The 102448-nt window shown below is 37.5% G+C and overlaps 9 protein-coding genes and 1 pseudogene across 16 annotated transcripts; 6 read left to right on the top strand and 4 right to left on the bottom strand.

Annotated features, from left to right (window-relative positions):
- Positions 1-5529: 5529 nt before the first annotated feature.
- LOC113573812 lies at positions 5530-6114 on the bottom strand (annotated as a pseudogene).
- Positions 6115-15944: 9830 nt separating this feature from the next.
- Positions 15945-17640, top strand: LOC113574923 (olfactory receptor 52E4-like). The gene is made up of 2 exons (XM_027006154.2): positions 15945-16798; positions 17577-17640. The coding sequence occupies exons 1-2, from the start codon at positions 15945-15947 to the stop codon at positions 17638-17640; spliced, it is 918 nt and encodes a 305-aa protein (XP_026861955.2).
- A 5013-nt stretch (positions 17641-22653) lies between these two features.
- On the top strand, positions 22654-25439 carry LOC113574932 (olfactory receptor 52J3-like). Its single transcript, XM_035527131.1, has 4 exons — positions 22654-23570; positions 24672-24767; positions 25157-25167; positions 25357-25439. The coding sequence occupies exons 1-4, from the start codon at positions 22654-22656 to the stop codon at positions 25437-25439; spliced, it is 1107 nt and encodes a 368-aa protein (XP_035383024.1).
- A 5757-nt stretch (positions 25440-31196) lies between these two features.
- LOC113574978 (olfactory receptor 52D1-like) lies at positions 31197-33449 on the top strand. Its single transcript, XM_027006233.2, has 2 exons — positions 31197-32103; positions 33217-33449. The coding sequence occupies exons 1-2, from the start codon at positions 31197-31199 to the stop codon at positions 33447-33449; spliced, it is 1140 nt and encodes a 379-aa protein (XP_026862034.2).
- Positions 33450-43125: 9676 nt separating this feature from the next.
- LOC113574984 (olfactory receptor 142-like) lies at positions 43126-44094 on the top strand. Its single transcript, XM_027006243.1, has one exon. It carries the CDS (start codon positions 43126-43128, stop codon positions 44092-44094), a length of 969 nt encoding a protein of 322 aa, XP_026862044.1.
- Positions 44095-47323: 3229 nt separating this feature from the next.
- Positions 47324-57236, top strand: pold3 (polymerase (DNA-directed), delta 3, accessory subunit). Its single transcript, XM_027004516.2, has 12 exons — positions 47324-47424; positions 48402-48457; positions 48543-48645; positions 48780-48819; positions 49039-49171; positions 49779-50034; positions 50520-50592; positions 50673-50853; positions 51172-51281; positions 51480-51565; positions 52075-52150; positions 52706-57236. The coding sequence occupies exons 1-12, from the start codon at positions 47368-47370 to the stop codon at positions 52921-52923; spliced, it is 1389 nt and encodes a 462-aa protein (XP_026860317.2). The 5' UTR covers positions 47324-47367; the 3' UTR covers positions 52924-57236.
- Positions 57237-57458: 222 nt separating this feature from the next.
- chrdl2 (chordin-like 2) lies at positions 57459-65694 on the bottom strand. Of its 2 annotated transcripts, none has more exons than XM_027004528.2 (11): positions 65384-65694; positions 64871-64983; positions 64596-64689; positions 61015-61160; positions 60713-60806; positions 60354-60418; positions 59928-60096; positions 59539-59727; positions 59227-59403; positions 58765-58857; positions 57459-58310 (listed from the first exon to the last, which is right to left on the bottom strand). In XM_027004528.2, exons 1-11 carry the CDS (start codon positions 65634-65636, stop codon positions 58174-58176), a joined length of 1530 nt encoding a protein of 509 aa, XP_026860329.1. In that variant the 5' UTR covers positions 65637-65694; the 3' UTR covers positions 57459-58173. The 2 variants fall into 2 exon arrangements, with proteins under 2 accessions (XP_026860329.1, XP_026860336.1); XM_027004535.2 differs by having other exon boundaries at positions 59928-60063.
- Positions 65695-66029: 335 nt separating this feature from the next.
- On the bottom strand, positions 66030-76200 carry xrra1 (X-ray radiation resistance associated 1). 2 transcript variants are annotated; one of them, XM_027005247.2, is made up of 17 exons: positions 75965-76200; positions 75684-75859; positions 75431-75502; positions 75090-75162; positions 74831-74928; positions 74553-74701; positions 74349-74453; positions 73642-73772; positions 73504-73556; positions 73324-73398; positions 73143-73236; positions 72924-73000; positions 71997-72263; positions 71657-71810; positions 71397-71512; positions 68099-68201; positions 66030-66703 (listed from the first exon to the last, which is right to left on the bottom strand). In XM_027005247.2, exons 1-17 carry the CDS (start codon positions 76056-76058, stop codon positions 66561-66563), a joined length of 1980 nt encoding a protein of 659 aa, XP_026861048.2. In that variant the 5' UTR covers positions 76059-76200; the 3' UTR covers positions 66030-66560. The 2 variants fall into 2 exon arrangements, 1 of the variants encoding a protein (XP_026861048.2); XR_003410319.2 differs by lacking the exon at positions 71397-71512 and having other exon boundaries at positions 66618-66703.
- A 343-nt stretch (positions 76201-76543) lies between these two features.
- On the top strand, positions 76544-82738 carry neu3.1 (sialidase 3 (membrane sialidase), tandem duplicate 1). Of its 5 annotated transcripts, none has more exons than XM_027005816.2 (4): positions 77153-77202; positions 79029-79273; positions 79425-79575; positions 82236-82738. In XM_027005816.2, exons 1-4 carry the CDS (start codon positions 77154-77156, stop codon positions 82253-82255), a joined length of 465 nt encoding a protein of 154 aa, XP_026861617.2. In that variant the 5' UTR covers position 77153; the 3' UTR covers positions 82256-82738. The 5 variants fall into 5 exon arrangements, with proteins under 5 accessions (XP_026861600.2, XP_026861617.2, XP_026861608.2 ...); XM_027005807.2 differs by having other exon boundaries at positions 81825-82738; XM_027005799.2 differs by lacking the exons at positions 77153-77202; positions 82236-82738 and adding an exon at positions 76544-76582 and having other exon boundaries at positions 79425-80902.
- Positions 82739-87450: 4712 nt separating this feature from the next.
- Positions 87451-92446, bottom strand: wdr73 (WD repeat domain 73). Of its 2 annotated transcripts, XM_027005547.2 has the most exons (8): positions 92070-92446; positions 91398-91465; positions 90361-90446; positions 90109-90197; positions 89549-89616; positions 88707-88868; positions 88261-88629; positions 87451-88163 (listed from the first exon to the last, which is right to left on the bottom strand). In XM_027005547.2, exons 1-8 carry the CDS (start codon positions 92120-92122, stop codon positions 87922-87924), a joined length of 1137 nt encoding a protein of 378 aa, XP_026861348.2. In that variant the 5' UTR covers positions 92123-92446; the 3' UTR covers positions 87451-87921. The 2 variants fall into 2 exon arrangements, with proteins under 2 accessions (XP_026861348.2, XP_026861355.2); XM_027005554.2 differs by lacking the exon at positions 88707-88868.
- Between the last annotated feature and the right edge of the window lie 10002 nt (positions 92447-102448).

Below are 102448 nucleotides of genomic sequence, written 5' to 3'. Positions count from 1 at the left end.
ATGATTTTTCCTATGACATACTTAAGGTTATTTTCTGTTCAAAGGATGAATTAACAGTGAACTTGAATATCAAGGTGCTTTTGAGGGGCACTAGGTAGTTCTCACGTACTCACTGAAGGAGAGGTTGTTAGTCTAGTTGGCATTATAAAAACAAAGCAGTGACCGAGGGAGAAGTTATGGTTTCTGTAGACAGCATGGTAGAAAAAGCAATCCTGGATTGTTTTCTTTACCACTAATCACTAAATGGTTTCAGGTATCAAAAAATACCACATTGCATTCCTAAAAAACTTTAAAGAAGCCCATAACTACCACACATGCAGAAAGGAACCATGTTAACAGTCACTGTACAGTTTCCTTTGAAACTACAGGGCTACGCACCATGGCACAACTCATTGAACATCTGCTGAACTTCTGTTTGGATTCAAGTTTTGCACAACATTCCCTTGCCTGATCACCTCACTTCAAGAAAACAATTCCAAAGCAAAGCCAAAGATGGCCTTCCATCCTGACACTGGATGATACAATTCACTGTCATCACCCATCAAGAAGGAAACTTACTCTATGAGACAAAGACCATGTGAGATCAAGCCCTGCATAGAGGAAAAAAATCCAAGGATTCATGGTGACATCTGTTTGACCTGGAAAATCTGTTGTATGAAATTATTTGTTCTTTAAGATTCAAGATCCTTTCCAACCCTGTGACAACTGTCAATACAGCAACTACAGCTGAAACACATTCATTTGACCTCATGCACCTATTATAGTCTATGATGGAAAGATAAGATTCACACATGAAAACACTTGCAATGAAAGCTGAGAACTACTCATCAAACACCAAGGTTTCTGATAGAAGTATTCTAGGGTGAACATTATTATTACAAGTGTATAAATTATTGACTGAGCAAGTGGTTGTAGTTTGTTACAAGGGTAGTGCTATGTTCCATTTGTCTTGTCTTGAATTTGTTTTGATGCTTACTAATATAAATATGACATTTAATTGTGGCTTGGTGGTTAGCATGTTTGCTTCTTAGTGCTAGGATCTTGGGAAGGACTCCCTATCTGGATGGAGTTTCCATTTTCTCCCAGTGTCTGTGTGGGTTTCCTACAGGGTCTCTGCTTTCCTCCCACAGTCCAAAGGTTAGATAAATTGCATATTAGTTGAATTCTCTAAATTGTCCTGGTGTGAATGTGTGTGAATGACTGTATGTCTGTATGCTCAGTGGTGGATGGTACTCTGTCCCATTCCCTGTACCCACTGCAGTCCCCTAGGGGGATATGGTTTCTGGCTGAGAGTATGCTTTGCTGCTGCTTCTCGCTGCTGTGTGTTGACTGGATCTAAATGCTAGCTGTAAAGCGTCCTTGGGTTTGAGAAAGGTGCTATATATGTGAAACTAATAATAATAATTAACAAATATAAATGAAATAAAGAGTAGATAGAATAGCATTGTACATAGCACATAGCATAGTACATATTCGAGTGATCCCTAGATTTTACATGCAATGATCCTGCAGTCTACTCCAGTAACTTCAGAGGATGGGGATTTAGTAACTGTCCTTGGGTAATGGAGCCATTGGTTGCTGAGCTGGTTTAACCTTTTGTTTCTTGCAGATATATCAATGGACTGCTATCTACTTGACTAGCTGTCTCCTGTTAAAACTCCAATTCTTCTCCCTCATTTCACTACAGTATCCTTAACCCCAACATGCATTATTCTCTTTTTACAATGTTGGACGAGTAATTCTGTATATCTGTGTTTTGTGGGAAGTATCCATGGGTGTTGCTGTCTAAAACGACTCTACTTGTTTAGGTCATCAGAGTGCTTGGAAACTATGTGGCAATTTAAAACTCTACTCTAATGCATCAATAATAGCATCTTAGTATATAAGCCATGCTGAGACTATTTGTCATTGCAAAGTATTGCCTCCAGTTTACCTGTGCATACTGAGCATTCTATTCATGTTTCTATTCTACTGTGTTTTTGACCTGGTTTTCCTGTTTCTCTTGACTCCGATTCTTGCCTACCCCTTGTTGGATTTGTTTGCCTGTGTTTTTGCTTTATGGATTTTTGGACTCGGACTGTTTACCTCTATGATTGCATTTACCCTTGACTGTATCTCTCTGGTTCTGTCCCTGGCTAATTTAACCACCACAAATATGGATTACAATAAAACTTCTGCCTTTTATCCACAAGCGTCTGACTTTGTTTACAGTGTTACACCAACCTTTAGTAGCAGGCCTTCTTATTATTTTAAAATGGCTTTTTTACATCTTAGTCAGTTTTTATAAAGTACAAACTTTGGAGTGCTGCTAGCATAAGCTAGTGTATTTGATAAGACAACCTGCTTTATCAGTCCCTTGTATTCTTTATATACATTTGCAATTTGTTTAACTCTAGGTCTTAGTTCAGTCAAAAGGGAAATTGCTATATAAACCTGGAACACAAAGTTTTCTCAACCCATGTTTAGAATTGTTCTGACAAGGATAATTTTTTTCCTTTGTCCATGTCCTAAATGATGTCATTTGATTTTTGCTTAGTATTACACAGAACAAAAACTCACTCTCTCTCCACCTTGAGCTACACCTGGGCTACATGTATATTTGCAAGCATGCTACTAGTGGGGACTGGCACAATAAAGTTGAAGGAAGGAAACGTGTGTGTCTGTGTATGTGTGGGTGGGTGTTTGTGCATTGGTGTGTCTGTGTGTACAGCTAAGTAAGGACAGGTAAATGACCAGGTGCTAAATCATAATGCTTAGTCATATTCATAAAAAGTACAATCAGGGACATAGCAAATGTGCAGATATGGAAAGAAGCTCATATGCACTGACAGAAAGAGCAGACCTATCATGACATAGACTGGTTCCAAATCTTGGTTTACCTATTCCACCTCCACATTTGCAGCTTAGTGTAATTCCCAGGCAGTCCAGGAAAACCATCCAGATATCAACATACAAGCTGGATCTCTGTCTGCCATAGTGATGTATGAAAAACTTGGTTGAATAGCACCTCTGTGACCTGAAAATGAGTAGGCAGACTGGGGAGAGTTAGAGTCTTTAGAGAAGAACTCTACTTTCTCCATCAAGGTGGTGTAGCCTCTTGATCAGTATTAAAATCAACAGCAAGGTGAGACCAGGGTCTGGAGGGTGTGGGTAGAGGAACCATCTTATCTGCAAGGGTATGACAAGCGGGCTTGGATTTTGCAAACACTGTGCAGGATCAAACTCCTAGATCTCTCATCATCACTGGCCACAAGTACTTCTCAGCTAGAACTTAGAACATTCCATGAACTCCTGGATGACCAGAACCTATGGTGGTATGCACCGTGGGGGACTTGGACACCTGAAAGGCTTGGTCAATATATACAACTATAGGGGTTCCAAACAGACAGGAAGATAGAATGCTATTATCCTTAGACTGAATATTCTTGATGTACTTGACACAAGTTTTAAACAACATGCCAAGCACCTGTTTGCTGGTCCCCTGACAAATGCAGATGTCTACTTCTCTCGATAGGAAACCATGGTAGAGACACATGGACTCTTATCACAGATTAAACTAAAGTACTGAAAAGGTGGAGTTTATCATCAGTGGCTGCATTGCACACAGTTAGTAGTGCTCCTCAGATCTGTGTGTACTCTGATAGTCCTGACCATAAACCAGAACACTCTGATAGCTGCCAGGAAAAGGAGTTAAAAAAAACTGATAACATGCTTTGTGTACTTAGGTCTAAGACACATAGCAAAATTTTGTAAAGTAAAAGGAGTCTAATTGTATAGTATTAGACATCACCAGCCTGCTTCTAAGCAAATACAATTTTAGCCAGATGCTAACAGCGGTGGTGTCTGGTGAAGTGAATCAAAAGGCTGATGGCTGCAATTCAGTACTATTACAGACAATAAAGGCACAGATTATGTGCCATGCAGTAAAGAAGGTTATGCACTGTTATGCCTCACTACTTTGCTGTGCATTACTTCGTTACTTCACCTGCGTGCTCTGTATTTGTGCATGTGCCTGTTTCTCTGGTCCATTTCCAGCACCTGACCTGGAACTATGTCTGTCCTGTGTGCTCCTTTGATGATGTCATTAGTGTAGTGTAATGATTATAAAAGAGCCTTTGAAGACACTGTTGAGCTAACCCAGGGTACCAGAGAAACAGAGTATTTCTGTTTTTTTGCTTGTCTATTGCCAATTGTTGCTTGGTGATTTGATCATTCTTGATGGTATTAGGACTCAAAAATCCAAAGTCCAAAATCCACAAAACCAGGAAGCAGACCAAGAGAGCGAACAACTCAGTAAGTGAACAGGCAAAGGTGATAATCATGAAAAAAAATACAGGTATCAGAGAGGCATGCACAGGAGTAAATGCTTGGCAAGTATGGACTTGACAAAGCAATAATTTACAACAAGGAAGACAAAATTGAAACTCTATACCTATGTGAAATAAGGCACAAATGACAGCATTTAATCATAAGCAGAAGAAGACAGTGGGAGAAAATTGTGGATTGGTGGATTATGGTGAAATGACACATGGTCTGCTGGTAGACAGATGCTAGGAGACCTAGTTTGAAGCAAGGAGTGTGACAGCACTACAGACCACAGCACACATATAGGACCCCATTTGGGTTTCTTACATCATACACCATTCATTTTAAATGTCTGTTTCTGGAACTGATGGAACAAGGAATTAGTTGAGATTAACAATTACTACCAGATCTGTCAATAAGATGCAATCAATGGTTAATTGATCATGTCACACCTGTGCTTAATTATGTTTGTTGTTAGCATTAAACAAGGTATTTAAATCCCAGTTGTTCTCTTGTTTGTTGTCGGTGATTGACCCTGTGTAAATGACACATAACGCATCACGCGAGTGCTTTCTGGTTTTGCTCTTTGCTACATTGTTGCGGTTTAGTGTGTATTGTTCTGTTCATCGTGTTTTTGGTTTCAGTTTTGTTTGTGTTGTAAATAAACACTTCTTTGTTACAGAGACTTGCCTTGGCATCCCACTCCCTCACCATGTCTCGTTACAGTTTAAATTTGAACTCCAACACTTTGAACTCCTGGTGGAGAATAAACTGCACATATCCTGGATTGCAAGTGAGAGAGCATATAGTGCCATTGAATATCTACATGGAAGAAACAGTGATGTGACTAGTTTTGTTGCTTCAAAATCAAATGTGGCTCCACTAAATAAAATGACTCTATCCCATCTAGAGTTGATGGGACATATGAGGCAAAATCAGGCAATAACCTGCTTAGACCATTGAATAAAGAAAAGAACCATCTCAGATGGACAGATTCAATGATCACCCTTCACTGGGTACATGATGCTTTACAAAATGGAAGCCATTTGGGGCCAGCAGTGTCTAAAATACCAATTCTGATAAACTCAGAATCATGGTCACACTGTATCGGAAAAGCCAATCCAGCTGATTTACCCACAAAAGGCCAGAGCATAGGAAGTGTCATACAGAGTGATTTGTGGTAGAGAGGATCCATGGCAGGTTTTTCAGGTGATGAATAATAAGCTATATGTTAATGGAAGCACTTGACTCACAAGATAGCTTTACAACTGATCAGTTGTCATGATACAGTTTGTCAATGTGAGATCCACAGAATGGCTTTGTATTGGATAACTTCAGTGTAGTTAACATGGAAACAATGGGGAAAGTCCAGGAAAACAGAATTAGTTTACCACAGATATATTTGATTATAATGGAGTGATAATCTAGTGGTCTGCAAATGGCTACATATCTGCCATAAGCCATTACTGTTAAGGTTGTATACTCACACAAAACTGCAATGTAAATAACAAAAGTTTGCAAGGCACACATGTAAGATGAGATCACATAAGTACCTAAAAATAAGTCCTGGGTGAATTTATGGTAGAATCCTGCAGCTCCAAATATTCCATTTATGCACAAATTACAAATAAAGATATACATTGGTTTGTGAGGGGCTTTCACCATGACAATCATTATGCACAGTGAAGTATTAACAGACAATATTAGGAAATAGAGGAAAAGAATGCATGTGAAATATATATGTCTGTATAATGACGATTCTCTGGGTTCCATCAGATTGTATATTACAGAATTAGACCAGTTATCCATCAAGAGCTTTGAATTCTATATAATGATAAAACAATGTTAAATAATAAAAATAGTAAAGTGAAGGCCTCTTACAATATCCTTTCACAGTTACACCTTTGCTTCAGTTGCCTGACTCCATCCTTGTTTATATGCATGACACTGAAAGTGACACTGAAAATGACTATATAAATATTGTACCTTTTTACTTCCAACACAGACCAGCAATCAACAATGTTCCTGCATATTATGAAGAATCTTTCAGATTCAGATATATACTTATAGTCAAATCCCTTTGATGCTTCTTCTGGGACTATATTTCTCATCTAAGTACTCACCAGGAAGTAGAAAGTGGCATAGCCACTGATGGTGCTTGGCATTGTATAGGTTTCATGGCTCTACTGATAGAATTCAACTGGCCCTATGGCTCCAAATCAATGATCACTGGCCCTATGACTCCACAGATAGCCCTTTTCCAACAATGAGGAATTGGAACCATTTCGGGTTGCACTTCTAATTTTGAACCATTCAGCACATTTCTACCAAAATAAATAGGTTCCAGAAACTGAAAAGTTAATTCCCAACTGGAACCAAAGAATAGTAGGTTCTTCAGTGTGAACCATGGTGACATGCGGGGATATGCTAAGTTGTAGTGGAAATAATTATCACACAGCAGAGCTGGACAGGGTAATTTGCGAGAGCATTATGTTGTGCTTGATGGCATGCTGGGCAACATACCAGCAAACCTGTTGACTGGGGCACTGAATTCAGCTACAGCAACACTGGAAGCTGACCCCGCATCTCCATCCATATAGGACATTAATGACAATATGTCGATAACATCGGACTTAGTGTACATATAGCATTAGTTTATTTCCATGACTATTTCATATTGTTATATTTGTTATATTAACATTGTTCATTATTATCTTTATTATTATCTTTCTTCTTATCATCAATAGTTGAACCATGCTGTGGTGCTCTGAACTGGCTGTTCTCAATGACATTCTCATGCACTAGGGCATCCATTTGGTATTCTGTAATGACTGAGCTGTGCAATACACTCAAAAGTGTCTACTAGGTTGAATAGGTTGAGTGGTCCAAACAAACACTAAAACATATGTTGCAGCACATGGTTACAGAGGATGCCTGTCTCTGACAACTTATGCTGCTATACACCTTTTCATTATCCAAAGGAATCCCTAAGTTTCTACCAGATTCTCACTGAACTAGCTTCTCTTTGAGCTGTATGGGAAAACCAGGCCTTCCTGCTTTACATTAGGGTTAAACATGCACTGCAAAGCAGAATTGATGAAAAAACTAGCCCCAGTTGTGAAGGATAACACAGGGCCAGGATTAGACTTCTGCCAGGCAGGCTAGTCATAGGAAAACTGTGTTAGGGCAGTGGTAGCTCAGTGGTTAAGGTACTTGACTTGTAATTGGAAGGTTGCTGGTTTAAGCCCCACCACTGCCAAGTTGCTACTGTTAGACCCCTGAGCAAGGCCCTTAACTCTCAGTTGCTCAAGTTGCATTGGATAAATGTATCAGCTAAATGCCATAAATGTACTTTGTAACTGGTTAAGATATTAGTGTGATGACTAGTAGTATCTGTACTGTGGATTAATTTAAAACATATGTCTTGTCAACTACAAAGTGAGCTGGCATGGCTAAGTGAGAAGGTTCATCTGAGATGGTCGTGGCACAGAGCGTGCAAGAGGCGAGGTTTCCAGAAACCGGCTCCTGGAACGTGGGCAACCCGGTCCACAGGGAGCAGGCCTCTGTGGGTGCTCCCGGTGGAAGGAGGCGATGAGGTCGGGGTCCAACACCTGGGAGGCCGACACCGAGCAACGCTCGGAGGGCCCGTATCCCTCCCAATCCACCAGGTACTGCAATCCTCCGAGAGTCCAATAAGGCCCTCACTCGGTAGACTGGCTCACCCCCGATCTCCAGTGTTGGGGGTGTGGCTGCCGAGGTGCTGCCCTCCTCAGTGAGGGCACCCACTACCACGGGCTTCAGGGCGGACACGTGGAAGGCCCTAGAGGCCTGGCTATGTCCCGGAAGACCCAACTTGTAGGTCATCTCATTCACCCGGCTAGTTACGGTGTATAGGCCCTCATATTTAGCCCGCATATTTAGATGGCCTACCCGGCCATCCCTGGTAACGACCCACACCTTCTGTCCTGGCTCGAACAGGGTGGCTCCCCTCTTCTGGTTTGCCTTTCTTTTGTAGGCTGCAATGTGGGTCTCCTCCCAAATTTGTTTACTGCGCCTGCTCGTCTGACGGCTGATTTGATGCCAGCGGGTTCCTGGGGTACAGGGGAGGCTGGTACCCTAAAACACATTCAAATGGTGTTAGCCCAGTTCCAGCATGACTTAGGAAGTTTTGTGCGTACTTGGCCCATGCAAGGTATGCACTCCAGGTCTCCGGGTGTTGTCCGCAGTACAAGCGCAGGAATTTTCCCACCTCCTGGTTTACCCTCTCCACTTGGCCGTTGGCCTGGGGATGGTAACCTGATGTTAGGCTCACAGTAATATTAAGCTTGACACCATGACACCATCACATCAATTGGCTCTGCTTTTGTGGACGTATCCAAGTATAGAAATAAGGTAAAGACCACAGAACAGGCATTTGTGGGCATATAATAAATGTTACTTGCTATTGTCATGGTTTCCATGGAGGACATCACCTTGTACTTTTGTTTTTTGATATCATTTCATTTTTGTTTCCACCCTTTGCCTTGTAATTTGTCTATTTCTGCACTTTATTAGTTTTATTAGTTCCAGCTGTACCTTGTTTCTAAAAAAAAAGGTCACCACCTGGATTTAACTAAGCAAATAGGTAAGAGCCTCCCATTGGATAATTACTGCATGGGTGATTATGTTTCAGCTGGCAACAAGTTATTCAACCCTAACTGATGCAGTGAGTAGCTTCTCATTTGTTAAACAACCATGTCAAAAGATACATGCTGTGATCGTGGAAAAGATGTTAATCTGTTTCAGAAGGGTCAAATTATTGGCATGCATCAAGCAGAGAAAACATATAAGGAGATTGCTGAAACTACTAAAATAGGGTTAAGAACTGTCCAACGCATTATTAAAAAGTGGAAGGACAGTGGAGAAACATCATCTTCGAGGAAGGAATGTGGTCTGAAAAAAATCTTGAATGATCATGATCGGCGATCACTTAAAAGTGTGCTGAAATCAAATCATAGAAAAACAACAGTAGATCTCCAATCATCAATACAAGATCTCAGGGAAAAATTAATGCAACTCTGGACAGAAACAAATGTTGTGACATTGCAGAAGCTTTTGGAAATGATGCCACAGTGAAAGCGTACCATAATAAAAGCTAAAGGCAGTCCAACGAAATATTAGAGTGTGTGACTTTTTTTTGGCCAGGCAGTGTATATATACCTTTGTGTCCCTTTTGTCATTCATTGATAATTTCATCATTATTGTTTTTCCCTTTATCATAGCTTTCTCTATTGATTTCAATGTTGTAAGTGAACAAGTGTAAGTGAACTGAAATTTGGCAAAATGACCTAAAAGTTCCAAATACAGTGGAGAGCAGGGTGTAACGGAGATGGCACCATCTGGAAAGCAGAAGCTAGGAAATAGGGTGGCATCTATGTCTATGTCACCCTGCTCTAGTCGTCTGAGCAAAGAGGACCAGCAATAGCAGCAGCATGTTTAGTGAGGGCAAATACAGAGTTGCAAACACAAAGGTGGTCGAAGGTCGAAAATCTATTATAGTTAGACATGGAATCAAAATCAGAAGGAACATGATTAGATTTTACATGACAAAACATCAATACCTAGAACAACGATCAACAAAGCTGACAGGTAAACGTGGGGTTTAGATACACAAGGGGATCCACCTATAGACAACACATGGCTAGAAATAACTAAACAGAAAAAAACACCTGACATTAATAAGGGATGAAAACAGAAACAAAACCAAAAGTAGAACAGAGACCAAATCACACATGAAAAAGGTGTTGCCATGGGAAACTCGACACCAGAGCAGGAGCAACAACAATAATTTCAAATATCATGCTAAAATTTGCATGAATATAAGAAAAATCACAGATCAAATTACATGGGTAGTTTATTTTGTAAGTGCATTTTACATCTTAAAATTTCAAAAAGGTTCAAATGACCATCTTAGTCATTCTAGTAATTAAATTTGGTGTATGTGACAGAGAACTGTGTGCACTCTTTCCTTCAGTTCCTTGGGAGATGTAGAAAAGTACTATTCTGATACCAGATTACATAGTCCATAAAGCCATCATAAACAAAATTTTATAGTTGGTGCGAAACTTAATAGTCAGCCAATGTAAATTGCATAAGTCCAAGGTAATATACTGACTATACCCTGAACAACAATATAAGGCTTTTTAAGAATTGGAAGCCTTTAGAGAGACAGAGAGGCCAGGCCAGGGCCAACAGAACTATTTACATTATAAGAGATGGGAAATGAATAGGAGTGACAAGGCTAGTTTTCAGAGTGATGGAGAGCAACTAGGCCAGCAGTAAGAGAAGTATTTACATTTTATGAGTTGGGAATTAAGGACAGACTTTTAAAAGTGATGTTAAGGCTAAATTGACTAAGCATACTGCACTTATGAATCAAAATAATGGACTGACATACACATGGGGCAGGATGGGTGCTGCTTATATATACTACTACAGTACTGCAGTAGAGATGACTACTGATTTTTTATTTGAAATATGTGTTTACAGAGTGTTTTACAACAGTTTTACAATCTGTTTTCTAAAAGATCTATTGCCTTGTAGAGTATAATTTCATCCTAATCCTGTTCCATACAAGGCATGGGTTAAGCAAATAAGTGGCAAATATTTGAAAATCCTCACTCTTGTTAGTCTATGAGATCTGTGAGAACATCTGAGTTTGACATATCTTTCAAAGACATTAAAGCCTACTTGGAATTAAATTGCAGTGGCAACTGATAGTTATTCAAGACATGAAAGCTCATATTCATGCTACATTATGCTAATGCACAAACATCTATTCTGTGCTCATGTGTGTACATGAGGTGAGTAAAAAGTGAAATATGCTAAATGAGATTTCTGTAAAAAGGTGAGAAGGAATAAATGGAATTGTCACACAAAGAAAATAACAACATCTTTAAGTCACCTGTATAAGACTGAGACAGGTGACTTTTCTCTTAAAAACACCTGACCAACTGACTTAACTAAAATCATATGTTTTGGAGGACGTAGAAATATATGGAAAGACTAACTCTTCACAAAAATATAGATAATGTATGTAATGTCTGTGCACACCTCTATTAAGGTCTTGTAAGGCAATATGATCTGTTACACTTGCTTTGTGGTAGTGCAATTACTCTATAATCCTCTAGAGAGCAGATGAGAGGGGAAGAGTCTGACAAACATGTTTATTAAGGGTCATTACTATACACAACATTCTCGTTCCCAAGGAAGCAATTTAAAGTAACCACTGATGAGCACTGAGTACAATGCACAAATTGAGCCCTCAGTGGACAGTGGCATGAGGATGGCTTCAGACTGGCCATAATGACCTCCCTCAAGAATCCCTGTTAATGCAACAGTCTTAGAACTGAGTAATCACAAAAACATCTGTCATCACCTTTTTGGAAAATAAATCTTATTCTTACACTGAAGTTTGAAAATATGTACATTGTATAACTTCTTTGATGCTTTATTTGATGCTTTGATGCTTTATAGTCCCCATGATAATCTGTTGTTCCAAATGTCCATTGTACTATATACAGCCCCCCTCCAAAAAAAAAATAATACTAATAATTTATATATATATATATATATATATATATATATATATATATATATATATATATATATATATATAATATTTTATTTTTTTTATTATGTAAAATTGTGTGTGTATGTATATATATATATATATATATATATATATATAAGACATACACATAAACACACACAATTTTATATAATAAAATATAATATATTATATATAATTATATAATATATATATATATATATATATATATTATATTATTTATATATATATATATATATATATATATATATATATATATATATATATATATATATATATATATATATATAATTTTAAAGGATCTAATATCGAAAGTGAAAATAAGTAAATGACAAGCTTCAGATACTGTAAGGTACTGTAACAATTCACCAATACATCACATTTTCAAAACCAGAACTGTCTGAGTTTGACCCTTACTAACCTTTATTAACTTGTCATATATATCTATATCTATATCTATCTGTCTATCTATATCTATATATCTATATCTAACAGGCACCACCAAAACTAAAACCAAACACAGGACTAGGATGAGACACCAACAGCAACAGAATGGGCAAGACGCGGAGCAAGGACAGGAGCCAAACAAGGGGCATGACGAACAGAAGCAGACACAGGATCAGACACAGAAACCAGGGCAACAAGAGAAGACCGAACAGGACAAGAACCAGGAGCAGAGGCAGGAATAGACACAGGAACTGAAGGAACAGGTGTGACCAGAAAAGATGTAGAAGCAGGAGCAGGAACAGAACACACAACAGAAATAGACTGCAGATGACAAAAGTGCCGGGAGAGAGGATGAGGAGTACAAAAATGCAAAACAGACCAGGACAGGGACAGGAACAAAAACAGACACAGGTACTGGAATGGACAGACACAGGGACAGAAACAAAGGGAGACACAGGATCTGGAACAGGCACAGAAACAAGCACAGGGACAGAACACAGCAGGAGCAAAAACAAAACCAGGCAACGAAGGAGGCAAAAACAATGGGGCAGTAGGAGCAGGCAACAATGGAGACACATGCCGATGTGGGACGGATAGGGAACATGAAGCCTTCAAGCCAGGAGGCAGGTCTGAGGACACAGAAGAGACTGGAGAAATGGCAGTGGCAGCCTTTTGGCGCATAGGAGAGCTTCAAGGAGCAACCACTGGGACAAGTCTAGCATGAGGCACAGGGGCTCATGGAATGACTTCTTCCACTCTAGGAACAGGAACTGGCGGGTACGGGAGCGCAACTGCAACGTTCAGTGGCGACGGGTCCAACAGGTCCAGATGTTTGGCCACAGGAACGGACCTAGTAGCAGGACCGGCGGTGTCTCTCACGCCGGGAACGGGAACTGGATCGGGACGGGCGGTGTCCCTCACGCCAGGAACAAGAACAGACTGGGTGGCTTGTGGGATAAGCCACAGGTACAGGTTGAGTGACCCTGGAGGAACGCCACAGACACATAACTCTCTCGACGGTTTCCAAGGCTCACGCAAGCAATAGGGAGCTCGCAGTTGCGCTTAAGTGCACACCGAGTGCGTAGCCATGGATTGTCTGAGCCTTCACTCCGTCTACTCACATTTTGCACTGCAGGCCGCTTCCCCCTGCAATGTAGGTCAAGACAGGTAGACTCTTCGCACTTACCTGGGATCTCATCATCATCAAAATAAACATTATCCTGCTTTTTCCGGGAATGAAGAGATGCCTGTGTACCTGCAGCGGCAGGGGATTTGCTGTCTCTGGTATGGTGGCGCTGAGAAGTAACGAACTCGGACTGCGTAGAAACAGCAGGTGTTTTGTCGCAGTGGAACAACCACCTCCCAGAGTCTTGCTCTCTCACTGCATCCTTGTTGGGCTGTTCATTCTGTAACGGTGAGCAGTAAGGAGGCGGACGCCTCAAATAAACAATGAACAGCCAAGACTGAGGCCACAAGGCAGGATTTAAATACATGAACTAAATGAGGGAAAGGTGTGGAAAATCAAACGAGGGGCAGAGAAAACGATGGCATGAACTAAAATACACAAGACAAGGAAAACATGGAACATGGAAGGTGGGAGGGACTAATCGTGATAATGACAGATATTTCAGTGTTATTCACCTAGGGACTAAGGCTAGGCATAGTAAGACATTCCATTTCTACTGTGTGCTTAGTCTTATTTATTCAAATTTAATCCAGTTTAGTCCATTACTCAGTTGCATGGACCCAGTCAGGAATGTGACAGTACCACAAGTGTAGTTTGAGTGCTCTTTTAATTTCACCACTACCTCAGCACATATACAATTGTTCCTACAAACATAAAAAGCTTGCATAAAAAGCAGTTTTGCAGGAAGTTGGCCTTAACCATTAACCTCTCCTCAGGTCACCATCCCCATGTCCAATGGTGAGGTAGAACATGTCAACCAGGAGGTAGGAAGATTCCACTGCCAGTATTGTGCCTCCCAAAACGACTGGCACAAATACCTCCCCTGTAGCAGAATATGTCCACAACTTGCTCACTTACACTTCACTCGACTAACTCTTTTCCAGTGTGTCTACAGTTACCAACCAGCCCTTTTACCATGGGATGATTCCCCCACTGATATATAGGCATTAGATCAGTGGTAAGCTCTTGTACGTGGGAGGTTGTCCATGTCCACTTAAAGAGGGCATTGTGTGCACAACAGGAATTTGCTAACCGTCCTACCCTACAACTTCAGCCTGTTCAGAGGGTCTGGGTCTCAATGCACAACATGAGGCTGGGCCTTCCCAGCAGGAAACTCAGCCCCCGGTAAATAGGGTGATTCAATGTCCTCCGACAGGTTTCACGTATCTTTGCTGAAGCCTGTGCACTACAGTCCTGTGTCTGCAGCCAGGACCCCTATCAATCCTCCTGCCCAGGTGATGATCAAGTGAGAACCAGCCTATGCCTCGGATTCCTAGAGACGTTGCGGGGTCTCAGTACCTCGTCGACTGGGAGGGCTATGGATCTCAGGAGCAATCATGGGTGCTCAGGGCTGAAATCCTGGATCACTCTCTGTTGTCAGACTTCCACACTGCTCACCCCAATCATCCGCCCCCCTTGTGTCCGTGGTAGGCCCAGGGCCCCCTGTTCTTGGGCATCTGGAGCCAACCATCAGATGACCCAGAAACCACACTCAGCCCCGCACTGCCACATCTACTCCTGCCTCCAATCTGGTTCGCCAGAATACTAGCACATGATACAGACTTCCCGCCATTGTCCACTCCTTACTTCAATGTCAACACAAATAAGGGCTGTTATTTCTTTGCTAGTCTCTGTATATGAAAATTTTAAGGCCAATTTGATTCTTCATGAGGAACATTTTGAAAGTCTCTCCAGTCACAATTGAAGCCTCAACCATAGCAAAAAGAATTTGCTCGTGGACTACAAGTTCATAAACTATCTCTTCTAAGATATCTTATTCTCCATGTATGCATCTGTATTTCTTCTGATTGGACTGTATTCTTGGTGGTCCCAGGTCTCTGGGATATATATATATATATATATATATATATATATATATATATATATATATATATATATATATATATATATATATAAACAAATTATTTAGCAATATTTTGGTAAAATCATGCCTGGATATGACTAAAGTGTCTAGCGCTTAAAAAAAAAAGTGCATTTCATAAACTTGGTTGCTTCAAACAAACAAATAAATAAAAAATTACCAATGAGCACAAAGCATTTGAACAAGGAGTGTCTGCACTGAGAGGATAAAAAGCCTGTGCTGAAACATGGCCAGAACATTTATTGATGCTAATGTCCAGAGTATGCTAGAGGACTTCAAATATTCCCTGTACTGCTAATGGCAATTTACCATGATAATATGTATTTATGTACTTATGTACAATAAGTTTTTAAAGTTATATTAAGATCATCTTTTTAGACTTTTAATGGAATGGTACATTTAATATGTTTTTATAGATGTATAAAGATATTACATTTTCTCATTATAGAGTTTCAGCTATGACTTCTGTTTATGATAACACATCATATAATGGCATGTTAATTTTGGCTGGAGTGATGGATTTGAAGCCAACGTGTGTTTTTCTTTTTTTAGCTTTGTTGGTTTATCTCTTAATCATTTTTTTCAACCTCACATTGATTGTGACCATTATTTTAGAAAAATCTTTGCATGAGCCTATGTATCTCTTTCTGTGTAATCTGTGTTTAAATGAACTGTATGGAACATCAGGCTTTTATCCTAAACTTATATATGACTTATTTTCCTCATCATATATGATTTCATATACTGGGTGTATGATGCAGGCAGTTATTATATACTCATCTTTTATGTGTGAGTTCACAACTTTAGTTGTAATGGCTTATGATAGATATGTTGCAATATGTAGACCATTAGAGTATAACAACACTGTCAGTACCCAGACAGTGAAAAAAGCTCTTTTATACACATGGATATTCCCTTTTATTTTAGGGTTCCCTAATGTTATGCTTGCCAGCCAACTGCCATTATGTGGATCAAATATCGATAGACTTTATTGTGATAACTGGTCTTTTGCCAAACTGTCTTGCATTCCTGCTAAAATTATCAATATATATGGCTTTACTCTGCTTGGCATATTTATGGCACATGCCTTGATTATCATGTATTCATATCAAAGGCTACTTGTTGCTTGTAAAAATTCTGCAGATAACAAAAAGAAGTTCATAGGCACCTGTGGTCCACATTTGCTGTCACTGATAAACTTCACTACAGCTGCACTTTTTGATTTACTCTTCAGTCGCTATGGATCAAAAGACTTTCCAGATCATCTACAGAATGCTTTTCAAGTTGAGATTCTTGTCATCCCTCCTCTTCTTAACCCACTTATATATGGCCTTAGACTTTCAGAGATCCGCAAGAGACTTTTTCGAAAGTATAGAAAATGCACAATACAAAATTAATTATTTTTTTTAAATATTATAGAGTGTTGGAGATTTTTTTTTTAATTTTGTTAAACTGGGCATTATTAAATCTGTTTCACTGTAGTTTAATAATTAATGGATTTCTCCAATGCAACTGAGCAATTCCTTGATATCATTCCTGGCATCATTACAGAAACCACATATTTTATGTACATTATCTTCTTTACATCTACATTGGTCTCTTTTAGGCAGATCTGTTTTACAGTTAATAGATGCAAAACTGTAGGCCATCTGTAGACTCACATAACTGTAATTTTTCTACAGCTACCACAACAAAATATATATACAAAATAAAGGTTACTGTGCATAATACTATATATACTGAATATATCAGACATTGATAATGAGTAATATAGCTTAATTTTATTTCTGCAAATAAAGTTGGAATGCATATTCTGCATCTTCTGTTGTGGCATTGTATGTATAACAATGATATGTAAACAAATTCTACAAAGTTGACTGTAGAATTGCTCTGATCAGGGAATGAAGAAAGGATATGAGAGGCAGGAGTGGAATGAGAAGTTCTGTTTATTTTGCAAATATATAAAAACAAAAATAGTTCCAATGTCAGGCTTCAATCTTCAGTTTGCTTTCCAGTGATAGAGCTTGGCACCTGCAGAAAGTATCTGTGCTTTTGGTTCATATAGTGGAAGGAAAACCTGCGTACAAGTAGGCTACTGCAAACCAGATACAGTTACACCCAATTTTAATCACCCTATAATATAACAGACAGCAGATTATGCTCAGCCATGCCCTGCTGCCAAATAGCTCCACAGCCTGCCTCAGACCATGAAGCCATCCAGCAAACATTTAATTATGTTGCATTGTCTACCAGAACTAATATAAAGCAGTACTCCCATGAACTCTGGATTTGCCCCTAATAAATCTCACTCTTCTATGCTCATGCGTTTGCATTTTATTAAAAAAATGGGTATGAAATAGCAATTTCCATCTCAAACACCTAACAATCAATTAATCTCACTCAGTTAAAGGAGACTCTGACAGTAGAAATTTTCATGAAGGCTCCAATGGAGAGCAGTGATGTGGGGTCTTTGTGCTTGACCCCCCAAGTATTACAGGCCAGTCGAAGGGAGGAGTGCTCCAAATGTATACTGTGCAGTGGTCATCCACCATCTTAATGGCCTCATTCAATAACTCTGAGCAGTCCAGTAACAGTGAAAGGAAACATTACCTACTCTGAGGTTTGAACGACCCATAGTAAATTGACTATTCAGCATACAGTAGTATAGCTGAAGAAGAGTTTCATGATTGCTTCTGGGTCATCCTGTGAGAGGCTAAACTAGGCCAAAGCTGGTGCTGGTTGGCTACAGCAGACTGGAGGGCTTTGTGGTTCTCGACTTTGCAAGAGCCTCAAAATAGAGGAGCTGCTCTTGCTTTAGCTTGAGCAGAGCCTGATACTTGGTCTGTCACAGGTGGACAAGGATCTTAATCATGGCATAAATACATTCAGTCACATATTCAAGCACTACTCTAGTATTCCTCTGGTCAGGACATGGAGAAATAAGACAGAGCTCTGTTTATTTCACACAAATACTGGAAAAATAACATAAGTACTACAAACCATGTACAGGTGCAACTATCTATCTATCTATCTATCTATCTATCTATCTATCTATCTATCTATCTATCTATCTATCTATCTATCTATCTATCTATCTATCTATCTATCTATCTATCTATCTATCTATCTAAAAGTAACTGTCTTCGGTGGTTCTTATAGCTGTAACTTCCACATAGACACTGCAGAACGAATGACGTCACCACAGGCGCATGAAACACAGGAAGTGCAGGAGACCGGTCCTGCAGGTCCTGAAACAGAAGAAACAGAACAAGACACCCTGAACTATGCACACACACACACACACAAAAAAACATTGCGGAGTGCAACACCTCCACAGAATGTAATGATCTGCAATCTGCCAAGTTTGGTCACAAACTATGGTTTCAAACAAATCAGCTTGAAGGAGCTCCATCCACAACGATTGACATTGATTGATTTTTTAAAAATAATTATTTACTTTGAGACTCAAAATAATGGTGGCAATCCTCTCAAAAATGGGGAAGTATGTGTTGACCTCATGCTCCCAGAATACTTGTACAAATCCTATATGCTGACTAATGTAAAACAGAGGTTTCAGGAACAGGGCTTACTGGACCAGCAGATAGACTGGAGGTATGAGTGTTAGGGACCAGGGCTTTGGTACAAGTAGTGGGTACCGGCACTAGTGAGACTGCTTCTGGAGGAAGAGAAGCTGATGCTCATCCTCGTTATTGCAAATTCTCTGTCTGCCTCAATTTTCAGCCTGCATACCCTTAAAAGCTCCATCTCATGTTCTTCAAATTCTTCAAATTCCTTCAATTTAATCACTAGAATGGGATCCATTTCTGGAGACCAGAAACCACCAGGATCTATGTATGACGCACGCACAGGGTCAGCCACAGCTTCTACCATTTCTGAGTCCCGAATTACATCAGTGGCAACCCCTGGAGAACCGTTTCAACACGGAAGGGTTCTGTTATTTACCAAATCATGCCTCCAACACATAACTGATCTCCATTTTAGGAGCCGACCGAGGTATATCGATACTAAAAAAGTTGGCCATCAAAAGCAGATCGACCATTCTGCACTTATCAGTTTGATTCCACATAGAGCACACATGGTGAATTTGGCTAAAGACAGACTAAAAACTAGAGCTCAAGACAGGCATGGAGCACCCAAGTTCACAAGGCCACCACACACCCCCACAAACAAAGTAAAAAACACCAGACAAGCAAAAACAGACCAAAGAAAATGAAGGATGAGCCCCCATTTTTTATGACCCTAGTCTATGTGGTGCAACCGTAGCAGCAATAAAGAGTATGAAACCAACTGGGCCAAGTGGGATATGGAATAAAGCAACCTGTAACAATAAGTGCATGATGAAAAGGTGATGTATTGTTTTGTCAATATAATATAAACTGGTGAAACATCAGGAGCAATTGAAGTGCCAAAACAATAAACAAAACCCACACTGCAAAACACCAGAGCCATCTACCCTTAAACAAAAACTATACAATTCTATACCAACTCCCTTACCAAAAAACAGCTCCCCCACAAAAAAAACAAGCACCACTCCCAAGAAACTATTTACAAGTATGTAAATCCAACAAGTAACTGAAACTAATAGCAATAGATACACAGTGAGAAAGGGAGAACACAAACACACCCAGGCTTACCAAAGGGATAATGAAGGAACTAAATAACATAAGGACTACTAAGCTAATGTGGTGATAAGGGTAACAAAGGCAAATTGAAAGAAGCAAAGTGAAACAAAACCAAGTACAAAGCAAGAGTCTAAACTATAAGAAGCCATCTTCAGTCTTCTAGGCAGGTACATATATAGGCCTTCTTGATTGGTAGGGAAGAGCCAGTAACAAGACAGCAGCAGAATCCAAATCCAAACTGGAGCACAGTCAGAAGGAAGGGAGTGCAGCAGCCTTAGCAATCAGGGGCATAACATTAGATTAACATTAATCCTTAAAATGTATTTATGGGAAAGAGATTCCTGCAAAAGGTAAAAGAATTCAGGGTGTGCTTTCCAAATATAGCTATAGGGACTAGGGGCACCTCTGTAATGGTGAGCAGTAAGGAGGCAGATGCATGTGTGTAGAAGAGCAAGATTTATTAGGGGCAAATCCAGAGTCATAGTCATCAGAGTAGTCCAGGGTCATTGAGCCAATATGGAGAGTACGAGGACACATGATAAGAACAAGGGCTAGAGTACACGAACAACTAAAACACAGACAAGGGCTGGAATGAAACACAAAGGCATGGAGTACAAACTTACGGGCATACAGATACAGGCTTTCAAAAATAGCCAATAAACAGCAAAGATGTTAAGGGACAAGACAGGGTTTAAATACCTTAACAAGATTAGAAATGAGGGGCGGAGAAAACGAAACTACGTAATGGAACCAAAACAAAACAAGACTGGGAAACCATGGAACATGGACGATAGGAGGGACCAACCATGACAATCCCATATCCACTAATGAACATTTTTGGTGTTTTTTATTTGTGTTGATTGTAGAGTTGATTGTAGAGATTTGTTTAGCATTTACAAAACCAATAAATTGTAGATAAAGGATTCCGAGCATGCTGCTTTGATTTCTCACTCCCTCTCTTCATTTCAAATGCAAATCCTGAGACCCACATGTGGCTTCCATTAATTCATGATTAACCCAACAGTAGCCATTCGGTTTACAATTTTCCTTTAACATTGACCTAACATTAGTATCATAATCAATACATTTGCTTTTGGTGTAACGTTAGTATCATAATAAATACATTGGTATAACATTACATTGGTGTTCTGTTGTGTGCAAATGCCCATGAATAGATTCTAGCATATTTGAACCTTGTGCTATAAGGCTTCCCTTTGTCTGCTATTATTTCTTCCCCCACTCACAAATGCATGTACATGTACACAGAGACACACATAAGTAGCAGGTAGTTCCCCCAGTGTCTCCCCCCCCACTTGTTATGGCTGTGTTTGCTGTGTTTTTGATGAATAAATATATTTTTGGTTGAACCATGTCACCCGAATTATCTTTCTGTTTAAACCTAAAGCCAAGATTACTGTTGAAGTAAAGCATTCAGCATTTAATTACATTATTAACTGAGTGTAAACTTGTGACACAGTTGATAAGATTATAACAAATAGTTGGAACTACTGCTATTCAATTAAATATCAATAGTAATATAATCTTAATTGTTAATGTTTCCAAAATTTCCACCATTTCATTTCATAATTTTTACTAGAACATACATGACCATAGCACAAGCAATTAATTGTAATTAAATACATAGTATCAAATTGCATATGACAATAAAGAACTTGACTTGAGGTGAGCTGAAACCTAGTCCAAACAGGGCAGGAGTGGCCAAGAATACGAGTCAAGTCAGTTGTAATTATGACACTGATTGAAATGATATAAAAGGTTTGATCATTCTACAAAATGCCTTAAAACTATTTTGAAAAGGATATAGGATGCTTACTTGAAGCACATACTTCATTGTTGCTACTTAGGAAAACAAACAAATGTCAGACAATTTTTATAAGTAAAATGAGTAGTCTGCGGTTCTATCTAACTTTATTTTAGGTTGTCTTGAAGTTTAAAGGATAGCAGCACCGGTGAAGACTTTTTGGGATTAAAGTGTGTTTTTCTTTGAGCTTCCCATTAAAAAAAACCAACAGTAATGTATGACATAGTTCCATGTGTCTTATGTCAATATTTATTTATTTGTTTATTTATTTACTTGAAATATTTACTTTTTGCAATTTGAGGTTTAAAATGATCTAAAACAAGACTTAAATGAATAAAGGCATGAATGAATGAATACACAAGGGAAATCCGGTCATATGCAAATGTCACACGCAAACAGGTCCTGACTCTCAATAGCAGGGAAAATGCACATAGAGCATAAATAGGCTATGGCAGTAAACAAGACCAGAATAATTGTATCTTAGGTCCAGGGTATCTTTATAGTCTGGATTTGTTTTTGGAGTTTGATATAAGCAAATCAAAATATATTTTTTAAATCAACAGCATTTTTCTTTACATTCTTTTCCCAGAATAGGTAACTTATTCTATGAACATAATATACTACAGTAATTTTTTTTCCTTGTTTAGATTTTAAAATGTGGTAAAACTCCCTGTTCTCTTATTATTATTGAATAGAAATTAAAGTAGAACCCTGTGTACTGTACATTAATTGTAATTTTAGGTTTTTCTCAAATCTGTTATGATTTCAGCATATGATAACACATCATATATCTTACTCACTTTGGATGGAATGGAAGATTTGAAGCCAAATGTTTTTTTTCTTTTTTTAGCTCTGTCTGTTTACCTCATAATAATAATTTTAAACCTTACATTGGTCATTACAATTATTTTAGAGAAGTCTTTGCATGAACCTATGTATATCTTTGTATGTAATCTTTGTTTAAATGAACTGTATGGGACAATAGGATTTTATCCTAAATTTTTGCATGACCTCTTTTCATTGTCACATGTGATAACATATGGTGAATGTTTGACACAGTCAGCTATTATATACTCATCAATTATGTGTGAGTACACAACATTAGTTATAATGGCTTATGATAGATATGTTGCAATATGCAGGCCATTAGAGTATCACAACACTATGGGAACCCAGACAGTGACTAAAGCTCTCCTATACTCATGGGTTTTTCCTTTTATTATAGGCCTTCCAAATTTTATACTTACAAGCCAACAGCCATTGTGTGGATCACACATAGACAAACTTTACTGTGACAACTGGTCTGTTGTGAAGTTGTCTTGCATTTCAAGTACAGCCAACAATATATATGGGCTTTTTGTGATTTCTGTATTCATGGTTCATGCTGTGATTGTTTTGCTGTCATATCAGAGACTGATTGTTGCTTGCAGGAATTCAAGTGACAACAAAAAGAAATTCATGCAGACCTGTGGGCCACATTTACTGTCACTGCTAAACTTTACTATAGCTGTGCTCTTTGACTTAATGTTCAGTTGGTATGGGTCAAAGGAATTTCCAAAACATCTGCGGAACTTTTTTCAAATTGAAATTCTTGTCATCCCACCTCTTCTTAATCCACTCATGTATGGCCTTAAACTTTCAGAGATCCGCAAGAACATTTGTCATCTATGTCTCAGGTTCCATTTGCATCTCAGTTAATAATAAGATAATAAATGTGTAAATCAGCAATAATTATTTATTTGTAATTTATTTGTAATAATTATTTATACTATTAACATGTATTATTAATGTAACAATTGCTGGCATTTAAATGACATGAAAGTTCATATAATATAATAGGAGTTGGGATAAAAACTATGATAAATGTCTGGGTTTATAATGAAATGAAAATAAATTCAAGTCATGATATTTTGTAATTTGAATCTTTTATTTTATTTTATTACATTTCTGTGCAGAAATCTGAGCTCTTTCAAGTTTCAAGTTTCAAGTTTCAAGTTTGGTTTATTTGTCACATACATAGTCATACACAGTATAACTCGCATTGACATGGTTTGAGAGTGCTCTGTCCAAACTGAGGAGAAAAAAACAGGGGTGTATAGGGAAATATATATCTATATATATACAAAATATATTAACAATGTATGTATAATATATGTATAATATGTTTATATACACAATGAACAATGTATATATGGATATGTATAAATGTATGTACACAATGTACAGTTCCAGCTTACAACTGAATATTTACAGTTACATGGTGGTGGTGGTCCCCAGTTTATCAGTTTCCCTGATTCAGGGCCCAAATGGCCTGTGGGAAGAAGGTCCTCTTCAGTCTCTCTGTCTTGGTCATCAGGGAGCGAAAGCACTTTCTCCTGCTTTTTTCTAATACTTTTCACTTCTTTATGTAAGTGGCTTATCTTACTCTTTTTAGAAATATTAGATGCAAACAAGAAATATGTTTTGAAGGCAGTTAAGGTGTGTTGTGGTTCTTTGTGCTAATGTATTGGTCTCTTTTCAGGACACTGAAAAATGAATAATTTGCTGTGCACCATTTTGGCTATTTTGACTTCGAATTAATTCTGCTTATTGAACTTTGCTTACTTACAAAAATCGGTGTGGGAGAAGGGTTAATGTAAAATTGATGTTAATATAAAACTGATTTAAAGGTAATGTACAACTTATCCAAAGTATAATTAACAAATATATATGAAAGAGCTAATTCTATTGCATAGCACAATATAAGTCATGAGAATATGCTTAACTGTTATTATCAGGACTGACTTTGTGTTGGTTCAGTCAGTCAACCTCCTGGAGTGCTGCAAGAGACTTGAGCTCAAGGAGACTACTCATGAAGAGGCACGCAGGCAGTTGTTAGGTCTTAGAATGATCTGAGTTTATTTTCACACCTGCAAAGCAGAAGCATACATGTTCCAACTATGAGCAAAAAAATCAGAAGCATGCTTGCTCTAACTAAGAACACAAAGCAGGGAAGCAATTACATTCCACACACTGGCAGCTGCCAGGGGCTGGAATGACTGGAGTGAGCTAGTCTGTGGGGATTTCTTTTAAAAGCTCACGATCTTGGCCATCCGCATGGATCACCTTATCCACGAGTGAGTTTTACTTATGTTACATCCTTTTGCCCTCGGACCATCAAGCCAGTACAATTGGGTCATAACATAACACTTGCCATGGATCTCTCCACCTCAGCACCTCCTCATCACTCTGTGTGATAACCTTTCATCTGGGTGTCTTTTAGGATTGGTACAGGTAAATTGGGAGGCAAAGATGTTTGTTATAAATGAGTCAGACCAGGCAGGCTTGGGCAATTATTTAAAGTCTGCTAATCTACACAACTGGAGCATGCAGTTTGGTGTTGGCTGTTTTGGCACTTGTTGTTGAAAGCCTACTATTTACTATATGTCTCTTTGCCTCTCTTGTTGTCACTTGCATTCCCAGTGAGAGTAGCTGTCCCTGACAGTGCGGGCCTTATGCCCTCTTCTTCCAAGCACTGGCATTACCATGGTGGTCCCTGGTGGTAGACACAATGACATAGCAGTTCCCAGCATCAGTGGTGGAAAAGGGACCCAGGATGTCAATGGTGACCCTCTACATAGGTGCACTGGAGTGAAATGATGGAAGCATGGCATTTGACTAATGCTGTGGCCTCTTCATTGCTCTACACTGGTCATAGCAGCACACATAGAGCTCTACATCTGTGCAGTTGCCTGGCTAGTAGAATCACCACCACAGCTACTTCAGCATTTTTTCCACACTGTGGGAAAAGTGCCTGATGCTATGCACTGCTCCAAGTACAGTTCTCCTCAGGCACACAGCACCTGCAGCTACCACACCCAGTGCCATAGGACCAGCTTCTATGCATAGGACCACATGCGTAAAACAGCCCATGAAACAACCGAAGACTGTCTGTGTAGGAAATCAATTGGACTTGAGCTAGATGTGCAGATGAGCGAGTTTTATTGGTTCTGTCCCTTATGCATCAAGAGAGAGAAGCCTTCAACTTCTCTCTCACATGAGTTCATATACCCCCACTATTCCCTGTTGTTCTGTCATGCGCTAATCTCATGACTCCAGGTGCCAGGCATCTCAACCGTTCCTTGAACATTCTTTCCTGGTAAAGACCAAGTTGTTACTCCCTGCTACTGCACCCCTGCCCAGCAACAGTTCAGCGATAACTGTTATACTCCATCACTTCTCTATTTGTCTTTCTTGCAGACTGGTCAAGATGAGGGCAAAGGTCACATAAAGGTTACATATTCCTTACTTCCTCCTTTAAGCAAGCATTAAGCATTTTCCCTCACACTGTCTCAACTAACATGCAGCACCTTGCTGTGGCCCCATGTGGCATAATGTTGGTCCAGCTCCACATTCACCCCACCTGGAGCCATGCACATACCCAGGAGAGTATAACATTCTCCTCCTGGCCATGGTGGGACTATTCACAGCATCAAGCCTAGTGTCAATGAGGACAACATCATCAGCAGCAGTACTCTTCTCAGTACTTCCACAAGGACAGACTTCAAGAGCAAAGCCAGTAATTCCCTGGTTTCACCATCTGAAGCTGCCCATAGCCTGGGTATAACTTTAGACAACCAGTTGTCGTTCTCAACTTATGTTTCAAATCTAACCCGGTCTTGCAGATTTCTCCTTTGTAACATACGAAGGATTTGGCTCTTTTTCTTGCAGGAAGCTACCCAGGTCTTATGCAATCTCTTGTGATCTCAAAACTAGACTACTGCAACTCACTACTTGCTGGTCTTCCTCTAAGACCCATCAAACCTCTACAACTTGTCCAGAATTCAGCAGCACAACTGGTCTTCAATCTTCCAAAGTTCACACGTTACTCCACTGCTGCACTCCCTTCACTGGCTTCCAGTAGCTGCACATATCAGATTTAAAAGCTTGATTCTTGCTTACAAAACTAAAAATGGACCAGCTCCTTCATACATGAGGACAATGGTCAAAGCCCGAGCCATACCTCGAGTACTTCAAACCTCAAGTATGGCTCAGCTTGAAATACCATGCTTCAGGTCTCATGGAAGACTAGCATCGAGATTATTTTCTGTCCTGGCTCCAAGATGGAGGAATGAACTCCCACTTGCTGTCTGGACAGCAGAGTTCCTTTCAGTCTTCAAACACAGACTGAAGATGCATCTATTTGTGGAATATTTAAATAACAACTGACCCTGCTCCTATATTGGCTGACTACTTATTTTAGAGTATTGTTTATTACACTGACGTTGTTTAACAAACTCTAGCACTTATTGTTTATTACACTTCATTGTTTAAAATAGACCTTATGTATTTTGCACTTCTAGGCATCAGCAGTGATCCCTGTATTTCTATAGTATTCTAGATCATTGCTATATTGGACTCTAACCTACTCTAACCTACCAATACAATCATTCACTTCAGACAGGTCTCTAAATTAAAGACTCTTGGAATCAGCTACACATTATGCAGCTGAACTGACTTTCTTTCCTGCAGATCACAGTCTGTCAGGATGGGTGACCATAATTCATCTTCTCTCACACTCAGTACTGGATGTCCACAAGGCTGTGTCCTTTCACTACACACTGTACACATATGACTGCACCACAGCTCCAACACTATTATCAAGTTTGCCAGTAACACAACTATAATTGTCAACATCATCATCATTGATGAAGGATCATACAGGGAGGAAGTGAAACTCATCACAATGGTGCTGTAACGCTAGGGAGGTTAATGGCGAACACACGTCGTGTAACATCACTTCGGATGTGTGAGTGAATAGAACTGGAGATAAAGGAAGCCATATTAAATAACTAGAAAACTAACAAACAGAAAAAAACAATCAAATAACAAGTTTAATATACATAGCAACCAGATAAACAAAACATACAGGACAAAACTAACTAAGAAGACACACAACTGTCTAACAGACTAATGAGATGGGAATGATAACTAGGCAACTAAGAAAAGTAAACACTAAGGAATAACTAATGGGAGAACAACGACGCATTAACCTAAGACAAGCAGGGATAAAAAAAAAACAAGGAAGGGAAATGTACAGAATTGGGTTAGTTTAGCTAGACAAAAGATAAAGTCAGAAACAGAAAACAGGAAAACAGAACTAAATGGAAGACTAGAGAGTTACAGACAGAAGCTGAAAAGAAAAGACTAGACAATATTTGCATATATGAACAGGGGGAGTGAAACCTAGATTGAAGCGAAGTGACAGGAGAACACCTGATGATGACAGAGAACAGAACAACACTAGAGAACATGAAAAGTGAGAGAGTAACTTAGACAAGAGTGCAGAGAGAAAGTATAGACTGGAGCGATTGACCAGCAAACACAAGGGATGAGGGAACAAGGTTTAAATAGAAACACTAACAAAGGACAAACAAGGGACAGCTAGAGCTAAAGGGAAGGAGACAAGGATCCATAGAAACAGACGATAGCAGGAAAACAAGGAAGTGATTTGGGTAGCCAGGGAAACGGTGGACGGTCCGGTATGTGAGATTGACAGGTGCAACAACCCTTCCCTCAATGTCAGCAAAACCAAGTAGTTGATTGTTAAATTCAGAAGAGGGAGCAGAGTCCACTCTCCAATAATGATCAAGGGGACAATGGTGGAAAATGTGATCAGCTTCAAGTTCCTTGGTGTCCACATAGCTGAGGATCTCACCTGGTCACTCAACACCTAACACGTTGTTAAAAGTATCCTGATCAACTGCATCATGGTCTGGTATGATTGTGCCACTATTGCTGAAGGCAAGGCTCTACAGAGGGTGGTGAAAACAGCCCAGCAAATCACTGCAGCTTCTGTCCCACCCTCTACAAGAAGAGATGCCTAAGGAAAGCCAGTAACACCTCCTCTGACCGCACACTCCCCAGCCTTTACCATCTGAAAAGAGATACCAGAACATCTGAGCTAGAACCACCAGACTTAAGAACAGTTTCTACCTGCAAGCTGTTAAACTGATCACAGCAATCATAGCAAGAAAGAGCATGAACACTTACCACTTTAAATAGACACACGACGGTAACCCCGTGCAGGTATGTGCAATCACAGCGTGTACGGCTACAAATGATAGTGAACCCCACTGCACGCGGCAGGCTGTACCACATGACTCATGGGGGAGGGCGTCCCGTGACAGAACCCCCTCTCAAGGGGTGTGGCTCCCAACACGTCCATCCCAGGCTGCCTGCGAACCCCAGGCCGCCATGCACAAACACATACAAATGACACAATAATGCCTGGTGTCCACCCAACACAAAGCTGGCTAGGAACCAACGGCCCGGGAGACCTCTCAAGAGGAGGGAAGAAGGCAGGATCTCTGCCTCCTTCAGGGCAGCCCTATATGCTCTTGTGTACAGTACATTGTGCCTATAAACATACACAAGGCGCAAATACACACAAACAGACACGCCTGTACGAAAACACTTAAGGCGCCATGTTGCAGAACCTGCTTTCAGTGTAGGCGCTGTAGATGTGTCCATGGCCTATATGGACACGGGGGGTGCATGTCTGCCCCAGTTCCAAACATGCCCTCTCCCTTGACAGGGCACATCGGTACTCCTCGGCCCTGGCCCAATAGCCTCAGGCCACCCCCAAGAAATTCCTGGGGGTGTTCCCCTCCAGCTCCGGAGTGGACACAGACGTCGGTCGCAGTCCTCTCCCCAATATCCTGGGATCTAGGTGGCAGCACGGGATGTGCCTACGTACTTCCCGCTAGGAAGTCTATCTTGCACCGAGGGAGCTGGCGGTCCTGTGGTGGTTGGACATTCTGTAACGTTGCCGCTAGCTCGAGTGCCGATGGGTGTGGAACAGGACGCACAGACTCCCTCGACAAGGACATACATTTATTAACATAGAACACATACTATAACAATGGCACTCACACACAACATTAACGACAGACATGACTATACATTTAGCTGTACACAGGCTACACAACATTTAACAATGGCTACACAAACATTTAAACAGACTTCAGCAAACAATGACCAACGCCATGCATACACTAGCAGATGTTTAAATAGACACAGGATGGTAACCCTGTGCAGGTGCGTACAATCATGGAGGGCGTGGCTACAAATGACGGTGAACCCCCCCCCCCACACACACACACACACACAGCAGGCCATACCACTCGTGGGGGGGAGCGTCCCATGACAGCTATGTTATAAAATTTATCATACCATCTTGGCACTGGTTATCAGCATACACCATGTTCAGCAGTTCTTTATTATTTATTGCCAATTATTATATTTTTTTCACTTAATGGGAGGATGCATGAATCTGATTCGGTATCTCACAATCACCTTGCTTGTCATTCATTAATGAAAGGAGTTTTAACAGCAAATACCAACAACTACAATCACTTAAGAAATCACTTAAGAAAAAAGAAAGAAAGAAAACTCAAGATAAGTAAGAAACTCAGCAGGGCTGGTCCTCTAGAGTTATATTCAAAAGGATAATTAATTTAGCTTGAATTGGCATTACAGAAATATTTAGAATAAGAATAATAATTAATTTTCTTCAGAGAAGATAGGAATGGGGTGAGAAACATTGAACTATAAATGAACGTTTAATTAAACATGAACATTTCTGTAACATTTAATGTTTTTTATGTTCCCTTATTAACTTCTCTTCACAGACACTGGTGAGATTTGTGCTAGAAATGGAAGGGGAAAACCATGGGGCAGTGGTGTCACATGGGAGATACCAGGGCGTAAGAGTCTGTGGAGGATCGTTTGGACTGAGCACATATAAAGCCTGTGACAGGTACATAAAATCAGTCATATAGAGTTGTATGCATATACTGATGTAACGGATACAACTAACATTCATTATACATTAAATTTATGGACCTAAATGTAATTGTAACTTATATATCACTATTTAAACTTCAACTCCGCAGTGGATTCATTTCAACTCTGCTAACTTTACCATTACTAAGGACAATTTCTGTAATCTAAGATTATTCATCTTATTCTGCAGGGAAATGGAGGCAACATTTTAAGTTGCATATCTTAACTTTTGTTCATATTCTGATAACGTTGCTTAGATTAGTCATAAAAGGCTAAAACAATTTTTAATTAATTCTTATAGCATACTTTTAATTAAAAACATTCAAGTAGAAATATTCAACTCAGAGTTTTAAACAAGAATGTTTTAAACCATGTTTTGTATCTTGAAACTGGACATGTATGTTTTGCAATAGTTTCTCACTGAACCTCTAAGACAAGCTTTGGTCAAGAGTTTATTACTCATTCTGACTCTAACAATGACTTTACCATATGAAAACACATCATACATTGTCTTATTTACTATGTCTGGAATGAAAGATTTGATGCCAAAACATGTTTTTCTTTTATTATCTCTGTCTGTTTATCTCCTAATTATTTTTTTAAACCTCACATTGATCATTACAATTATTTTAGAGAAGTCTCTGCATGAGCCTATGTATCTCTTTGTATGTAATCTCTGTTTAAATGAACTGTATGGGACAACAGGATTTTATCCTAAATTTATGTATGATCTGTTTTCACCTTCTCATGTTATATCATATATTGGATGTTTAACACAGTCATTTGTGATATACTCATCTTTTATGTGTGAATATACAACTTTAGTTGTAATGGCTTATGACAGATATGTAGCAATATGTAGGCCATTAGAATATCACATTATTATAGGAACCCAGACAGCAGCAAAAGCTATTCTATACTCATGGGCCTTTCCCTTTATAGCTGGGCTTCCAACAGTAATATTTACCAGCCAAATGCCATTGTGTGGATCACATATAGATAAACTTTATTGTGACAACTGGTCTATTGTCAAGCTGTCTTGTGTTCCAAGTACAGCCAACAATGTGTATGGATTTGTTGTCATCTGTATATTCACAGCACATGCAATATTTGTTATGTTCTCCTATCAGAGATTAGTTGTTGCTTGTACAAAATCTAATGACAGCAAAAAAAAGTTCATGCAAACCTGTGTGCCACACTTGCTTTCACTGAGTAATCTCACAGTGGCCTTACTCTTTGACACAATGTTCAGTCGATATGGGTCAAAAGAGTTTCCAGAACATCTGCGCAATTTTGTCCAAGTTGAAGTCCTTGTTATTCCTCCTCTTCTCAATCCACTTATGTATGGCCTTAAGCTCTCAGGGGTGAGAAATAGACTTTTTTGTAGGTGTAAAAAGCCTAATAGAAAAATTTGCTTTTAAGTTATTTTTCTGTATTTCTGGTTTGCCCCTGTACTTTATTGGTTTATGAATTATCCCGCAACAACACATCTTTTTCCTTTTCTGTTTTAATTAAATGGTCTGGAAATGGTTTAGTCCATACCCACATATCTGTTATTTGGTTTGGATTGTAAAACAATATTCTTATGAATATGTGTGGTTATGTTTACTGAGAACATTTTGAACAATAGAATCAAATGTATTTCTTGGAAATAGTAATACATCAGCAGTTGTATATGACTTTCATTTGTTTATGACTCATTATGGTTTTTACAATTTGTGCTGCACAGGGAGAAGCTGCAGAAGAGTAGTATGTTTCTCAGTACGAAAACTCAGAGGTTGTACTTCTGCATGTCATATATCAGACTTTAATTGAGGAAAAAAAAATGTAATAAAGCAAACAAAATTTCATCCATATCATTCACTTGCATATATATAATTTTCACACTTAAAAGCCATAACAATGAGCAGAAAGAAAGCTTTCACAGGGCCTAGTGATTTATGAAAATTATTAGGCAGATATTGCTTAATTTTTTAAACAGATTTTTCTGTTGATGAATATTATTATTATTAATAATAATCATAATCATCATAATTATCATCATAGTAATAATAATAATATAACATATCAAATAAAAATACTTAATATGACATGTACCACTACTAAAATTCCACTCTTTCATCATGTCATACATCATGTGACCAGAGTGTGTGGTTTAATTCAGGCAGACCAATTCAAGTATCAATTAGAGTTCAGTTTTTTATGGGTGAAGAACATACAAAAAACAAAAAAAACAAGCAAACATCAGTTTCTAACCGACAATATAAGTGCACCCACGAAAACCCAACCTAACATTAACCTAACCTATCATTAATAACCCATAAAATGCTTAAAACAAAAAGGGATTTTAAACAAAAGAAATAAAAATATAATGACACATCAGTGGCATGGCAAATGAGATGGAAAAATATACTACCTGTGTGGGGTGTGGCAGAAAATCAACTAGGCAAACTAGACAACAAACATATGCCATACGGTTGCTGCCCCTGCTGGCAGATAGAGGCTGCTGGATTCAGACAGTGGAGGCAGCACAGGGAAACATGGCCACACCAGTGCATTTTCCTAAACAATACACAGCCACACCATACTGCAGGAAGGATGCAGTTGACACCACTCCAACCAGAGCCTGGGGCACAGTAAACACTGTGCCACCCAGAGTTTGGGGTACAGTAAACAATGCACCATGCCAAGTTCGGGGCATGGTAAACACAGCGCTACTCGGAGCTTAAAGAATGCCAAGCACTGCATCACCCATGGCCACATCAACCACCATGCATCCCTCAGGCACTTGAACAGTGCCCTCATTCGTCCACCAGGCCCCTTTACATCGACTGGGTGCAGAGACCGTGGTCATCTGGTGGGGTATGAGTGTGACACCAACTTCCCTGGAAAGCTTGGGGGACAATCTATACCTCCTGGGTGAGAGCCAAAGCATGCGTCAGCAAAAACACACACAAAAAAACCCCTTGTTTCTTCCCTTCTGTCACAGGCAACGAACATCCCAAAAAAAAAAAAAAAAAAACCCAAAAAACAGAGGCATAAAACGTGAATTTTTCACTGAACATTAAATGGAACAAAACAAAACACAGCTTTCCTCATACTGCACATTACCAGTAGCTGACATACATGATGCACAATCACTGGTTCCTCCCATACATGATAGAGGCTGTTCTGACCAACACAAAGCACCTTAGTAGGGGGTAACATATGCACAAGCTGGCTTTTGGCCATCCTCAAGGCCCAAAACATTTCTGCATCCTCCTCCTGGGGTAGTGGGTTTCCTCACAGCTTACAGCACTGAGTTCAGTGTCTAGCAGAAGCAGGAGCACTCCTCTAAGCTGCTCTCTACTGCTCCCTCAATGCATGCAAAGTACTGGTAGCACATGGAGGGCAAAAGAGGGCTTTGGCAATACTGCGCAGGCATCCATCATGACATTAGATGAAGCAGTATACCTGTAGTGCCGTGATCCACCTGCTGACCTGGCAGTTAGGGTCAGCACAAGCCAAATAATTGAAATGCATGAGTCAAATCAGCAAAGAACACCTGTCCACCGCAAGGAAATCCAAACTGAATATGAAAACATCCTCATAGGTGCAAGCCATAACTTGTGCACTTAGCTCAGACCCCCCAGTATGACCAGGAGCAACTTCTTCCTTCAGTTACGACCCCATCTAGGCTGTGAGGCCATAACAAGGAAAAAGAAAAAATGTGAATGGCTAACGGAATGTAAGTTGAAAAAATAAAACAGCAACAAAACAAACTGAATCACAAGTGGAAGGTTTTGCCAGTGTATTGTACAGAGGTTATCATTTACAAATAATCATTTACAAACACATAAACAGAGACAAAACCCAAACGCAACAAAAATATATATGTATATATACACAGCTACCCAAGCAGGAGGTGCAAAGTCGAAGTCCAAAAATGGGGATAAACAAGGTCATACACAAAATGTCATACAAATTTTCAATCACAGCCAAACAAACACAAAACTAACAAACAATATCTCTCTCTCTCTCTCTCTCTCTCTCTCTCTCTCTCTCTCTCTCTCTTCTGGGAGGGGCCATTAAATATCTGACACAGTTGGCTTAAAAACCCAGTGAGGGTCACCCTGGAGTCTCAAACAGGTTGGAAATCCTGGCAGTGGACCTAGAACACATGCACCAAATTAACACAGCACAACACTTTTCATATTGACTTCACTGATAGTAATGGACTTGTAGTAGGGTGGTGTCACAGATCCTGCCCAGCCCTCTAGGATTGTCATACCCAGATTCTCCTACTCCAGGAAAAATCACCAAATAACCAAATCACCTTGACCTGATTACTGAAGTTCTACACCTGTTCCCTTCTAATTAATTATTCTCAGTCCTCATATATAGACAGTATAGACATGATGCATATCAAGTATTTCTCTGTCATGTTTGGTCTTCCTGGTTATCGGTCTGTTTCTCTCTCACACTACACCTCGCTCCTACCTGCTGAACTTGTCTTGGTCTCAGCTAGTCCTTCCTGCATAGCTTATCTAAGTCGAGAAAAAAATAAAAACATCCACATTTGGATCTGAACATCTAGCATTCATTAAAGAATATTTTGCCAACAGTTGGATCCAGCAGAGTTACAGCCCAAACTCACAGAACAAGAAGGTATCATTGCAGACTTACAAAGTGCCATCCAGAGACTCTCCAGTGGTCAAACATGTCCTCCTTCTGAAGCTGCGTATTCAGGAGGTGCTGTGTGTCATCAGGCTGGTATATCTGTTGCGTTTCCCGAGCAATATGATGCAATACTCTATGTACTTCACATATGATGCTTCTCAGTTCAGAACTGCAACTTAGCATATCCACTTTGTTTTGTCTTTGTTTACTGATGAAGAATGTTCTTGGGGAACAGCCCAATGGGAGAGTCAGGACCCCTCTCTACTGTATAATTTGAAGGAGTGTTCTATAGTCTGTTTAAAGCTGCATTTGACCACCCAACCTCTGGAAGGGATCCTGGGACCCTGTTAGTCAAGCTTTGACAAGGAAGACACACTGTAGCTGAATATGTGAGACAGTTCCGCTTATGGCCTCTGGCAGCGGGTGGAGCGAAACAGCTTTGAGAGCTATGTTTGGCAGAGGACTCAAGTAGGAACTGCAAGTCAAACTTGAGTCAACAAATCTGTCTGAATTCATACAACTAGCTATAACAACCTGCAACACACCCAAGCCTGATAAGCAGAGTAGCTTTTGAGAGTGGTTCACTTCCTTGCTTGACTCCTAACATCAGGAACTTAGAGGAAGCAGATGCGCTGTCTTGTTTATATGACAAGGAGGACAAACCTGAAAGATCTGAAAGCATCTTGCCTAACAGTTGTTTCTTAACTCCCATTAGGTGGGGTTTTCATCAAGAGTTAGATGAGGCCCTGTGTGATGATCCTGGCCCGGAAAAATTAAACAATATATATAATATAACTGATCTACCTCCCTCTGAAAGTAACACTATAATCATAGTGGTGGTTGACAGGTATTCACCTTTGTTTTCAGGATGTATGGTCTACCCCAATAAGATTATAGCCTCCCCACAGGTCATCATCCCCATATCATTGGAGAGGTTGGGAGGATGAATCAAGAACTGGGGAGATTCCTCTGGCAGTATTGGGCTTCGCATTCAGATTTTTCTCAATACTCACACTGGGCTGAACATGCACAAAATTCTCTCAAACACTCTTCTACCCAACTATCTCCTTTCCAATGTGTTTACGGATTTCAGTCCACTTTCCACTTCCGACATCCCTGCTCTGGATCACTGGTTCCACCACAGCGCTAAGACATGGGAAGTGGCACAACTCCAACTGAATCAGGCCATCTGCTCATAACAACCACCAGAGCCCAGGGCTCTGGTTATCACCACCAGAGCCCTGAACCTGTATTCCACACTGGTCAGAGTGTGCGCGTCCTCACGCAATATGAAATTGGGGTCATCTTGCAGGAAATTAAGCCCTCATGCTCTGAAGAATTAACCCAGTTTCTTATCAATTATTGATCTAGCTTCCATGTCTCTTTGCTGAAACAAGTGCACTATCGCCCTTTGTTCACAGGTTCTGCTCCTGTCAGTCTGTCTATGTGGTGTGAGAGATCCTGGATTGCTGTAGACGAGATGGCTGCCTGCATTATTTCATTGATTGGGAGGGGTATGAGTGAGAGGAACAACCCTGGGTACCTTCAGAGAACATACTGGACCACTTGCTCATCTCTGACTTCCATGCTGCCCATCTGGATCATCCCGGCCCCAGGAGCCGAGGCAGGCCAAAAGCTGATTTCTGAGGAAGTTCAGCATTTGCTTTGTGTAAAGCAGATTTCCAAGTTTGCCTATTTTTTTCAGTACTCCAGATATTGAAATACAATAGGAGAGAGGGCTATTTTTTTTCCACCTAAGCTGTAGAATGCTTAACATATAGCAAGTGCAGAACCAGCTAAATTAGCAGTACAAAAATATTCACATAATAATTAATACAAATAAAAATAATGTAATTACTATAAATAAAAAATAGGTCACTGTGATTTGCCTTGATTTTTCTTTTTAAAACAACAGTTATATATAGTTCTGTTTCAAATGTATGGGATTGGAAATTGGAAATGATTGGAATTGGTTAAGTAGGAAAAGGTACTCATTAAACTTTCAGTCAATTAAAGATTTTTAGTGATCCACCCAAAGAGCAAGGTTCATTATACTTCTCTTGGACTCCCAACCAGGAATGGTTCTGGCATCACTGGGGATCGGACCTGCGATCACCCAATGATAGGATCAGCACTTGGAGCCCTGTAAGCCTTTTTCAAGGTTCACCAAGCAAGTATTAAAAGGTCTTAAAATTACTTTCTGTCTGTTCATGTTGAGCAGTTAAATTTGAGTGCAAGTAAGTGTGTAGGATTTCTAAGCAAGTTATGAACAGAAGGGTAAGGTTTATTGTTTCAGTGAGTATTAGATAAAGAAAGTTAGGTTAGCTCACTGCATCACAACATATATTACATGAAAATATCTCTAGCTAACTAGTTTACAACAGCTAATTGGAAGCTGCAAGTTAAGTGAACTCAAGCTTGACAAAAAATTTAATTTACAAAGCCTAATTAAAAAACAACAACAAAAACAATAATAGGAGAGATTGCTAGTCTTATGATATCAGCTCAAGTATGATGAACTGTACATGAACAGAATAATACATTAACTCATTTAAAAGGAGATGTTGATGTGTTATTGATTAATACTTAACTGCTTTTTCAATCTGGTCCACTTTACATCACCCTTTGGACCTCCCATGTAAGCAGTTCCTTGGTGTCTTTCATGTGCCACTCTTAGTGTTACAAGAAATGTTTCATAGAATGCATTTTATCCAGTATTTTTAATTGTTCAATGATGTTTATATAGAAGGTATGTGATTTTGACTGTGGGGGAAAAAAAGTCCAAATGCAGTTTTAAACGCTCATTAAGGAGAAGAGTCTAGTGCCAAAAGTTTGCATCCAGACCTTAGACCATCCAGACCAACCTGTCCTTGGCTTCTGACCAGGGCTATATCTCTCTGCTTATATTTCTTGATCTTTGTGCAGCATTAGACACTATAGATCACAACATTTTACTAGATAGATTCAAAAATGTTGTTGGGATTAGGGGAATAGCCCTTTCCTGGTTTAAATCTTATCTAGCCAGTTGCTAGTAGATTAACATAAATGGAGACTTCTGAGCATACAACAAGGTTAGCTATGCTATCCCACAAGGATCTGTTCTAGGGCCTTTTCTTTAAAATTGTGCTGGTTTCCACTGCTACGCTGATGATACTCAAGCTGTCTCAACCAAACCAGAGGACATATCATCTTAGTATTATAAAGGACTTCAGGCACTGTATGTTGAGGAACTTGCTCTCACATAATCCTGACAAAACAGATATGCTTCTGTTAGGACCAGAGACAGCTAGGTCCTCACTCACTCACTAATTATTCAATGAACCTCAATGGTCTCCCAATCACATCTTCTCCAAAGATCTTGGAGTTATTATGGATCCCAGTCTCTCATTCATGTAAATATTTCTAGGATTGCCTTTCTCCACCTTAGGAACAGTTCAAGGATTAGGAACATGATGGATGCATTTATTGCTTCAAGACTGGATTACTATAATGGTTTACTATTATAGTGGCTGTACCACTAAGTGCCTAAACAAGCTCCAGCTAGTACAAAATGCAGCAGCCAGAGTTCTTACTAGAACTAGAAAACTTAATCACATCACTCCTATCATAGATACTTTTCATTGGCTCCCAGCAAAATGTCCTATTAATTCTAAAATACTTCTAATAACCTGAATGGTCTTGCCCCACAGTACCTTAGAGAACTCTTTAGATCCACCACATCTGCTTAGATCAAAAGGTACAGGCTCTTTACTAGTACCAAGACATGCCTAATAATCTTGTCTCTCTTTCTGATGAGGGACACCTACCCCTTTTGTCTTGATGTTACTGAGCCTTAACCCATCTCAGCTACCACAGCTACTCCTACCACCCCCTGATGTCCCCCTGCTCTAGCCCACCACACCTCCATCCCAGCCAACTACTCTCCGTTGCTCTTATTGGATGTTTTGCAGGATGGGTTTCAGACACATGCACACCATCAGGACAAGACTAGTACCCCTAGAAAGTTGGACTAGACATTAATTGCTTATTTTTTCATTTTTTATTCATTTTTCTGTTAATATTGTTATTATTGTGGTGACTGTTGTCAGGAGGAGGATGGGCCCCTATTTGAGTCTTGGTAATTGTGGGATTAGACTTGGACATTTGTAAAGCTGCTTTGTGACAACATCTGCTGTAAAAAGTGTTATATAAATAAATTCTAGCATCATTCTAGCATCTGAATTTGACATGTTTTGAAGTAGACTGTTGGTTGGATGGTTTTGTTAGAGCTACCAGTGAAAACAATCACAATAATCTAATTGGGATAATAAGAAAGCATGAACCAGAATCTCTACATCTTGAATGAAGAACATGGGCTAAAGACGGGCAATATTATGGAGGTGGAAAAAGATTTTCAACAATGATCTAATGTGAGGTTAAAGAAAAAGTGAAGAGTGCACCAAGCTACTGATGAAGGTTTAATAATGGCAACATCTAGATCAAGTATAAAATCAGAAAGGTTTAAAATTATGGATTTGGAACCTATTAGTAAAACTTCAGATTTGTTAGGGTTTAACTTCAAGAAATGTATATTCATCACTCTTTGAGATCTTGAATGCATGGTAAAAGAGCTGTGTATCTGTGTATCATCAGCATAACAATGAAAGGGGAAGTCATGACTGTGAATGACCTGATCAAGAGGTATCATGTAGATAGTGAACAGGAAAGGGCCAAGGACTGATCCCTGGGGTACTTGCACAACTGTATCAATGACAGATTTATATTTACCAAGGGCAATGAACTGAGATCTGTTTGATATATAGAAAATTAACCATGCTAGGACAGTATTAGTGATGAGTGATGAGTTTGTTATGGTTAACTGTGTCAAATGCTGTATCAAAGTCAAGAAAGAAGAAGAAGAAGAAGAAGAAGAAGAAGAAGAAGAAGAAGAAGAAGAAGAAGAAGAAGAAGAAGAATACTCAGAGTGCCAGAGTCAATAAAGAGAATATCAAAAAATAATCAAGTCATCTCAGTGCTGTGCATGATCCTAAACCAGATTGGAAGGCTATGAAGTGGCTTAAAATAGAAGCTGCTCAGTGAGGTGTGAGCAACAAATAGCAGGAAGCATCAATTCCACAGTTAGGAAAATTGGCTGTCACTGTGGACTGTGGGTTAAGAGCAACATAGGCAGAAAACAGCACAATGCCCTCTTTGACACAGGCTCCTCGGTTTCACTACTACATCTAGGCACACTCCCTTACACCACGAATGGCACAACAGATGGCTGTGGAGTGATGACAGTGAAACTCATGTCTGTCACTGGCAACAGCATCAACATGACATGGAAGAAGCATAAACCACACATGGCAGAGGGTCTGAGTCAAATGAACAAGTTCTGGCTCATGCCTATACAGGATGTATGTATACATGGCTTGGATTTTCTCACTATGGCCAGTGCTGTGCTTGACCTTGGGAGGAATCAGGGGAGATGAGAAACTGTCAGTAGCAACAAGTGGTAGAGCAGAGGCAGAGAGTCTGGGTTCCCTGGCAGCAAAAGCCCCACTTTTGTGAGTGAAGCTGTTGGTTGAGGAGCTGAAAATGCAGTGCCAGGGTTGGTTGGTGGTTCTCCTGAGGCAGGGGGCAGCACACACAAGCAGCACCATTACCAGCATTGATGATGCCACATAGCATGGAGAATGAGGGATGTGCAGGGGGTAGAAAAAGTGGTTGAGAGGAGTGGTGCTACTGCCATCGCCCTGTACTGGCATCACAAGAAGGGACTGTGGTTGCCTGCTGCTGAGGAGCTGGCACCCCACAAGACTGGAGCCAACCAGAGATGTGGATGGGCGGTGGCAGCTGTGGGGGGGCTGCCAGAAAGAGCAAGGTTAGGGTATTGGGACTTTCATGATGCCATCCTCCTCCCCACAATTGTAAATTGTGTTACATTTACATCCACAATGTGTTAAATGCTTTAGTTTTAGTATAGTTTACAGTTTCATTTATTCTCTTTTAGTTAATTTCTCTGTGCGACGGTGGTGACACAGAGGGAGCAAGAGGCGAGGGTGAAATGAAGGAGTCTTTATTCTCCATAATAAAGTACGACAAGGTGCAACGCAGTGACAAAGGAAAACAAAAGGCTTCAGTTAGTGTAGAGCAATGTATTGCTCTAAGCTCTGCTAACGTGCAGTGCTGACTTCAGGAACCTGTGGTCTTAAAAAATAAGAGAGGAAACAAGGAATAGATGTGTGGGGTTAATAGACGGGTGATTGGAACCATGGCAAGTGCTTGGTGTGGTTCTGGGCAGCAGTGGGCGAGTCCCTCCTGCTAGATAACCAGCTTACCGTGTTTAACGTTTACCCTGTTTAACTTTTAGTTACCTCACTCCATTTCCCACATTTTATTTAGTTCCTGTAACGCGTGGAGGCAAAGCAGGATGCGGGGACGAGTCGCATAAAATAGAAACATACGTTTATTAATGCATATAATGGAAGCTTTAGCTTGCAGGCTATCAAAGTCACACAAACAATAGACTTTTATACATGCATACTAACGACACACAATGAGGAGCAGGTGTGAAACACAAGGAGGGCATGGCCATACAGACGAACACACACACACACGCACACACACGCACCCACACACAAGGAGACGGTTGGGAGGGGGCGCTGTATCATTCCTGTTTTGGCTATCTCTTTCTGTAGTTCAGTAAAGAGGTCACTAAGAGAAATGTCATCCATTTCTCTGCTGACACTACAATAAATTATCTCATTACTCCAAGGTTGTTTCTCCTTCTGTGATTTTTGTTTGCTGGCCCCGCTCAAATTTCCCATTTGTCATTTGATTTATTTTGCTATCTTATCTTTATGAAAAAACAAAATGTAATAGTAAACAAACTATTCTCCTTGCACTTACAAAGCTCTAGGCTGTAGCCAGTGCGGTTAATCTCCTATCAGAATTATGGCTATAAGTATACTTTTGTTTACCAACTTAGTTTTACATTGGTAGTATTTAATAAATCTAACTTTTCAGTAAGGTCAGATTATTTAAAGAAAGAAAACATATGTGTCATACATATTGGCATTTATACATTTAGTATTTTTTGTACGCTTCCTTTATTTTGTGTACCCTGCCTTCAACAAAAATGCTTATATTACTAATGGTCATGCATCATTTTTTATTTGGATACTGCGTTAATTTTGCTTTTGTTTACGTAGACATCCAGTAGTCTGAATTATGAATATATTATTTTTTAAAATTATATTTAAAAAATTAAGCTTCCAGTGGCTATTTACTGACAAATGATGGCAGTTTACTGATTAGGGGAAAAGTTAAATAACACATTGAGAAAATATGGTAGAAATAGGTTTCATAACAACAACAACAACAACAACAACAACAATAATAATCCCACAATGCCCTTTTGCAGACAATATTCCAAAATGTTTTCTTTACGGGTGATGAAATAACATGTTTAGTAGCCCCCACAGGAAGCTATGTATATTCTCTCCTATAAATTAGTCTTCAAAGAGAAAGACTTTATTTGGGAAGTCTCTACCAGAGCACAAAAAGCTAGAACAGAGCTTTCATTCTCTCTCAGATGCTGACAGACACTTTAAACTACAATATAGTAGGCTACCATATGTCTTCCATTAGTTAAACAGTTGATATGTTTTAGAATATATAAAATAATGTTTGTATTTCTAAAATGAAAGAAATGCTTATTTAACTGCTTCTTTTCTCTTCTTTCCTTCTCATTTTTAAGGTAAAATGGACAACATCTCTACAGTGACTCTTTTATTTACAGCACTTAATGAGTCTGATAGGATGAGCAGGTTAACTATATTTGCTTTTACCCTTACTGGTTTTTTAACAACAGTTATTCTCAATTTTATGTTGATTCTAATTATTGTAATAGAGAAACCCCTACATAAACCCATGTACATTTTTTTGTGTAATTTGTGTGTTAATGGTTTGTGTGGAACTGTAGCATTTTATCCAAAGGTTTTATATGATTTAACCATGCAAATCAGTCTAGTCTCAATTCAAGAATGCATTGTTCAAAGTTACGCCATTTTCATCTATGGAATAGGAGAATTTACAAATTTGAGCATAATGTCACTTGATAGGTATCTAGCAATATGCAGACCCCTATATTATCACACTGTTATGACCCATGTGACAGTATTAAAATTAATAATGTTCATTTGGATGTTTCCATGCTGCACCACTTTAGTGATCATTTTAATGGAAGCTAGGAATCCCATATGTGGACAGTATGTAAATAAACTGTACTGTGGAAGCTTTCACCTAGAAACACTTGCTTGCAATGCACACATTTCTGAAATAATAATCAAATGGATTTTTTTTTGTTTACTGAACATTCTGGTGTCATTTGTGTTTTTGTCCTATGCAAAGATAATAATAGCCTGTAAGCGATCTAAACTGAAACAAAATAAGTTCATGAGCACATGTGTACCACATTTGATATCATTCTCAAATTTCATGGCATTATCACTGTTGGATGCTACACACACACAATTTAAATTAGATATTCCCCAAATGTTACAAAACTTTAACTCAGCTGTGTTTTTAATTTTTCCCCCTGTTGTTAATCCCATAATATATGGAATAAAATTAAGTCCAATCAGGACACAAATAATACTTTTTGTCCAAAGATTACTTTTTAATGTTACTTATAACTCTTTTAGTTTCCCTAAACAGAAAAGCCTAAAATGATCATATCATTAATGAAGTTGCACTTTCATGAAATTAAACTCCAATTTGTCAGTGTGGTCCTTTTCTATTCATATTAAAAGATTACATTGTTTTATTTTTAATTTAGCTCTAAACACTGAAGACTAGTAATGTGGAATCTTATATGGAATCTTATATTGAATGTTTACACTTGTTTATAGTTGTATTTTGCATTGTGTGTAATTCTAATAAATATTTAATAATGATTATTATTGCACAAATGCCTATCTGCATGTATAGTTAATTGTAATGTCATATTTGTAAATACAATGTACTGAATGTTGTAATAGTGCACAAATACATAGAAGACAAGTGGAAACACATCACAAAGGCAAACTTCATAAATACACTTTAATATTTACTTAGTTACCTGACACCTATCAGGACCTATCAGGATATATATGTCAGAAAACCTAGTGTATGAAGTGGCAAATAAACTTCCATAGCTGTACTTTTGTTCACTGTATTATAATACATGTCATGTGCAAGAGCCCATGTTTATAATTTAAGAAAGAGGAGTATATTCAATTTTAATGAAAATTTAAATACTGAAATTGGAATGATCTAGTCCACTTTCTTTTTTTCTCAAATAGCTAATGCAATAATTAATAATTAATCAGTAATAAATAAGAATATTGTCTGTATGAGAAACAGTCTGACAAAAAAAAAGGTTTTTGTGCTATTCATTTTTTGTCGTTATTTAATTAGTTTATTAGTTTACAAAGTTGTATTTTGGACACTTTTCTTTGTGAGCTATATTAATTTTGCAGTCTGTTCTACTTTAAAGGTGATCACTACAATACAGTGTTTCCCATCATCATGCTACAATCATGCTACAATCAGATATAATATAGAATGTAATATGTTGTATAAGGTTTGGGATGCACACTGAGCAAAGACATCCACTAAATGACTACATAAAATGTAAAATTTCATGTCATCTGACTATCTAAAAGAACAGACTTGTTTTTTGTCATATGCACAAAAACAACAATAAAATAAAATCTATACCATATAGATGTAAATAATACATAGTTCTACTGTTACCACTATTGAGATGCAGATAACAAAACTTTGATAATCATGAAAATGCTTGTAGGGTAATTGAAACCATCAGGATTACCATGTGCTTTTCACCACGATAATTTGCTGCAGCACACATCACATGATAGCGTCTGCAATGAATTCCTCTTTCAGTAAGCAATTTCTAATTTCACCCAGTGTGATAAGAAACAGTACTGCCATTTATGCACCTACATAATACAATTTTGAAGTTATTGTCCAAATTGTAGTAACTTCATTCGATTTACACCTCCCTCAGTAATAAGTAGAAAATAAAAATGACCAGAACACTGGCATCTTGCAATACGAAGCCCAAACATGAAACCTCACTGTGTACTGGTCCTGGTCCTACTGGTTGTCTTAGCCCTGCACAGTAAGTGTGTTTTTCAATTTGTTATCTTTTATTATCTGTTATTTGTAAAACGTTTGTATTGGTCACTGTGAATAGAGAGTAAGCTAATGTAATATAATGAGGAATAATGAGCCTGCATTTTGTGTATATGGCATTTTCTTCATGGTAAAGGGAATGAGGCTGCATCATTCCCTTGGAGCTGTGCTGCCCTCAAGGGAGTTTGTAGACAAGGAGCATGCCTGCCTTCAGAGCTATACTTTGGACCGTTAGGTTGTGGGAAGGAATTTTTGTGAGTTAAAATCTATTTACACCGTCAGTATTTCATGTTTGATTTTGAGTGCATTCTGTAACTGCACACACTCAAAATCAAACCTTTGAAAATCAAACAATGCACAACATTGCAAATAAAAATAATGTACATGTGCTTTTTTCCAGATGCTGTGTGTCATATTTCCTTTGACTGCTGAAAATTCAAATATTATTTAAAAATTCAGTAGTTAACTACCAAAGTGAAGAATATGGTATGAATTCAATAACCTCCACGTGTTTGAGCTGTTTAATGGACCGCAACTCTGTCAATCTTGCAATTTTAAGCCCAGAATAGTGTTTCCTTAGATATGAGCTGTACTACATTACTGTGCTCTTACATACGAATCATAAACTTCATTATAGTTATTAATTATCTTAACTTGTTGCAACCTATTCATAAAAGTTGTGCCCCATCTGAAATCTAAAATCTGTTTTTGTGTTGGGATGTGTTTGTGCGCTTACAGAGAAATAAACTTTAAACAACCTCAATAACATTTTGTCTTAAATGTACAATTATTTACACAGTCCTTCCATATCCCTTGTAACCATTTTCATTTCATTTTACATTTTCCATGAGACCATGAAAACAATTGTTTTAATGTGGAAAGTGACTGAAACCTTGCATTTCAGATATGAAGTATATGAATGTACCAAAGGAACACCACATTCACATAGACAAAAAGACTGGCATTTTATAGGAAGAGGTCTACCTTATTGTGCAACACTGTTCCCTGTTGTTCAGGATTTTAGACATGGGGTGGCAAAGGGGTGGTACCCCCAAATTATATAGTGATATTGCTTAATTGGCATATGGGATAAAGCTGAATTTACAAATGATCAGATTTTGCAAAACGAATGTCCAGTTATGACATTTGTACTAGCCTCATAGTATTGTACTATTGTACGTCATACTACCTCTGTAATTCTTAATACATGTCAGATTTGGTTAAATTACTTAGAATGGAAATTGTTCTAAAAGTATTATTTAAATCAAGATGAAATTTTAGATATGATTCAGATAATTTTGGTACACACACACGCGCGCACACACACACACACACACACACACACACACACACACAAATTTTGTAAATTATTCTTTTGGGAAAGGCATGTTACATCATCAAATGTAGCTTGCTAATGAACATCTAGTCAGAATACTATAACCTGACCCTAAATCCATTAACCTACTCTATTTAGCCCATGTTGAATAACACAGACTACTTCATTACTTTCAATTAAACTACGGTCCACAAAATTATTTTAACTTTAAAAAATTCTAGATTCATTTGGCGCAACGGTACCTAGTTCCTACTGGAAATTAATATAATGTTAGATATTTGCGTTATTTTGCGAAACCTCTGCTTTCATTGCACGTAGTCACCTTGCAACATTGCAGAACATATCTTAACGTTTGGCGTACCGAACTCTTCACTACATGTATACACTCGTGACAGGAAGTAAATAAAGTTCCCGCGTTTCATATGGATAGCTCGGTTGCCTGTTAAAACAGTAACCAGTGTCGCGATACAATGGATGATCTCTATTTAGACAACATTGACGAATATGTTAACGATCAAAATAAAATTGTAAGTGTTCGACCTACAGAATTAAGCGAATACATGCTTTTTATTTGATAACACGTTTGATTTATTAGCAGCAAACTCGAAAAACTAGCTAGCAAAGGCACACACTTCCTACTTTAGCTAGCTAACACTAGGTATCTCATTTCTCTAATCAGCTAGTGTAGCGAGCTAGTTAGCTAGAGCTAATTTAGCAGCTAGCTGGACGGCAGGCCGGCCAACATTGATTATGTTGGTCCATGTCATTCAGATTGATAGAGAATAGATCGCCCTAGCAAGTGTGTTAACTTGTATTCTCATCACATGCTCATCACACTGTTTTCCTATAACTTTGCAATAATTCCGCCATTTAGCCACCTAACGTAGCTACCTATGATTTTTACTTGTGAAAATCGGTGTGAAGACGCTTAAACTAACTGCAGTTGTAGTTGACGATATGGCCTCTGCATTCCTCCGACTCGTTAGCTTCCAATATTCACATTAAAAGTAGCCTACCTGCGTTTATTAGTTAGCTAGATCGATGTTGTCAACTTTTGTTACAAGAGCAGCCTGAATGAACAAAGTTTTGTGGAAGACATTGCGTTAAAAATTGTCATCAACAAGAAACATTCTCATAGAATAATGGACTATTTTTGACTATTTGAGAGATATTCAAATGTAGAAATCAGTATCCACCGGCATACCTTAAAATGCAAATAAAAACGGCTGAAGGATATAGATTGTACTGTACTTAAAACTATTTAGTGCTGTGCACCCCTCCCTATTTTACGTAATTTATATATAGTTATGTTCAGTAAGGTTTCTCTGGCATGGACACTGCTTACGTGAATTGCGTAAATAGACAATTATGTAAACTGAAAGTGAGTAAACATGGTAAATAATAGAATACTGAACTTTTATAGTCAAATATAGTTTTGTCATCACTGAAGTAACAGACATATACTTTTGTCACATTGTCAACTGCATTAATTTTGTCTAAACAGGTCACCTATAAATGGCTCAGCCTTACTCTTGGGGTCCATGTCAACACAGCTAAACAGTAAGTTTCCTTTGTTGACAGCAGTGTTCTAATGTAAGGTAATTGTTCTTGATGTGTCAAAAAAGTTGCTGTTGATTTGTTGCAGAATGCTTTATCATTACTTGGAGCAAAGGCGCAAGGAGAAGTCTGGAGCTACTCTGCATGCCACCTACCTTGTATCTGGGAAGTGCTTGGAAAATGGTAGCATGGTAAGGTTAAAGACGGTGATAAATAATGTTTATTATGGCTAAGTTATGTTTGTCATTATTACCTATATTTTGACAAAATGCATGAAAATATTTGTTGCATTCATAACCTGAAGAGATCTTGTCATTCCTTTTAGTGTCATAAGGTGTCAGTAGTGCGTGAAGAAAAGCTTGAGGGTATGTTTTCTTACATTTCAAAGTTTGCTACAATATTTCTCAAACACTAGTAGGTATTAGCATGATACAAATAAATTTACTCATGGCAGTTAATCATCTTCATTGGTGAAGATTGATGTTCCATTTAGACTGTTGCTTGAGTATGTTTGAATCTTATTTTATGGGTTTCCTGCCAAGTTACATTCTTTTGCATTCTTTTCATTTTTCCAACTTTTACAGATATAAAATCCAAGCTGGATATGACTGTTAGCATACATGTGTACAGTATCCAGAAATCTGAGCTGAAGGATAGCGGTCCACTCTACAGTACAGACTATGATGCTGTTAAGGAGAATTTGAAAAACTGCAACAAGTATGTGAACTGAAAACCATACGTGTTGTTATAGGCAGAATATGAAAAACATTTGAATGAAACACAATGGAATGTCAACACCTAATCGCAGTCATGTGTCCTGAGTAAAACTAACTATTGGAATATGCATGATTCAGTTAAAACAGGTAAATATTCAGGAATGGTTTGTTTTTATTATGCTTTTATTAGGTTCATCAAGACCACAAGACTGCAGTCATCTTAAACAACCCGTGTAGACTGTTCTTCAGAAGTAGTTAAATACTTGGGCCCACAGTTTGGGGCAGCCTACATAAAATCATTTTAGTTGCCTTAAACCACTTGACTTATGATCTGCCAGTGATCCTCTTCTTCCCTTTTTTACATATAGAACAATAATGGTACATGTGCAAGAGTATTGGTCTCTTAGATTATCTCAGCTGTTTTTGCAGAAATATACCTCGTCTTGTTTCCAAAACATGTGAATTACATAATCGGAATGTTTTGCATAAATAAGCATAAAAGATCCAGGTAAAGCCATAAGTTAATCAGTACTTGCAAAGCATGGCAATCAGAAGTGTAGTTGTACACTTATAGTAACTGTATAAAACAGAATCCTTTATACCTGTAGGTATAGTGCCATCCGCTGTGCTGCTGCTGTACCAGTGTCCTCTGGACAGCTACAGAGAGCTCAGGAAAAGGTTTTGGCCGCTGCACCTGACACAGAGGGCAGTAAACCAGGCCTGAATGACCACATGGCAGCTGCTTCCAAAATTAGCGTCAAACAGCCTAAGGGCATCATGGGAATGTTTTCAAGCAAAGCCACTCCTAAAAGTGAAGAGTACAGCAAAGAGGTGAAAACAGAGCAGAAAGATGATGCATCCCCAGTAAGTGTGTATTATTGATTATTTTTAATGCAAATACGTTGCCATGGGTAACTGAAATACTGATACTGTGGACCTTATTGCTTATGGATGAATGCTTTTTAAACACAAAGTATGAGGTAGTATCTCATTTTAGAATTAACTATAATCCTTCCTGTAATCAGTCCGTTGGCCTAGTAAATTATCTACCATGAACAGCTGGATAGAAATCCATATATTCAAAAAAATTGTGCTTTGAGCCATGCTTTTTGCACATTCTTTGTTGATGTTAGTGTTCTAAGGGGTAAGAGAAGAGTCGCTAAAAGGAAAATAATTTGGGAAACTACAGATGAACACAGACATAACTGATAAATAACTCAATGGCAGACATTCAGAAAATGTGTAGAATTTATTGTGTCAATTTGTGTTAAAATGTATTGAATGTATATGAACATGTATTGTACATCTTGAACATGCATTATAATGTGTGTAATGAAATATTTATTTAGGCTGAAGGTGCTAAAACTAGGCCATCTTCCAAAGCTGATGCTTTGAGCAAGTTTTTTGGAAAACCAGCAGATAGTGAGTATTTTTTAGCATGAAATTTAAACAGTATGTCATCAAGTTCTCATACTTATATTGATTTTCGTTTTTTAATACAGAAAATGCTGCCACTGACAAACCAGACAAAAACATCAAAGAGGAAGTGGAAGGAGCTCTGACATCATTGTCAGCTGTGAGCAAAACACAGTCTCACTCTTCACCTGAGCACAAGCAATCCATAAAAGAGGAATTACTGAAAAAGTCTTCTGCAGTGAAAGGTGACTCCAAAGACACTGGGAAGTAAGATTTTCAATCTTGTTCTCTGAATTGGGCTGTTTAATAAAAATAAATTATCAAAAAAATAAATGTAAGTTGCTCTGAATAAGAGCATCTACCAAACACTGTAACTGTAAATTCAAGAGGCAGTACAGTAAATAACATGTGAATGTGTTGTAAGTTAGAGTTAATGAGTTAAAAAAAAACTTCTAAGCAATATCACTGAACTGTTTTCAAAAGAGTTTTCATGTGTTACATTTTAATTTCTGTAATTTCTTGTGATCGATAGTATGACTGACATTGCATTTATCATCACTCAATGTATCCACCACACGTAAACAGTAAAACAAAGCGACTTGAGCAGTCAGACAGCGAAGATGAGAAAGGGGAGAGTCAGAAGACGAAGAGACGCAGAATAAAGCAGCCACAGCCTGACAGCAGCGATGACGAGGGTGGGCAAACAACAATTTTCTCCAGTTTGCCTATTTTTCTCAAGTCAGTCCAAATAAGAGCCATTAGGATTACATGTGTGTTGAAATTAAAACAAAGAAATAATTTCTCCCTGCAGGGAGAGAGGGAATTGACTGAAATTTCACTATTGTTCTCTCTGTGCACACATCCTAATTGACAACATTCATTCACTCTCTTAGTAATTCCAGATTCTCCACCGGTGCCTGAACCGCAAACTCAGAGCCTTGAAAATGAAGTGAAGAAAGAGCCTGTTTCACATCAAGAAGTGAGAAGTATTCACATTTGTAAACAGAATATATATTTATAATAGAATGGTAAGGATTATTAGCATCAGTAAGAAACTGGTACCGTCACAGGAATAAAACACCCTTCTGTTGCTTTTGCCAGTTGTGTTGACAATACAATTAACAATACTTATTTATATTATCTTCAGAAATGGTACAATAACATACGCATGTGCATTTTCACCCCTGAGACTGGTCTGATGTGAATAATTTAATGAGCTCATATGTAAACAAAAGCAAATTCAAACAAGTGAAGGATGCTGCCCTAAAACAACCAACTTTATAGCTCAGGCTAAACCCAGCAGCCCTGTGCATTTGTGTTTTTGTAATTACAGTGTTTTTTGGGTTTTTTTTTCCTTCTTCTTCTTACCGTTACACAGTTTATTAGTTTTGACAGCTTATCCTCAAACCACAGTTGTTTATAGCCTTGAGAGAGAATTTAAGGAATATGTCTGTTCTGAATTGTTCATGGATATCTCATATATTGCAGATTTTAGAGGGTAAGAGGAGGAAGAGGAGACGAGTTTTGAAGTCGAAGACATTTCTTGACGATGAAGGCTGTATGGGTAGGGATCATTTTATTTTATGCACTTTCAAGATCACAGCTCACCTGAATCATGAATCAGTAGAAAGGGGTATGATCAGTTCTGATCAGTGTGGTGATGTCTAACTTCAGCAAAACATGCAGTCATGTCCATGGAATCACAATCTAAGAGTGAGACTGCTATCTGAGGTGTGGTCTTGTTTTGTTTGTTTTGTTTGGTTTTTTTTCCTTCCCTACCCAGACTTCATGTGCACTGGTGTAATCTTTATATAGTGAGATCTTACCTTATATGATGTAGTACCTTATACCAATTTCTCTGTGTTTTCACTGAAGCAGTCTCCAAATATGACATACATACAATTAATTGTTTAATTATTTTACCAGTTTTTTGTTTTGCATAGGTTTTTGGTTTATGAACTAGACACTAGTTGGAAGTACGATGTAGAGAAGGAAAACTGTAGTGGAAAAGCTGTACTTTGCAGGAAAGTCTACTGCAACTTGAACATTATCCAACACTATCAGTCTGTCTGTCTTCAAAAAAACAAACAAGCTTAGTATTTCATTCATGTTTACCCAGTGACTGAGAAAGGCTATGAGAGCGAATCCTACTCTGAGAGTGAAGATGACTTCAAGGCCAGCAGTTACCCCTCTGAGGATTCAGTCTCACTCAAGCAATCGCTTGGAAAGAGAGAGGAGGAAAAAAAGTTAAAAGAGAAAGGTCAGAAGAAGGCCCCTGCTGCTGCAAATAAAGCAACCAAACAGGCGACCATCTTTGGATTTTTCCAGAAGAAATGAACTTACCAGGATTTCCTTTCCATCACTGCCTCTTAGGATAAAATAAAGGTTGTAACCTTGTATTGGATATATGATGTACTTTTTCATGTTACAAGCTCCCCAAATGCAACTTTATTTCTCAAAATATTCCCTTTTGTACTTGTATGTCCATGCTGGACTTACCGTACATATCTGATAGATGTTCCTGTGATGTTTGTCAGGTGTATTGGTCACTGGTGAATTTTGTCCTTCACCATTAGGATTATATGGTATTAGCATCAGAACACCATGTTTTAAATAATAAACTTCTCTTTGTAGTAACACCTGTTATATTTTAGATGTTTTCTGCCCTATTCAAGCTGAGATCTTCACTTCTTCTCAAGCCTTTGTGACTCATTAATTGCCATATGTAAATCCTAAGAACATTTTAGGAAAACAGGACATGATCAATTCAGAAAGTATGCTTCCCCCCACTGCTGTTTCTTTGGTTCATGCTAGTTGTCTGTTCTTGCTAAGGGTGAGAGTTTTCCTTGAACAAGGTTCACATTTCGACATGACATCACATTCTGGCACTGTGGTTGGGTCGACCTCAGACGAATTGATTTATTAAAACAAAACTTGACTGCTTGGGATGGCATGCCTCTGGAAGTGCGTGTCAAACCTAAAATGAAACCTCTGATCTGGTGCCACAGACATGAAATTGAGCTTTTGGGGCCAAACCACAATTTTCTCCATAAACCTCTTTTTTCTCCTTAGAAGTCCCTAAACTTAATTTTTGTTTTACTTTTGAACAATACTGACAGCAAAGATTAAATGATATATAATGCAAATATTGTTTGGGATTCTTGCATGTTTCTGCAAATAAGGACTTTAAAAGGACAAATTTGTTTATGTATAGGTATTTTCTTGTCAATAACCAAAGAAATCAAAATCTATTGCTGTTCTTTCATTGTTTCCGCCAGTGTAATAATATCCCTGAAGCAGATCACATTTCACCTTTCCCCATTCTATGGTAGTTAACGGCCTTTAAAAAAGTACAGAAAGCTAAAAATGTAATCAGGAAAACATCATCAAAATATGTAAAATTTCTTCATGTAGAAATTGAACTTGCAAGAACCTTGTTCTTGGAGTATAAAGAAGATTGATTTGTTGTTTACTTTTGGGAGGTCTTAAAAATATCTGAAAAAACTCATGGACTTGGCTTGTGACTGTCAATTTTCAGACTAAAGATTAGGTGCAAAAGGTGGGAATTAACACCGGCATTTAGGTGTATGCAAGAGTTGCACTTCACATTAATGGCAGACGTTTGTTTCTGTTTGTTTTTTTTTTTGTTTTTTTTTTAAACAAACGGAATATCTTATTAGAACTGTAAAAAGTGTAGTCTGTTTTTATTTTGCCCCATATCATATAGAATAACAGTTAACACTGACCTGGCTATATGTTCATCCATATCTTACAGTAATGCTTGTTGATAGACCTGTTCCTGCTGCATCCAGAGGTAGCATGAGTGTGGTGTCTGCCTAAATCTCACATCATACTTTTGTTTAAAGTAGTAGGTGCCTCCATGTCTGAGAAAATCTCTTGCTAGATTATATGGCTATCTTCGGGGGAAAAAAAAGCCAAGCTACTTCGAAGTGCTCTTGGCTTGGCACTGCAGTACAACAGTATGATTAACTGTTTCCAGGTTTGTCTTCAAAGGTGTAGTTGCTTGGAGGATGTTTGAGCTAGTTCGTAACGTATCCTGTTCCCAAATTCTAAGGTACACGCAAACAAAAGTAAAAGCACCCTATTCCTGGTCACACTATTAACTATTAAACAATTAATAAAAAGCCTTTTTATCTCTAATTTGTATAAAGCTAAATGAAAGCAAATAAATCATTTTGATATAGGAGTCAGGTTTTTTTGGTTAAGGGAACAAAATAAATTTGTACTAATAACTGCATGTTATGATTTATTCCTATAATTCTCCTCATCTACTGCAAGGAAAACAAAAAGAAATTGTGCATTCATTGAAAACAGATTTTTACACTTTTTTGAGTGATCATATTTTGCTGGAGGAAGATTTTTTCGGTAACTGGGAAATTAGGTGGCATGCATTATTTCTTTGGGAACTGTTTCTGGAAATGCTGTCCCATGGACTACTTTGGGGTGTGTGTGCTCAGTATGGGGGATGAGGGGGCAGAATTTCCACATCTGGAATAATCTTTGCAATCAGCCAGAGAGAAGTTGTACTTTACTGTTATGGATCAAAAGTGAGGCATTTACACTCTTTACAACTATTGTCAGATGGTACGCATGCAAGTGCTGATTGCAGCTCAAACACTTCACCTCTCATTCATCAATCTGTCACATTAGTTAACTTGGCATGGAATACCCATTCATCATAATTGTTTTGATATGACATTCAAATGGAATTTGTGTGTTGATTATCCTGTTTTTAATGGCTAAAACTAAGCAATCTGCTTTCACTCACTCCTGCACCCTTTAACCACTAATGTTAAATTTTAATAATTAACTTTGATATTAGCTGGACATCTGAGACACAAAGTGATTCTCTTATCTTTAGTGAAAGGTAAGGGAAGCCCAAACATATTCTTCTATTATAGCTAGCCAATTATGCTAGCATCTTCCATCATAAGCTGCTCTTTTAATTTTGGGTGTTTTTGCTTGGCTAAGTAGAGATTATGAAAAGCCTACAGATGACTAAAGTGTCTATGATGGGCAGCTCACATGTCTGTGGCATGGTTCTGAACATTGGCTGAAATGATTGGGGTCAACCTAATTAAACGGAGAAGGCATAAAGCAGCATGCTTTATAGACTGGTAGTATTTTGATGACCCTCTAATTCTAGGGATATTGTAACACCTTAATCAGCTATGAAAGCAAACATGTCTCTGACTTAATTACCTTAACTCAGTTTAGCACCCTTTGAGTCAGAAGGCTATCTGATTGATTTGCAGTGCTTCGGTTTCTGAGACACCATGAACTGCAGAAGCTCAGGGCCAGAGATTTTACTAATTCACAGTTTACCCACCTTCATTATCCATATACGGCCCTGTATATTCCCATGCAACCTGATTTTGTTGTTTTACCTGACCTTAAATAACTCAGAGAAAACTGTTACACACAATGGCTAATCAGCCTTAAATATTTGTGAAACATGGAACATATTTCCACCCTAAAGCTATGTATGTACTCAGATGTCAAGGTGCAACCAATATGTTTTCTCTCTAAGAAAACTGAGGCTTTAACAATGGGCAGCAAGGCTGTGTGGGCATGCTTATACAGTGAACTGACCCCTCCACTTGATTTATACCCAATGACTGCCCCCAGCTGTTCAAACTGCCAGAGCCAAGACTAAGCATGCATAGCAAAATTGGCCAAATGCTATTTAGAGGGAATTTAAAACCTCCATCCCAACAACGAAGGAACCATGCTCATGCCAAAGATGGCAATGTTTAAAATCAAGTTTGTGTTCCAACAGCAAGGTTTGAACTCTCTTGTGAGGCAGAATGTTTCAGGCTCTCTCACAATAAACATACCGGTACAGGTCATTCTTTCATGTCTAATCATTAAGGTATAAAATTAAGGAAAGGTTTTTTTTCCTCAATGATTTGCAAATTAACAAACACAGTGCATTGTCACATGCACAGAATCCCTCTCCCCCCACCCAAGAATAAATAGGAGCACAAAATTCTCTGTCTCCCTTAGAGCTACTCAGAGGAACAAATTGCCAGAAACTGTCAGATCCAACAGCCAGCAGATATAATTCACAGTTTCATTGTGTGATTATTAAGGTCTGTAACTGAGGGGCTTCTGTTTCAAAATATTTTGTCAGGCCTTCAGTGAGAGATGAGCAGTACTGTCTGGCACTGTGTGAGTCTAACACAACGACTCATTGTGGTCAGGATTGGAGCAAAAGTGGGCTTTTTGGGTTCAGAGGAAAAAGACGGGAAGGGATATTAGACACAACTCTTTAAACTTCACCAGTCTGTTTGGTGGCCAGTTGACTGTGATTAGCATGGCCCCCAAACAAAAGTGGATTATCCTACATCTGGTGACCTGAACAAGACTGTTGACAAGCAACTTACAGGCTTGTTCTCTCTGAAACTCAGCTTGGCTATGGAACAACATCTACATTAACCAACAATCTTCAGCGTATCTGATGACAAAGCTATTGAAATCATGTAATTTGCTCTGCCATTAAATTCTCTGTACTGTGATATGTTAGAACAGGTGGCTAATTCTTGTGTTACAATATCTTGTTCTGTTTTGTTGAGATGAAACATTAAGATGAAAACTGAATACAGTAAATAAAAATATGTTTTGCAGCAGTTTGATTTAAATCAGTTTGAAATTACTTGTAAATCATACTAAATTTGTCTTGACAAGACCATTCTAGCTTTTCCAGTTTGTTAGTGGAAAATTCTGCCCTACATTTATATCAAATTAACAGTGCTGTATTGTTGGCCCCGTTCTGTTAGAACATCACAACCCTTGAAAAAACAAACTATAATGCTGTAGCTCAGGTCTACCAAGGCACAGCAAATAAAAGCCACAAATCTCACCAGATTCATTCATTACTTCCATGTACAGAGAGAAAGGATAACATACAACAAAAAAAGGTTTGCATTTCATTAGAAATTGATACTGATATATAATGACATTAAATTGTTCTTATGTGCATATATTTTATGTATCCACATTCAAAAACCAAACTATTGTGCATATGAAGGAAACATTAATTTTAGGCAAATTTGTGTTACTTTCCCATTTACAATAAATAGTTATTTTTCATGGTATATATTTAATAGATACATGACTAATGACACAATAAAAATGAGGCCTGCATCAACTTTATAAAAGTATCCTGGCCAATAAGCTGTCTACCTTAAGCTTTCTCTTATATACTGTACAAATACAGTGGTCGCTTGCTAAAGTCACGTTTTAATTTAATAAAAAGGAATTCTTTAAACCCTTTTTTTTTTTTTTTTGCTTCAGCTCTGCTTTAACCCTGGCACACCTACAACCAAGGCATTCGTATATGTTTACTTTCCCTCTTAATTACTCTGCATTTTCAGAGGTCCACAGAACTGGCTTCACTACAGTCAAAGGCTTCTATAAAAGCTACAAGAGACGGCAAAGTTGTACTGAACTGACTCCTAGTAATAAACAAGAGAACTATCCAGCGTTTGGTTTGTACTACAGCACATTGTGTGCATTCTGATAATAAAAGGTGTTTGAAGACTTGCGGAACTGAGAGGACACAAACTAAGAGGCACAGAGAGTGTCCAGTTGCTCAGGGTTTAAGTACTTCACTACCTCCTTAATGCCATCTTCACATGTCCTGCTCCTGTTGAAATCTTTCTCTTTGTCCTCCTCCTCCTCATTGAACCTTCTCCAAGTGTCTGTGTTTATAAAAATGGGAATACAACATTGAACTACTATTCTATAAATGCATTAAAGAAATGACATTTTTCAAATGAAACAATACAGCCAACAATGACTGCATGTCAAAGCTATGCAGTGCAAAATATCACGAAAAGATTGCCTGGCAAAGTGATCACTATGAACAAAGAAAATTCCCCAAATTTCCTCTGCTTTGTCGTCTGTAACAAACCTACCTGCAGCAACTTGTGCCTTTCACTTTCCTGTACGTTTCCAACATTTTCTAGTTTACAAACCTTTATTCCAAAAGAAGCTATTCTTCATCTTTCAAAGGAACTTTATCTGTATCTTTATCCAATATTCATGACTTATGACATAAGATTGAAATTGTTTAATATACTTAAAATGACAACAGCTTTTCAGTCAGCCATATTGAAGAACAACAGATGAAAAGCAAACTGATGAAAAGCTCACCCTCATCTAATGTGGTGAGTAGAACATAATTCTCTGGATGTTCTATGAGGTCTTTTTTTTTAACATCGCCTGTTTCCATCAAATGTAGTACCCCTAGAAATATTACAAACTGGTTATTTCCACCTGATTACAGTACAATTTCTGCTTTTACTGGCAGTCTCTATTAAAGTCCATCACAATTAGGCAAATTGAAAATTCAGAACTGTAAAACTGAAATTTATAATTAATTATTTCATAATTACATTTTTACTCAGTAATTCTTAGATGGAAATGCCATTTATCTTTGACCTTCATTGTATTTGGTTGTGTTTGTTTACCAGCCCATTATATTTTAATTATTTTATTTTACTACATTTTGTGCTTAAAGACTAACTGAATCAACTCAGGACATGCAAATCAATCTAAACCTTGGATGTACATTTATAAGTGCTTTAACATTTGGTAGGACTTGATATGCATTACCTTCTATTGTTTTCCATACTTGCACTTCAAGCTCTGTGGCTCCTTTTCTCTCAATAGCAATTGTTCGCACCATGTCCTCTGTGTTAACAGCAGATGACGGTTCAACCTTATATACCAAAAGATTGTTGTTGTCTTGTCCTAGATAACACTCTGTCCTATTGCTTTCAGTTTTAATTTCTGTTTAAGCAAAAGAAAACAAACAAACAAAAAAATTAATACACATACTTTTTCAACATTTTAATCACCCAGGAATATTCAGTAATACATCCAGTCAATTGATCCTGATTTCAGTGTGAAGGTAAATTATTCTACCTGGACAAATCTTACAGCATTTCCCCTCTATCTTCATGGGATGTTTGCATGGGTACTGGTTGGGACATGTGATGCGTCTGCACTCCTGAAGGCCATCTTTGCAGGTGCATATGATGCACTCCAGAACTTTCCCCAGCACAGGGTGCCACATGTCACCATGGGAGTAGGTCTTTCCACTGTACACACAAGCTTAGACAAACAATTATAAATCAAAGACCATATAATGCTCCCTGAGAAAATATTATGGATAAAACTCCTTCTGTAAGGGACTGTTATATTATGTTATATTAAATTGCAAATCTTTGACTAGACTTTTGTAATCATCATTAACAAGAATCTCAATTACATCAACTAATCTGTCCAGTCCTCTTTGAATGAGTGGAGCTTACCTCTCTGGTGTTTGCGCTGGAGGAGGATTTTTACTGTGGTTTCAGCAGCTCCTTTAAGGTGCAGTGTGTGCAGGTTGAGGCCCCTAGGGGAGCCTCTCAGTGTGGACGGAGTGGCCCACACAGCTCGGCCCCTCACCTGTTCCCCACCACATTCATCCAAAGAATGCCTCTTGGGTGAGACATCAAATAAACAAATGTTCTGTTTGTCTGTGGAAAGATTTATCTTTGGAATGGTATTTTTCTTTGCTTATCTAATGTGGCAAACTAATGTAGCAGACTAATGGGGCAGAAGAACATGGTGACCACCAACTTGATCAATGAATTAAATTTCAATCAAGTAAGTGTCATTATTCTAAAAATATAAAGGAGAATGTTCCATATTGTATAAGTAATCAGTTACCATTAATACATTACAAAAATACCTACCACTCCTCTGTTCAGCTGCTGTCCTCCTTCCCCATATGATGTTGAATTGATGTCAGTTAGACCCTCTGATCATATCAGTGAAACAAGTCACATTGTCACACATACCTTTAATACTCTAAAAATCCACAACTGCCAAATTTATTGCAAATAAATATACAGACACATCAATACATGTTCACTCCATTTTAAGCCATAGCAAATTCGGCTTTAATTATAACAAGACCTGTAGCATCAGTCTTCTACTGCTACTACTACTACTAAAACAACAATAACTACTACTACTACTACTACTACTACTACTACTAATAATAATAATAATAATAATAATAATAAATAATAATATTAATAATAATAGTAACCTTTGCAGACCAAGCAGCAAGAATCTGGAACAGGAACAGGTGAAGAGCATGTGATGGGCTGACAGGTTTTCAGTGCACAGAAAATATTTCCATTCTTAGAGAAAATAACAAAGAAAAACAGATAACTTTATTTACCAATCAACACATGCCTGTAATCAATCACTCACAGCATTACAAAGGGACCTACTTTTAATATGACTATTTTTATCCTAAGGTAAAAGTGCTGACACCAGGTTATGAATAGATGAACATAAAGGAAAGTGAAGAACAGAAAAAGTAATGTAAAATATCTGATAACTCACAGAGCAAGTGCACATAACACATTGATTGGACTGTCGGGATTGGAAGAGCTCATGGTTGGTGAAGGTCTCCCCAGTTTGATATAAAGTTCCATTGTGCCGACAAGTTTTAATGGGCGCCCTTAAACCAGCAGGAGTTCTGTGCTCATCTGGGAATGATAACAGTATAGGTTGGATTGACCAAGAGACATGTAAGCAGGCAGACAGACACATACAGATAATAGAAGAAGGAGAAGAAGTAGCTTTATTTACACACCCCCTTTTAAAACAAGCTTTACCAAGATAGATATATTAGAAAGAGTAAAGTAAAATACAGTAAAATAAGATACAAGATAATACATAGAATAAAATAATAAAATACAAGGACATAAAAAGTGATGTAAATCATCAATTTAAATTTTACTGCATTTAGCTGACACTTTCATATAAAGCAATTCACAATTCTGAGTGAATACAATTTTAGCAGTTGAGGATTAAGGGCCTTGCTCAGGAGCCTAACAATGGCAACTTGAACTAGTAACCTTCTGATTATTATCCACTAATACCTTAACCACCGAGCTGCCACCACCATATATAATTATAGACTAAATAATAATCTCTCCTCTTAATTGTATTAGCTCAACTGGAGCACTCAGATCACTAGGAAGGAGGGCCATAGTATGAAATGGCTGCCCAGTCACATTTTACTCAGGTATGACCAGCATGTTTGTGCAGAGACATAACAAGAATAAATATACTAAGGTACAATGAGGTGAGACCATGAAGACATTTGAAGATCTTTACATTTATTCTGACAGACACATGTAGCCAGTGCAGAAGAGGTGAAAAATATGACCCCTCATTCTAGTGAATATCAAAATTTGCAGAGTCCATATACTACAGAGAGAGCACTTGATAAACCAGAAAACAGAGCAGAACAGAAGTCCATAGAAGCTGACATAAAACCATGAATGATTTTTTTGCTGTCTAGTTTTGAGAAGATGTCACAGCTTTCTCCGGTGGCACAGCACTGCTTTGTCAGTTACTTATAAGGTTATTAAAGCTAAAGTGCCTGTTGACAGTAACTCCCAAGTTTCTGACAGCTTTAGCCTTCACAGATAGGAACTGTAAATGGACCAGTGTGACATTTCTCAGTTCACCATTCCCAATAACAATAACACTTTTTGTCTTATACCAGAGGAGCCAAGCACCAGCTACTGGTGGATGAAACAGTCACTCAAGACTGTAAGACAAACAGATCAACCTGTGCACCGCTTGGGTTGACTACAAGAAAGCCTATGATTCAGCGCCCCACACATGGATCCTGGACTGCTTAAGGCTGTATAACATCAACAGGACTCTAAGAGCCTTCATCAAGAACTCAATGGAGCTGTGGAAAACAACCATAGAAGCCAACCTCAGGCCAATAGCATTAATCACCATCACCATGGATTTAATCACCATGGATTTACCAAGAACATGCCTTGTCCCCACTGCTGTTCTGCATAGGCCTGAACCCCCTCAGTGAAATCATGATGAGACTGTACACTAAGCAGGAAGGGGTCAAGGACTACTGAATGCCAGAGCCACTGTCTAGGATGAAACAACCAAGATCCATGAGTACACCAGGATAATGGCCCCAAGTGATGAAATTACTAGTGAGTACCTCAGACAGCAGAAGCCCAAGGAGGGTGGGAATGAAGGTGAGCAGGAACCACCATGAGAGTATAAACCCCTGCACGGGATGTACCACCGGGAAGTTGAACACCGAGATCTCCATCTATGCATCTTGTCTCAAGTATCTCAAGTATCACTGTTACTGTGGCATACTGTATATCAGCTTGTAGGTTTCAGTGATGGCCACAATAGAGATTGTCTGTAGTGCTGTATTCACATCTTCCAGCAGCCTTTCAGGTATTTCATTAGGTCTTTGTAGTCTGCAACAGCTTTTTAGCCTGTCCATCTTAGCCATGATTTTCAGTCTCAGGTCAGCAGCTGTGGTATTGGGGTTTGGAACATGGACTCAATGGATTTTGGTTCCCATGTTTGGGTGTGGGCATGATGGTGATATCTCCCCTCCGGGCAAATAGTAATATTCAGAAGTGAAGCAAGGTTGGTGTAGTGCTTCCACTTCACTGTGGACTGCGAGGTCCATGGGCGGGTAATAATCACTTGCTATTTTGTCTTTAATAAAAAATATTTTGCTCCCAAAAAAACACATCACATTTGCAAACTCATCGCATTCGTAATTTAAAAGTTGGGCATGAAGTGCATGGTAATCAAAATATCGAATTTGGTAAAGAGGAATTTAGTCTTGTTTCTTTCATCACTGTGAATGAGGCTTGAATAATAGGCCTTCCTAGCTATTTGAAATCGGAAAGACTTCATAGAGAACTGTAAGCTTAGTGTGCCTCAATTTTCCTTTTGCTTTCACAACTTTCTTGCAATCTCTCTTTCATTTTGCTATGGTGTAGTAACAAAGTTCTCATGAGGCTTTAAAATATATAGACATGTTTGATTTTTGTGGGGCAACAGTATTGATGCATTTATTGTCTCAAACTAAAATGATCAACTAGGGTTTTATAAGTGTCAAGAAGATAAAGAGATTTGAGAGAGTTGCCACCATTAGAAATATAGTGCTTGTTAATAATGTTCTAGTCTAATCGGCTAATATTGCAGTTAAGAGCAGACATCCCAAAAGATCCAGTAGTGTTTGAAAACTGCTACATCTAAAGAACTAAGACACCATGATATCTAAAACATGATATAATCAGGTATGGCAATGTTTATGTGTAGAGCCTTCCACATGCTGTGATCAAAGGAGTTCAGTAAAACTGTTAAATCATTAGAAATATGATCTGGGATCTATTCAAATCATGGACAGCAGAAAACCTGGATGTTCACCCTTAAGATTTGTGACAATATATTCAAGTGAAGATAATTCCCCATCAGATGTCTACATGCGGCCAAATTTCCTGTGATGCAGACCTGCAGCAAACCTTTCTTATTCACACTGGGAATGCTGAAAAACTGTAACAGGGGGAGTTGCATCCCTGAAGGGTTCTTACGTAATTAAAAAAAGTAATGGCATTACGAAGCCAGGTTTCTTTTAATAAAATGAAAAAATCTGGATTATGATTTTTTTAAACTGTCCAACTATAAAAGGCAAACAGACACACAGACAGACAGAAACCTATATGACACAAGCATTAATATAAAATACAAAAAGAGACACTATATATATACTTAAAAAAAGATAATCATATAAGAAACCCAAATTGCATACGCAAGACAATATTCATTACCTGGAAATGCAGTGTGCTAAAATATAGTCTTTCCTAAGTGGTGAAATTTACCATAAAGTAAATGGGGCTAGTTGGCTATGAATGACAAAAAGAAGAATAGTGACAGCTGAGCACAAGCTGTTGCATAAAACTAGCAATGTCACATGAATAACTTTGAAAGCATTAAACAGCTATAATAAAATCGTAATAGGTTTGTGTGCTACAGCTGAAAAAATCTGACTCTCAGTGCCCAAGTGCACAACATTACTGAAGTTGATCTGAAGGTCTGGACAAGGTTAGACTTAAAAGGTGTGACTTTACCTGCACAGCGTGGGCAGCACTGCTGAGAGTCAGTCACTGGGTTCTCACACCGCAGCACAGGGCATTTGATGGTGTTACATTTCACATGACCAGACTTAGAAGGGTTACAAATTTGACACAGCAGAAGTTATGGTCACAGACAGATAAGGACAGATACATTAATACAGACAAAAAAAAAGGTGATAACTGTTTCTCATGCAGATACACACAAATGTGTAATATTGCATGAATTTATAAATCCATTCATGTGAGCTACTACTGAACAAAGTACATACTTCAGTGCAAGTACACTGCATACAGAACATGAATCCAAATGGCTCCAGATAGGGATGCCAGCTATCCCCTGGGTTATACGTCTTCTCTTTGAACGTGCAAAATACAGCAGGCGCTGCGCAATAAATAACAGATTTAGTTCACTAGATCTAATAACTGAGGATTTGTATCTTATTTGTAGAATCTTATGGTAACTGTAAAAAGAGCGAGAACCTTCTTTGACGGTAAGCGAAATTTGTTTCACTCGAACGAAATGACTTAAGTTAAGACGGGCGATAAAAATGATTGTATAAAATCGCTAATGCCAGCCAAAATTATTTCGGAGGTAAACAATCATGGAATAAAAAATAGCAAGTTACGCTTGGCGTTCAGTTTTGCAATATTAAAAAGTTATCGTGAAATACTTGTAATTTTAAATATATCTTAGAAGCCAACACTATATACGTATTAAGATTATAATAAAACGTCCAACAATAACATCTTAAAACTCTAATGAAGTCTATGATGCCACTTACTTTTTTTGCTTTGTATCGCTTCCGTTTCACAACTTACGACCCATCGCAGAGTGACTAAAATGAAGATGTTTTTCAGGTATGTCATTCTTTTCAGATTAATAAAAAAAAAAAAAAAATCCGGGTCACAGTTGTCTTGAGTAACTTTCTTCTCACTAACTGCGACAGCAGCTATCAAACGTCTGTGAAAGCTTGTATAATGCTTAAAGAGTTTATCGAAAGCGCCTCCTACAGGGAACCATAAGCGTTTTTCCATAGTACCGTTAAATCTCGAGATAATAATTGTAGTGCTACTTCAATATAACTGCGTTGTTATCAGTGTAAATATTACACAATAATGCCTCTGGAAAGCAGAGATACCCAGGAAAGAGCTTGTGAAGTCCAGCAATAGTTACACATCTGGTGCCTGTACTGAACTTCACATGTTGGTATCGTTAACAGGGTTATTTTGGCAAATACTATCTAAGGGAAGATACTATTCCTCCTGCACACACAATGTATTCCTTTGTTAAAGGAGCAAACTTCAACAAACTTACCACCCACTTCTAAATTTCTGATGCGTACATTGTAGATCGTGTTAAAATGTTAAAATCTCTTTGGGTAGTACATTTACAGGGAAAAAGATAACAGAGTTAACTAGTAACTAGTCAAATTTAATAGATTTAATAGAAAATAAAAATGCAACATCATTATGAACAATGTGTAATGCTCATTTTCAGTCAGTACAGATGTCATGCTAATTTATTTGTCTGACTTTAACCATATTCCATTAACACTAATTCCATTAAAATTATTCTGTTCATATTTCAAATTTATTAGATATAAACCCCATATTAATTGAATATATGCTCAACAGAGTACAACCAGATTCTGAACAATTCTGCTTCCTTCATACAAAGTTGTGATAGCCAGAACTAACAATAAAAAATAAAAGCAGCCACATTTAAAATGTACATTTCATGTTTGTAAACAGCAAAATAAAAAGCTCATCTAAACTTAGCCCATAATACAGTTAGTCACCCACAATAAGAATATGCGGCCCACAATGACTGGAATTTCAGGCATGCAAAAGGGTAATTATTTATGGCCAAAGAAATGTATATACAATTAATGCAAACAGAAGTGGTTTTACAAATTTGTGTATACCTTTTAGATAGAGATGTGAAATTTCTCTTTCATTTTAATAGTAATCACTTTCAATTTGTGCTGCTTGTTCCACTGCTTTTAAGTGGATCGTCTTATACTTCATTTTCATATCTTTTAGTAACTTCAGTGCCTCTTCATATTCTTTTCTGTATACATCTTTGCTTTTGAGAATTTTGTCTGAATAGAAAAGAGTATACAATAGCTCAAAAAAATCACTGTCCTCACACCTTTATGCTGGTATATGGTCTTCTACAAAGCTTGTCTAAATGGTGCAACAAGATACAAATTAACATGCAGCATAAATGTTCTGACTTTGTACATTTTAAAATGGAGCTGAACTTACAAATAAATAGTCCTTTACCATCAGTCACCATCTAGAGATGATCTTATAATGTAAGATGTGTTACACTGTGTAAAACTGCCAGACATAAAATTTAAGAATTTTAGCCTTGTTATGACACATTGCTCAAAGAAATTAAGGGAACACACATTGGATCTCAATGAATGGAAGATTCAAATTGAAATTATTTACTAATATAAGTTGTGTAAGTAAGTTGTGTACTTTGTTTAAAACAAAATGATGTAACAATGGACAATGTAAACCAAAATCATCAACCCATCCAGGACTGAATTCAAAATCAGTCAGAAAATAAAAGTAAATAATTGAATCACAGGCTGATTCAATTAGTGTGAATTTCATCATGATAACTTATAATTTAACTTAGTAGTGTGTATGGCTCCCATATGACTGTATGCATATGGCTGTATGGATGATGTTGCAGGCAGCATAACTTTAACCATGGCATCTCCAAACTCTTTCAATTCTGTCACATGTGCTCAGTGTGAGCATGCTCTCTCATTTGTGTAAAGAACAGGGTGCTAATAGCAGATCTGCTAATTTTGGTGTTCTCTGGGAAGTACCAATCAAGCTACTCGGTATCTGGGAGATAGATGTCAGGCTCTTACGCCACCCTCATGGAGTCTGCTACTGACAGTTTGTTCAGAAACATGCACACCATTAGCCTGCTGTATGTAATTTTATATGGCTCTGTTCCTGCTACTGGTTTGATGCCCAGTCCTTCTACAGCCCAGCCCAGACTGTGCTGATACCAAGCCTTCTTGCAAAGCCACATATGGATGTGCCATCCTAGAGGAGATGAACTACTTGTGCAACCTGAATGGGCTGCAGGTATCACCTCATGCTACCAGCAGTCACGAGGACACTAGCAAAATCAAAAGACACAAGGACACTACAGTAATCTGGAGAAGTCAGGAATAATAAGGAGAGAATAACTGTCTGTGACCCCCATCTGAAAAATCATTCCTTTTTGGGAGGCTGTCTTGCTGTTGTCTCTTCAGATCACCTGTTGTCACTTGTGCACCAAATCAGGTGTGAGTGGTTCACAATCACTTATGCTTCCTAACTGGACAGATTGATATCCCTGAAGTTTAACTGCCTTTGTGTTGTACTGTAATGATTAAGTGTTCCCTTATTTTTTTTGAGCAGTATACAATTGCACAGAGAAAGACACTGTAATCTGCTGTATGGCATGCTGAAACACACAATCTTACCTAAGGGGACTTCATGTATTGTTCTCATCTCCTTCATTTCAGTGAGGATTTCTTTAACTTTCTCTTCTTTCACTTTGCATGGTACTGGTGGCAAATCCCTTATCTGGAAGAAGTATATTGAGAAAAATATCTTTGTAAGAAATCCTAAAGCAATTTTGGCAATTAGTATTCATATCAGTAAATGACACCTGGACCAAAGTCTAGTGGCATTCCCAAAGAACTGCACACTCTAAGGGATACCTGCCTTGCACCTATACTCACTAGATATAATTTATAACTGTCCAAAAATATAGCCCATTGCATAATTTGTCAGGCATTTTTCATTGGTCAGTTTCTCCTCATAGGACCACTGTTTATTTGGGTTGGATTATTCACAACATACCAGTGATACAGTGACATGGTACTAACATAGTATAAATTTATCAGGCAAAGCAGTTTTGCTGGATTTTTCACATTTGTCAAATTGTCACTGCTTCTCTGAAAGTTGTTTGCAACCCAAATATATGCAAGGAACAGCTAGTATGTGGTCAGAAACTGACCATTTATGAAAAGTAGAAATATGACTAATACAAACTATGCATGACAGCATATGATACAGTCTTTAACTATACACAATTTCTATTAAAGTGGGATTTCTCTGTTTTGGACAAGTGTGTTATTTGTAAATGGCAGAATATGTAAGTAGTAGTGGTTAGTGCCATGTAATGTGATTCTGCCAGGAGTGAGGAGTGGTTCACTTGCTCCAATATAGCTCCATCCTACATTCATACTACATGGAGATAAGTTACATGGTAGTGTTTGTTAAATACATGATTAAGAGTTGTTTATTGACATGTTAACAGTTGCTTAACATTTTAATAACATGCATTCATTAAAAAATACCATATATACAAATACTCTAATATTCATAAAGAAAACAATTCTTTGGCAGTCTTTGGCAACCTGCTTCAAAAATTTACTTAGTTAACCTACAAGTTACTTACAAAAACACATATCATCTACATTAAATCCAATAGAGAAATACAGATAAAGTTACTTAGCTACTACAAGCTATATGGTAAAATTAGCTCAAACCACAGACCTGATTGTATAGGACATTTACAGCATTTAGCTGACACTTTTATCCAAAAAAACTTACAATTATGACTGAGTACAATTTGAGTAATTGAGAGTAAAGGGCTTCGCTCAAGGGCCCAACAATGGCAACTTGGCAGCAGCAGCAGCACTTGAACTATCAACTTTCTGATTACTACTTGAGTACCTTAACCAATAACCAATAGGATACCACCATCCTACTAGCCTCTTCTACTATTTACAAATAATAATAAGTAAGCTTGTTTTCATTAGCAATCAATAACCTCCATGAATTATTTCTAAATCAACTGATAAGAAGCCACTACATAGCCCAAGAGGTTAAAAAAATATAGATTGCGCATAGTAAAAAAAAATAAATGCAAACGCTACTCAGTGAATATGTTTATGTACAATTTAAAAATAGGGATTTAAAAAGCTTAGCAATGCTACTGCCCTAAGCCTATCTATGATGGCAGACAGTGACTGGGCTTTCCTGTGTATGAGCAGTGAGTAAGGGAGTGTTAAATGGACAACCAAGAGTTAAGCAGAAGTAGAGTGTTGACAGAATATTTTGAGCAAGGACTAAAGCTAAACTCCTCTCTACTCACATACTCTCATAAATATTGAATGAGCTACTGTGGGCAACATGGATATCACAAGGCCATGTTAAATGCTGTAAAAATAAAAGTTATACCACTATTACCACTATATCGCAGCACATAAAATATATTGACAAAAAGAGCAGTCACAAGGCACACAGCTTGAATGAAACCAGATGCCTTGGAAGTGCTCTGCACCTGAGCACATGATGGCATATAATCATAAAAAACTGACATTTTCATTTTGTCATTCTTTATTTGATTATGCTTTAGCATATTGTTAGCATGAGAAATTCTTAGAGCAATTTACAAGACTCTAAGGCAGGAAAAGGTTTCAGACAGGACACAAGAATAATGCAAATATGAAATGTTTTTGAAAAGAGAACTAGAATGGGAAAAGATTTGGAAAGGGATTTGAATTGACTCTCCTATATTGCCAGTGCCTAAATAAGTACCGTTACTCTGTTTAGTGGCATGTCTATCAGTTAGTATCAGCAAAGCACCATTACATTTCACAGATGCTGGTCATGTGATTTTGCTACATGCATTACACACTAGTTCTATTTCTTTCACTATGAGTTAATCAAAATATAGCATTTGATGCTAAATCTCGTCAGGCAATTCATCTAGGCCTGTTATCCCCTAGTGTGCTACCTGCAGATTTTAGCATAACTCTAATAACAGTCTTTTGCTCAGGAGTGCAAGTCAGTAGGAAAATCTTGTTCAGCAATGGACACATGAGAACTGGGAGTTTATGAGAAGCAATGGGGATTATTTTAATAGGAGTCTAGGGCAGGACAGTATAAAACATTCCTGTTGCACAAACCTCACTTTTGTCTTATTATCCATCTTGCTGAGAGTCCTACTTTAGAAATCATCTTTCTGTACATAACAAAAAGTAGTGGTATTCCAAAAAGCAAAATGAAGAAATGTGGTGTACTAGGCAGTACTAGTCAACTTCAAGCATATCACAGACACATCGTACTCTGCCTCAAATCATGCTTTCTTCAGAAGCTGTTGGTTATAATTTATTTTAATCATTTTAAAATAAAAGAAAATTTTGCCTGAATTTCACAAGCTTTTACTTTAGTTCTTTTCCACAGATTCAGCCTTGAACTCACTAAATCTTTGTGCTTATGGAAGGCACAAGTCTCAGCAAACAAGTGATTCCTAAAGCCATTCAGTGTGAGCTGGGTTTCCCATAAGCATTGTAAAACAAAAATCATCTTTAAATGGTAGAGCCAGCATTACACTGAACACTTTATTTAAGATTATCATAACACTAATGATTTTGGGAAATGGGCTCTAGAATGTCAGCAAATAATTTAATGATAACAGTTGCTGTTATATAGTTGTACTTTCTGAATAAGAAACATGGCAGCATGACATTCACCCTCATGAGCTTCAGATCATTTCTTCTTCTGTCTCTTCTTCTGTCTTTAATTTCTAATGTCTCTCTAAATAGTCACTGACATATTGGTCATCAGAAAATGCTGAATCATCTAGCTAAAATTGGTCAGAGAAACAGCTTACTATTGAGCTAATGCCAGACTGAATCTGTGGAGAAAATTAAGAGAAGCCTTGGAAGATTTTATTCTTTGTAAGATTCTGTGTAAGATTCTTACCCTTTTCTGTTGTTCTCTATATGGTCTCTGAAGATGATCAAGATTGGCTTTCGAATCTCTGTATACAAGTAGGTTCTTGAGTGTATGCTCCAGAACTTTCACAGTGTGCTGGATCCCTGAATGATAATGATAATGATAATGATGATAATAATAATAATAATAATAATATTTATATTATCATCATCATCATCATCATTATTATTATTATTATTACTATAAGACTAATACTAGCTTTCAATTAATCCAAACACTGGACTTACCAACATGTCTGGGCATGTCCATATCCAGATTATCTAGTAGAGCTTCATAACCTATGAGTTTCCCTGTACACTCTGTATCTTTTTTCAAAAATTGGGTAATTTCTTCTGTTTTCTCTGCCTTTTCTTGAGACTTGGGTTCAAGAAGGTTATTAACCTTGATGTTTAGGTTAGGAAAAAAACAGAGCATAAGAAAAATTGCAAACAGAAGAAGTAATGCTCCAGCCTACTTCACCTACTCCTTTGTTACACAAACTCATTTTAAACACTTTACTTAAATCTAGAGATCTAGTTGTTCTAGCCTCATGATGTCATTTTGTATAACTAAGTGCACTGGAATTACCTCTGTTACAAAGAATGGTTCTTCAGTTTGGTGTGTATCCCTGGGGATTTCTGTGATTTCTCCTTCCAAATGCTCAGCCCCTCTGGCTGTAGCAAGGTCTTCCTTCCTCTCAGTGCTGGTTTGTGAGGGGCCAGGGAGCAATACATCAGTCGACTTGCATTCTGATGGCAAAGGACTGTTGTTTTTATTGCCTCTCTCTGTGCAAGAGGTTTCTGAAATGCACAGGGCTGTTGTGATCAAAGGAACCTTTGGAATTTTTGTTTTTACCTGTATTTTCAAAAGAGAGAAGATGATCACTGTTAACACTCAAGAAAAATGAATGAATTAATACTAGGGTTTGGGGATAAGCATGGGGATAAGTACTTATGAACTTGATTGACGGTTGATTGGTTGGTTTCATTGTCAATTTTACTTCTAATTCCAGATTAGACAACAAAACAAACATCTCACTGATGCTTTCGATGTTTCAATATGTGGATACTTATACTGCATTTCTGATCATTTTCCCCAGATTGTTCAAGCAAAAACTCTATATTATACACTGGAGCTACAACTCAGTGACATTCAGAATGTGTCACATGGCATCCAGACTGAGGGCTGCTTAATTTATGAGTGAAGACTTATGACTGATAGTCCTTAAGATCACTTGTCAGAGATGAATGTTTATCAGATTCCAGCAAACATCCCAAGGCCACAACAGGGTAGTAGTCAATGGAGGATTGGCAGCAAGGCTTTATGTACTTTAGATGAAGAATGTGATTACATTTGATCTCAAAGATTTGTGGAGCTATGGCAGAGATCCTTACAATTATTATGGAAAATGACTAAATTGGGGGATAGAGAAATAAGTATTTCAGCAAATAGATAAATAAAAAGTTGTACCACACTTATGTTAGTGTTGATGAGGAACACAATATGTGGTTTCACCTTTTCAGCAGTCTTTTTCCCTCTTATATTAATACCCAACATGTCTTGAAGAAACCAGGTTAACATTGGTGGGTTGCCTACATAAGAAATAACAGACGGTTAAAAATGGAAGAAATTCTGTTAACGTTTTTAATCCCAACAGTGGCAAATACACACTTTAGACTTTGAGGTTTTCAAATAAAGAGCATTAAAAACAGTGTACTAAGCCAGTAACCATACCACTCCTCTGTAAAGTCAATGGGTTTGAGTGAATAACAAGCTCTCTAAGCATTGGAAACAATGCCACAGCCAACAGTGCCTCTTCCTCAGCTATCTGCGGAAATGTGAAAAACACGTAACTGTCACTGTTTTCAAGCCATAATTTTCTCTAGAGTACAACCTTCAAAGATCAAAAACAGACCTCATTGCTGGCCAAATTTAAATACTGCAGTTGTGGAACTGGTGGATAGAAATCTTCAGAATACTCCACAAGCCCCTAGAAAAGGCAAAAATGTAGATAAAACAATGAATTGTACTGAAAGTGAAATACTAGGCTGTTAATTGGACAGGAAAATATTGACTGTGTTAGCTGTGATCCTACATTGCTTGTTCTAGTTATAAACTTTTTTTGGTCCTCTTGGAAATCAGAGAAGCCTGTGTTGGATAGAAAACATAGTGAATGAATGAAAAGTCAAGGCTTTCCAAACTAATATTGTTTTCACTTTTCCAATAAACATACAATCCATCTTCATGACATGTTCTTTAGTGCCCTCTGTCATTAGAACTGATGTAGCTGGCACTTGTATTGGTGGCATGTGAAGATATGGAACCTCAGAAATGTGGTTTCCTTGTAAGTTTAAGTGCTGAAGTCTGTAATGATAAAACAATTATTATAATTAAAAAATAACTTTTTAAAATATTAACATAAGAAACAATCAATATATAAGAATTAATATGAATATAAAAACCATATAAATTGATAATTGATAGTTTCAATAAACTTGCAATAAATGCTTATGAGACTACTGAAACCTAGTCTTTAAAGACAGATGTAATTTTGTAGTTTTGCCTCAAGATGGCAGTCTCCAAAACAAACAAACAACTAAATAAACAAACAAAACAAATCTAGTACTTTGAAATAGGTTGGAATTAAACTCTGCTGGAATGTATATAGATTTCAATAGCATTACATTTTATTTATTATAAAGATAATGAAATAGACGGATGTTTATAATTTCCTCAGGAAACTAAAAATCAGGCAATTCCTGTAAATCTCAGAGTCATTCCCCCATATCCAATAAGTGAGGACTTATTTCTGTCTAAATGTAACAAAAGGTTACAATGTCTAAAATGTCTAAAAGGCTACAATACATTTCCATTATGATGGCTGGAAATGAAACTGTCATAAACAAAATCTGATATCAACTAAATATGGTAATAACTAACCTTTTTAGCTTAACAAGGCTGCTAAAAACCCCTGGGGATGTCAATTTGTTATCATCAAGCATCAACACTTCAAGAGCTTCAAAGAGTGAGCTGGAGTGAGGAGCCCTGTTTAAGAGGAATAAGTCACTGCATGATCCTGCGATATACCTAACATATAAAAAACATCAAATTCCAAAACAGGAGTCAGTAATAAACAAAATTTACACTTCATCAGGAGGAGCATAGGGGCCAGCCATGTTAGGTGGAAGCATCTTCAGATTATTGCCGGTTAGATGAAGCACCTTCAGTCGTGGTAGCAGGCCAACACATAATATACCATCACTTGACAGGCCGTTATAGGATAGGTCCAGGACCTAATGCAGGCAAAATACAGTAATCCAAAACTTGACTTAGGAAAATAAGGACTGCATAATTTAGGACTACACTTACTTCTGTAGTTTTCTCAGTACCATCTATTACATGCATAACATCTTTATGCATACCTCTAATCTAGGGAAACCTTCTGCATGAACTTCTAAAATGCAGAGACCATTCAAAGACAAATCCAGTTCTCTCAGTGAAGGAAATCTGCAAAAAGGATCTAAAAAAAATTGCAAGATCAGTTTGGATCAAGATCATTTTAGAATATACCACTTCCCTTGTGGGATACAATTTCATATTAGGTCATCATTAGTTAAAAACACATAAGATACATAAAATACATAAAATAAGAAAATACAACTAGACTACATATTATATTACCAAGGGTCAACGAATTGTCAGAGGCATTGATATAAGCAACACTTTCAAATTCTTCCAAACCCTCTAGTTTAATCTGCACAAAGAAGACAAACACACACGCACGCACGCACGCACGCACGCGCACACACACACACACACACACACACACACACACACACACACACACACAAGCACAGTTTAACACACTTCAACTTCGTTAAAATTATATTGAATCTTTGAGTAATCGCTTCAGGTGATTTTCATTATAATCAAAAAATGTAAGATTTGTAGAACACCACAACAGAACGCAAAATCAATTTCACTGAAAGACGAAATGATATGGTCAATGTCAGGTGTCTCACCAACTGAAGTTTCCTTTCACTTATGTCAACAGAGCACAGATCTGATGGCTTGTCCACACAATGCAACTCCATCTGGTGAGATATATATATATATATATATATATATATATATATATATATATATATATATATATATATATATATATATATATATATATGAAAAAAAACGGGGTACTCATTTCAAATTACACACACTGAATACACTAACTAAACAGCTCGATGAACAGTGAAAAAAAAAGTTATAATTCCTCACCAAAAGTTGTCCATTTAATGTGTTACCAGCACTCTTTGAGCCCCTTAACTCATGCTTTTCAGAGTTAGACTGAACAGATGGTCCTGTGCGAAAGCGTTGTCCTGATTTCTTATTTTTTTGTGCTCTGTACCTTTCTTCCACAATGCGTCTGTGAGTTACTAGCCAGTGTCCTGCACCTTAATAGATGCAGAAATGAGAAAAGACTTACACCAGCGAGCTAGCTAGGTTTTTGCGTAGCTAAGAGACATAGTCGATTACTAGAAAGGTGTCTTGGTAACTACCTTCTTGACTTTGAGGAAAAAATGACCTTACAGGAAAACAGTTCGAATGCAAACTTTCTCCGTTGTCCAATTTGTAGACTCCCAAACCAGCCATTGAGCTATGTCTGAGCTGTCTACTCACCTAGCGGATAGCTAGCTAGCCAGCTAAACGAAATAATTTAGTTCAGTATTATCCACAACAGCAAAAGGTACGGTTAGTAAATGAGTGCATTTGCGGAACAATTTTTATACCACTAATAAACGAAATTCCGATTTTTAGTCGTGTTGTTTTAGTGGTCTCCTAGCAACAAAGACGAACTGTATTTGGGAATTGTAGTAAGTTACATACTAGGTACATTAAAAAATGTACAGCATTTTCCAGTTGCATGGTATAGCTCAGTGCTTCGTGATGAGCCATCATTTTACGATTCAAATATTTTTTAAACCAATGAGTTAATCCAAATAAATGAAGCGCAGCTACCTTTATTGTATTTAGATGACTACATTTACCAATTTGCAGTCGGTCGTTTCCGTACATATAAGGAACAGCCTCCTAAGTCCTCAGTCAAAGCTTTATTTTGCCATATGTACAACATGGCAAGTACATCGAAATATTGAAAGGCTTGCAGGGAGGCGCAGGTAATTCACTCCTCAGCCGAACAGTACAATAGAGAAGAAATACGACTGTAATATATAATATAAGATACATAATATATGTCAATTACAATAAAACACCGTGGCACGTGAATAAACATGTTGACACTAACCAGCGTTGGACTGGAGTTAGACTATGATAGTGAAAGTAGAGGGGACTACAAATAATATATAGTATCACTGTAAACTGTGTAAGCAATGTCTTAAAAGTGAAAAGTTATAACTGTCGATAAGGCGGCAGATGAAGGTAAATGGCTGCATTGATGATGATCCAACAGAGTTCATATTTATAAGATTTTACTAATTGAACATTTTGAGAACGAACCACATCTTAATCATCTATCTGTTTAAGCCAGTTGTTGTTCAGCTTGAAACAGACGAAATTTAGCTGTTAGTGGGATTTAGCGAATAATCGAATTAAACAAAAAAAAATACTGACTTGAAAATAGGAAATCTTGGTAGCCTAACGTATCGGGCTATTGCCGCCTCCCGATTGCTAGATGGCGCAAAAGTAAAATTCGTATGTCTTGAAACTTGTTTCAGAAGTGTCGTGAAAATGTGTATGTCCTGTGGTGGTGCGTCTCAGCAAATAATTGATTCACTCGGTAGGTCAGGCAAAATAAACTTTGCGACATAGCTAGGATATGACTTTAAACCACTTATCGTTATACGTTCCGATATAGTTGGAATCTGCGTGGAGCATTATGTCGGGCGACAATAACGTTTACATATTAACGAAAAGAACCTGAAAATGGAATGGGCTAAGTAGCAAATCATTTTTGCAAGTCTGTATCAAATATTCCCGTAGAGCTGGCATAGGTTTTTGTTCTTGGTTAACTAGCGACTGTATCTGCAGTGTTCTTGAAGTGTTACTAAATATAAATAAATAACTAGGTAGCTAGTTTGAATGTTTAATAGTCGGAACTAGAAATGCTTCAAATTCACCTTTCAGAGAGTTCATTTTATGTCATGGCCTTATAGTTACACGGAGTTCTAACCTATCTGATCTTATGAAGGCATTTTGCTGTTGGTTATCTACGGTTATTAACTGTTATTTGTAGAGTTCTTTAAATATTATTCATTTTATTTTACATATTTGCGATTCACAACTGAGAATTTGTATTGTGGCTTTCTAGCTGGGAAATACTTGGTTTTAACCTTGGTTTTAGTCTGAATCTCTATACTAATGTCTATAAAATGTCTTTTCTGATAAGCGTAGCTACTTGTATCAATGCCAGTGCTGCTGCAGAGGAGTTACCCGTGCCTCACCAAAAGTATTTCCATGCATGAATGTCCTATCTGTTTATGCAAATGACAAAAAAACTTGATTTGACTTGTTATATGGATGCACCAATTGAACTTCTGGGGCCAACACGATAACTGATAATTAGCACCTTGTTGTAGCTGATGCCATATTAAAAGTTGATACTTTAAAATGTATAAAGGTAAAACTAATTGCCAAATAAAATCTATATATGAATGCAGAGGGTAAAACATGTTAAACTAAAAATAGATCATTAATTAATTATGTAGCCATATCACAGGTAAATCAGACATCACATTTTTTGTAAACATGTCAAAGGGGAACAAAAATAGTTTAATTACATTTTTTCTAACCTTTGTGAAATGTTAAATGACATTTTTGTCTTGAACCAGTGCAGGTATAAGAAATCCTAGACTAAAGTCCCAGCCAATATTCTAATAACATACCTATAATGAAATTAAAGATTATATTTATCAGGGAATAATACATTGGCTGCAGATTGTGCACCTCTAGTTAAATAGTGAATCACATGGTGAGGACTGCAGGGTTCTGTCTTGAAGAGTGATGATATTTCATATAGTCAGTAGTCTCCACCATTCTCAGATATAATAGGAGAGCGTCAGTACTATCTGAGTACAGCTAGAAATGCAAGGGGAAGGGGAATTCATAGAAATGCCAATTGCACAATATCACTGAGCATTCTTTCTATGTGTATTGCACGAATTCCTTGGGTTTCTGAGAACAGAATGAGATGTTATGACTGTTTGTTTTTTTCTGTGCCCTCTTATTGCGTATTGTTCCTGAAATAGCCTCACTAGTTGTGATGTTAATCAGCATTGTGATAATCAGTCTGTGTTTAATGTAGCATCCCCTTTGTGGAGAATGCAAAAATGTAGCTGTCTAGCAATACTTTACAATGATCCACGAAAACCGTTCAATGGCAAAAGTGCCATTAGTTGTTATCGAAATGAGCTTCCTTATTGGCACATTTATTTAAAATGTCACCAACTCCAATGAATGATTTCAGGTGTAAGAAAATCAGTAATGTCAGGAAAAGTTCACTAAAACATATCGAAAGCTGCAAAATATCAAAATATTTGTATGTATGAAATGGAACTTGGAATCTCACCTGCTTTTTTTCCTTATTGATTCATTTCTTTCTTCTAGGACAAAATTCAGCAATGGGAAACAGGATACCTACAATATATGCACCAACACTCCAAGGAGAACCTCCAAAAACAACATTATTCAGGCAAGAGCCAAATGGCACAACTTATAGAATCCCATCTTTAGTCTACATCAGTGAATGTCATACTTTCCTTGCCTTTGCTGAGAAACGGCGCACACCACGGGACTGTGATGCAAAGATCTTAGTCATGAGGCGAGGAACACAGCAGAATGGATCTATCCAGGTGATGCTTGAAGAAAGTGCTTTCAGAGCCCACACTGCATGGCTTATTTTAGCAATTTACTTTTGTTTTGATTAATTATTTCTAGCAATGCTGATAAAGCATGAATATTGATATCATTTATTGCTGAATCAGCCTTTAAAATTATTTTCAGTGGTCACCTTCTCAGGAGCTCACCACAGCGTGCTTACCGGAACATCGTACCATGAACCCATGTCCAGTCTATGAGAGGGAATCTAAAACCCTCTTTCTGTTCTTTATCTGTGTGTTTGGTAACATCACTGAGGGTCACCAGATTTCTACAGGTAAGAACAAGGCACGTTTGTGTTATGTCACAAGCAAAGACGGTGGGCAGAGTTGGAGCAACTTAACAGATTTGACAAAAAATGTGATTGGACATGAGATTTGCAAATTGGCCACATTTGCTGTTGGACCTGGACATGGCATTCAGATGAAGAGTGGAAGACTTATTATTCCTGCCTATGTATATTACATTCATTATAGATTGTTACTATTTCATTGTCCTCTGATTGTTAGACCCCATGCTTTAGCATTCTATAGTGATGACTGTGGGATCACATGGCAAATGGGGGAACAAATACATATTAAGTCATGTGAATGTGAAATGGAGGAGATCATTGATCAAGAGAACAGAAGTTATCTGTATTGCAACGCACGAAGCACACAAGGTCGTAGAGTTGAGTCTTGGAGTGAGAGTGGTGGAACAGCTTTTGACAGACCTCACTTTGCACAGATGCTAGTAGAGCCCTGTCATGGCTGCCAGGGCAGTGTGTTGAGCTTTGCTACACCTCAGCAATCCAATGAGGAAAAAAATGGTTTAACATCAAATACAAGGACTTGGCTACTCTATTCCCATCCAACCAATAGAAGGACAAGAAAGGACCTAGGAATTTATCTGAATAAGTCTCCACTATGCAGCACTGGGTGGCGCAAACCATGGATCATCCATCATGGCCCTAGTGGGTACTCTGACTTGACTCAGTGTGAGGGGAATGAACACTTTGCTTGCTTAATGGAATGTGGAAAGAGTAGTGAGACTGAAGAAATAGCCTTTGTGGAATTTCTTCTTTGTGACCTCATGAACAGTCAATGAGAATAAAAAAAGACATTACAGAAAAGTCATAATACAACAAAAAGATGAACTTGTATGGATTACTCAGGTTTGAGAGATCAGACCTAATCATACCTAATCAAAGTTGGAGAATTTTGTGACTGGCTCTGGCAGGGCTGGTCTGAGCCTGGGCAACTTAGCATTGTTTATTTATCAGTATGTTACTCACTACTGCAATATGTGAAATGAAGTAAGATGTAGTGTACAAGAGAATTGTCACAGATCCAGCAATAAAAATATCACCATAAGATGACACTAACGATTAGGAGTTCATACATAAATGCTATTAAGATAAAACCATTTTTCTCTGTATGTCTTTGTCTGGATTCCGCTTTAATGTACATAATGTTATTAATATTAAACAGATTGAAACCTGTCCATAAATATATTTTTAAATTTAATTAATTTTAATGTTTAACCCTCATGTTAAATTTTCATGAGGTTTTCCATTATTTTGTACACCCCATATGTACCTCCATAAAGACTGTTCCTAGCATGCATCACTAAGTCCTATTTATTGTGCCACTGTTGCTCACTTTGTGATACATCAGCATGTCAAGCTTTAAACACTATTAAACATTATATTGTGTGGTATGCAAAAGCTATTAAAAGACAATCATGATATGCAGCCAACCCTCTAGCATGGGTGATCATGGAGACCAACATCATGGAGATAAATGTCCCTGGCAGTAGCTGTAGCCTCAGCACTCCCCCCTACACTTCAGCTGGTCAGTTAGTTGTCCAAGCACAACCCACTCATTTAAAGTGTGGGTCCAGTTAAGAACAGCTTTGGTCTTCAGTTTTTCTCCCTTCTCAGTCCTATGCATGATCAACATTTTATGAAATGCAAGTTTTGACCTATCAGCCACTTGTTTTTTCAAATAATTACAAGTTAGACAGTGTATACAATGTCCCTGCTTTCCAAAAGCATCTGTTGACAAACCCTATAGATTAATTTATTTCCCTAAAGCCCTTTGCAAAAGGCCTGATATTCCTGGGCCTATAATCCATAATCTTGTATCAGAGTAGGAAAGCACTCTTCTTGATAGGAATAGAACAGATGGGAACAGGACTTGGGCTGCTGAATGACACATTGGATGCCACGTTCCATTCATTTTCTGTGTGTGCTTGTCACTCCCTGCTTCAATTTAAAGTAGTACACAGAGCTCATATGTACAAACTGTCCAAAATATACCCACAAATTAGCTCTAACTGTGGAAAATGTCAAGGACATCATAGAGCCTAACTAATACCTATGTTGTGGTTATGTCCCAGTTTATAGCACTTCTGAGATGTATTTCAAACCCTCTCACAAATCATGCACTGCATAATAGCTTCTAGCCTGCTAATAGCCTTATTTGGCATCAGAGACACATCTACCAAAAGCTAAATGAGTCATTTGCTTTCTTGAATGTCATGCAGATATATTGAGTTCTGCTGAGGTTACCAAAACAATCCTAGTGGCTCAAGGATATCATATCCTATCTCAAGTTGGAGAACATCAGTTACTCTATTCATCGATCCGCTGAAAAGTATTCTAAGATCTGGGGACCATTTTTGACATACTGACAGAAGTCTGACCACACTTGAGCCTTAAATGTTAAGTATTTCTGCTTTTGGCTTCCAGCAAATCTACTGACTCCTTGTAGCTGGGCAAACTCATTCATGTTCTGATTTTGGTGATGAATACTGCTTCTTAGCATAACCTCTTAATCACCATTGTCTTATATTTTAGATCAAAATGTATGAGTTTTTCTTGATATCCACCCTTTGCAGATTTTACAACTTTTGTGAACTCTATTGTTTCTTTTTGTTTTTACAATATTATTACAGGTACCTTTGTAACAGGATAATCCATATTATTCACTTCACTGGTTTGATGGATCATTGTATAGCATGCATCAGTAAGTCCTGTTTATTATGCCACTGTTGCTAACTTTATGATATATCAGCATGTCAAGCTTTAAACACTATTAAACATTATATTGTGTGGTATGCAAAAGCTATTAAAAGACAATCATGAGGTGGTGATCTGTCATGTGATTGAGATTGCACGTAGTATTTCATCCCCCTATTGAGATGATGGTGTTATAAAAACTACACTTAATAGCAATTTGAAACATTCTTGAATGTGTACAGCTAAGAACTTACAGGCTATTTGTTGTCATGCGTGATTTGTCTTATCTAAATGTGATTTTGTTGCTGTTCTCTCTCTCTCTCTCTCACACACACACACACAAGATATGACACAATATTTATTTTGTGAATCATGTTTCTTATATATCGCTTAAATAAGTTGTTTAAAACTTCCATACATACTCATTTTTCTGAAGTAAATCTTGGACTGATGGTTTTACTTGGACTGATGTTATTATTTTCCTATAAAATGATGGGGATATGAAAGTGACTGAACTAAGATATTCTCCATCATTCATGATCCTTAAATACTGCTGAAATGATCATCTCAACAGTGTCATAAATGCATCTCAGAATGTTGTTTTTATTCCAGCTCCCTATTGATCCCACAGAGGCCTTTATGAAAAATTAGCAAGACTCAAGAAGTCTGTTTCTACTATACCTCAGTAAATCCTACTTCATGTTGTTCCTCAGTTTAAAGTGATAGAACAGTATTTTAAGCTTTAAAGACACACAATTTTGTTTGGTATACAAATGTATTAAATGGAGACCATGAGATGATCTTCTGCAGTGAGTGTAACTTTCTAAAATTATTTTAAGGACGTGTTTTAGGGAAACATTTTATGCTTGACTGAATAAGCAAATAAGAGTAGCAGGGAGAACCAGGTTATAAACCACAGAGAGAGTGCAACATCCAAGCCACTGTAAGTTAAATGTAGAAGTGGGGCAAAGGGTTTAAATGTAAAAGACACAGCTGATATACAATGATCCATCAAACCATTAAACCCATTGGCAGGTGAAGTGAATAACATGAATAAGTGAATTACATCTTGTTACAATGGTACATGGAATAATATTGTAAAAAGAATAAACAATATATAGTTTACAAAATTTGTAACATTTACAAAGGGTGGATATCAAGAAAAACTCATACATTTTGATCTAAAATATAAGACAATGGTGATTAAGAGGTTATGCTAATGTAACAGGTACCACCTTAGGCCTTTTTAAAAAACACCACCACCAGTGCCAGGGCAAACTACAGGTTTATTGATAAAATTTAAGAACCATAGAATTAAACACAATGAGTGGAAAATCTGAGTTCTGAGTTTCCAGCACAAAGGGTTCCACTGACATTTAATGTGATCATCACACATAAATCACTTAATCTGCACAATTCATGATAACTTCATGATAAATATTTCCACACCACACCTAATAAAACCCTGCCATAAAATTCTACATCACAAAATCTCATAGAATCACTTATAGTGGGAACAAATATGTGACTCAGTCCAGTTGTGAAAGGGCAATGTATATATTAACAGTTTAAACAATATTATCAAATATTTAACAGTGTTTATTGTTCAAAATGTGCATCAACTGTCACAGGTTTATTTGTTTGAAAACTCAGGCTGTACTTTCAGTCTGCTAGTGTTCTTTCCACACTCGGTTTGACTACCCCCAAACAAGAAATAAAGGGAAGTGCTTTACTCAGTATAAATATATGTTCAGTCCTCAATAGGTTGATACTGGCTGTACAGATGTTGCCACAGAAGTAATAAATGTAAGCTCAAAAACCTTTTTCACCAGTATCCTCAACATTTTAGAAGGTAAGAAGATTCATACTTCTATATTTCCAAGTATTCAAGAAATAAATCTATATCATTTTTATAAATCTTACAGTCAAGATGCACAAGAGGGAGGAATTTGATTTTGTGGGGAATTTTACAAATATTTATCTGACCTGTGCATTGGAAGAATGCACAAGATTCATATTGATCACAGATGGAACAACTCTCCACCCTGTGCAGAAGATATATTTTATAATGATAAAATTCCAGGGTTTGTTTAAAATAAGTAGAGTTGTGTCAGGATGCAAATGAAGCCATTAAGTATTTATGGTAACTTTTGTCCTTTTAAAAATCATTGACTAAGATTCTACTAATGCCCAGAGGTACTGAGTTCACTAGAATCACTATAGTAAAACACACGTAACAATGTAACCAAAACAAAATGAACACAAATGATTCGTGGTGGACCTAAGTTGCTAACTAGGCTAATAAGAGAAAGAAACTATATCTGGACAGCGCTGAAAGAGGGTCCGTTTCCGTGCATTGCTGGCTCGACCCTGCACGAGCGATGTGGGCCGATGGCGAAGAGACGACTAGGCTTCTTGATTCGCGGGTTTGGATTTTTGGAGCTAGCTCGGTTAGAGAGTCCTAGGCTTTTTCGTGTAGGTCTTTCAGAAGCAGGAGTTTGGGGTATCAACGGTCATGTTTCCTGTTCTTGCTTTTGATGACAATTCTGGAATTATTTATCGCCAGCCACACGAGGAAACGTCATTTACAATCAACAAAGCAAGGCGAATTTGTGTGATATTAGATGTGATGAATTCCGAAGAACACGAACCAAACTCTAAGAAATTAAGCAGGACCAACAAAACAAAGAAAATCTAAATAATAAAATAAGGTAACATGGAATTCAAGTTTGTTCTAAGCACTTGGCGAGACGCTATTGACTTAGTTTTAAAAGGGTATGCCTTGGTTTCTAGGGCATGCAATGTCTTTGTTTTTACGATTGGGAGAAAGAACTCTTATAAGACATTCTAGTAAAGTTCGCCATGAAACAAAATAAAATAACCCCATATTTCTTAGACAATTTTATACCTCTATAAACCAAGAATGAAGTTTACAAAGTATCAAAGCTTAGGATGGGTGAGGCAATTGGAGAGTCAATCGTATTCCTTACCTATTTTATTGAAGTTGCAATCTACAGACTTTAATATGTTTTGTCTAATTGGTTCATATAAGATTTCTAGTAAACACAGTAGGGAGTGGTTAACAATTGTTTACACTAAACACGAGGTAAGCATCATACAAGTGAAGTGATTATGAGAAATAATGCAACTTAATAAAGAAAAAGTAATGAAGAAAATAAGGAAATCATGGACAATTATCAAATGACAGAAGCAAACATCACAGTTTGAAGATTACATTAAGATAGCCACACATTACTAGCAATTTGACATCATAGTAGGACAGAATAGACAGTTATTAATTGTGAAGCTGTGGGACAAGAAATGTGTACATGTGTAAACATGAGAAATGTTGAGATGTTGGGATGAGAATTTGTTTGTCCTGGTTTGATGGTTACTGTTCCTTGAAGTATAACCAGGCTAGTAAGTGGTTCCTGCATTCCAATCTGTAGATTTATGACACTTAAGAAGAGGGGGGGGGGGGGGGTGCTCAGAAAGCCAGGCCAGCATAATAAGGCATCAGCTAGGCTATTTTATGGCTTTTTTGTTCAGGATCATTGCACCAGGGGGGGTCCTGGTTCCTGTTTGTGGGTCAAGGGTGAGAGAAAGCCCACTCTGACCAGAAGTTTCATCAGAATAATTTGTAGTCTATCTTCGCTACACAGTAATTACTGATTAAGAAAAAGCATTTGAATAAGGACAGTATACAGAATAGCAGTTCATAACCTGTTGATCTCAGTCCAGCCTCCTAAAGGATTCATATAAATGAAATAGGCCTAAAATTTAAATGTATATTTCTAGGTATAAGAATCCTGCAAGAAATGTATGTTGCCTACTGCTGTATAGAGTTCCATAACAAATGTAGATGTGAGAGATACAACTTAATCTCACTAGATGTTTATGGTTTGTTTGCCTTCTCCCATCTCTAGGACAAAATCCAGCAATGGGAGAGAAATATTATTCTCAAATGATAAAGTATACAGAATCCCAGCTCTAATCTACATCAAAGATTCTAAAACTTTCCTAGTCTTTGCTGAGAAGCAGACATCACAAATGATGTGGATTCAGAGTCCTTGGTTATGAGGAAGAGAACACTTCGTAGTAGTGAGGTGATGCACAGATTCAGGTACATTTGTTTCACACTGTTTCAATGAATATTAATTTTTGTTAAGCAATACTTTAAAATGTATGTTTAATATATAAAATGCAATTAATTATTTTTCAGTGGTCAGAGGAAAAGGAACTCATTACATTAAAAAAAAAAAACTCGTCGCTCCATGAACCCATGTCCCGCCTATGACAAAAATAATTTAAAAAAAATTGTTCTTTATCTGTGTTCAATCACAAATCTGAGAAAGTCCAGATGAAGAGCTCTGAGAACCACGCTTGTTTGCATTACATTACCAGTGAAGACAACAGGGAGAGTTGGACTGACCCCACAGACCTGACAATGTAACTAGAACCTGGGCAATATTTGCTGTCGGATCAGGGCATGGCATTCAGAGAAACAATGGAACCCTTATTATTCCTGCCCATGCTTTTCCCATGTTTTAGCACATTGTTGTTGTTGAAACTCAAATCCTATTCTTTAGCATTCTACAGATGACAGTGGAGAGACATGGAAAAGGGTAGAAGAATTAAAGGAAGTGTCTAGTGCATGTCAGATTGCAGAGATCATGGATAACAATGGTGAGCGGCAGCTGTATTGCAATGCCCGAGGCACAGAAAGTTAGGGAAAAGAGGCTTGTAGTAGTAGCAATAAACTAGCTTTTGACACATGCAACTTTTCAACAACACTGGTGGAAACTGAGCTCAGATTGCCAGGGTAGTGTTGAGCTTTTCACAATCATTAGCAACCACAAGCACTGCTAAACATCTGCTACATTCCCATCCAAGAGAAGGGATCTTGGAATTCGTCTGAATGTGTCTCCCTCAAATGCTGGTGCACGGGACAACCCACTGATTATCCAAAAAAAGTCCTAGTGGATAATCTGACATGACTCAAAGTGAGGACAAAGATACATTTGCATATCTCATGGAATGGGGGGATGATCATTATGCAGAAAAGATAGTCTTTGTGGAATTTTTGTTTTCTGAGGAAAATAAACTGACAATGAAATAAGCAAATTATAGAAACCTTAATCTCTATAACAATATATAGTCACACAAATATTTTATTTACACATTCAGTAACTGTCAGAGTTCAGGTTCCTATGTATTTTGCTGTTCTATGAATACAGTACAGGCAGGTTGCCTACATATTCTTTTCCAGCATATGCATAATTGTCTACAAGAACTGATTAGGAACAGTCATTTATAGTTTAAGACAGTGGAAAGATTTCCTTCGCAAACCTTGCTCTTCCTTCTTATCTCTAATTATAAAGATGCATAACAGTTGGAAATACACTGAACAAATTGTTTTATACCCTGCTAGTAAAAATGCCTCTATGGCCTCTACATTGTTTTACTAATATGGTACAATCAATCAATCAGATTTCAATGTCCATTTATTTCTATAAAATTTTACTGGGCTACTGAAATGGCATTTAGGCAGACTTATTAAACATGTCTCAATAATAATGTGAAAGTCAAACAACATATTTGTGGTTTTAAATAATAAAAAGATCAAAAATGTTCAAAATTTTTGTCTACCCAATCCCAAACATGTATTGAGCCATCTGAAGCAGCTGATAGAAGAGTTCTTGGTCGCCATGGATGCCACACATGAGTAGTAACAACCAGCAGGGTACCATCAGTCTTTGCCTCATGTGACAGGTCATGACCCCGATGTACAAAAACAGGCTGCGGTGTCTGAGAGACAGTGCTCCAGCTAGTTGTGTCAAATATATGTACTTTTCCATCAAATCCTTAAAAGGAAAACAATACTGTGATTTCAATGACACATTTTGGTGCAACCAAGTGCCTCAACAGAAGTAATTAAGTAACACCAGAAAAAAAGCCTACCTGAGACAGCTAGACAGCTGTCCAGCACAGGGGCCCATGTCACATTCAGAAAGTCACAGGTGGCCATATTCTGCTGCAGGTTAAGCTGGGCTTGTCTGACTGGACTGCACAGGTTTCGTAGATCAGACACTAAAACCTGACCAAAAGAGGAGAGCCTTGCTACAGTGCAAGCAGCAGGGTCTGAATGGGGCTGATCTTTTCTCAGTGCAAAAACCCAGTGTGATCCACTCATACTCCCATGGAGAACATAATGCTTCATCCTTGGATCTCTTGTGTCTCCCACGTACAAGGTGCCATTGTTTGCACAAACAACAAATGTGCTGGAATTCACAAACTGCAGACCACTCACAGCATCCAATGAATCTGTTCCTACAGACATCAAAATAGTATCAATTCATAAGGGCAATAACAGAAAGAACAAAAAGAAACAGACACATTGTCATTACCTACTGCATAAAGAACTCTCCCTGAGACTAACTCAGTCTGTTGAACATCATTGATCCTAGAACCATGTAGAACAGAAGCACCATCTGTCACTCCAGAAGCTATTTTTCTGCCTTTGTCTGACGGGCATTTAGGGTTTATAACTCCAGTCCTCTTGATAATATCTGGGTTGCAAAAATTGAAAATGTTTCAAGGGGATGTTGACCTTCACATTGGTCTAAACACATATAGGATAATGTCTAGGCACCTCAGAGAGTTTTTATATCAGATTCTCAAATAATTTGTTAAAATTAATTAAAATAAAGCTACAAATTTCTTTTTAAAGACACAAATAAAAACTGGATCCGTTTATGCCATCTACAAAACTACACAGTGGGAACCTCTATCTGAATCATGGCAGGAACTTGCTGACCACCCTTAAGAGAAGTAGGTACTTTATAAAAAATGTTTTAGGTATTAAAAAAAATATGTTTCAAGGGAGGGAATTGATGTCAGCTACTCAATTAAGGTACTTCGAGACTTAAATTCATCTGATTATAAAGTTTTGTAAATCAAATTAATATCTATAAACTATACATATTGACAAAAACTGGCATAATTAGAAATCATCCTTTAAGTGTTTAGATAGGCACTTTTGTGAAAAAAAACAAACTTGATCTTCCCCTTTAACTATGAACTACAGCTTTAACATACTTGAATTAAACAATTTAGATTACATAGTAATCAAGAGGCATGAACAATTATTCAAGAAAAGATGACAACACGAAGTATTTCACAAAGCTAAAAATGATTAAAATGTTAAAATAATGGTTAATAAAGTGTAAAAGAAATGTTGAATAGTTACCACTATCGCCTTCTCCGATGTCCCAAACCTGGAGTTTGGAACTGTACTGCCCACTAGTAACCACACATCTGTCATGGCAAAAAAAACCATCAGGGTCACATAACCATTAGATTGGAAAACTTCATTTTCTAAGAGTGAAAGATTAAATTCCCTCCTTTTAGTAACCACATTTTTTAGAATCATTATTTCTTGTAATACTTATTCCATTCCTCAATGTTACAACCATTTTATACCTCAAAATAACCACATGATCTCAGTTTATTTTCATTATTACTTTGGGATGGAATGGTACTTGGGGGATGGAGAGTTTTAGACAGAGCTCTAAGCACTACTTACTTTCTTCTATGTGCCACCTGGTTCACATTTATGACTTGGAGATAACATTTTATCAGGTTTAAAAGTGCTTTCCAATTTATGATATTAAAATAGGTCTATAACAATGGGGTGAAGGAATGTGAAAAGAAAATGCAGTATGAAAAACAAAATCCATATGAAGGGAATGCAAAGGCATTCAATGAATTAGCAAGACTTCCTTTTACATAGGCTAGTTTATCCAGCACCTTTTCCCAAAGATATGTCTCAGGCATTCAACAGGTTCATCACAAAATCCTCCATGCTGCAATTTAAAGTCTCGCTCTGGACAGAGGCCCTTTTCAAAATTATAAGAGAAAAAACATTAGTTAGAAAAACAGTGTTAAGCTTATTGCTTTGGTAAGGATAATGAGGTGGGATGTGTGCATGTATACACATGCATGAATGCACACATGTGTAGGAAACTGCATGAAGGATATTTGTCCAATTTTTTGATTCACCTTGTTACCTCCAGCATATAGCTTCAAAGGCAATAGGAGCTCCAAAATTTCATTCCTTGCAGAAGAGTAATCTGCTACACATATACCTGCAAAAGACAGTGTTAGTATAGTTTCCTTTATGAAACAATTTAATTTTAATAGTTATTCACTGGTTAAACCTGGTGTAATATTTAGTAAATACAATTACTACATTGTACATGTATGAAAATCTAGAATAAAAGCAACGTGCTATACGTTTTTCGACACAGTATCGTTGGCTCAGGGTTCTTTATTCGCCAGACATTCACTCAAGAATGGCCTGGTTATTAAAAATAAAAGCACGCGCAAAAAAACTTTAAATAAAATTCAACTATTTTTGTTGTGAAATTATTCCCATACTATGGCTTTCGAAACTGATAACATTAAAAGACAGTAAGTAATATTTACCTACGAGTTAATGCTAGCCGATAAGCGCCTCTGTGCGCTAATGTAACGCACCACACAAACTAGGCTATTCCTTTCAGGTCAGTGCGCTGCAAACATGTTGGTGGTAAAGATGTATACCACTTATTTTCTGTTCGCAGAATAGAGAACATGGGACTCACTATTAAGCCACATGACCCAGAGCCCCCATTTCAGGCCTGGGGTAAAATACACACAAGCAGCAATGCATTTCATGTGCATTTCATTTACATATTTGTGAAAATAGATTAGGAGTGGGTCATACGGTTTAACAACGAGCCCCATCTCCCGTAGTTAACCAACAGAAAATATAGGACGTCTGACATTTGTTTTCCCACGTGTTAATGTAGAAATAGTATTAACGGTTTTTAGCGTGAATACTTAAAAAAAAAAATCAGGCCATTATTGAGTGAATGACGTATATCGAGCATTTACTGCGGTCATTTTTCAAAGATTAAGCATACCCAATTTGGACCTTACACACAATTTACATCAGAAATTATGTTGTTTTTCCAGTCGGCGTTAAAATGAGTGTTGGACTTCGTGACTCTAGGCTAGACACATTACAAGTTATATAGCGAGTACTTTAAAGTTACTTTTTTCACCCGTCCACTCGATTACTTTTGTCGGATGCTCAAGCTGAAATACGTGCAGATCTCTGTAGCTGCAAGAAAGACATAGGAAACATTGATGACAGCTGCCACAGCACCTAACGAATAAACAAATTAAACTCACCAACAAAGAGAGAACGTTTAACGAAACTAGGACGCATATTTGTGTTTACACACCAGTACAGAATTCACTGAGCCTTAAACGTTGCAACTGCAAGAAACAGCAGATTCCACACATTGAGCATATCCCAGCTACAGTCTGAAGAAAGTAAACCATCAACTAACATTTGCGCTTTGAACATGTGCAGAAAATGTATGCCAATTTAACATCTTATCTAGCGTTAGCTAACCTGGCTAGGTTAACCAGCTAGCTACCGGTGATATGAGCAATCACCTACTTGGAATATATTATCTAGTTAGTTAGCGTTGTTATTTACATTTAATTTAACACACTGAAATATTATAACCTATATTAGCTAACATTAGCTAGCTAACTTTACTAATAGCTAATAATTCATCATAATTTATTTAACCTAGCTAGCTAACTAATGGCGCCCAATAGTCTAACCTACAGCTTGTCTGGCAACATAAATCGGTTAAAAATAAAGCTTAGATAACGTTACATAGCTAGTTAGCTAGCTAGCTAGGCTAACTTACATGTGTAATGACTCCATAAACCAGTCGTCTGCTTCGTCAGACGATATATCCATATTAGCAGTCCCGTAAGTCTAAGAGGTTTATCCTTAACGTAGCATTAGCTATCTATATATCTAGATGGCTCACTAGCTAATAACTAAATTTGTTGACTAGCACCTATCCTAGTTAGCTAGCCAGCTACTAACCTATAACAAATCTCGATAACGTTATAAAATAAGTACCGATATAAGCAACAAGCGAACCATCTACAATACCTAGCGGTTCTTGTCAAAACGATCGATAGCTAGTTAAGAAGTTTAGCTACCTAAGCTATTGTAGTTAGGTTAACTAACAGTAGCGCACTTTCAAAGGTGCAGCAGATGTCCAGTCTTCTTCCTTTCTTGTTTAGTGTCACCTCCAATAGCGAGCAGCGTGCTGCCACCTGCTGTAAAAGTAAAATGAAACCTCGACGTGCCCACGTCACATCACCCCCCCCCCCCGCTCTCTTTTTCTCTTTTCACAAACAGCTACACCTAAACCACATATATATCCTCATATAACTTCTGCCACTACACATTACCTACCATCCCCTCTAACTTCACAAAAACAATCATAGTCTCTTCATGCTGAGGACACCAACTTCCCAGACAGTGCTGTCCCAAGGCCTCATACTGCTTTTATATACTTTGCTGATGTGGAGTCAATGGGAATTTATTTAATCAACTGTGAGACTTGTGAAGATCTAAAACAGCAACTGGGGATTCAACCAAGGAAGCAGTTGAATTGTTAATTTGAGGAAGGATTGTATTCTTTTACTAGAGAAAAAATGTGCTTTCCTCTTCTGGAAGGGGAAAGATTTATCCAGATGATGGAGATTAATTACATTAGAGGCAGTTGAATGAGGAAGTGAATAGGCATACCTTATTTTAAATGCTATACAATTTAAGCTCTCTTTTGATAAAAAGAAAGGCTCCTTAGTTCAGCTAGCTAGAAATGTCATTGTTAACCCCTAAAACTCCAAGGACCAGCCTTAAGATTAATAAATATTAAAACAAGATTTTGAGAGATTAATACATTTATCATGGACACATCATTTGTTCCTGAAAGCAAACATTTATTATGCATATACAATAGATACAATATTATCTGATATGTCAAGCAAAAAGTGCAATGGTATGCAATATGTCAAGCAAAAAGCAATGGTTCCAACATACCACAAGCAATTGTAGTTACATTTGGGTTGACAAATTAAGCTAGCATTACTTGACATTGACAGCAATTAAATTAAATTGTATAATTTGGGGTATATTTTGGAACACAATGCTGCAATTACCAGTCTTAGAATAATTTTAGAAATTACACATACACAATTTACATAATGTAAAAATTATAATACTAATGATACAGTGAATAGAGACTCTTTAAATGCCTTTTCATTTAAGTTACAGTTTTAAGAAATGTTGAGTCACTGTGATTTCAGTACTCCCCATTAAACAAGGTTGCCAGATTGGTATGATTTATGTCACTCTTTAAAAATGTTTTCTGAGCCTGCTTTTCTGAATGCTTCCACTCACTTCGGGCAGAGTTCGGGCAGACTTGAATAATTTTTTTGCCAAACTGAGGTGGAGTGGAGAGACTGCAGAAACTGGCTATGTCAGCAAAATTGTTAATAAAATGTTTAAGTTACATGTCCGATCTGTATACCCATGTCACCTGTGTCCTACTGTCAGACAATGCTAAAGAATATGTTTGGAACATGTATCTTCATATATTGTTTCATTTAGAGGGAGAAGCATTATCACTCAATATAGAGCTATGAAAATTAATATCTCTGAACCAAACAGCAGGTGTCACCCTTGCCTTATAAAATAAGCCACGTGCTTAAAGCACATGGAGATGATGATCTATAAAATGACAACAGTACAAGTGGATCCTTGTAGCTTTTAATTTACTTATGTATAAATTCCAATGTTATCAACTTGGTTTTTGTGTGTGTGTGTGTTTTGTTTATGATAATTGTATTCTACCAGATTAACATCTTGCACTACATTTTCCCCATGAAAAATAAATAAATAAATAAATATAGTGAAGATATGCCTTGAAAGGTGCCTGTATTCATCTCTTAGTCATCCCTTTCCATCACTTCCATTAAGTATTCATTATAGCAATCAACCAATGTTATCAAAATTTTTCACCAGTTTTTTGCAGGAAGTGAAATTTTTGCATTTTTGCATTTTTCAGTTTCATAGCTCAGTCAACTTCAGGCTAAAAGCTCTATTCCAGATAAGAGGAAAAAGAGGTTTACAGAGGGTTTGATACACAAAGACAGAGTGAGAGGATGAATGAAAATTGGGTCACTACATTATAAGGCATGATCCTAATATGGATTGTCTAATGCATCATCACGGACAATACCCCATCAGAAAATCTAGAGTTAAAGAAGAATATTAGGACAGTTTTATACAGCAGGATCGCCAAGACTTTATGTTTCTGATGTAATGAGAGCATTGTGGACCAAACTCTGAGTCTGATAGTAATTATAAATTGTACACTCAAGATCAAATCTAAAAAAATGTCTTGAGTGTTAGATCTATCTCTAAAAGCATCACTGAAGCCATTGCCATGAATGTAATTTTAAAAAAAACCTTAACACAGTTGGACAGATCTACCTAACTTTGTAAATGAGGTGGTATATAGAATCAAGTCATGAAGCCTAGTGCTGTTCTTGCATAGATTAGCAAGATAGCAAATGTTTGTTTAAAGGAGACATTATACCATGGACTGTATAACTGCAAGTTTTATTCTTCAAGTAATATTTTGTTGCAATTAATGGTTATATTGAGGCTATAAAGTTTTTGACATATATTGTTTTTTAGGAAGGCAGGGGTAAAAAAATAATGAAAGAAAATAAAATAGAGGAAAGGCAGTAGACAATTGAACTAAAGTAAGCTACCTGGCAATGCCAAAAACTCTATGTGACCTTGCCATGAAACTCTTCCCACTCATTGTATGGGTGTTCGGAACAAATATAAATAAAATTAATTTCAGCTGCTTTATCAAACTAGCATAATTCTTCAACTACATTGTAATGAACAGTCCCACACAAAAGATTCCACACTGTGACACTGTGTAAAAAGAAATGACCTTTCTAAAGACACCAAACCTAGATTTACAAGGATTGTCTTACACTTTTCCTTCAGTGGATGCATTTCAGTGAGTGTGAAGAGAAAGATGGGGATATTGTTTAGGGAATGCAAGTTCATGTACACAGAGTAAATCTTGAACAAAAGACAAGTCTGCAAGTCAGTGTGTAAATCTGTTGTTTCAAGCAATATGTGAAGCAAGACAAATTTCTTATCTTGATGGTTTTGTTTTGAAACAGGCAGTTTCATTTGTTGTTAGAGACAACTGTCACTAGTGATTGATTTTTTTGTCTTATTGTTTAATAACAGTACATAGACAACAACTTTCTGGTCTAGAACTGTATTGTGTCTAGGACTTATGTGTATTATGTAATCACTGTCTCTTCTTTCTCTCATTCCTCTCTTTTGTTGTCTTCTTTTACTCCCAACCTTTTTCAAACTGACTATTGATCTATGAAAGTACTTACCCTCTTTTTATAGAATATAAATTTTCCATTCTGGCATCCAGATGGTGGAATGAACATCCCTGGCTATCTGAACACCTGAGGCAATGGCTGTCTTCAAATGGAGACTGAAGACTCATCTCTTCATTGAGCACTTAAATATGCACCAACTAACTAAAAAGAAAATCCTTACTGTTTTTCTTTCCTATGGTACTGATTCTTCTCTAACAGGGCTTTAGCTTGATAGTATTCTTGATACTGAACATCCTGGAATGACAATATGTTTTGTTAGACATTATAAAGCACTTCTGAAAGTTGCTATGGACAAGGGTATCTTGTCAAATGCTGTAAATGTAGCATGTTAAAGATACTTCGTAAATCCACACACGTATTGGAGCATATTTCTTTCAACAGTAAATTGACTTTTTTTGTTCTCCAATGAGATTGTTTTCACTCTATTTTATTTCAGTAACTCCACTGTTATCTGTTAGTGCTAAGTATAAACAGATACTCAAAATATTCTCAGAATTAAACTTTGGTGTGATATTTTTGACACAGGCGTGAGAGGCGATGTTTTTTTTAGATATGAGGAAATCACCTAAAAGTCATACAAAAATTCAGGAATAAAGTCCAAGATTTTGTCAAACCATAAGGCGGCAGCAGCATGGCTTGTGAGTTGAGCAAGCTACAATGCAAAGTGCTGGACTATGGCACCTGTGGGCTTTAAATGGGAAAAAAACCAGAAGCAAAAGAAAAGTGAAAACAGGCAAAGGGAATAACTAAAGTGTGTGGCAGTGGGGGAGTAGCTGAGGGTGATGATTGGCAGATATTGGGTAGTGCGTGTGCATCTGTGTGTTCATGGCTGGGTAGTGGCTGTTGTGTGACATTAGGATTATTGGATCTCAGATTTGCCTTGTGTATCCAGTGGTATTGAAAAACAAAAGTTTTTCATTTCACAGCCACAGAAACAATAGACAATAAATAAAGTATTTTTAGTAATGAAAAATCATTCTGATAATTTTCCCCCTGTTACAATTATTCCTAAATATGGTAACAGAAGAAGCGATCACATCACAAGTTCAGATCACTCAAATTCGCTCAAATTTAATAGTGAGTCAAACCAAAAGGTCAAGCTAATTAGACAGCACAATGTAACTGTGTGATGGATTGACAGAAACTGTCAGTGAGAATGTTCTATAGAGACAAAGGAAATGTCAAGCATCAAACACCAGGTGTCCTGCATGCTAAATGCTACAACAGCCTATTTAAAAAGAAAAGGGAGAAATTCTTTTCAACTGAAAGAGGACACAACAAAAAAGAGGTTTATATAATGGTGCTAGTTAATAGCCTTTAAAGCTTTTTGTGCCTTTCATCACAATTGGGCTTTGGCACTGTTTTTCTTTTTCTTTTGCTGTCCTTCAGTAATTCTTTCCATTTCATTTATTGTGTCTCTGCAGTGTTCATAAGCACCCTTCTAGTGGGGATATTGGAAAGTGTTATGATTCTTTTCTCCATCAGATTCATAGAAGGCATCCAGATCTTGCATGATTGAAAAAAAGCACAGGAGGTATGCAGCAATATATGTGCAGTGTAGTGTGACAGTGCCCCCCTCCCCAGTAGCCTCCATTAGACAGTGGTGGCATTGCACATGGTTTTTTGTTCATGTTTTTGTGTTCTCTTTCACATGTTGCTTCTGTTTCGGTTTCTTGCCACACCCCCTCAGGTGGTTGTGCTTCATTCACATCACCTGGGATTGTTGTTTTATGTTCTATCCTTTCTAAGCTTTGTGTGTTTCTTTGACAGATTGTTGGTCATTAATAATACTGTTTCATTAAACTCTTCATCTGAAGACTCGGGTTTGCTTCCTCCTTTTTTCCTGCATGTTTTACACCCATCATATGTAGTATTCAGCATTCTGGGATGTCTTGCAGAGCTGGTCATTTTGCTAACTGCATAAATGGACGTTCCAAGAATAGTTCAGATAAAACTGAACTGGCTGTATCTTAAACCAGTCACTAAAGAGAAGTATCTTGGGAGGGGAAATTGATACTGTTTCTTTTTGATCTTTCTCTCTCTTTCTCTCTGATTAAGAATGGGAGTATATTAATTAAGTGAAAGTTGCAGTCCCTCATCCACTGAGATTAATTTGCAGACTAATTTCCTTACTAACTAAACTTTAAAGTATCCTGCCAGAGAGCCAAGACCTTATTTGCCTGATTTACATAATCTGACTACTGCATTCCATCACACAGATGAATATTAGCAGAAAATGTTACGTACTGTAATTTCCTACCAAGATAGCATCATCATCACCATTGATATAATTTCTGTTTCATTCATCTAAATTTTCAACATAAGCATAGGGATTGGAAAATACATTATTTAACCCTTATTATAGAAGACAATGAAACAAGTGTTTGGAATATGAGTCTAAGCATCTTTATAATAATTTCCCCCAAGTTATAAAAAAATGAAAGCATATCTCTTAAAATATTATCTGTTGATCTGTTGATCCATCATCCCTTTACCTCTTTTAACTAAATTTCATTTTGACTTCGCAAAAAGCTCTCACGGGGATATTTTCATAATCTGTGTGGTATGTCATCTGAAATCATAGGATGAAAGCAAAACATCTTTCAATTGTAATCTAGTGTTCTGTGTCAGCCATTCCTGGTGAATCTTAGAAATGTACAACGAACTACAATTTTGGTTAATTTAAAATGAGCATTCAGTCCATTTAAGGCTTTAAGCAAGTTAAACATGAAGAAATTACATTACTGATTCTCAGAGGGCAAGGAGATGCTTTGATGTTTCTTAGTGGAGCTGTCTCTTTTTCCTCACTATTGGACTTGTGTTCAGGGCATTAGTTAGATGAATGCTTATGCTTGGATAGAGAGGCAGAAAGAAATACAGAAGTAGGGAGAGAGACACAGAAAGAAATAGACAGAGAGAGAGATATAGAGAGAAAGGTCTAGAGTCTCCAGCAAAGGATGAAATGCTTGAGGGAGGCTCTTGAGGGAAGTTGCAATGTTACAAATAAGGTATTTCGTACCAGTTCTTTATTTCTGAGTGGAATTGTATTTCGAAAATGGTGAAAACAAGTGATTTATTGAAAATATAAAATAGAAAAAATATGTAATTAACATTATGTATTTTATTTAATTTTTACAAGACCTTGATAAGATAGTATTTATATTTTAGTTAACGCATAGTTGGCCCTATAAGACATTGTGGGAAACAAATACTGTAATTTTCATTTTTCAATAGGCCTTGATTAAAGCTGTTGGCTAGAATCCAATATCAGACCCAGAGAGTAACAGATAATAGATAAGGTCATTAAATAAGCATATATGCATAAAGCAGTACTGTGTCAGACCAGTCATACATTTAGGTCTTATAATGAAAACAAACGCCAAAATAACTAAATTCTGCTTTCTTTGCTCTTTTGTGTCTGCTTGGCACCCATGAAATGAAACAAAACCAACCTTTTTTTTTTTTCTCCTGGCCTCCATCAAGAGCTCTGTTTGTGAAATGTAATGTAAGCTTTTCCTTGGCTTCTCAACTGACTGCCTGGTGTTTGCCTGGATTTACTGTGAGACATCGTTTGCATTTGTAATCAGAACTGTACCACTCTGTCCCGATTGCTAATTGTACCTTTGGGCCTTGCATGCTAGCTACATGGTTATTACTATCTTCACTCCTTCCCTTTTCTGTTTCTAATCCCCATTCCTTTCTTCCCTCTTCCCCAGCATGCTTTCATGAACATAATTCTCCCCTATTTAGGGAACTTCTGTGTGAGCTGCATATCACATTGGGCTTTTCCCTTTCAATAATCAAAATGATTTCGCTACATTTGGATATGTGCTGTTGTTTTGCAAAATAGCACACACAGGAATAATTAATTTTGAGACAGATAAACCAAGGCTATGGTTGAACCACTAAGAATAGCAGGTGACTGCATTTGTATCAGGAATGCTGGTAAATATGGCAGCAGTATGTGATCCAACAATTGCCATGTTAATTTAGGTGTGATGTACCTTTATGATAAAATGTCACCTTTTCATGTGGTTTAGATTTGTGCAGCATTCATGCTGTACTAGAGCCTCTGGAATCCTATTTGTAGTCTAAATAAAGCTTTTCTGTTTTTTAAGCTTATGTTTAAGATGCAGTAAACTATTAATGGTTTGTGTGCTGCATTTGCTTAAAATGCCACTCCCTCACTGAAAACTATATAGCTTGGTAATTGCCACCACAACTGAATAAAACAAAATTTTCCCTTCAAACATATGAATTTATGTAACTACTTACATGGGCTATTGTATAGTAATTATTATGTGACAGATGAATTTAGGTCAAATTTGGATAGCTCTCCTAATACAAATGCTTCATTCAGATGGGTGTTAAGACTGCTTGTGTTTACACAGACTTTGACTAATATGCTGACATTTGAAAATAACAGAGAATAAGAATTAGTGACACTGCAGGCATTTTTGGTGCAACACTGTGGATGTTTTTGCCCTTTACCATATGTTTCAACTGCATATTAGGTGGGGTCGTAACACTTTGTATAATAAGTTAAAAGTATTGAATGCCTGATCATGTTTGGCAAGATGAGCATATTTCTTCAGCAATACTATTTTTACTCCTTCATTTCCAGTATTTATGACAAATTTGCTATTTTACCTTGAGGTGGTAGGAGGAAGTGGTTCCTGGAGGGTATGCTGAGACCACAGCTCCAAGCTCCAGGAGTACAGCTAGAGTGCTGGTGAGCATGGGGCCTGATCATATGTCCTCATTATTTACCCCAGCTCTTGTAATCCAGTCAGCATAGAACAAAATTTGGAAAAGCGAGCTCGGGACTATACAGAGCCTGTGTCAGCATCTTGCAAAGGGAGTTCTGCATTTGCATCATACTTGTTAGGAGTACACACCACTCAACTGCCTTTTTCATAGCCACGAGTGCTATTCCTGAACAGATACTGACATCATTTGACTTCTCATCAAATCCAAAAGGGGCCTTTTCCATGTCAAAGATCTGGTCATTTTCTAGAGATCTCCCTTAAGAAAGGTAGCAGACTCTATTAATTGTATGAGTGACACAGAAAATGATACACAGAGGAATTATACAGGGGTCAGTGATAGGGCATGAACACATTTCTTCCCAATTTTTGACAGTCATAAATCATTCTTGGCCCTCCTTAACCAAAAAGTTGCATAATAATATGGTTAAAGAGAGAAGGAATGATGAGCAAGATGAGCAGTGTCTTGTCATTACTTTTAGCATTTGTACATCAATTATACTTTGACTCTTTCTGAGAGTAAAACAATATATATATATATATATATATATATATATATATATATATATAGAGAGAGAGAGAGAGAGAGAGAGAGAGAGAGTTCTGACATTTTCTTTGCAGAGTCTTTCACCTTTCCAGATCTTCATCTACATGAGCAATGTTTAGTTGTTTAGTTGTTTCACCAACACAACAATACCAGGCTGTTATACATACATACTGTTATACATACTGATTTTCCATCCCCTCTTCATCTCTAGTTATGTTTCTTTATATATACTGACCAATATTGGATCATTAGAAGCAAAAGAAGATGTGCAGTGTGAAATGGAATCTAGCATTTAATGTGTCAGAAAGAAAGACATACAGATGTTATTTTTCTTGAGTAGACTCACTAGTTTTTATTTGAATACTGACATAAATGTGAGAAAGAGAGAGAAAGAGAAATATAGACACTACAGAAATATTCAATGAATCTTTCACAAGTTTATTTTGGTGTTTTCTCTATTGCTGGTTCTTCACTAGTAAGATGGTTAATCATTTTGAATAATCAATTTTATCTCACATAAATTGACACTTAGAATCCCTGCTAGTTCCATCATGATGAATATTAAGAGAGTACACCATGAAAGTGGGAAAAAAGCAGACAAAGACTTCAGCAAATTAGAAGTAGCCATGTTTAATTAAAAACATATGCCACTATGAAATCAGTTTAACTGTGGTGGCAAACAACCACTGAAATAAGGACAAATTTGAGTCAGAGTTTATGTGCCTTGTCAAACAAAGTTGCTTCAGAGTGCCAAACCCATGCATCTTGGCCTGATATGAGGTTATAGGCCTGAGGATATTACATTTTCCCAGCCCATTTTCCATGATCAAACATCAAAATCAACAAACTCAGACAGACGGTTTATGCAGGATCTTCCATTTGATATTCACATGATTTTCCATGTGTCTATATTCAATTTAACTTACCCATTGATAAAATATACAAAATGTTTGTGTGAGTTTTGATGGATCTTCATGAATGAGTGACTTGTGATGGTGGTGCAATGGTTAGCACTGCTACCTACAGCTATGGTGACCTATGGTGACCTGTAAACTTGTTTGAGATCGCTTTGTAATGTCCAGGGTTGGCTTCTGCCATGTACTGCTGGGATAGACCCTGTGACTCTAAATTGGATTCAGTGGTTTAGAAGATGGATGAATGAATGAATATATCACAACTGCACAAATATATTTTCTTTAATAAATGAATTGTGCACAGAAAAAAAAAATACACACAGTGCATACACTGAAACATTTGATATTTAAGCAAATCATACATTATTTTCCTAATTAATGAGCATGCATCTGTATAACAATAATGTAAGCCATTCACCTACTCTTAGCTAATGGAAAGATTTGAGTTGGCAATGCAGCGTCCAACTGTAACAGAGAGAATCAATTTGCTCTAGCCTGCAGGAAACTTTGAAATTCCAAAGAACAAAGTTTCACCAAATTACTTTACTCACTGA

Source organism: Electrophorus electricus, chromosome 6, assembly GCF_013358815.1.
Source record: "Electrophorus electricus isolate fEleEle1 chromosome 6, fEleEle1.pri, whole genome shotgun sequence".
NCBI classification, from domain to species: Eukaryota; Metazoa; Chordata; class Actinopteri; order Gymnotiformes; family Gymnotidae; genus Electrophorus; species Electrophorus electricus.
This window is presented reverse-complemented; position numbering and strand designations above follow the sequence as displayed.

Excerpts from the sequence above, each read along its gene's own strand:
- neu3.1 (XM_027005785.2), top strand. The coding sequence starts at position 77,154 with ATGTGTATGTCCTGTGGTGGTGCGTCTCAGCAAATAATTGATTCACTC. Across the intron at positions 77,203-79,028 it reads GCAAATAATTGATTCACTCG|GACAAAATTCAGCAATGGGA; the intron begins GTAGGTCAGGCA and ends TCTTTCTTCTAG. Across the intron at positions 79,274-79,424 it reads AGCAGAATGGATCTATCCAG|TGGTCACCTTCTCAGGAGCT; the intron begins GTGATGCTTGAA and ends AATTATTTTCAG.
- chrdl2 (XM_027004528.2), bottom strand. The coding sequence starts at position 65,636 with ATGGAAAAACGCTTATGGTTCCCTGTAGGAGGCGCTTTCGATAAACTC. Across the intron at positions 64,984-65,383 it reads AGCGATACAAAGCAAAAAAA|CGCCTGCTGTATTTTGCACG; the intron begins GTAAGTGGCATC and ends TTTATTGCGCAG. Across the intron at positions 59,728-59,927 it reads CCAGCGCAAACACCAGAGAG|CTTGTGTGTACAGTGGAAAG; the intron begins GTAAGCTCCACT and ends TGTTTGTCTAAG.
- LOC113574984 (XM_027006243.1), top strand. The coding sequence starts at position 43,126 with ATGGACAACATCTCTACAGTGACTCTTTTATTTACAGCACTTAATGAG.
- LOC113574932 (XM_035527131.1), top strand. The coding sequence starts at position 22,654 with ATGATTTCAGCATATGATAACACATCATATATCTTACTCACTTTGGAT. Across the intron at positions 23,571-24,671 it reads ATTTGTCATCTATGTCTCAG|GACTGACTTTGTGTTGGTTC; the intron begins GTTCCATTTGCA and ends TGTTATTATCAG.
- xrra1 (XM_027005247.2), bottom strand. The coding sequence starts at position 76,058 with ATGGCTGGTTTGGGAGTCTACAAATTGGACAACGGAGAAAGTTTGCAT. Across the intron at positions 75,503-75,683 it reads CATTAAATGGACAACTTTTG|ATGGAGTTGCATTGTGTGGA; the intron begins GTGAGGAATTAT and ends ATATCTCACCAG. Across the intron at positions 73,237-73,323 it reads TAAATTTGGCCAGCAATGAG|ATAGCTGAGGAAGAGGCACT; the intron begins GTCTGTTTTTGA and ends ACATTTCCGCAG.
- pold3 (XM_027004516.2), top strand. The coding sequence starts at position 47,368 with ATGGATGATCTCTATTTAGACAACATTGACGAATATGTTAACGATCAA. Across the intron at positions 51,566-52,074 it reads AGCCTGTTTCACATCAAGAA|ATTTTAGAGGGTAAGAGGAG; the intron begins GTGAGAAGTATT and ends CATATATTGCAG. Across the intron at positions 52,151-52,705 it reads TGACGATGAAGGCTGTATGG|TGACTGAGAAAGGCTATGAG; the intron begins GTAGGGATCATT and ends ATGTTTACCCAG.
- wdr73 (XM_027005547.2), bottom strand. The coding sequence starts at position 92,122 with ATGGATATATCGTCTGACGAAGCAGACGACTGGTTTATGGAGTCATTA. Across the intron at positions 89,617-90,108 it reads AGACATATCTTTGGGAAAAG|ATGTGTGGTTACTAGTGGGC; the intron begins GTGCTGGATAAA and ends TTGCCATGACAG. Across the intron at positions 88,630-88,706 it reads GAGAGTTCTTTATGCAGTAG|GAACAGATTCATTGGATGCT; the intron begins GTAATGACAATG and ends TGATGTCTGTAG.
- LOC113574923 (XM_027006154.2), top strand. The coding sequence starts at position 15,945 with ATGGATTTGAAGCCAACGTGTGTTTTTCTTTTTTTAGCTTTGTTGGTT. Across the intron at positions 16,799-17,576 it reads CGCAAGAGACTTTTTCGAAA|ACAGCAGATTATGCTCAGCC; the intron begins GTATAGAAAATG and ends ATAATATAACAG.
- LOC113574978 (XM_027006233.2), top strand. The coding sequence starts at position 31,197 with ATGACTTTACCATATGAAAACACATCATACATTGTCTTATTTACTATG. Across the intron at positions 32,104-33,216 it reads GGTGAGAAATAGACTTTTTT|ATAGAGGCTGCTGGATTCAG; the intron begins GTAGGTGTAAAA and ends CCCTGCTGGCAG.